At 42.7% G+C, this 144,179-nt stretch overlaps 2 protein-coding genes across 2 annotated transcripts; one reads left to right on the forward strand and one right to left on the reverse strand.

Moving 5' to 3' along the window:
* Positions 1-23,280: 23,280 nt before the first annotated feature.
* ARHGAP20 (Rho GTPase activating protein 20) lies at positions 23,281-86,033 on the forward strand. Its single transcript, XM_074932185.1, is given in 17 exon segments — positions 23,281-23,491; positions 33,731-33,816; positions 52,762-52,932; positions 58,279-58,428; positions 60,296-60,337; positions 61,317-61,401; positions 64,252-64,329; positions 68,324-68,390; positions 70,296-70,478; positions 74,875-75,053; positions 78,397-78,558; positions 79,946-80,055; positions 81,009-81,198; positions 81,683-81,794; positions 83,361-84,367; positions 84,369-84,437; positions 84,439-86,033. Coding segments are annotated over 17 exon segments (2,817 nt in total). The 5' UTR covers positions 23,281-23,392; the 3' UTR covers positions 84,466-86,033.
* A 28,601-nt stretch (positions 86,034-114,634) lies between these two features.
* On the reverse strand, positions 114,635-131,599 carry FDX1 (ferredoxin 1). Its single transcript, XM_074915894.1, has 4 exons — positions 131,377-131,599; positions 124,721-124,845; positions 121,819-121,948; positions 114,635-117,173 (listed from the first exon to the last, which is right to left on the reverse strand). The coding sequence occupies exons 1-4, from the start codon at positions 131,541-131,543 to the stop codon at positions 117,059-117,061; spliced, it is 537 nt and encodes a 178-aa protein (XP_074771995.1). The 5' UTR covers positions 131,544-131,599; the 3' UTR covers positions 114,635-117,058.
* Positions 131,600-144,179: the final 12,580 nt, after the last annotated feature.

Consider the following 144,179-nt stretch of genomic DNA (forward strand, 5'->3'; position numbering starts at 1 on the left):
CCACAGCTTCTCTGAGCAACCTGTGCCAGTGTCTCACCACCTCACAGGAAATAATTTCATAATTATATCTAATCTAAATCTAGTTTAAAACCATTACCCCTCATCCTGTCACTACACTACCTGATAGAGTCCCTCCCCATCTTTCCTGTAGCCCCCTTTAAGTACTGGAAGGCTGCTATAAGGCCTCCCTGGTACCTCCTCTTCTCCAGGCTGAACAACCCCAACTCTCTCAGCCTGTCCTCATAAGGGAGGTGCTCCAGACCCCTGATCATCTTTGTGGCCTCCTCTAGACCCGCTCAAGCAGGTCCCAGCATGTCCTTCTTATGCTGGGAGCCCCAGAGCTGAACGCAGTACTCCAGGTGGGATCTCACAAGAGTGGAGTAGAGGGGCAGATTCACCTCCCTCGACCTGCTGGCCACACTGCTCTTGATGCAGCCCAGGATATGCTTGTCTTTCTGGGCTGTGAATGCACATTGCTGGTTCATGTTCAGTTTTTCATCTACTGATACCCCTAAGTCCTTTTCCACAGAGCTGCTCTCAATTCACTCATTGCCCAGCCTGTATTTGTGCTTGGGATCGCCTCGACCCATGTGCAGGACCTGCATATTTAAGCCTGTGTATTTAAGATATTTAAGCCCTTGATTTCAATTCAGCCAATAAATAATTCTTCCTTACAATGATGCCCAATTGTGTGTGTGCCAGGCCATGTAGTGCTGAAGTGCAGAAAAGTTTGGGAAGACTCTACGGAATGACCCTACACAGCTCCAACTCCTCTGCTTTGTCATTGAAAAATTGGTTACAGTGCACCACTTCAAACATATCTAGGATGTAGCCCTCTTTGAGGAGTTCTGATACCTTCTTGGCTTGAGAAAAAACACAGGCAAAAAGGTAAAAATGTAGGTTTCCCACAGTGCCATCTTGCCTCATCTTTTCTGACACCACTTTTAGATCAAGTTCTGGATGAAATGATTAGGAGGCCTAACATGGCTGAGACAGCATTGCTTTTGGAAACATAGGGCTTTTTCTTTTTTTTCCTGCTTCTTCCTGGTTTTTAGATTTAACACATTTTCTTTTTTCAGCTATATGCTAAGTAACATCAAACTGTAATGAAAGAGAATAATTTAAAAAATAACTTAAAACAGCCAAGAGTTATAAAAATAACAAATCCTGTGGGTAGCATCCAAAAGACTTTCTATCATGCTGACTGATTAGAAGGCTCATGTAATTGTCTATATGCAAATCTGTTGTCACCAATTTCTGACTCTCAGAAATCTTGAGATTTAAAAATTAACAGGTTCACCTCACTTTTTTTGCCTTTTGGCTGATTTTGGGACCTCTGCTCCACAGGCTCCATTGTTTCAATATAAGGATTATTTTTCTGAAAAGTTGATGAAAAGAAGCATTTTTAATTCTTAAAAGCAAGCTGAGATTTGCTGATATTCACTGGGTTTCAGAACTGTCATCTTAAAATATTGCAAGTGTTGGGCATGCCACAAAGGCCGTAAGGAACTGTAGGAGTAATTTGTTTTCAAAATAAAGAAAATACACAGAATTCAGTTTCAAAACCTCAGTTTTTCAGTATTAGCACATTTTCACCAGAAATTGCACTGACTGGCTGCTGTTGGGCTCTCACTTGGCCAGTGGTGCAAAGCGGACAGAACCTGGTAGGAAAAACAGGCCACATAACGTGATTTTTTAAGGGCTGCGTCCTGGAGGATTTAAAATCTTGATTTCACAGTCTCCTGAAATGCCTGGAAGGGGTCTCATTGCCCTTCCCTGATTCAGGTACTCCCATCACTGCCCACCCTACACACTGGGAAGGTTCCCCATTTCTTTACAATAGACTTTTAGGTACTCAAAGGGTGTGACCACCTCCATCCCCATCCACGTTGCCTTTTAAGCACTCCTTGCAAGCCTGGGATGTACTCTCTCAGTTGTTATTCAGATGGGGCTAGGAGATGGACCCCGGAGAGAGCTGGGGTCCCTGAGGAAGATGACCTGAAATGCATGGTTGCCATAGTTTGAACTCGACTGGTAGCATATCACCACATAGCCAGTCATTTACTTTTTCCCCCCTCCCTGGTGAAATAGGGGTGTGACAAAAAAAAAAAAAAAAAAAAAAAATTTGTAGGTGGAATAAAAAAATTTAGTAATAGTAACAAAACAACAATAACAATAGTAAGTCCAAACAGGTAATATACAATGCAGTTGCTCACCAACTGGTGACTGGTATGCAGCCCACTTTCAGCAGCAATCCCGACCACACCAAAAAATCCTGCCAGTTTATATACTGAGCCTGACGTCACATGATATGGAATACTCCAATGACCAATCCAGGCCCAACCCTCTAGATATGCTCCCTCTCAGCCCAAGGAAATTCAACTCTATCCTGGCTGAAACCAGGACAATGGTGCTGGCAGAGCTTCAGTGTGGCATCTGGACCCCCATCGCAGTGCTGGTTCCTGGGGCAGAGGACTGAAGCTCTGCACGGCCATTGCCTTTGGGGAAAGGGATTTCAGGAGTGCTGATACTGCAGCATACATCTCTGGAGACCAGGTCTGCCAAGGCTACTGATAACTGCAACCAGTATCTCAGGTATTAAGCAGAACTGGAAGCTGACCTTTCAATTTTTTCCCCTGTAGCTGAAGACACGTGTGTTAGCCCATGGCGAAGAGCGGTTTACAGAAGCAGTCCCGGTAGCAGTTAAATTGTCCATAGCCAAACTTCCTTTAAAAGTTTATCATCCCCATTTCAGAAGGTTTACTTAAGGCAGGGTCCTGTTTGAGCAGACAGGCAGTGTCTGAAAGCTCAAGAGCCATATAAAAGTGACACAACGGGGACAGAAATGCATTATCAGCCCTGGTACCAAACATGGCTGTATCCATAACTGAGTTTTGCATATACTGGCATTGTTTAAAAATTGCACTCAGGCCAGGCTCTCCTTGATTAAGAGCAGCCAGATGGACACCATAAATCAGTTGGAAAACCCTGGGCCAAACTCCATGCTCAGACTGATTCAAACAGCTCCATTTAATGTCACAAATGGGATTTGTGCAAATGAGGCCCAGAGCAGAATTTGGCCTTTCATGTTTGTTTAGATTAAGAAATTTGGACAGTAAAAGATCGCTTAAATTCTGGCTAGCAGGCTGGGTGTTACAGCACTCTCATAGTGGGAAGCTCAGACAGATGGTTACACGAATCACAGCAAGGCAGGTCTGATCATCTTGATATTTTCCATGCGATAATGTGAAGCGGAGGGACGTGGTGCCATATGGTGGAATATGGCTGAGGGACCCTTGGCAGCTGGGTGGGATGTGAGCTCTTTCCAAGGCAAGTGGCAGAGTCCCACATCTGCTCTGGTAATGAGGGGGACAGATGAGGAAGGGGCAGATTTCTGGGACAACAGAGATGCTGAACCATTAGCACCATCCTGACGGGAGGATGGGAGAATAAAATGGAAAGCACCACAGGATGCAGGAAAACAGGATGTGAAGAAAGAAGGAAGGAAGGAAGGAAGGAAGGAAGGAAGGAAGGAAGGAAGGAAGGAAGGAAGGAAGGAAGGAAGGAAGGAAGAAGTTTTGCATGGAGAAAGGTAGAAGCCAGATGTTTCTGTGGGGCTGAATGTCTACAGAAAGTGCAAAGGGAACAGGAGAGCGACACTGCTGATGGGGAACATGTCTGCTCTGTTTCCAAAGGCTGCTGTTGTTTTGCTAGACCTCACAGTTATTTCTTACAGGCTATCTTAGAATAGAAACAGCCTATGGTTTGCCACTCCGACTTATCCTGAGGACTGCAGAAAAAGGGAAATTGCATAAAAGGAGCAGATTTCCACAGTCATCTAAGAGCTGTTTTTAAAAGTGAACTTGTGCATGGACATCATTTAGAGTCACTTCACTTTCATAAGCTGTTGGCTGGGGTTGCTGGTCCAAGGCTTTCCATTTTGCATATAGCAAATCTATTTGCAGAATATCACATTTTAAAAAACTATGCTACCTAAAATCAAGGAAATTTGCTCTTCTAAGGTAATCAAAGGATACAGTGGGTTTATTATTTTGAAACCAAATGACAAGAGCTGTCCGGTAGACGGTGCCTGGGTCCAGTGGTGCACCAGGGCAGTGGTTGCCAATCAGGCGAAGAGCATCAAAAAGATGCCACAGTGCCACAGGACCCACCAGAAGCAGTCTGCCCTCACATCATCAATGAATCCAGAGCACAGTGCTAAAAAACACATTCAGCAGTTGAAAAAGATTTTAGCAGCAATTCCTTGGTTAACCAAAGGAGCAAGGAGCTGGTCTCCAGGGTCTGGGTGCCAAAGAGGGGTGGGGGGGCCATGTGGTGCAGAGAGATTTGCAGTGTTGCATCTCAGCTTGACCAGCATTTGCCAGAGAGGATGGTTTGGATTTTTTTGCAGGGGCTGGCAGGAAAATATCACATGTTTAAATTGGGGAAGTGTTGTAGATGTTTGGGTCTGATCAGGGAAGTGAGGAATGAGCTTTCTTTTGTTTGGGTTCTGCGGTTTGCTTGCCGAAGCCTATGGCTGGCTGTATATTTAACAGACCTCAAAAATAAGGTTAGATACATCAGTGAGCAAGTGGAAAAGTACTGGGTAGAAAGTGTGTGAGGACTGTCTTGGACACACCATGCGGACTGGCTGGACTGCAGAGCAGGCACGCTGAAGCTCATACCCTGCAGTGATGGATCTGGCTGGGGACACAAACCCCACAGGACAGAGCATGTGAGCCCTGGTGACACTGTGTCAGTGGCCCTCTACTGCCAGGAGCCAGCCCAGCCTGGCAGGACAAACTGGAAAGGCAGCACTGGAAACCACTTTAAGGGCCAAGGTATTTATAACTTGAGCTGCAAGGAGTCTAGCTGGAAGTAACCAGGCCAGTTTCAGTCCAGCTGCCTAACTTTACACACACACGTATAATCCGGCATGCAGGTGGCTACTCTGATTTATTATTATTATTAGCTGATGTCCAGCAGCACAATTCCAGAGTGAAGCCATAATTCCCACCTTTTTTATAACTGTAGACATCTGTAAAGGCTGCTGGGAGTACATGTGCTGACAGTGCAGTGACAGTTTTTAATATTTTCAAAATGGAGTTACACATTGCTGTTTCACTCTAAGAACAGGAGAGAACTGTACCTTATTGCTGTAAAGTCATTACCCCATAAAGATCTGATTGCCTCCTGCATGCTAAGGAAATGGCAAGTATGTCTTTTTTGCTATTAGAAGATCAAATGGAGAGATTGCACAACAGAGGAACTGGGCCCTTTGCATGGAGAAGTAGCTGCATGCAGTAAGTGATGGCCTTTCGAGTCAGCAGATGGTTTTGTCAAGAAATATGGGGAACATTTGCAGGGATATAAAAGTGGCAGCGCTTGGCTAACCTCTTACAAGAGCTAGTCAATAAGAGAGGCCCAAGGGAATGGAAACAGTGAGGAGCAACCTCATTATGCTCCTGGGGTGTGACTCATGTCAGGGCACATGCTGTGAAAGGTAGGAATGATTAACCATGGTTGTCAAAAAAACGGGATTTAGGGTGAGAAAAAGAGAATTGATATCAGATTTAGTGTCTGAGGCACTTCAAGGAACGACTCTGGCAATTTGTTTGCCAGATCAACATATGATTTCTTACTTAGAGAAGAAATGTTCATCTCTGCTTGACACGCCAACATGGGGATGGATGTTAGTGGAGACAAGAAAAAGGACTGGTTTGCTTCATCTGGCCTCTTTTGCAAATGTCTTTACTTTTGCTAGTTTACAGCTTTCATCTTCTCTGCATAATTCAGAAACATCTCCAGACAAACCCCAAATTCAGAGGACAACCCAGGAAATAATGTGCTAGTAGTGACCCTGTATGCAGCAGATCCGGGAACTGGGGGCTGGTACTCTGCTGCTGCCGCTGCCAGCAAAAGCACAGTGAGAGGTGAAGGTCTCCCACATGGCCTCTGAGCTCAGGGAGAGGCATTCAAGGGATTTTGACACACTCCCAGCTGATAGGGTCTTCATGCAAACCGGCTGTCTGGACAGGCTGTGCAAAGCTGAGCTCTGGGCAGCAGGACTGAAATGTTTTCTTGGAAAGCGATGTGGACTTGCTGCTTCACTGGAGTTGCTATGACTGCAGTACACCACCACACACGCTGTGAGCAAATGGCAATTATGCAGTTTCAAAGCAGAGGTCACCGTCATTACTGCCAGGGATCCTTTCTGGCCACAAGTGATGCTGTAAATAATAACATCCATCCAGCCCGCAAGTGCAGCTTGCAAAGCACAGCTTCCGAGGTTTAATTTTTTAAGACGCACACACCCCCTTACCTGGGTGGGGACTGTAGTAGCCATTTCCCAGTCAGGCTGCAATCCTGCTCGGGCCGACTCATGTGCTGGACTCATCTCAAATCTGTGGAAAGAAAGTTGTGTGGGTTTGTGAAGATCACACCGATTGGATTTTATGACTGCAGACATCTCCCTCTCTGCGGGCTGCAGGAGGGTGGAATGCACACTCTCTTCTTGGCTGGAAGTGGCGATGACCTGTTTGGTTCCTGTTGCAGCTGCCTGTGGTGTGGTTAGGCAGGAGGAACATGCAAGGGCTTGCTGGGAAAGTGGGTTGGGAGTTGCATACTGCAGCCGTGCTGCCTCAGGGGCGGCCAGAGCCCTTGGCTGAACACTGCAGGAGGAAACTGGAGCAGACAGTGGGCAGGAAAGTAATGAAACCATCTAAGCAGGTGTCTGTGCAGAGGAATGTGTGTGCATGCGAGGGACTGAGGAAGGTGCAGAGCCAGAAATGCATACAAACGCACACTCCAGGACATGCAGAAGATATTATAATACCTTTGACTTACTCTAAAGGAGATTCTCCTCTAATATCATGGTGAAAAGAAACATATTGTTACTGGTTTATGGCAGTCAAGGTAAAAACTTGTTGATCTGCCGCAGTAATGATCCAGAAAGCCTAAGTTGGTATAGCATGATACTGAGTTTTGACAGATGAAAAGAGGCAAGATAAGAAAGGCACAAACACACCATGATAAGGAGCATTCACATCTAGAAAGGACAAGGGAAGTCGTCCCATCTTTTCTCACGGTGGAGAGTGGGAAGCTGACTAAGGACAAGCACAGGCAGAGCTGTTATTTGTGATCAGCTTGCCCATGGATGACAACCACCATAAACAACTGGAAAACATGTATTTCTTTAAGTCTTGCATACAAATATTGTTTATTGTCTGTATTTGCATATTCATCCCATATCCTTTCATTCACAATTTTAACACATAGGAAAGAAACCCTGCCCCCAAATTAGGCTCCACTGTCAAAATTCTTCGTTTTTACGTAAGAAGCTAGACAGTCAGTAATAATCACCTTCTTCAAAGCCAGTTTAAGCAGCAGAAAGCTTGTGGAAGGGAGTTGAATTTATTTTTTGTTTGACAGTCCTGTCTAATAAAAGCAAGTTTCTAGAGTACCAGTTTTATAGAATTATACTTTGGTTGTTACCTTGTGAGATCATGTCCCGCAAGAGCTGTCAGTGAGATGGGAAGAGGCTGACCCACAGCATCCCTTATCGGGGCTGTTCCTTGAGGACTCCAGGGGCGGTTACTGCAGTGTTGCTCGAAGGGTGCAAACAGCTATTGCAACACTTGTGAGATACTTTACCAAAACACTTGATGTTTCAGTTCTTTTGAAAAATTAGCGGAGACAAGCCATCAGAAGGTGCATGGATTTTTGCAACTTCTACCTACACAGCTGAATTTTATGAATTAAACTGTATTCTAGTAAGTCTCTTAACTAAAGTAGTCTTCAGAATTCGAAACATTTTAAACCTTGACCTGCTTGGGCTGTGTTATTTTGTTTTTAATAATGGGCTTAGTGAGTCAGATTTCCCTTAGACTTGAGTCTGATTCTCTCCAATTACTTCCCCTCCCCTGGACACCGTCCCTTCATTTTCAGCTGGGTACCCTTGTTTCCCATTCTGCTGCTTCTGACTGTACCACTGTGAGCTGAACTCATTTATCTGTTATGATTTCAGAACAGGAAACAGTTTTGAGATAATTTAGTGGCTGACTCAGCAGTTTTTCAGAGGGTAACTTAATTTGGAGAGAGGATCTGAATTCCCCACCCCCGAGGTACTGAAAAATTGCAACCCTCTCACAGGTGACTCACTGCACGTCTGAGTGAAGCCCAAAGTCTGCCCGTCCAGGCACGTGAGATGGTGATCAGTGTGACATTCAGCCTCTCTGTAAGTGCAGCAGACTCAGTTGAAAATATTTCTGGGCCAAACTTACAAAAATGCTGAATTGCAGACAGCTGCTGTCCTTGCCCACAGGACAACTGACGTAAAATACTGGTTTAGCACGGACTTGTCTGTAGTGAAAATCCCACAATGAGGAAAAGAAACAAACTGTTTCTGCTCTGATGTTTGGTGTGATTATTGCCGCAGTGCTCTACTGCGCAGCTCTCGCCTCTCCTTGTCAAGTGGATGCCACAAACTCTAAATCAAGTAACATTATATCTGACATCTTGGCTATTATAGTACCAGATCAAAAGATTTATATCTTGCTCAACGTAAAGTAGTTACAGCTTGTCTCTGCTGAGGAAAAAGTCACAAGTGGAATTTGATGTCATTAAAAAAATGTCTTTCTCCTTAAATCAAACCCTGTTCATTATGGTGATTTAATTCAACCTATCTCCTGTCCTTACCACCAGCTGCTCAGAGATGCCTACTCAGCTTTCAGCTAGTAAAATATATCTCTCTAGCAAGTCCCACCAGTGTTTTCATGTTATCAAGGCAAAAATAGAGACTCTATTTGAAGAAATTCAACTTAAGACATATCAGAAATATGAGCCACCCCCTTTCAAACAACCAGTTCATTTTTACATTATATACTGAATATACATCTTTCATCTCCTCAATCAAACATGTTTGTAAGATTTCCAAGGGCAAAATCTGTATACATATATACAGCCCCTCAGGCTCATAGATGTATGAAAATATAACGTATTTACTTGTCCCTGACAGTTCCCTATTACGTATATATGAGTTTATTTCCAAGCCTGCTCTCCTTGCAGTCAGTATAAACCATGCAGAAGTAGATCAGTACACCCAAAGTGATCAAAAACTCTGCAGAGAGCAAGTTCCTGAGTGGAGATAATATATTTAAACCTCAGAAACCTCCATGCTTATGCATGCTGCATTTTCAGAAATCTATATATACCTAAAAAAGGATGAGAGGAGTATAAAGGTTAAGGTTGAAAATATAATGGACAAATTTGGACTAATCTTTTCCAATTTGTAAACATACCAATGTTTCTTGACTGTCACTCTTTTTCTCCTTGCTGGGAGTCTGTGATAATAATTTAAAAAATGTAAGTAAATATAAAAACTGAAAGAAACCAGTGCAGCAAATGCCTTCCAAATCTTCCCCCCTGAGCATTGTGTTTTCAAATTGGCCAAGACATCGTTTACTGATTAAAAGCTATGTCTCTCTGTTAAATTGTGGTAAGCCATGGTGTGGTGGTAAACCACAGCTCTGCATATAGAAAGCTCTTGAAACCATTACTGTGCTGGCATTGCTTGTGCATTTTATAAGTATTAGATCTGCGATACAAGTTATGAGAGAAATCTTTTTTGATTTGTGAAAGTAATAAACATCTGGGGGAAAGGATGACCTTCTCTCACTGAGAATTAATGATAAAATAAACAAACAGCCTAAACCACATGGAAAAACAACATAGCTCCCTTGCATATGTGCTCTGCATTACAGAACATGTGTAAATGCGTAAAAAAAGATTGGTCAGGTATGAAACAAATGTGTGTGCCTCCCCCTTCCCTCCACATTAATAGAACATTAAGACTGAAAATATAATCATGGAACATCAAGAGGGCAGCAGAATTATGTGCAATAAGTCACATGTGTTTCTAAATAAAAGATCTTGCCAGACAGACTTGATTACATTTTATGATGGAGTTTTACTGTTACTGGACAAAGGCAATGACGTAAAGGAAATATTCTGGGATTTTAGTAAAGCAAATGAGAGGGTATCTCACACCAAAGAATAATAATCAAAACTGGCCTGGAAATGAACACTGTCACATGGATTGAAAACTGGCTGGAGAGCTACAAACACAGTTCTATGAAGGATAACAAAACATCTAGTAGAGAAGCCTCATGAGGGACCAGAGTGACCAGCCTTTGATTCATTCTTACAGAAAAACTGGGTCTAACAGCCAAGACTGGTAGCCCCTACAGATTGGGGCAATACACTGCCCAGAATGAAGTATCTGGCCTACAGATTGCTTTCTGCTGCCAGCTGTCCTCAAAGTCCTCCAAGCACAGGCAGGACGTGAGCACCACGGAGAACAAATGACATTAGCAGCTATTCAGAAAGATGAACAAAGAATGAATTGGGTTGAAACAAGGGAAAATACATTTTTTTTATGCCTGGGAAAATACTCCTTGATGTAAGTAACTGTAGAAAGCAAAGAGGAAAACGTGATTATGCAGAAAGAAAACTTTAACTTTGAAATCAAGCAAAAGCAAAGCTCTTGGAAGTTTCTGGATAGCACCATTCCTGTCATCCCTCATGCAGGGCAGCTAAGACACCAGTGACTTTATATCAGCCACAATTATTCTACTGAGCTGCACTTTATTTTTCATTTTGTATTTATCACCATCCTGTGAAATTTTCCAAGAGTATTGTGAGAATATGAGCTTTTACTCCAATAACTCTTTGGTACTACTCAGAAATTAACATTGCAACTTTACAGGTCAATATGAAAACATGCACCACGGCTGATATGCTACAGTTTGGGACCTGTAAATTTACAATGCTTTATGCAGGGAGCTGGGTGGCATTGATCCAAGAAAGCTTCTGATTGACAACAGCAACAACTAGTAGACAAAATGATACCCACTCCATATCAATCAATATATAAGCCAGAAAGAAAATCAGTTCTATAATGGAAATCCTCAGCAATGTCATTTAGGTCTTCATTTAGCAGCTGGATACTATTATGCCCTATCATGGTATTTATTTTACTGCCATACTTTATAGTATTCAAAGCCACATGTAAAAGGAAGACATTTCAGTAATCAGCCCTGTCTGATTTCTAGTCTTTTGCTGAAACTCTCTGGAAGAGTAAATCATTGTTATCCCCATTGCCATGGACATAATTCATTAGCTAACGCTCATATGCCAATTACACGTCAATCCATATACGCCAATTAAGCAATAAAACAAAGCTACAGGCTGGCAAGTCAAGCTCACCTTCATTCCCACAGACTCTAAGACACATAGGTTAAAGAAATACCTTTTGGGTTGGGTTAGGCAGCTGATGAAGACATAGCTGAAAACACTCATGCCCCTCACCAAATGAGATTTGGTCTATAGTGAGCAGTGACTGCTCCAAAACACAGGGTGGCCACCCCAAATCAGAGGGGATGGATGCAAGGGGAGATGACGATGGAGCATGCTGGTATTGTTGGGTGGCTGTGAGGGTGAGACACCACCAGCAGCTCCCTGTTTCAGGGGGTTTGAAAGAGGGGAGAGACAGGCAGGGGCTGCAATATTCTGGCATATCTTGGTTATTCAACAGGTTAATGAGTCTGCAAGTGACCTTGATCTGCTGGATGGTGTGAGGAGCTGGGGTTTAAGAGATAGGCTTTTATGTTACAACTTAAAGAGCTGACAATAATCCCTCAGGCTAAGACTCTACGAGGCACAGGATCAGCTCTTATGCCCTGCAAACCACCACATCACCCAGCTAAGTATCCACCGAATTTCCCCGCAAAGGTCTGCAAGGCTGCAGCACAGTTTTGCATCTGCACTCCGGCCTCATAACACTCACCCAGCACTGGAAAGGGGTCTTAAATGAAAGGCATCTTTCATGTGGGGGTAAGGAGTCTTTCACACTGCTGGAGTGGTCTAAAGGGCCTGGCAGCAGATGGGAAGCAGCATGGCTGCTGTGTTTTGGGACCCGTGCGGTGGAACAGCCAGGGCTCTGGAATTTGCAGTGTAAACTATTCACGAGATGATACGATGGGGGATTTTTATTATCCTGCCAATAGAAACTTTTCAACTAAAGAGAACAGGAAAGCTCTTGCACTGATGTAATTCAGAGGGTTTCCACTGATAACACTGGAGGTATGCAACCATACATCAACCTCCTTCCTGGCGCCAGTTCCTTCTCAAACACGGTGCTACCCTAGAGTCTTCATTAGCATCAGATTATAAACCCCTGTTAAAGCAATACAATTTATGACCATCTTGCGAGTGAATGTAGAGGTGGAGGTTTCCTGGACCATTTTTAATGGGTTTGCATTCAGGTGGAGGAGAAGGAAAAGAAAGCTAAAAAGACCTGGGCTGCTGATGACTTTGTGTGTGAAAAAACCTTCCTCTGGCAGCTTTTTACTTTTCCTCATTGATCCAGTGAGGTAACTGTAAAATTATGACATCTAAATAACATTGCAAAGCATTAAATGAAGCACAAGGTCAGAATACATTGTAGAATAAGTGGATAATGTGACATAAGTGTCAATTCAAACCTTTGAAATCAGCAGAATTGTTCTGAGGACATAAAAATATGTGCCATTATGTCATACTGCAAAGCACTAAAAATCCTGCAAACCCTAGACTGTACGTCTATACACATTTTAATTTCAGTTCATTGAAATGGATTTTTTGCTGCCTTGGTTACTGAAATTGGCCTGGTAAGCACATAACTTGGCCCAAACCCATAATTCACTCATTTTCCTTGACAGGCCTCTCAAGATCAACAGTTTCCACTGACCTGTAAGTCTTCAAGCCAACAGCAAACCTCTTTAGTGCAGAATTAAGCTGTGAACCCTGAATGGCAGCAGAAGGAGCAGGATAGTCCTGTGATTACTATTTCAAGTTTCTTTTTAATAAATATTAGTGCTCTTCCTGACGCTAATTTTAGCCTGCTTTTTTAAATTTTCATGGCCAAGTACATATCCTCACAGACAACTATGTTTTGACAACTGCAAATACATAAGATGTGAAGCTGGTAGGCTTGCATGTTGTCCCGAGAAGATGATCTTGGGACATCTAATAGTGATTATTTATACTACCTGTTTTATTTCTCCCCAGGTCTGCCATTAGCTTACATCCCAATTACTTTAGAATAATTATAAGGTTTTCTCGTATTCAAGTTGTATGCAAAGTACTGCAATGTGTGGCAATGCTATACTGCTGATGCTATACTTTATGGTGACCAGCTATCTGACCCTCTGCCTGAAAGTCCTCCTGCGAGAAAGCCTGCATGAGAACTGCATCATCTAAGTGCACTATTTAAAAGTATCTGGGGAAAAAAAAAAAAAAAAGTCATGTTCCTTTAAAAAGTGTGTCTTTCAGTGAAGAACATGCCTCACATTAATTAGTTTTTTTTTTTCCACACTCTACCCTTCAGTGCTAATTAATGTGTACACATTATTTATGTTGCTATTTTCAAATTGAGGGAAGATCCAGTTGTTTCTTTGCCAAGGTGATGCTGCTCCCAGCTCACCAGGGGGGCCAGGTGAAGCGGCACAGAGGTGTCCTGTTTTCTCCGTCCAGGTCATCAACCCACTGCGCACTCACAACAATCTCTGTGGTAGCAACCCAGCAAAGCCCATGCTGCTGATGAGCTGATATTCGGGGCTGTGCCTGTGAGGCCCCTGCCACCTCCTTGTCCCCTCTTGATGCACATGACATTTCTTGACTTGGCAGCCCCATGGCTGCCAGCTCTGTGGCTGCCAAGTCCGTGCCTCCTCTGTCCCCACATCTCCTTCCCACCCCTTCAGGTCCTCTCCTGCTGCTCCTCTGCCCAAAATCCAGTGCAGTCACAGCAATTAACTTTTTCACTCTTCCAGCATCCTGAAGGATTTTTTTTTTCCCAAAATAGGTTAACCCTTTTTTTTCAGATTATTTTTTCCCTACTTTCTGGTCTAAAAAAATTTTAATTTTTAACAAAGTTTACAAAACAGTTTTTGTTTTGAATGGACTGGGAGTTATTAGAGTAACAACCCTTTTTTTTTTTTTTTTTTCTCAAGTTTGAATCCTAAAATAATTCAAGCCCACGGTTATCCTACAGCTTAGGTTTCCATCCAAATGTATGCACTTTAGTAGCAATCACCTTTCTGTTAATTTAAAAGCAATAACCATTTAGCTTTGCTTGATAACCAGGGCCCATATCCTGCCGATTCAGAAGAAACACTGGGTCACAGCTTTTGTACTGAGAAATAAGTGTGATAGGAGTATCTGCTGGAATCTTATCTAAACTTACACTATCCAAATATTTTAATAGCTTTATATATATTTTCTGGCTTCAGCGGCTATAATGACACTTAGGACATGTGAAACTAATACATTTTTCCTTGCTAAATGGCTTTCCACATCATGGAGAAAACCAAATGTTTTTGTAAAATATAAAGGATGGACCGCCAACCTCTCCGTACCCCTCCCCACGGCTACACCTGTCTTCAGTTAATAAAAAAGCAGAGAAACATTTGTTTTGGAGGTGGGGTGTGAAGGGAAGAGAAACATGTGCGTATCGTCCTTAACAAACAAAACGTATCTTGCTTTGGAAATGATGATTTAGAAAGGAAATGTACCAAATGGAAAGAATTCAGAGAACAAGACTGGTCGGAGGACCAGGAATCATCAACTGTAAGGAAAAGCTAAAGGATTTGGTATTGTTTAGTCTAGAAAAGAGGATTGTGGGGACATAGTGTCCAAATATGTAGAAGGTAGCTCTAAGGAGGAAAGAATAAACTCTTTTCATATCCCCTGGGCTTAGGACAAGTTGTCATAGGCTTAACTGAGGAGGCGGCAGTTTCAGTCAGGCATCAGGGAAAACAGTTCCCAACTGTCCCGGATTGTGGGGACTTACAAGAGAGGCCACACATCCCCATCACCACCCATTTCTAAGAACAAGTTATCCAGGAGGCCTTTAGGAAAGACCTAGGCAAAGCTGTTTAATAATGAGGTGAGGTGATCTGAGGTCCTTCCTAAATCTGCTTCTTACAATTACCATGCTGGAGTCAGGAACAGCTTGGATACACTCTGAAACCATCTCTTTTTCCCTTAAAACATTAGGATGCTGAAAGTAGCACTTGAGAGGTGGCAGGAGGAGGTAAGAGTCTAGTAGGGTCCTTGGGCACTCCTCTGCCCTGCTCCTGTGGCCACCCCTTTTCATCAGTTAAACCCTCTTGCATTGCAGCAAGAGCCAAACTCCATTTGGAGGGTGACAGTCCTCATTGTCCACATCAGCCAGAAGATCCAGGAATTCCAGCCCTCATTGCATTGGGTTTGCATGGCAAGGCTTTGGTAGCGGGGTGGCTTCTGTGAGAAGCTGCTAGAAGCTTCCCCCACGTCTGACAGAGCCAATGCCAGATGGCTCCAAGATGGACCCGTCGCTGGCCAAGGCCAAGCCCACCAGCAACAGTGGTAGTGCCTCTGGGATAACATATTTCGGAAGAGGGAAAAAGGCCTGTGCAACAGCAAATGCAGCTGGAGAGAGGAGTGAGAATATGTGAAAGAAACCACTCTGCAGACACCCAGGTCAGTGAAGAAGGAGGGGGAGGAGGTGCTCCAGGCTCCAGAGCAGGGACTCCCCTGCAGCCCGTGGGGCAGCCCATGGTGAGGCAGCTGTGCCCTGCAGCCCACGGAGGTCTATGGTGGAGCAGATCTCCACCTGCAGCCCGGGGACGACGCCACACTGGAGCAGGCAGATGCCTGAAGGAGGCTGTGACCCCATGGGAAGCCCGTACTGGAGAAGTCTGTACCTGAAGGACTGCACTCCATGGAAACAACCCACATGGGAGCAGTTCATGAAGAACTGCAGCCTATGGGCAGGACTCACGTTGGATAGGTTTGTGGAGGCCTGTCTGCTGTGGGAGGGACCCCACACTGGAACATGGGAAGAGTTTAACGAGTCCTCCCCCTGAGAAGAAAGAAGCATCAGCAGACAATGAGCTAACCACAACCTCCAATCCCCATCCTCCTGCACTGCTGACAGAGAGGAGGTATTGTGAGTGAAGTTAAGCCCAGGAGAAAGGGAGGGATGGGGGGAAGGTGTTTTTAAGATTTTGGTATATTTCTCATTATTCTACACTGATTTGATTGGTAATAAATTAAACTGATTTCCCCAAGTTGAGCCTGTTTTGCCTATGATGGCAATTTCTGAGTGATCTCCCTGTCCTTATTTCGATCCAGGGGCCTTTTGTTATATTTTCTCTTCCCTGTCCAGTTGAGGAGAAGAGTGATAGAGCGGCTTTGGTAGGCACCTGGCATCCAGACAGGGTCAATCCACCACACTCGTATAACAGACCATTTAATCTGTAAACTACTAGCAGTCTGGTTAGAGGCTGAGACAGGCAGGAGAGCCAAGTCCTCACTCAATGGAGTGCAGTGAAGTTTGGGCTCCCACCTTGGCTTACAGAAGCTGAAGATACGTGCATCAGGTTATACTGAGTAATTCAACACTCTGTACAAGAAAAACAGAGCTGTTTCCTCTCAGATCCCCAGTCAGCAGGAGGATGTCTAGCTAATTTTTTATTCATCTGAGTCAGTTTTGAAAGCATCCCACTCTTGCAGTGAAAAATTTTGCAGTGTGTTATGCAAGGCAACTAAAAATCTTGCCCATCACTTTTTTAATGTCTGTCATTCACATCTTGACAGTCCCACAAACTATTAGGAAAAAGGGAGTTCTCTACGGTGAATGGAAAATAGTAAATCCAGAGAGTGATCAGAAGTACAATACAATCTATCAGTATGTTAAAAAGACAAAGTAACAAAAAATATGGCCCTCTGGGTTCTTAAACACACTCACAGTAAAAACTGTCTAGGTTGTGAATTAGAGAGAGGGAGAAAATGATGCCTGAAATTAATCCAGAGTGAGGATGATAATGTGATAACTTTTATGGATGAGTGCATGTTACACTTGAAAGGGTCCCCTGTTCATGGGACCTTCCTTCATGTTTCCTAAAGAGCCAATGTCAACAGTCCACTTTCTGCTTGCCATAAATTTAAGTCCCATCAGCATAAAACAAAGATGCTCTATTCTTAATGCGACCCCAATAACTTCCCATTCTAGTTACTATAAACGTTCCTGTTATGAATGTATAATTCTCACTGGGCACATATATGCCAACCTGACTCATGTTACCTAATTTATCACTCTGTGTCTCAACTCACTGAAACTGGAATTTGGCTGTCTACGTGGACAATGCTTTGTGAAGCTCCAGGGAGTCTGTCAGCAACACCTGGCTATAACACAAAAAATAGTACAGGTTATTTATGGTCTGTATGCTGACAACCATGCTTCTCACCCGTAATTTTGGGACAAGCATCTGAAAACACCCCCTCATCAAATTTTAGGTGACAGGATGTCTTCTCAAGAATATGTTGGTGAATAAAAACCAGCCTCAGTGCTGAGCATCATTATGAGTGCTGTGGACTGTGAGTTTTCCAGGAATTAAAAAGTGTGATGGGTACAGTGAGATCCAAGAAGCCTCAAGCTTGTACTGAAAGAGATGTGTGTCCTGCACATATCTGAACACTTAGTAGATGTTCCCTGAAGTCAACCTCCCTTCTCTTAATGGCACCAGCATTTTGTACTCACGATTACGCTGCAGATTCAGTTCCATGTATTTCCATCACTACTTGCCTAGCTGAGAGTGAAGTCAAACAGCTCCAGGTGCAAGTGCTCAGATTTAGTTCAGAAATGTTGCTCACAACAGGAAGAGATTAGGCCTTATCTTAAATGCTACCCTTCTATGTCTAATATTTAGTTTCTGTGTGAGGTCCCTCATGGATAAATACCTAGTCACTGACATTTAACTTTACCTCACAATTTGCGATTGAAAAGTTGAACTCTGGACAATGACCGAAATAAAATCTTCAGCACAGAAAAAACTAAAATAAACAATCTTATGAGCATATTATTATGAAATAAAGAAATAATGCATAAAAATCAGAAGATATAGGAAAAATGGGGAAAATGTGAATGGTAGGGAAATTTGAATGTCACTTGCTAGTGGGCAGTGCTGATATCAGGCCATATGCACATTGAGGTGCTTACACTAGCTGTATCTGCTCCCAAGCATTGTACTGGTTTAACTACACTAATTATAAAATCAAACAATTAAATCAGAGCAGTATTTGCATGCAGGAAGCATGCAGCCCTTCAAAGGCAAATTTCCCTTTGATGCACTGGACTGAATATTACATGGCACATGTAATAAGGCTGAAAGGGATATTAAGAATTGAGATTGTTGTTGGTAGGTTCCTCTGCAAGGCTGGGTCATGAAAGTTTTCCCTCGTATCTGGGCAGCAAGTGTGGCCACGGGAGGATGGCTCTAGCTGGCCATAGCAGTGATACCATGCAGAGCACCCAACGCTCAGACTCTCCCAGTACTTGTGCTGTCCCCATTTCTACAGCAGAGTTGTCAGCTGGAGTCCCCATTCAATGTGCACGCTTGTTCCTGCTGCTAGAAACACACTGTGTGCTCCAGACTCGGACTCCACATTCACATGGGGCCACCCTGTATTTCTGGGATAGAGAGAGTGGGTAGATCTTTGTTTCTCTGACAAGCTTTGGCAGAACTATCAAAGTGAGGTGTTTCCCAGCGCTTATGTAGTCTCTGAGGCAGAGCATCTGGTGCAAAAGGCCCTGAAAAACTTTAAATCATGGGAAGGGACAGAATGGGGTATTTCCTGTTAACGTGAACCTATTTGCACAAAGCATTAATAACTGCTGTGACCTGAAACCCAGGTCATTCATGAATTCCACTTAGCAATTACTCACATAGTATTTAACAATTTGTTTAGCAAGCTGCTATGAAAACAGAAGTGCAGGGCTTGGTACCTGGGCTTTCTACTGCCCAGATCCTCAGGGACCACAGACCATGGAGGATGCTCTCAGTTTACCACAACCTTTTTTTGGTACGGAGCAGCAGCAAATACTGTGAAGATGAGCAATGAAGGATCACACTGTAGGGTAAATACCTGCCGCTAAAGCTCCTGTGCTGAATTCCAGCATCCATTCCATCCATCCTGTTCTCCTTCTCCAACCTTTCCTTTCAGCTCAGCTTTTCTCCATCTGAGTAGCTCCCATCTGTCCAAGATACGGCCCTATTTTTAGCTGCTCACACTGCATGAGCAGCATGAAATTCTAGGTACTGGGATATTAAAACAGAAAGCCATTGCATCAGATCTCATTGAAATATAACTGCCTCTGGAGTTTCCAATTTGGATCTACTGCATGGCTTTAATTGCATGAGGCACTTGCGAGGTTCATAAAATCAGTGTTCAGGCAAATGTACCCTTTTGGGTAGATTTGGTAGAATCACATTTATTCAGTGCAAGTTAAGTACAGCTCACTCATTTCCAGCCTCACATAGTTCCTCAGATATCATGATTTTCTTGGAAGGGAACGTCTGCTAGTGCTAACGTGTTTGGAAAGCTCATAAAAACTGGAGGTAGCTGCAGCATGCATATCTAGCATTTGCTAACAGTTCACTGTGGGTTTCCCTAATGTGGCAGATTTACAGAGGTCGTATTTCCATCTGGATGGGTTTGCCCATGAATAATTCTCCTCTGTCTTGTGCACAAACATGATTTTCCTACAACACCCATATATTTCTCTGTCCCCATACCCCCCTCTGTCTCCCCAGTATTTTTCTTCACACAACACTGTGGCCAAGGCAACAGAAAGAAAATCTTTCTATGAAAGTGCATGTTATTTTCTGAGCCTTGTATATCTTAGGGCAGGGCTCAAGCAGGATTTTAGCTGGTGGTGAAGATAGTTGGTGCTGTTTAAGGATGGCTTGGTGCAACTGTATACATTGGATTTTCATTGTTCAGACAGACATGGGTTGGAAATACCAAGGCTGATATCAAAACCCAAACAGCATTGGTGCTATGAGAGAAAGCACCCAGCCGGTGCCGGTGGCCTGGCCGATGCCAGAGCGTGCCTGCTCTGTGCTGCGGGATGACAAGGAGCAGGGCGGTTTGGGCAGCAGCAGTCCCATCCCCGTGGCTGGCTCTGCACCAGCTCAGGGAGGAGTTTCTGCATCCCCAAACAAGCAGTGAGGGAGAGCAAGTGGTTTTCCTTTTGGGAGTATCTGCACAGAGGCAGGCAACAGTCGAGCAGAGGTAGCACTGGGGATGCTGTACAGGCTGCAATGGCATCCTGTCCCCAGCGCCCACCACTCCACTAGTTTTCAAGGGTCTCTCAAAATCCAAACTAAAATCAATAAACAATGTCCTGATCTGCCAGAAAGAAACTGTCGCTTAAGCTCTGAACAGTCCTTTGGGAAAACCTATTTTTCCTGTTTCCCATTTTTGGCAGTTCTTAGTGGGTTTGTTTATTTATTTTTTACCCCTTGAGATTAATCACTGTAAGGTGTGGGACCCGCTCGCTGCCAGCTCCACCCCAGAGGTCTTTTTACGGACAGGGTGCTCCAGGCTGCCTGTACATCGCTGCTGTACCCCGCGTGCTCCCTCCACGCTTCCGTCATTCGTGCAGCAGTGAGGGGAAGTGCGGCTTGTAAAGCCCCACTTTCTCTGAGTCGCTCCTGCCAGCTCACATCTCCAGCACTAAACTTCCTGTCCGCTTTTCCGGCAGAGCAGGTTAAGGAAGGGTATGGGAAAGTTAGCAACAGAGAAGTACTGCAGCTAACAAAAACTTGATGGCTGTACATATGCAAAAGTATTTGTGCTGCATGGAGAAGAAAGCTTCTCCAACCTTGCTCACCAAATGGCAAGTTCTAATCTATTTATCTCAGTGAGTAGGTGAAAGAGCCGGTATTCAATGAAGACTATAGGAAATGTGCTCATGGTAGTAGATGAAGAACACCTCTAAGCATGTGCAAGCATTTTGGAAAGCTTATGTAACATTTCCTTTGCAAAATAAACATATACTTATAGCCCCATTTCCAAAATGTCACCAACAGTATCATCACTTGCAAATGTTTCTGGGGAGGAGGTTGCCAAATTGCTAAATATATTCCGGGCTTTGAATTGACATTTCGTACTGTTTCCTTTCTACCCTGATAAATCTTTTCTTAGCCCTCTCACAGAAGCTCGGAGACCTGCCTGGGGATGGCATCCCACTGGGTTGGGTGCTGTGCAGTAGTAACTGGAGACTCGCCTCCTAATTTTATAGATGTGGGCACTGTGCCAGGGGAAGCCTACAACTCTGCTTTTTCTCCACTTGCTGTTAACCCCCCTGCAGGACTGACAACACGGTGTAAGGAGGGGAATCATGGACACAACCAAGGGGACGGAAGTGGAGGGATGGGAGAACCTGTGAGAGCATAGGGACGAGGTCTGCACAGCATACAGGGACAAGCGATCACTGCCTAGCCTGAAGCGCAGCTTGTGCCAAGGCCCCCGGGTGCAAACATTAGCTGGCATTTTTGGAGACTTGTGCTTCAAAATTCAGAAGGGTTTTTATATGTGGTTTGCCTTAGTGATGTATGGCCATCTATCTGTAAACTAGTGCAGATACCAAGAATGCATCATTTCAAGGTGAAAGACCTTACAAATTCAATGAAGAGGATATGGTGCAACTCATGACACATTAACATACGTAATGCATATAAAACTCTGCCCTAACCATCCATTTCTCTTTCCCAAGGATATTAGGGGCAGTCTGGTGGGCCTTCTGAGATAGGACCCACAGGCATGGTGTTACCCAAGAGCTATATCTCCTAGTGGTCATAGATGTCTATGGTTTTGTTTGTTTGGTTGGTTGGTTTTTTTAATTGGTTAGGCATAGGATAGGGAAGAAAATGAACAGTCAGAGCCAGAAAACCTGAGGAGACAGAAGCACTCATACCGTGTTCCAGGCTTTAATATTCCATCTTCCCTTTACTTACACGATTCCACTGACATGCAGAAATGAGGGTGCAAGGAGAGAGCAGGTGCCTACATCCATCTCAACAAAGAGATCACTGAAGCACTATCACATGGATATGCTGGGCCTAAATAACCTATCCAGGTGGCTACATAACATGGAACCAAATTAATCATTTACTGCTATTTCATTCATAGATGGCAAGAGCAGCTGCCACCAATTATGTAAGCAGCACATAACATTTCAGCTTCCAGGAGAACCAGCCTGGGTTCTCCAGATGAAAAGGAACCTTGTTAAAGCTGGATCAATTTCCAATCCAGTTCATCACAGGGATGTAAAAACTCTTCTCGCAGAAGGGAAGTGGTAGCTATGAAAAGCTGCATGAGATGGCAGGATCTTTTTCTGCTCTTTTTGTGATCAACATGGGTGAAGATGCATGTAGAGCCAGTGACAGCTGGAGAGGCTGGAGATAAAAATATCCCCCACGAAGTGTAGAAAGACAGGATTAGAAAGAACCTCCTGGGCGGTCAGGAGTAGCCCCTTGCTGATGAAGACACTGTATTTAATGGGAGTATACGGTAACGTGCAAACACGACAGCTGTATCAAACTGCCGCCTTTCATGGAGCTACCCCAAAAAGCTCCTGGCTGGCAGGGCTCTTCCACAGCCTCCTCTTCTTACGATCAGTATGATCAGTACGCTTTCTTCCCTTCTCCTGACGGGATTTATTTATAGCCTGCTTACACCCATTTGTTCTTGAGCCAACACCATCCATTAGCTTAACTGATGTTTCCTCCTCCTTTGGTTCACGGCTTTCTGGAGCACAATGGCAGCCCCTCAGCCTCCCCTGGGCTGCCCCAGCAGACTCGGGGCCCGTGGGGCCACGGCCGCCCCTCCCTCCCGCCAGGGACCCCGTGAGAGGCACAAGAGCCCGCAGCTACACCTGCACCCAGCCTGCTGCCGGCTCCTCCGACGGGGACCAGCCCTCGGGAGGGCTCCGGAGAGGACCACGGCTTCTGCGGGGCGCTGGGGGGAGGACAATTCTGGGGCAGCGAGGCACCCACCCCAGTCCCGGGACCGTGCAGCAGTTCCCGAAGCTGTGACCCTCGGACGGAAACACCCTCCCAATCCAGAGCCCCGCAGCCCCCCGACCCCCCAGGGCCCCGCCGGCCGCTGCCCCCCGCCGCGGCACCGCGCGCAGGCGCAGGGCGAGGGCGCGCGCCCCCTCCCCGGCACGAGGCCGCGCGCCCCCCACCCCCCCCCTTTTTTTTTTTTTTTTTTTTTTTTTTTTTTTCCCGGGCGCTGGCGCACGCGCGTCGCCGCCCTCCCCCGCAGAACGGGGCGCGAACGGGGGGGCGTGGTCTTGAGAGGGGCGCGTGCGAGGGGGCGTGACCCGCGGGCGTGGGCGTGGCCTCGGGGGGCGTGGCGCGGCGCGGCGCGCCCTGTCCATGGTTACGGCCGGCGGCGGCGGCGGCGGCGGCGCGGGTGTCCCCGCGGGTGTCCCCGCGGCGGGAGGGCGGCGGCGCGGGGCTGCATGGACGTGATGTCCCCGCAACAGGAGCACCTCGGGCCGGGCCGTTCGTCCTCGGTGAGCGGCGAGAGCAGGGTCTTCGCCGCCGCCGACAGCAAGAAGGTGAGGCCGCCCCCGGGAGACCCGGAGGGAAAGCGGCCCCCGCCTCGGTCCCGGAGCCCCCCGCGGGCCACCGCGTCCCCAGCGGGCACTCCGCGGCTCCGTCGTCCCGGGTCTTGCTCTGCCGCCGCCAGGGCAGCGCGCTGGGCGGCACGCCGTCGTCGGGACCGGGACCGGGACCGGGGCCGGGGCCGGGGCCGTGGCCGGGGGAAGCTGCCGGCGGAGCTGAGGCGGGGGGTGTCCGCGGGAAGGGCTTGCTGCAAGGGTGCCCCGGGGAGCAGGGAGTGCGGCGGTGCCCGGTGGAGCTCAGGGGGGCTCAGCCGGGTGAATAACCCCGGGGGACCTGAGGGGGGTGGTTGCGCGGATGCCCCGGGAGCAAAGGGGGGCTGCTGCCTGGCTGTGCGGGGTGGGTGGGGAGGGCTGCTGCGTCGGGGTCCCGGGGGGCTCGGGAAGGGCTTTGCTGGGGGGTGGTCGGTGGTGGAGCCAAGGGGCTTTGCTGCATGGATTTCCCGGTGAGCTGGGGGGGGGTTGGGGGTGTGTGTGTGCTGCATGGATGTGCTGAGGAGATGTGGGGATTCGCTGCATGGATGTCCCCGGGAGCCCTAAAGGGAGGATTTGCCGTATGGATGTCTGGAGGTTTTGCTGGGTGGGTATCAGAGAGAGCAGGGGGAGGCTCGCAGGATGATTATCCACAGGGTCCAAGAGGGGTCTGCTTGCAAGTGTGTCTGGGGGTGCGAGGAAAGGGTTTGCTAGAACTGAGGGGGTTTGCTGGCTGCTCTCGCACGTGCTTTCTACAAGAGAAATGTAAGAGCAGGTTCCCAAAGAAGCGCCTTGCGCTTTCTCAGTATATCACAACTGATGGCAGAAGAGCCTCATCCCATCTTCAAAACTGGTTGTAAAATCTGTTTGATGTCTCGAATTGCTTTTCAGCATCTGACACAATCAAGCGCAAAATGCTTACTTCTGCGTACAGCCAATTACTTGTTTCTGCCTTATATTTAGCTGTAACGAGCTGTAATAACCACATTCTTCCCACTGTGTAAAACAGGAACTCTTTTTTCCTCTTTGGTTTAGCAAGTGCTGTAGTGTTTTTCTGTCCAAATAGAGCTGGTACCTTCCTGCCTCACCAATTTTGCCTCACAATGACATTTAAATTTATGCACTGCCTTGTCTTTAGAGGTGTACAATACTACTGACTGCCAAATAGACTGCCAGGATTAGAATGACTGGCCAGGTTACTGTGCCCTTTACTAAATCTGGTGACATGAATTTAGGATGTGTGGTAGTAGAGGCTGAGCTTGTGTCCAGTCCTGCTGCTGAGTGGTGGCTGCTGGCCATGGCACAGTGGTGCAGAGGGGACTCCTGATCCCTCTCCTCCTGCCAGAGCATCTCTTTGGGCCAGGGAGTAATGCTTTTCATTTCCATGGGCTGTGTCTACGTGTGCCATGTCCCACCGAGGCACATAGCGCTCCAGCCTGACCGCAGCCCTGGGGACCTCTTCTCATGGCAGCAGCAATGGTGAAATGGTTGCCTGGAGAGTGTTTGGTCAAGACGTCTACCATAGTTTGCTGCAGTTAATACCTGATTGGTTTCTGAAGAGAGAGTGTGATATGCCTACACAATGTGGTGGAGTACCTTCTGCTGCCTAGCTGGACAAAGTGATGGAGTAGATACCCTCTCCAAGTACTGCAATTTAATTTGAGATGTCTAAATATGCGTCTTTGATTTTTCTTCTATAATTTCTTTCATTTTTTCTAAAGACAGTACCATGAACCTTCCAACCTGGCAGAGCCCTGATGCCAGATACCTGCCTGAAATGAGAAGGGATGCTTAAGTACTGTGAAGATGAATATTTTTTTCTTACAAGTTCTACTTCATGATTCAGTATTCTGAGGACAAATATTAATGGTAGCCCTTGTGTTTCCTATTCCTGCTCCAAAGAGCCCACAGGCAAAGGAACACAGACCTTGTTTTTGCCAGCACTGAGAAAGGAGCGGGGATATTACTTTTTACGGATCTTGGCAACCCTTTTGGAATTCCTCAGCATGGAGGCACATGCAGCAGGGGTACAGATGGAAATCTTCCTGCGGAGAAGCAGCTTGAAACCCTGGCTGGGCCATGCAGCATATGGCAGCTTTACACCGTGCACAGCCAGCGCAGGCAGCCACCAACATCCAGCCAACTGCTCATCTGCTCGTCCATGGTCATGGTGCTCCCTTCAGACTGCTAGCACACCATCTCTTTGTCCTTATCTGGGGAAGAAGATTCTTAACCTTTATCCATGTGCAGCAGTGGGCTAGTCCTAATTTTGCCTGGAGCTGGATCTCAGTGACAGTTCAAGTAGTTTTTTTACTACTTAGATCCTATGGACTCTATATATACCTCTGTTTTGTCTTCCACTCAGTGCCAAAGCATCGTATTTTTTTACAATACAGAACCTCTTTCTTACTATGGGGGAGATTACAGCTTGTATTGATTACATACGGTTAAATGGAAGAATGTTTTGGCAAGAAGTCAGTTTTGATACTGGTGACACAGCAGGTCAAGTTGAACAATTTTATTGCAAATATGTATTTAACATCAACTATTTTACTTTCTGACACAAATGCTCCCAAATATGGGATGCTAAATGACCACTGAACTTTTCTCCCATTTTTATTATCGTGACTATACCTTTCTCAAATTAGCTGAGATTTGCTACATTGTTCTGTGGTTGTCTGAACTCCTACTTCATCTTCCGCTTGGCTGTCAAAACAAAACTGAAGTATCACATGCTTGATCGCATCATAGGACCGAGAGACAGAAGATGTCTAGGACTTTTTTCATGTATTCCGTGTGACCATTTAAACTATTTTCCTGGAAACATTTCATTTCCTTTCCTTTTCTTGACATGCAAAGTGGTTTGAACTGCAAACCTGTCTCTCAGACACTGGGAGATTCTCTCTGGTAAATGCTTACAAGGTATTCAAGACACCCTGCTAAAAGGTGACATTGAATTGCAGTGTTTTAGTTAATGCTTTTGGAAAATTCTAGACTAGATTCCCTTCTTTACTGGACTTATTGGAGTCACTGGACTATGTGCAGTTGACCTACAGATAAGTTTTGTACTGACTGTTTAGTTTAGTAACCAATACCAGTAAATTGATGCAACTCTGAAGTGGACTGAAGTAACATGAGAAAGAGTGATTATACTGATAGAGCTTATTTCTACAAATTTATCAAAACAAACTATGCAGCAGAGACATCTTTCATTCCAGTGTAACTGTGTCAGCAGTAGCAGCTGTGGTCATTTAACCATAAGTTCCTGGTGTTTCACTTCTCTCTTCTTAGAGGGGCTAGATTCCAACCAACTCTGAATATTTTACACAAGACAATATTTGGTAACACAAGGAGTCACTCTTAGGATTTTTTGCTGCCTTCTTGAAGATTTCAAGTATCAACTACTTATAATATTTTGGAGGTTCAGCAATTTTTAATATTTACTCAAACAATGTGTGCAAAAAATTAACAATTTTGCACACTAACCAAAATAGTATTTATGATTTGAGACTTGAAATGTGGTATTCCATCACCATAAAAATGTTTTTCTTTGTGATTCTGATCACAAATACAGCAACAGTTTATTGTCAGGGAAAGGAGACTTATAGTGTTTCCTAAGAGTGTACTAAATGGATAAAATTCAAGTAAATTAACAGCATCAGAAGAGTAAAGGTAGTCACATATAATCTTCATCCCTACTTGTCTTACTGTATATATTTGCCATTGTATTTGATGATACCTTCATCTCATGCCCTTATATATATATATATATATATATATATATGTTTTTTAACATAAAGCTCCCTAAGCAGAGAGTTCTTTTTCCTGCAAGTCTTTGTCCTGTTTACTATGGTCCTTGGCTGAAGATCTGGTGGGTTGCTTCCAAAATCACACCTGGTAGTGCTGGGAATCTTGGCTGTCCAGGAACACTTCTGGCACTCTTTAGTGAAGTGATGGACAGTTCCTGTCATCCCGCAGACATAGCCTGTAGCAATTTTACCTCTGATGAGTACTGAAAAGCCCCTGTTTTAATGAAGTCATCTGCATAGTTGGTCCTTAGGCTGAAATCACTTTGGCAGGCTGTGCAGGCTTACGATAACTTACTGTTGTGATGTGCCTCCTGATGCTGCTTTAATTACGAACTAGCATTAGCAATCCTTTCTCTCTCTGTCCATGAGAGAAATTGAAAATTATGCATAAAACAATGTGTTCTAGTTCTTGAGTTTTCTCGTCTTGGGTTGTGGGTTTTTTTGTCCCTCATAGTGGCGTAGGAAAGAGAGGGACTTGTCAGATCATGTGGGATCTAATACCCAAGAACTGCACTCATCAAATTATTGCCTGTTTACTTCATGCTGCTTGAAGTATCCATGTGGAGTGGGGGGAATCTCCTCTCTCTGTTATCTGTAAACTGCTCCCGAGAAAGCCTTGCTGTACAGCAACTGAGGCAGAATTACGTCAATGTGCTAACCTTGTCAGGCTTGAAAGGAAACTTTGGGCTTCATCAAAACCACCACAACCAGAGTTGCTGGTCTGAGCACTGTGGGTGCAGTGCAGCTGACAGTAGGACCCACAGGTGAAAGACTGATGCTCTCCCTCTCCACAGTTTTAGTAGTCTTCCACATCTCCATCTTTTTAGGTAGATGGGTGAGATCTTTTGAACACATCCCTATCAGTGCTTTGGGAGGCAGTTGGTAGAGCATCTTTTGCTCTTAGTTTCTTTCACTCGTTTTTCTTTCTACTCTGAGATGGCCTTTAGTCTCTGTCTTTGCTGGGCTCTCTAGCATCTTCTGTTCCATGATGATGTGCTTTTGCTTCCACTGTGTTGATAGCCCTTTCCTCTTGTGCCCTGCAATTGTTTTCTCCTCAGTTATCCATCCAAAAATGGCTTTCTTTTTAGGAAAGTCCTTGTAAGTAAAAGTATTCTGCCAGCATAAACAAAAGCACATAGTTTTGTCACCTGCTCTGCCTTTATGGTAAATGGGCTCTCTGTGGGACCTAGACATCTCTGCTGCCTGAGCCAACAGTTCAAATGCAGTCATCTTCTCACCCTGTTTATAAGGGCTCAGGAATGTTATAGGTCAGTATAGGGCCATTTCTTGCTTTACCAAAGCATAAGAGATTCTTGTTATTTCTGGTATTTTTAGACAACCATACACTGTAAGTCTAACAAATACTGGGTAATAGCATGCAGGAAAAAAATGATTTATTGCCTCTCCTACATAGCCCAATGATACAGGAGAAAAAGTGATGCCCAATGGTCCTGGAAAATTAACTGCTAGGTGCTGAGGATTGTTTTGATTTTTTGATTGTCAGGCAGTTAGTTGATCTTTGCCATACAGTTTTTGGTAAAGGTTTGTGTTCTGTGCTTTCGTTCATGTCTGGCTAAACCACAGGTAGGTTTTGTTGCTCAGACAAGAATAGAGTTTGCATGGGTGAAATGTCTCATGGTTATTAACTTAGATACTTCTAAAGAATAGGCTTTGTTAAAATCAGACTTTCTTTTATTAGAAAAATAAAGCAGTGAGAGGGAGAGCTTAACCACTTGAGTGCAATCCTCAGCTCAAGGTATCGGCACATCTGAGTGTTGTCCCTGTCACCCAGTTAAATGACCCAGGCAGATGTCCCAGCCTTGACCCACTTCTGGAGCCAGCCTGTAAATCAGGAGTCTGAAATCCTTTCATCTCAGGGGAGACTTTTACAAGGGTGTCTGCACATTGCTGAGGAGGCATTTCTGCTGTGTTCACCTGTCAGACAGGAACTGAATACATTTTTCTGCTATTCTGTATATGAATCTCTTAAATAGACATCAGGTAATATAATTCTCTCATCCTAAGCTCAAGCCACTCTCTCAGAAGGCAGCGGTGCCCTATGTTACTGAACTCACAGATTTGTCTGTTCCCTATCCTTCGCTCAGATAGCAAGGAGAGGATTGAGCTGATTAACTCCATTTTCTTGCTCACCTTAGTTTTCTTTTACAGTCAGTGGAAGAAAACAGCACGTCTAGGACAAGATGAATTGTGCGCTAAATGTGTCCTTTTCTCTTTGTTGACTGTAAAAGGATCACAGAGAGAATAGCTCAGGTGTGCAAGTCTGAGGTTGGGTGAGAGGAATCCTCCTGCATGTCTCTGACCATCCTATCGGTCAGGCGCCATAACCTGGCGGCGTGGGCAGTGTGCTTCTGGAGAATGACACCACACAGCACAGCCCCTGCGCTAGCCCCCCTGCTCCGACCTCCAACTACCTTTGCAGGAGCTGCAGCAGGATATCCATTTATTGCATAGATTTTCACTTCTCTAGATACTTTTAAAATATTATAAACAGTGTATATCTGTTACTTTAGTTGTGGTCACAAAAGAAATAGTAAGTACCATGATTTTTTTCACACATTCTTTATTTAATTCATGCTCTGCCATTCTCTTTCTAAGCTTGATATAGTTAAGTGATATGCACAAAATACAAGAGAGTGCTTCAGCTTCAGTTCCAATTTTTTTGAGGACATCATGCAGATACTGTTGTATATTACTTTTTTCACAGAACGGAGATTAATATAACTAGGCAATATATTAATTTACATAAATTCCATATAATATCAGTATCCACTTCAACTGCAATGCAAAATTTGTTGAATACTGGCAGTCAGGAATAGATTTTTTCATCCAGCTGACAACTTGTGAGATACTTGTGAAAGTTCTACTGTAATCCTGTAATCTGTAGGGGCTCTAATTCCTGAGGAGACACAGCATATTTTCAGTGATGGCTTGCAAGGTTACTGTCCTCAGCATGGTGGTCTGATCTTCTCATAAACCACCTACCATCACAGTTTATAAAACAGTGTTTTAGAGTGTAGGTCTGATCATTATCTGGTGTAGATTTATTCTTTTGCAATCTATAGCCTTATGTCTGTTTATACCAGATGAGAAACTAGCCAAATACTAAAGCGTACCACCAGTCTGACAACAGAAAAAGCAAACCTTTTTGTCTCTGTGAAAGAGCAGTCAAGACAACCACCACCAGAAATGCAGAAAGTATGAAGTTAAACCTGAATTGGGGGGGGGGGGGGAGGAACAGGAACTCAAGCTTTTGAACGTGAGGAAGGCAAAAATAACTCCAGTTGGTCCTGAGTGATAGAAGATTATCATCTTTGCATCTGGCACACTGTAAACATTTATTATGAATACAGATTTTATGATACATTTCACATGGGTGTGACTCAGCCAGCAAGTATGAGGATTTCTCTCTGTGTTGACCTTTCTAATATTTACATGAAAAAATGGGAGGTTATGATGTGGGACACATGTTGAGAAATGCTTCTCTGTGTCCACACTTAGATAATTGGACATTGCATCTCCTTTTGCTCCCAAACATCTGCTCTCATTACAGCTGTCCAGGATGTATCTCTTCTCTGCATTGCCATGTTATCATCTTCACACATGTAAATACAGTGAAATTGAGGAGAGCAGGAATCTGGGTCCAACTTAGTCAAAAATTAATTTATTCTCCTCCTTCTGAGAGTAAATCAATTCAAGTTATCATGATGGTCACTTATTTTCTCTTCCCAAAATATGTACATAGCAAAATAAAAGGAAAAAACCCCTTTCTGTTTGTAGTCAATATTTCAGTGTAATGTTTTTATTTGCATACAGCTGACCTGACTCACTTCATTTCTGCTGTGAAGGATTTCCTTTTCCAAATCTCGTCAGTTCTTTTTATGTTTTAGGGCTCTTCTTTGGAAGCTTTGCTTAATCGCTTTGTATTTAGAGGCTGCCCAGAGAATCTTTGGAGTCTCATCCTCAGACGAGAGTCCACAGACCTGGACTAGAGGTGGTCTGGAGCAGCTTGCTCGAGCAGGTCCTTCTCTCAGCAGGTCCAGAGAGGCTGGACCACAGACCTCCTGGGATCCTCTCCAACCTGAGTTATTCTGTGACTCTCTGACAGTCATCTCTTACTAAACTTGCTGTAGTCCTAATCTTTACCTTAATCCTCAAATATTTAAGTCAAGACTGGAATCTCACTGCCACGGGCACTATTCAGTGCTGCTAAACCAAGCATGAAAAAATTGCCATAATTGAGAGAGATTTTTAAATGCTGCATTTTTTCAGTGGCTTCATTTTCAGACCTGAGAAGCCAAAGGATTTAAGATCTCTTTGAAAACATAACCAAACCTCCACTGCATTCACAGAAGCTGAGATGCTCTAGTTTTAACCACCCCCGAAAGCCACCTGCCCAATAACCAGACTTGCAGTAAGGTTCCACTTGGGAGTTGATGCTTTATATAAACTCCTACAGAAAATGCTGTCTGGGGGAAATCTGTGGCTTGTCTTCTGTAGTATGTGAGACTGGATTGTTACACACATCTCTTTTTGCCTTCATATTTGTAGGTATGCTACTTTTAAAAATGCAAACAGCTTCTCAGATTTGCTAACTGTAAGGCAAACAGATTTCACTCACTAGAAAGATTTAGCCAAGCATTTTTTTTCTTTTTTTCTCAAAACTAGCAAAAGTGGGCATCTGTGTTGTTAGTAATCTATTAAGTTATTATCCAGTTATTTTATGATCGGATAGAAGGCAACTAAATGTTCCCATCATTCTTGAGAAGGTTATTTTCTGATGAAAGAAAGAGGGAAGAGGGGATCATTTTTAAAGGTGAACTGAAATTGCACAGCTGAATTTATAACAATTGCTGCACAATAGCTGTAACTGAGTATCTGACAAAACAAACAAGCGTGCTCTACATAAGTAAATAAAGGGGGAACCAGAAAAATGACACAATAACAAATGCACTGCAATGAGTAAAAGAAATACACTTGTCAAAAGCAAGTAAAGCACTTAGTACTGTAGAGTTTCATTTCTCTTGAGTGGAGCACACTGTGCACCTGCCCAAACAAAATGTGTGCCACATCCCGCACATATATTGGCAGAAGAATCAGTTGTTCCCTACCATATCCATTCCTGGTAATCAGTGGTTATTTTTAGTATGAAGTGAAGAAAGTCTTGCTTTGTGATTAGTTGAGAACAGAGACTTCATGACTGTCAAAGGTTCACTTGTTTGGGGGCTCTCAGCAGTTACCAGGCCGCTGTAAGGGACTGCTCTAGCATTGGATACTGTCCTGCTGGGGTCTCGGGAGGAGTTCAACCCTGGTCCCTTTGTTCACCAGTTTATTCTGAAAAACTATTTGAGCTAAACAACGTAACAGCCACCCTTTTGGTGGAGGGTCAGTGAGAGGAGAGGTCATGCACCTTGGCAGAAGGCTGCACAACCAGTTCTGGAGAGCAGCTCCAAAGTTAGGGACAGGACTCCTTAGTCCTGCTTCTGCCTGCAGGAGGGAGAGGATACAGTGGTGAATACATCTGTCTTCAGGGAAATGTGTGCTTTTGTTTCCTGTGGGTGCTTTTGAAAATTTCTACCTCTGGGGAAGATTGTTGTTTATTTGCTCAGTATTTTTATTGTAGTGTTCAACTTCACTGAATGGGAATCCATGCTCCCTTGATAGCTACTGACTTTTTTCATCTCTTCCTTATGCTTTGTCTTTTTTTTTTTTTTTCCCCTGCTTCATACTCTCTGAGTCTCTCCTTTTTCCCATTCCTTTACTAGTTCTGTGCTAAGAACTGCCCTGCCTCTCACTTTCCTGTTTTGTCCCGTACATAATCAGGAATGAAAAAAATGTCATTATTGACTACAGAGAGACAAGACATAATGCTCCAACTAGATTAGTAGGGAAGGAAAATGCCCTTATCTCGATTTGGGAACAAAAGGTAGCCCAGTGTAGCACATAAGGTTAGGTGGGTAGAATTCAAACTTTAACTTATGGTAAATGTCAGACCTGACACAGAAGTGTATGAAACATTTGAAATTTGAACCACCATCTAGATATTTGATAAATTTAAAGTACAATAGATTATTAAGGGACAAAAAGTGGTTGAGGACAAGCTCTAGGTGTTTATTTCATGTGTGCAGTGTACTTCAGGTATCTGTATAGACACCAGTTATGAGCTTTTCTTTATCACTGGCTTTCTGGTTGTGTTCCTGCTTTTCTCAATATGTGATATTTCACAACTATTTTCCCCCTCCAGGGTTGCTGATGGCAATAACTCAGCCTTTTTCCCATGGTCTGAAATCGGAGTCTGGCTGCAAAAAAGCTGTATGTATGCAGTTATTGTTCTGAATCTTACCTGTGACTTCATTTTGTTTCTTTTTCCAATCAGAAAATGAAGAGTTTGGCCCAAAGACGCCAGTCTGCACCATCTTTGATCTTTGTCAAAGCGCTTAACAGATCTAGATCGGTCTCAAGGTGAGTCAGTGAGTTTTGCTGCCTGTACTGTTTTGCAGTTTCTCAGCTCAAAACTTGAAATGTTTTTGAGCTATTGTCCACAACAGGTTGTCAAACACAGTTCAGGCTGCTCAGTAGCTGCACAATTATAAAGCCTATTGAAAGATGTGACAGACCCAGCCCAGATATTGGCTGATCTTCTAGAGGAGTTTCCCCAGTGCTGCCACACTAAGCTGCTTATACCCAATTGAGCAAGTAGAGCTGCTCCACAGTTTGCAACCGGACATGCAACATTTGGGCTGCTCATTTCTAGTTAATTTGTGGCTGGCTATGATTGACTGCTGGGGAGATGGCAGGGGCAGAAGTAGTTGAATGTTTCCTACTTTCTGCCTTGTGCACTTATGCGGTGCCAGGCATAACTCAGGAGTGGTTATTGTGGGATTATACTAATTTGAGCTGTTTCTTCCATGGGATGCTGCATGGTACAGGCTCTCCGGGGCTCTGGAAGTACCTGCTGGTTTAGGACAATGCTGTGGGCCAGGATCTGGTGGTCACTGCCTTCTCCTGTCCAGCATTAGCACTTGCGGGGCTGGGTATGTGGGTGTATGTGGGTGCAAAGCATTCAGCACTTTGTGTCTTCATCTTCTGGCAGGATCAGCCATGCCTCCTCCCTCCCTACTCCAGTGTAAAGCTACCATAGAAATGGGAGTTTCTATGGAGCTAGTCTGCTGTTCAGCCCCAGCCCTTGACCTGCCATGTGAACCATTCTGCATACATAACTTTTGTCTTCCTGCACTACAGTTCATTAGACTTTAAACTTACAAAACGTAAGTGTTTATTGAGAAGGGAACCATCTGGTAGGCTGTTAATGCTTCCAGCTGAGTAGAGCTCTTTACGAAGAAACATTATTGAGTGAAATTAAAGTATGGCTTTGTAAGGAATATTTTTTCCTACTCTGTGGTGTGTTAAGTAATCAATATGTGAGCTTTGGAAAGTTTTTTTTGTGTTTGATTTAACTAATACCTGGTTTCATATTTGTCATCATGGAGAATTCCGCAGTATTTCAGAAACCTGTAAAAGTATTCAGAGTTGCAAAATAGGAAAGGTAAATGAGTTGAAACTACTTGCAGGTCTTCTTGCTGTCTGTGACGTGAAAGAGGAAACTTAGAAATGAATTCCTAAAGGCATTTGCACCTTTTTGTGTAGTCTAGTGGCCTGAGCCGAGGACTGAGAGCCAGCAACATGTGTTCTGGTTCTGTCTGTAAAATTTCTTCTGTGGCCTCTCTCTGACTTTGTTTCCAGGTCTTTAAAATAAGATGAATGATTATTTTGTAACCCCTTCATGAGAATACTGTATTTGTTTAGATTGTCTGTACTACCATATTTATTCTTCATTTACTCTTATTTCTTTGTTCTATTTGTAGCTATGCTCGTATGTGATACCATCTTTTGGGCATAGATGACATGTTCATAACTGAGGTTGTGAAATGAGAGGTGCACTATTACTATGAGGAGTAGCAATAACTGAAGAGTCCAGGGGACATGAGATGGGATCTCTCAGCCCTTGAACTTTACACATTCTTACAGTTTATACACCTGTGTCTCCATAATGTCTTCCCTTCAAGTTGTCTTAAGACTTGCTTCTCAATACGAAGAGAATGAATTATATTTGATACTTATATTTCAGTCTTATGTCATTTGCCTACTCAGGTTCAGTCATGAACATTTTTCTTCAATTCCACTTTTATTTTTTTGTTTTACTGCCTCCTCTGTATATATTAAAAACTGGACATAGATGGAGAGACACTGAGTGGGATAACACCTAAGAATTTTACGCTTTCTTAAGTGTAAATATGTCTTGCTTGTATGTATAGCCCAGATCAGAATTATTTCTAGATCTGGTGTGTGGAAGGATTTTTTTGTAAGGCCAGTTGGCAGAAACTTTGTGGTGGAGAGGACTGAATAGGGGAAAACGTTGCCTTGTTTTGCAGTAAGCAGATGGACCCAGAACTGATGGATGCTGCCTCAGTCATGTCTGTCCTCTGCCTGTGGCATTCAACAATTTAGAGGCTCCTGTTGTTTTGAATTGAAGTCTGTGGCCGTATGAGAGGCATTGAGTGAAGTCTGAGTACCCCAGAGCCAGAGCAGGTGATTTTGTAGTTCAAAATCTATCAGTTAGAGGGTAACACTTTGGATGTTTATTATTGTTCACAGGAGCAGTAATTCTCACCTGTGCCTGACTTCCTTGTTTGGCTGTGCAAAACACATTCCTCTTCATCAGCAAACTGATGGATGAGTCTGAACTGTCCACTCGGTTTATTGTGTAAATGCTTAACTCTTGTGAAGTGCTCTCTCTTAAGGCAAGCTGAAGAGCAACAAAATGATTTCTCGTGTTTTCTAATCTCCTCCAAATGTTTTATCTCAAACCTGTCTCAGCTCTTAGTTCCCTTTCTTGTAGACACAGCCAGCCTGCAAAATCCATTATTCTCCCCTGGCAGTGAACCTTAGTACTGGGGCTCCATAACACTTACTTGTTAATTGTTGATTAATCACTAGTAGATAATAAAGCTCCTATCTGAAGTTAGCAAACATCTGGGAGGGATTTATATGAATCCTCTCACCTCAGCAGCTGGCTCACCTCAGTATTTGTTGAAATTAATGAACAAGTGCAAAGTTTAAAAGGGCAGGAAATACTTAGAAGCACAAGTCAGTTTGTATTTTTATATCACTTTATATGTCAGGTGTCTTTGGTTTATATACAGGGCGCTGTCATAAAATGTGGTGGCACCCACTTTGGACAGACTTACTTTGGGGTATTTTAAAGTTTATTAATGGTATTTATTCAAATAAACCATTGTGACACCTGGAGATGGCTATTTAACATTCAGAAGATTAAGGTTTTTTATGGCAGTGTTGTAGCTGTGTTGTCATGAAGATGTGAGGCAAGGTGATCTAGGTGGAAAAAGCAGACGCTTGTTTGTGCTATTGTCGTCTTCTTCAGTCTTGAAGGAGAAGCAGATCTGAAAGTCTTGTGTGCTTAAAAGCTTGTCTTCTTTTTCTCCAGCTATATCATTTGGTTTAATGAAAGTTTGAAAGTTAAACCTTCCTTACAAATCTTGCCTTGCCATGTCAGTCATAAAAGGAGTTACAAGATATTTGGCCTACAGAAGAATTCTGGGATGGCTGTATGGCACAGTGGTGCACAGATGTGCAACCACGCTGTCATTCCTGTCTCACTGGACTGTAACTGCAGGCAGCAGTGGAACATAGCAAATAGTACAGATATTATAGTGGAATTTGGGCCCTTCCAAGAGACAAAAATATGCAGACTATTCTTTGCCTTGTCTCCTTCTTCTCTTCCTTTGTTTCTGCAGTTTCTCTTTCCTCACAAAATAGTGATGAATAGGCATGTAAGGACTGTTTCACATCATCAGATGTCCTCTTTGGAAGCACTTTGAGCAAAGTTATTCTAGAAATACATGGGAAAAGTAAGCTTTTGATGTTTTACTTGGCTGATACTCAGATGCAGGAAAAATTGATTGTTAACTCCATTAATGTGTGTGAAATCGGCAAAGGATTCGGGTTAGTTATATTTGGCCCTGGACCTGTTCTGCAGCTGTAATTTTCCTCTTACTTTTTCTTGGTGTCCTTTAATGAAAAGTGCACAACCTAATGATATATTTCAGTGCAACACAAATGATGGGCTTGAAACAGAAATGTCTGAGGTCTGGATTAAAGCACCAGGTTTTGTAATCTCAAAATAATTGATGCAGAATAATAAAGACTTGTTCCAGGCCGAATTTTTGGCCTTTGTTCTGCTGTCCTTCAAAACAATTTTTGCATGTGACAAAACCCAAGCTACCAAGTTTCTGCTCTGCATTGGCAGACTTCTGCTGACATCTCGGATATTTCACAGGGACAGCCAAATTCTGTGCTGCACTTGCTGTCAGCTTCCCCTTAACTAATGGACACCTCACCAGATCTTTGAAAGTGATATTTTTACATGCTACAACTTATTAATATAATTTCACAGTTTCTGAGTCTGCATGACCATTTATAGATACGTGTCTCTTCACATTGAAGGTGTTAAAATATTGGTAATGAAACTACTCTTTATTACAGCATGAAGTGTGTTTGTGATGTTATTTTGGTGTAAGACACAAGTGGGGCCTGTTTAAAAAAAAAAAAGCATAATTTAAAAAAGGTTTTATGAACAAATCTTTAAATAATCTGAAAAGGTAGTACCTAAAAAGTCACCTCAACCCAATTTTATTATGTGGCTTTTATGGTTGAAGAAGTTAAATGTAAAAACTGAGGATTTCACAAGTTTCCAATGTGTTTTTTCCCTTTCTGTATGTGGAAGCAGTGTTACACCATTCACGGAGAGGCTGCTCTTCCTTCTCCCAACTCACAGTAAGTGATTCTGGCATGTTATCTTCCAGGGGTCCCGTGCCAAATGCTAAATATCCCAGATAACGAAGATCATATGTGTAATCTAGTAATACATTCCACTTGGCGCTAGTCAAATACAGAGTGTTCCCAAAGTCCTGGACATTGTGTTTTCAGGATTTTAGTCAGAAGATATGTGGATGATCCAATCTATGTGACTAGATGAAGACAAAAATAGAGACTTTTAATAAATGTAAATTGCCAGAAGGCCTTAACTGTCTCTTTTTCACAGGGAAGATGAGTATTTGGTGTTTCAGGCAAATCCGATTGTGGGGAGGAAGGGAATAAAAATTCATTGCAAGTAACTAACTTGTTAAGTAGGTATTTTGGTTGTAATCATTTTGCTCATTCTTCACTTGTTTCCATGGTAGCAAATAATTTCGCCTAGCAAAACAATCTCTGTGAGGCACATTTGGTTGGTGAGGCTCAGCACCTCGGTATGGTATGGGGGCATCGCGAGGGAGCGCCTGCCACCCTGTCATGCCCCACAGCCATTTTATTTACAGGGTGAGGCCTTTATGGGCAAATGTGCCTGGAGCAGCCACTGTCCCCTTGGCCATCATGGGAGGGGCAGTTGTTGCTCTCACATAGACCCCTGGGCACCATGACAGCATTTATTGGAGGGGGGATGGCACCCACCCAGTTGAGGGTACCCCACTGCTGGGATGCTTGTCCCCACCGGTCACCACGGCAAAACCTGTGAGGCAGAGGAGTGGGACCCTTGGCCAGGGCTGCCACAACCTGGCCGATCAATGGTACCGTTGCTGGTGGCATATGGGGCATCGCCTAGGGCCAGCCCGCTGCGGGGCACAGCCCTGGGATGGTGTGAGACATTTAGCCCCTTGTGGCTAAATCTGAGGGGCTTTGAGAGACAAAGGCCGCCATATTGTGTGTGTGCCCATTTCTGTGTGTGCCTTACACGTATGATCAGTGTGGGGTTTTGCCTCCGAAGCAGTTACACAGCACCAGTGGTGGTCGTGTGGGGAGAGATGGGCTCAAACCAGGATGGGAGGTAGCATGGCCAGATACTGTCCCAGCCCCCTTCCATCTCAAATGCAGGTGTCGCAGTTTGGGTGGGAGGGGGTTCCCTTGCAGGCTGCAAAAGGGAGGTGAGGGGAGAGGGTAATAGAGCAACGAATCACTCTGAAACTGGTGCTGTGGGCAGTAGGGGAAGATTGACAGTGTTTGAGGCAGAAGAGTCTATCAGGCAGGTCATGTCCCTGCCTGGGGCTTGGTCTCTGGTGTGACCCTCACCGCCACTCACGGCTTGTGAGAGGCCAAGTCAGGTGGCGGGGGGCCGGGTAGCTAACGCTAGGCATGCTGTGCACAACTGCCATAACATCTCTGAAGCCTCCCCTGTGCTCTGGGCCACCCAAATGGCATGGTCACAAGAGATGCGGGCTCTTAAATGCCTTCATTTTACCCTTAGGAAGAGGTATGTCGTGGAGGGGAGCCCTTGCAAGGTAGTCCCTCTAAAGCCACAGGGCTCGTGGTTTTGGGAAGCACGAGGGCTGTCACTGTCATCGGGGTGGTTCCCCCAGGTGAAAATCAAAGTGGCAGCACCCCAGTGGCAGCCCTGTGTCCTCCACTCCTCATCTTAGAGTCCTTTGAGAGACTCCAATAGACTCAAAAATACAGAATTTCATGAGAGAAGGGAAGAAAAAGGGCAAAATCCCACAAAACCCTTTCCCAATGTGAGGAATTAAGCACAGGAACTGCTCGTTTTATCTTATGATATTTCATAACTTTTTCCATAAAGCTCCAGCTACAGGAGTCATGTGGTTACAAAAATCACAGTTTCCTTAGAAATCACATTTCTAATCATCAAGATGGAGGGAAAATCCTGTTCCTAAAGACTCATTCAGCAAAGTGAATGAAAAGTTCTTTGCTTCTGGGCTTAATTTTTAGATTTAATTCAGCCTCGAAACTTCTGATCAGGATTTTTTTTTTTTTTTAGATTTTCCATTTAATTAAAAGTTTTGGTGTTTTAACATTTTATGCTTAATCTGAATGGGCAGAAATCTCTGTATGAGAACTTCCCCAGATTTCTCAGTATATCATGTTTCCCTATGTAAGGTAAGGATACATGAATTTGTAGAAAAATAGTGTGTTTTTTTTAAAAAAACACACTATTTTGTATGAAATCGCTCTTCCTTTTTAATGGAATTGCACGTAATTAAAACAACTTGTGATGATATTGTACAAGTTGTCATTTTTATAGTATTTCTAATTCATGCTTGATTTAAGCTAATTATGACACTGGAGTATTGTTTCCTTAAACCATGTGCTTGAATGCAAAAGCTATTTTTACATACTAATAGCTGAGGATAAAATTTTATTAACTATTAACAAGGAACAAAGTGAACTTTCTGAGGCCTCAAATGGCCTTTTAACTCAGAGATTGGCATTCCTGTCCCCCTGCTGTGTTTCTTCTGTTTTGTTTTGTGTATGAGTGTGTGTGTATGTGTGCATATGTTTGTTTTTGATAAAACCCATCAGTTCTTCATTTATGACATACAAACTGGCTTATAGTGATGTTTGTACATCTGGAGACCGAAATGAGCTGCAGCTCTCAGAGATATGCTGCCTTTTTTATTAAAAGAAAAGGACTAGAGGTAACAAGAAGGAAGGCTTGGAAGCAGGGTTTTGGAGGGATTGGAGTTTAAATGAGGGATTAATTTTACAATAAATGACTAATAGTTTAACACTAGTGCTTTAAGCTGATTCCCCTTTGGATAGAGTTGTGACAGTTTTAAGACAAAGGCAGCGAGGGGCACTGCTCATCAGGGTGAGCGCAGGGCTCTGCTTATCCAGATGTCTCACTGTCCACATGTGCTTTTGGCTCCAGCCCATTTTGGGGGGCTTTTTGGATTAGGCCTTAAGGTCTGGCAGAATGCAGCTGTTGTCCAGCCATTGTGTATCCCTGATTTTAGACAATAAAATCTCTGCCAAATGACAGTCTGGCCAAGCAGTTTGGGCAGCGGCATACCTGAGGAAATCACAGATCGACTTGCTCAGACTGCTTTGCAATCGTTTATCTTGTGTAAACAAGCAGAAAGCCTCTAATGATGTGCAGGCTGATGTGCAGTCTCTGGTGCTCTCACCTCTGACAAGGGCCAGCATTAAATATGCATTGAACTCTCCTGGCTGGTATGGCATTGCTTCTTCTGGTCCAGTTTCTTCCTCATGGAGCACAAAACTGCTGGTGAGGAGTTTTTAATCACACGGAGTGTGATTACCTCACGGGAGTAACAGTCTGTCTTTAGATTTCTTCTCTGGCTATGACCTAAGTGTTTGAGTATTGGGGACTAGATCAAATAAAGGATAATAAGCCTCAAGGGCAAGACATGGGAATAATTTTGGTACCTGAATCTAAAACCTTTAGTTAAAAAACATCATCTTATTGGTTTCCTGACCTTCCAAGTGCCTCTGTGGTTTAGGCACTCTCTTACTGACCAGAGAGCTCCCCAAACATCTAGAGTTGTGCTTTTGCACATCCCAGTACAGCATGACTGCTGGCAGCACTGAACAGGTCTGTGTCAAAGAACTAAACACTGCTTTATGAGAGGCTCCTCAGAAGCTCCATCCACTAGTCCACAGACCCTGTTTAACCTAACTGGTCAAGAGCAAGACCCTCACAAAACCAGTTGCAAATGTTGCTCTCTTCTAAGCCTCTGGCTGAGCTGGCTTTTCTGGAGTGTTTTTTAATAACTGTTTAGGGCAGTGGTTTCTGAAAATGCAGTATCAGGGCTGAAGTGTGAAGGAGTCTGGGTCATTGGGTATTTTGTCAGGGAGACACCACAATCTGTGTTGCAACCAATGTTTGTGCCATCCAGCAAGCTTAGTGTAAGCTATGGTAGGTATCTGTAGCCTGTTCCTTAGACAGGTCTCCACAGACCACCACTGCTCTTTGCAAAACTGCTGGCCGTGAAATCGGTGTGCTTTCAATGGAAATTAATCATCCAGGTTTGTCTCTCTGCCTCCTTAGGCAATTCTGCTTCCAAGAAGAGTGAAGTAACTATTAAAGCAGATTTGGAGTGAGTGGAGACTTTCCTTCTCCCTCCTGCAGTTGCAGCTGGGTCACTGCGTAGAAGGATGTGCAACGCTCCTGGGACAAAAAAATTATGTTTACAGGAGCAAGCTTGGCTATGTAAATTAATGGTAAAAGCACTTACCTGAGAGGGGAAAGGCCTGTGGCTGTTCCCAAGATTATTTTTGCATATCACTCACTGACACATCCACGTTCAGCCTGTCCTGTCCTGTAGCTGAAAGTGGTTGCAAATACTGAGATGAGTGTGCTGGTTTGGGTCCTCGTGCGCTTTATAAGCAGCCTGTGCACCGAACACTGACTGTATTCAGAGGGAGTAGGTATCTAAGTGCACATCTAAGTGCATCCTAGATCTTCATGGCAGGATTATTCAGAAAATGCAGAAAAGATTGGTAAAGACCTTCACCTGAATGAATTATCAGAGATTTCATCCACCTTCCTTCCTTCTCTTTCCTCTGCATGTTCTGGTAGTAAAATCGTATCCAGTATTTTGCAAAGCATCTCATTTTATCAGAGCTCCTCTGGAAACACATTTAGTTGCTGAGCCCCCTGGACTAAGCAACCTCACACCCATACCCCTCCGTTTTGGTGTCCAAGAGCAGGACAGATTTGCCAGTGGGTGGTGTGTCAAGGCACTCATTTCTCCAAGGAGATCACTAATCAGACACAGGCAAGCTCTTCTGGTATATCAAAGGCTCAAATAAACATGGGAAAAAATGTCATCATGTGAAAGGCTCTTGTGTTTCCTGCTCCTCCAGGCTGCTGTTCTTTAGACAACTGGCCTGTGCCTGCTTCTCCGTTAGGTAATCACCATCAGGTCAGGGATGTGGGGAATTCTCTAAAAGTTTTTTTTCCCAGCTGAGATTACTGGTGGAATAGAAACCTCTGACTAACCTGCCTGAGTAGCTAGGCAAAAAACTTGTCGAATATGTAGGCATTTATAGTAGGGCAAACAGGTGCATGTGGCTACAACTAATTTGTCTGCTGGCTGTTCCTGAGGAATTTGGGTCATTACATTTGCAATAGCTGGCAGTGGCAGGCATATCAAGTAATCTCTTCACTGTAATAGGATAATTCCTGTGCTGTAGTACTAGTATTAAAAAATGGTTTGAGGCCCTTGAGGCAAACCAAAGCCAGATTTGTTCCTGATACAGCTGGGACAGGTGCAGTGAAGTGACAATTCTATGCAGCACCCATATTGGTCATCCCTCTAGGGAAGCGGTCCTTCAGAACTGAAGCCAATACAAGGGCTGGGCAGATCCTCCCTTCACATCTGTGGTGGAGCTTTGTGGAGTTCACCCCACAGTGTCCTACCGTTGTGGGGATGCAGGCAAGGCCGGGCAGCAGCGGCTTCAATGGGAGCTGCAACTTGCAGGAGGATAAAGTGTGGTGAAGGGGCTTATCTTTTAAAGGCAGTACTTGCAGCTATTTATAGGTCACTTTGTATGCGATTACTTTGTTTATAATTTGCAACTTTCCTCCTGAAAAAGTGTCAAGCAGGGAACAGCAGCTGGTGGATTCCAGGTTTGCTTTACCTGGCCATATATTTGAAGTCTTGAACTGTTTTGAATGCTTTTGTTTTTCTTAAAACTTGTTGTGGAATAACTGCAGACTCTACCCAGGTGGTGCAAGCTGAGGAGGGGAAGAGCCTAGCTGAATTCTTGAAAAATGAGAAAATCAGAGGCTAAAGGGGAATGACTGTTGAGCAGTAAGACTTTGAGAGACCATGAGCAGCCCCCCTGGAATTACCTGGTAGTTGAGTGAGGTGACTGAGAGGCAGTAAAGATGGGTGAAACTGAGATCCCTGAGTACTCTCCTGTATGCCTTCTTAGAATGGGTAGGAAGGAGCTGGGGTGGAAGTGGCAAAGGTAGCCTATGCCTCCAGACCTCTTGTAGGCCATGAGAAGCTCCAAAAAGCCCACACAACCATGGTGCAGAACAGCATTGCTGGGATGTTAAGTTCTGGCCTTTTCTTGCCCTCTGTTCATCCTACTTTTTTCCCTTTTTTTTTTTCCCTTTCTTTTTCTGTCCCCCCCCAAAGGTCACTTTTTTCCTGACTTTTTTTTCTCTGAACAATGAAATCCTTGTTTGGGTGGACAATGCCTGAAATGGCATTTCCTTGGTGCAACTGGAATGGGAGAGTAGCTCAAGGTGGTGCTGCTATGTCACTCAGTAAAAATGAGTGGGAACTGCAGTGGGGAACAGAGGATCAATTCTTCCAAAGGCCAAAAAAGGTTTTATTGACTTCTACATGTGAATATGTCCTCCCTAAACCTCTCCCCTGCCCAGGGGGACTTGGACCAAAAGCCCTTGAACTTGCTGATTGCTAGCAGAGCTGTATAGCAGGACTGGAGGACACCCACAATGCAAGAGCTTTTCAATAGGATTTAAATAACTTGCACTAAATTCTTTTCTGGTGGAAATAGGCAAAATATGACCGAAATGTGTGGTGCTAATTTATACCAATAGAGAATTTTGCCCTTGTGCTAAATTTTCAGAGTAAACACCTTGCAGCTGTTTGTTAAAATAAAACAAAAAACCTTGGAAGCAAACCAAACCACAAGCGTGTTTCCTGTCTCCAGCCACTGCACTGTAGTACATATTTGCTCTGCAGAGAATATTGTCCTTTTGGCTATGTAGAAATTACTTAAGTGCAGTTTGTTTTCAGTTGAGCTGCCAAGCTTCCATTCTGAAATGTGTGAGGATTTTTTTAATGATGCATATTACCCTACAGCTATGTGGTATTTTACTAGAAGTCTTAATCATTTACTGATTTTTGGAAGACTACGAAAAAATATTACAGTTACGTGCCTCGACACCTGGAACATTTAATGTAAATCACGTTATTCATCATAATAGATTTTATTACTTTTAATAAGATTTTGACATCATGCAAAGATGATTTTAGACACAAAGCAACTTTTAGAATCCTAGAATAATTTAAATTGGTATATTTTCTATATGTACTTTGAACTAAAATGTTTACACTGAGTTTTAGAAGCAGCAGAGTGGTACCTGATTTCCTAGATAAGTATTAGCCCTGATTTCTGCCCTAAAATGTAAATTTATCTATTTATCTGAGCAAAACTTGCTCCCGATCTCTATTAATATTCATCTTCCTTCCGTTATCCAGGCTTGTGCTTTCCATGCTTGTGCTGGAGAGGGGCTTGCAGTGCATTTGGATCCAAAGGGTCTGCGACCCTATTGGGACTCACTGCTTTATCTTGGGTGCAGTGCTTTCCGCTGCAGCTTGCTGGGGTCCAGCCACTGGCATGGGTAGAGTGAGGATAGCCCTATGCTAGAGGCTGTGAGTTGGGGCTGATGCGTGCTCCAGCGCAGAGGGCTTTCTGTGAGATCCACAGGCGCAGTCCATAAGGGAAAACACAGGGGTGTGAGGTGACTGCCTTGTATTTGTTCACGTACATTCTTCATAAAAAAGAAATTGCAACCAATAAAGCACAGTTACAAAGTAGGAGCATTTTAATACTTAAAAACTAATGCGCTTTGAAAAACCAAGCAGATCTCACTTGTTTCGTTGTACAAAAGCTACTGTACGTGATGGTGATGGCCTAGGGGACTTTAACAGAGTGCTGCAGAAAATAGACTTGCTATTTCTGGAATGCTGCACTGTTTTCACAAAGTACTGCTTCAGCTCTATAAGATTTGCCATAGATAACAGCAAGCAAACATGTCCAGCATCCTCAGAAAGAAGCTTCCTTAGCATAGCAGGGATCAAGTTGACAGCAGATTTTCAGAAATGGGTTGGCAGCCCATGTGATTAAGAGAGTTTTATGCTTGTCTATCCAAGTCCCTTCTATAAATAGTCAGTGTAAGATTACAACAGCATACTAACTTTGTGTTGGCCCATATCTTACCTACCACCTTCCTGGAAAACACTCCTACCCTTCAGGCTGATATTTTTTGTGCTTAATTTCACCCTCCAGGTATAATTGCAATTTATTAAAGTACCATGTAAACTTAGATGAAATGCATATTCTGAATCATGAGGAGTTGAAGTGGGAAGATCCTGAGCATGTGGGTGACTTGCCAAGGGCACTGGTCATAGATGAAAGGCAGTGACAGTAGGGAATAGTTAGCACCTTTAAAAATGTGGAGGATATTTTTTTTTTTTTTATATATATATAATATGTCTGTCTAAATAGGGTTCTGATCTGCAGATTGCTCTGTGTGGGTGAGCCTTGTCTGTGTGGAGCCTTGTTCACAGCAAAAGGAGCTATGAGTGCTCATCCCTGAAGCCAGTGGGTCTTTGTGTGGCTGTGCCAGACCCCAGGTAGTGGGGAGAGGGCAGGCTGGGCTGAGCAAGTCCCAGGAACTGAGCAGGGCTGTTGGCATCCCTGTTTTCAGCTCCTTGCTCTGTCCATAAATGGTTTGTGAGTTTGTGCCAAGCTGGAAGCCATGTTTCAAGGACATCTCCAGCTAGATAACATTAATGTGCAGAACCACGTAGCATCTCCCAGTTTCTGCCCCTTTCCATCTATAACTGGTTTGAGCAAGTGATCAAGCACCTACACTGGACTTTGCTTGTTCCACAACTGTTTTTCAAAGACAAAGTCCCTTGATGATAAATTTCAGAAGTATTATCTGCTGTGTGTAAAGCAGTTATAGCTTCCTTGCTCTCCCCAGCCTTTCTAGCATGAGGAGTGACTTCCAGCCATGTGCTTTTGAGCTGTCAGCGTGATGGAGGCTAAATTCATCAGGAGCATAAATGGGACCATCTCTATTGTCTTGTGTTCAGTCCCAAGCATGGGCATTTGGTTTCAGTATACAAGAAAAGCTCTTTCATTTCATTTTTCTCTTTTCTATTTTGCATATAGAACATGATGATCTGCTATGCTGATTTTGTCGAGTTGGCTAGGAAACGGTACAAGTCACATCCAAACTGTCGTTTGTGATCAAATCAGATATGTGTTGAAGTCCTGGAATGTTAATATTGCACTTGAGTGCACTATAAGCAGCCCTACAAGGCAGATCAATACTCACTACTGTGTTACAGGTTTGTTTTTTTTTTTTTTCTGCCTTATCTCAGGGGAGACAAGTAGCCCTTGCACACCGAATTGGAGCTCTTCTTTTGGTTCGTTAAAGAATTGTTAAAGAAAGGTTATTAAGTTAATTAGCTTGAATGCAAAATACCCTCTAGCCACACAGTATGGGTAATATGTCTTATGTGTTCAAGGATTTCCAGCAGTAAACCATGTTGGCTTCTAAGCTCCAGTTAGCAGGGCCTGCCTCATTAGCAAAAATATGAAGCAAGCATCTATTAAACTGCTATTGAAGTTCCTTCTCACAGGAATTTTTAGGAGCTTAAGGGTCTGAGTAGGTAGCACAGAAAGAAAAAGTGCAAATATTGTTACCTGATTTCCAGTGTAAGCTCTCTTAAGAAAATGAAGGAACTTGACTTCTAGATCGGGGATGCTTTTGGGGGTATCTCTGCTGGTCACAAATCACATGTTGTCTCTGACTGATAAATCCTTTTTGGCAAAAATCCATAATGTGGGCTGGGCTGTAGACATTTCTTACTGTGCAGATAGCTGCTGTTTTCGTCAGCCTTGAAAGGATGTGAATAACTCCTGCTTCTCTCAGTGGGTTGCTCTAGCCCAGTGCTGTGAGTCAGTGATGGTAAAGTAAATGCTTTACTGAGAGACACTGAAGTTGAAAATTCATTGTCTTTGTTTTTCCTAAAAGATAAACTGCTGATTTCTTAGAGCCATCCAAAACTGGCCTTTGAGATATACAAAATAAGTCTGTTGTCTCTGAACACCATGAAGAGGGTTGGCAGGTGCTCTGCTTGGTGGCCTCTCTAGCCTGTAGCCAAAACAAGGTTTATGATGCAAGCTGCAAGCTCTGTGTGTGTAGGCATAAAACTGGAAAGAGCTTCTCGTCCTTACCTGGGCTTCAGCACTGGCACAAGCATGCAGTATTTTTGCTTATGGTATCTATGTATGAAATAAATATAGGCTAAGTTGTTCACTGTGAGAGGAGTTTGGAAAGGTATTATGTATGTGTTTGACAGGCCAAGTGCAGCCTCTCATGTGGCTGTGCTGACACAGATTTCAGCCTTTTGAATAGCTGCCATTTTACTGCTCTACTAATGAAAAGGTGCATTTCTCACCTACCTCTTGTGAAAGACTTCAGAGGTTAAAGAGCAAAGTGATATTTCAGTAGGGATCAGTTGTGCGGAGAACATTGGTGCTGCATCAGATGAGGAAATCAACTTCTGTGGCTGCAGAGATATCAGCGGACATAAGTTCTGGCAGAGAACAATAACCGAAACAATGGAGTGAGATTTAGGATGGAGCATGAACAGTCTGTGAGAGGGATGTCTGAGATACCTGCAATAGGTCATTCCAGCTTAGGTACCGTGGAACACATTGTTCCCCTGAGGCATTTTATAGTTTAATCTAAATCATAGGTAGGCTGAAGACATCATTGACTGAAATCAAGGGAAAGCTTTCTATTGATGTAAATGACATTTGGATCATGGATTTAGTAACCACTTAACATGTGCTCTTAAACTCTCCTTTGGAATGAAAGTATCATTTCTTTCATTGTTTTCACTACAAATAAAGAATGAAGTTTACATCTCTATTACACAAGAATAAATATTTTGGGGGTCATGCCATTCAGGTATTGGTTATACTGAGAAACCCCAAGGAAGCTCTGCAGGGGGAAGAAGTATTTTTTTGTGCTTTTGTGGTTTCTGGTAAATACAGGATTGATGAAGTGAGCAGTGATGTGTTTGCTTTCACATCACATGCAACGGAGGATATATTTTTCAGTGTTTGGTTGACTATTTTGGATTTCAACTTTGTATATTACACATACAAAATTGAAGAGTTCTTTTAAATCATTGTGTCAGTTGAGTAGGCACAAAATACCTATTTTTATTAATTTGAAAAATAATAGGTGTAAAAGTTTTAAGTTCTGGAAATGCCAGGAGAAAAATTTTCAATTCTCTTTCTAGTAATTTCAACAAGTACAGTGATTTTAGTCTTTTCCTGAATAACTCAAGAATATCTCTGTATATATCCTCAAATTACAGAATTTCCTCCTTGGTTAAAATACATATGGAAATTTCAGACCCCCAAAATAGTACTTTTAGAAAGAAATGTCCACTTGAGACTAGAGCTTTACAATGGCATGTAAACATCAGTATCAGCCTTGCTTCTACACAAAGTGAAACATGGCTGATTGCTGACTGAGCAGGATATCCTCATCTTTCAGGAATCAATTCAGAGTTCCTTCTTAACAAACCCAGATGATGGCTTTTTTTTTTTTTTTCTCTGCCAAACTGGAAAGATGTTCCTTTGTGGAGTTTTTACATGTGTTAGTCACAGAATGAATTTTAGGGAAACACAGAGAAGGCAGAAAAGGCCCTACATCACTTTTTAAATTGTATCAGAAATCACATTGACTTAAGTACTGAGTTTTGCATAATTCTATTAAAAGGAATTTTCAAAGAATCAGTATTTAAGTGCTTAGCACTTTTTCAAAATTAGACCAGAAAAATCATTGAGACATTAAAAACTGAACTCCAAAAATACCTCTCATATAAATCCCTACACCTGAGGGTATAGCTGATCTGCGTTTTTGTCAATGTAACAAAACTTGGGTTTCATTCATGTCTTGTAACAATGGAACATTAACTGAGAGGATCAAAAGCATGCTTTCCAAAATATATTTTTGTCATTGCTGGTGAATTTTCTCCATGTTCTTTCATCCTGGGGCTTTAGAAAATTCTGGATGAATGAATGGCTTTGATTTTTTTCCATTTTGTTTCAAAGGAAGAGAATATTTTAACTTTTTTTTTTTTTTTTAATAAGGCTTATCAGGTAAACTCTGTTAATGTATGTGAGAGTGCTTATTAGAGTTCTGATGATAGATATGCTTGAAAGACACTGGTTCAAAAGGCAGATTTCATTAAAATAACTGATTTATGTTATTGCATTTTCTTGTTCTAAAACCAAGTTCAATTTGCTTGATCCTGCTGGCATTAATAACCCTACGTCACCTTCATTTGCTTACCTATATGACAGATTTTGCTTAGCTTAATTTGGGAGGTTCCTGGTCTTACAAATCAGGATGTAGAAAATGTACAAACAGGATAATCAAATAGAGTTGTCTATATGGAGACACAAGAGCCTGACCCTACAGGTTTGTCAGTAGGGACAGGCACTTCTGTATGATTTTATGAACGTTTCTGCTGATTTGGTTACAGCAGTGTAACATGAAAGGGTTTTTCTCTAAGTATTGTTTTTGCTGGGTTCTGATAAAAGTGAGTATTCCCCTGACTTAACCTTTGAGGTAAAGGCCATGCATGGCTTTCACGCAGATGGATTCATCATCATTCCTGATTTCTGCTTAAGCTTCTGTGCCAAGTGCTGTTAGGGAGTTTATGAAATTGAGTCCCAGTAACGTATCAGTCACTGATAAACTGGTGAATTGGTGAATTCCCAGTCCCACGGAAGTGGCAGGGTAGGAGGGATGCTTGCTGTTCCCCTGACTCCCATTGCTGGCCTCACAGAATGTATCACTGTTGTATTGGACCAAAACTCCTCTCGTTAACATCCACACTACTGGACACCCCTTCTACTTAGGAATGATCAAATAATTTAGTTTTGCATTATTAATTCTGAAAGTCATTCTTCTTCTTTCTGTCTTCCCTGAAGAAGTAGGTAATGAAAGACAAGATTAGGACACAGTTTAAGACAAATTAAGTTGAGGAATTCTTTCAAAAACTCAGGCTCCCAGACAGAAAGTGGAATCCAAGGCCAAACAAGGCTCTCCCCATCAGGTGGAGATCCTCACCAACCCCTTACAGATCAGTGAAAGTGTGTGCTGCTAATGTAGGCCAATCTCAGAGCTTATCCTTTCTCTCCCAGCTGTCAGGACTTCCTAAATAATTTCCTGAGTAATCCAGCCACAGGCATCAAGGAGAGGAGGGTTGAGGAATCATCCAGGCTCTAAGGGAGATACAAGAAGTTTTATGACCTTCTTTGAAGATTTTATCTGTTTGGTCTTGTTTTCTTTCATATCTCTGCCATTTGTTTTGTGACTTTCACTGTATAAATCCATTTCTTCTCCCAGCAAAGTCACTAGGTGTTTGTCATCCATTCCAGCAGGACCAGGAATAAACTATAATTGTGAAGCTGCTCACTTCAGCCCTTCCTGGCCAAATGGATCCTGCCAAGTGTTGGCTTAATTTTTCTTTTTCTTAACAAGCAAAATTAAGTAAATACATTTGAATAAAAATTTAAGTGATTCATTCACCCAAAATGAAATGGTTCAGTTGTAGGCACCTCTAGGAAACGCAAATAATTGAAAAGTTGCATTTAAAAATTGTGAGTAAAGATGCTGATGGATCCTGGTTTTAATCCAGAAATTCATTATTTGAGGTACATCAGGGTGTAGAAGACCGAGGTTCAGTTCTCTCACCTGCCTGGAAGAATTTGAAGCCATATATCTGGCTTTCCAAGGAAGAGCTTGAACTACAACCAGCTTCTAGAGAGCCCTAGAGGAGGAGTGTCCTCCCCTCACATTCATTCAGTTCATTTGTTAGGGCAAGGCTCAGAAACTAGGCATATCCTGTCTGGGTGACTGAGCTGACCATTGTGCTAAAGAAGCTCTCGTTTCTGCTTCAATAACTATTCAACTACTTCATGTAGACCAGTTAGATCAGGAGGGGTTGAGGGAATCATGTCTCCACCATCAGCAACCTTGGACTGCAACGTACCTGATACCTCCTTAGAAAAGATCAGTGTCTTCCAGGAGGGAGCCTGACCTTTCCTCCATAGACCTGGGTTTGGATTTTCTAGCATCCCCTGCACAGCACAACTACAGAGTAGCATAGCTCTGCTCCAGTCACACAACCAAGCCCTCCGACAGGAGCCTGTGGGTTGTGTGCTGGGAGAGAGAGAGAGGCTGAGCAGCCTCTTCTCATGGTGCATCTGGTACATGATCTGTTTCTAGCAAGGTTCAGTGACACCTTATGTTTGCCCATGGTTAGAATAATTTCTTCAGATTGCTTTTAAACTCAAATAGGAGTCTTCTTCTGACAAAGGTGGGTGTGCACTTATCCATTCGTCATGTATATGACTCCTCTCTCTTTATGGAGAACCTACAGAAGGTACAGTATTTTCTCTGTATTCCTTTCAGTACAAAGGGAGACAAATACAAATAGACAAAATGGAGAGGCCTATATTTAAATTATTGTCCTTTGCTAAATGCTGTCCATGTGCTTGGGCTGTAAAAGACTGAGCAAGGACAGTCCCTAACAGATTTTGTGCCAGAATCAGACTGATGAATTATCTTCATTGTCCCTCTCAACTTTCACTGAAATGTGGTCAAATAAATAGCCTTTTGACAGTGGGTATGGTAAATTGCTGCCTGGTTCTCACTCACAGGCAGTTGGCTGATTTACCTTCCTTTATTCTCTTTATTTCCTTTTGCAGGGAAGGCTGCTTCTCCCCCATCAGCCCAGAGGCATGTCCGCTTGTGCAGTCTTTCATGTGCCACAACCGAACGTTCCTTCTGGATGGCCATGTGCAGCTGAAGACAGGTCTACAAACCCAGGAGAGACACCTTTTCCTCTTCACAGACCTTCTGGTTGTTGCCAAGTCCAAGTGAGTATGGCACCTCAGGCACTGCTCCTACAGAACAGCCCTTTTTTCTTGGTGGAGCATAGCATGGATTTCCATAATGCTTTTTTAGTAGCAAATCTTCCCTAAGACATAAGAAAGCTTTCTATTTGGTCAGTGCAAGTTAGGTGCCTGACCTCTTCAGGACCTTCAAAAACCTCATAGTCATAGAGGAATTCGAGGATGCAACATTTTAAAGAAGTATCAGATGTTCTTGAATATATTGCTTGTGTTGTATAATCTTCCCTGCTTTGGGAGCACAGTTTTATAGAAAAGACTCATCAGTGCTCAACGGTGTCCATTGCACTGCCTTCCACTGACTGTTGTGTTTTAGACAGGTCATCTTCAGTCATATGGGGTGTGCGTAACACTGGTGGCTGTGTCACAGAGGGGTTAGAGGTCTTAATGCTTACCTGGAAGCTGCTTTGTTACACACTAATGATGAGCAGCAGTATAAAAATAGAGATTGCAGGCAGCATCAAACTCTCTGTCTCTGTATTTTGTGCTGTGCCAGGAGGTGCAAGGGTAAGGGGAATGGAAGCGATGCTGAGCAGTCTGGATAGTGTTCATGTGTAATCAGACTTGCTGCTGAGTTCTGATTATTCACTCTACCATTCACAATTAAATCAGATTTACAAGCTGTGTCTAGCATGCCAGCTTCATGCAGCATTTGTGGTTTAAGGCAATTTTAGAGGTTGCTTTCACTTGTTGTTATGGGTTATGGGGAAATAATAATAAAAAATACTGATGCAGCTTCATTCTTTTAGGCACTGTGTTTGTGGTTTCACAGGGTGGGTAATCTCAATGTGAATCCTGAGCTTTTGCAATGTGTCTTTTCACTTAAACAATTGTTTCAGAGGCTTCTGGGAACAGCCAGAATAAATCTGTGTTTTCTGTAGAAATCTGAGCTCTGTCCGTTTGAATCACACATGGTAAACATAGCCCTTCCAGATGAACTTCCTCACTTGATGTGGTGTGACAACACAGAGGATATTTTACCCCAAACATGTTCCACTACGGGTGGGTGGTGAGCATAAGGATATTTAGGGGAAATCTTGCTATCCTACCAGCAGTAGCAGTAATAGCATTGTTACTGTATTTATTTATGTTTCTGTCTTGTTTAGGGTGGGATTCACCTCACCTAATTTAAGCTTTAAAATGATAAACCTTTGCAATTTACCTAGACTTCAAGGCTTCTCTTACAGTCACTGATGGAAAACCAACACCTTCCTGCAGTGAACTCACCTGGCCCTGTGAGAGTGTTGACAGTAGATGAGTGGAGTCATGCTCTTGGGGGTCTCTCATTCGTTCCACTGGCTATTCAGCAGTCATAGTCCACTAGCTTAGCTCCTAAACTGTAGAAGACTAAGATCAGGAGAGATTAATCCCTCCCTCCCTGGTCAGCATGCTGACCAGAAGCAGTGTTACAACTCCAGGCTGAGCTGCACGTTACTGCAGGTTTGGCTGGGTCCCTATGCGACTGTTTGCATAGGAAAGTACTACTCAGTGTAACCACTCCAAAATCAGGTTCCCAGGGAGTAATAATGGCTCTTACAGCATTTGATTTAATATGGTGAAGAGTCTGCAATGTTTGAAGAAGATGGAAGAGAACAAATTGTGCTTCTGCATGTGAAAAAGAGGGAGGGGGGCAAGTCTTTGATAGAAATGGTAAAAATAGTATTTTTGGTGATATTATGATATTACTTCATGTATTTTAAAGAACTAATTGGGATGTTCTCTCTACAGCTGCCCTGTCAGCAATTAAAGCATCAGAGCTGTCACTAATGAATACTACTTAAAAATCAGTATTTTTAAGTCTATCTCACACTAAAATACTATTGCTGATTCCTAGAGCGAAAACCTGAGTGGTGTATATTGCTATGTGGCCATGACTATTGATTGTTACTGACTTTTTAATAGCTGATACAGAGTCAAGGCAGCAGGTCACCAGGACAGAAGTGATGATACAGTTGAATCTGACAGCTTCAGAATTATTCGTTATAAAGGTGTAAAAATTTGTAATACTATTTTGTGTTAAGTAATTTTTCAGCTTGGGGCATATGAACACCTAAGATATCTTAGGTACAGCTCAGTGCTGTACTGGTGTCAGCTCAGCTGTGGGTAGCTAGTCACTGCACAAAGGGAGCTCATGTATAATTAGACTTTGTATGATCAGCAAACAGGTCCAAGTTTTTCCTAAAGAGAGCAACGAGTATCTTGTGTTCTCTGAGCTTGCTGAGTAAACTCCTGTAAAGCACTGAGCTCCTGCTTAAAGGCAGCAAATTGGCATTGCTCCCATGGAAATTTGTGGAAGGTAAGTCCTCTCCACAACTGGTCTATGTGTGACTTTGGACAAAATGTCTGTAGGTTCATTTTCTGCTCCTTTCTAATAATTTTTGAAATGCGGACTGTTATCTTTTCAGATCATGCATTAAGCCAGCTTATAAAATATAACAATAATACTCACATGCTGTGCTTCCCTCTCTGCTGCCCTGTCCTTTACTGCCTTCATGTGAGGATTGTCATAAATTGATTGAAAAAGTTTTTCCTCACTAAACCAATGTTAAATATATGAAATGTTATACTGTTTTCTATATATTGATTAGATTTCTTACAGAGAGCATGTGTTTTTATTTGACAGAGTAAGTATTTCGAGGATCTGTCAGTTCAATGATCAAGGTTTCTCACATAAGTTTTTGTGTGGGAGGAAGATGGGAATGGCTTCCTCTTTCTCCTTTGTAATACATACATGCATATATACACGTGCATTTTAAGGTTTTTTTCCCAGTGTGGCTGGACATAGAAATTAATGGTTGTGTGTATACATGGAATTACAGTAGCAACCTCAGAGCAGATCCATAAAAGCTTTTGTCAGAGGGTCCTATTAAGGAGATTAGCAAATCTAGTGAGAAGTTAATCTTCCATCTGTTAACGGGTGCAAGGTATCCAGCTGCCACTTACAGAAAACAAAAGGAACAGTTTCCTCTGCAGAGGTGGCACAGTTTGGGGTGCATCAATTACCTATGCCGTTGTTGATTTTGGTGGACTCTGGATCTGCCTTTTACAGTGTAACACTTGAAAGGAAACTTATTTCCTTAAAAAAAAAAAATCTTCATTAGATTGTTACTCTCCCTTTTTTCAAATGTTCAGTCATGCTGCTTCCTTAGTCAGCGATGATATAGTAATTTCTAGAGGTAATGCTTTGGCACTTAAATAGAAGACCCACATTTCACAAATGCCGAGAACCCACGGATTGCATAAAGTACGTGGCAGATAGAGATAAAATTATACTTCAGGCTCTTTAGATGTTAATGGAAGCTACTGTTTCAGCGCCTCTGGAAACCAGGCCACTTGAATACTGATAATAGCTGAGAGCTGTGACTAGGCATGGCAAATGGGGTAAGAATATACATCAAGCATGATTGGAGAACATCTTTGTGCTTCTGCCAACACCCTGCTGACACCTGCTACTGGCACTGTAGGGGTCTGGCTTTATGAACTGTAAATGCTAGAAAAGTGAAACAGCATGTAGAGAGTTCACTGTACTGGCTAATGGGAAGAAGAAACTGAGGAGAAAGAGAGGGTCAACGGATTGATTCAGTGGAGTCAGAGCAGCCATCCATTTATTAACATCTGCATTAGAATTCACAGCTGTATTTTTTTGTAAATCTACATTTTCACAGTTCATTCAGTGGTCAGTCAGTTACAGTTATTTCTGCATTCTTGACAGATCTTACTTGTTGCGTCACAAACTGATTTGTTGATGAGCATGTTGAAATGTTCTCCTGTACTTTAAGTTTCTCTTTGATGGGATAACAAAACCCAACAGAGTAAAAAGAGGTGAAATGTATAGTTGACCAGGATATACCATGGTCAGCTTAGTTTAGCTGACCATGATGTTTAGCTTTTAGTTTAAAAAATACATGAACTTGAGATGGTATTTTAGAGTATTTTATGGTGATCTAATTGAAGTGCTCCCTTTTTTCCAGGTCTGATATGCACTGATGGTTCTCTCTTGCCCACCCCTGTAAATGCAGCTGCATTATTAGTGGTGCACTACCCCACTACACCTGTTAGCACAATGCCAGCTGGAAACCTCAAACCAGTCAGGGTGCTGCAAGTTCATCAGTGTCCTCTTTAAAGCCGCAAGGTTCAAGTACTTTCATGCTTCAGACTGTATTAGTTCAGTCTGTCCTAAATCAAATACCTTGTAAATGAGACTAATCTCAGAGAAGGTAGTCCATGTGTATCAAAGCTCTAAGAAACTGCTTCCCTGGCATATTTATTTATAGAGCACTAATCACTATGGTGCCTGACACTGCCCCATCCACATTTGCAACACAGTGATGAGCTGACATGCTCTTGCTTGCAGTTCTTGGATTAGAAGGGCAAAGTGTTTTCAGAGAGGGGATACTTTTCCTCCAGCCATTCCCTGTTGGCCCAGGAGAACCATAGCTCAGGTAATTCAGTCTGCAAGGCCTCCAGTGCAAACCTGCCTTGGTTGCATTGCTACAGAGTTGGACTGACTATGAGATTTCACTTATTTCTCACATAGCACTGGTGCCCACCAATGGTACAAAGGAAGGAGACTTATCATGAGAAAATAAGTGTAAGAAAAGAGTTGAAATGAAAATGTGAGGTTCTTTACTGTACTGGCCTTTACTGTACTCAAATGTTTAGTAGGATAAAATCCAGGAAAGGCAAAATTTTAAAAAACTGGGGAAAATATGTATCTTCCTTGAGGATGAGTAGATATTTTGAGAATGCATGAAGTCCTGGCTCATTCTCCAAAAGCATACCATTCATGGAGGCTGTATGTGACCTGTGCTGTAGTTAAGACAAATGGCAGTTTTCTGCTTGTTCTTTCTTCAGGATCAGTTTATTTGCTCTGGGCTAGTTGTCACTACTTAAACTCACCATAGTTGTTGACCTTGGGGCTAAGCAATCAAACCGTACTGTAAACTCCTCAATGGCATTAAATCACTGAATGGGAGAGTCCAACACAAGTGGCAATCTTTGCCTCATGGTGAGATTTAGAGGGGAGCTCTAGACATGGGCAGAAGATTTTCCCCAAGAAGGGGGATGTCTGGGGATGCCACAAGCAACCTATTTATTCCACATTTAAGATATCTGTTAATCCCATTTAGATGAGAAATTGATATATTTTTATATGCAACCCAAATAAAACATTGTTTAACTATAGCAGAAGTGCTTCTTCCATCAGCTCCAATGCAAGCTTCACATGTGCTTGAAGGAAGAAGAAACTGAGTTGTTTAACCTGCCTTGCTATGTTTTCATGTGTGTGACATGCCTGTGAATTTCTGCTGGCAGGTCGCACTCTCATTTCAAACTAAAGTGCCAAGCACGTCTCTGTGAGATGTGGACAGCATTTTGTACAGAAGAAGTCTGTGAAGGCAGCACAGACCCAGAGAGGTCCTTTGTTTTGGGCTGGCCCACCACAAACTGTGTGGCAAATTTCAGGTAAGAATTGAGATATGTTTTATTTACCAAGTTACTTGAATGTTTTTAGGCTGACAGGTAACGAGACTATCATGGATTCATTTCAGCACCAGTGAATGTGGGAAGCAGGAACTTACTGATTCTTAAAACAATTCCTTCTACTGCTGTGAGCAACCCACTTACTCTCCATGCCTCATCTTCTGTCTCTCTGCAAATGTGACAGTGATACTTGCTTATCACTTAAAAATTTGAGAAAATAACATGATTTGGCAAAGCACTGTCTGTGTTGCAAACTTGCTCAGTGGAAATTTTTTTTTTGGTATAGCTTGATAAATATCTTGGCTAATTAATGAGATGAACTACAAATTGCCAATCTAATAAAAGAATCAAAGAGTCCCATAGTACACTTTTAAATAGAAGAGCTTGTGTTGGAAGTAGCAGGAAACACAGTGGAATATTGACCTTGTCCTATTTCTCTTTTTAATTTAATTGTGCCAGAAAAAATGTCAAAAATCCTCTTAAAGCAGAATCTCTGAATTTTAATATAGAGAAAGATTTTTGGTCTGTCTTTGCAGCATTGACTGTAGGACACAGAGCTGTAGAGGTAATTTCAGTGATTAGGCTAATTTTAGTCTCAGTGGGAGGGCTCTGTCGTCATTTTGGATAAGGGAGGGCACTGTCCTCCTGAAATCCTAGCTTCTTAGCACAGTAATTTGGCTAGGTCTTGGCAAATGCATTTTCCTCTTTACCAACAGAGAGCAAAAGCTGACGCATGCAGCTTAATTTGTGTGTCATGTTGTCCATATCCAAAGAGAATGCTGTGCACAAACTGCTCTCTATTGAGCTTGTTGTGTTGTTTATGGTTTTTTTTCACTTAATAGTCTTGAAACAAAGCTGAAATTTTCGATTGATTTTCAACTCAACTTTTGCCAGTAAACATAAGCTTAGAGACAGTATGTGATCCCTATATAGCTATCAGAAAGTAGTTGGATAGGAAGGCAATAGCTTCAATCAAAACGGAGTCAGATTTTTCAAAAATGAAATTATTTTATGTCTGGAAGTACACAGAAAAATCTAAACCACCATACATGAGTCTGTAGATGCCTATCTGACAGAATTGAAGCAGCCAAAGCAGAATCACATTTTTATAAAGTGCATTCCTCTCACAGCATCATTCAGTAGGTTTATAGTTCCCTAAATGCCTGCTCTGAAAATTTGAAGAACTTAGTTTGCAAAAGCAACAGCGAGAATGCCAGTTACTCCAGCTGGTGCAGGATTTAAATCAAGAAAGATGAAGCAAAATTAGGTTAGATTCCTTGCACTATCCTATTATTAGCTACATTTAACTGGACAGGTTTTTATCCTTGAAAGTGTATAAATGAGATAAATGAGATAAGCCTTAAAATGTCCCAAGTTAAACCTTATTAAGTACAATGGGACCTTTTTTTCTTGTGGCTGTGTGTACTTTGTGATGTTGTGATAAACCAAATAAATAAGAAGAGAATTAGAACAGTGAAAGTGGAAAGGAGTCTATATACCTGAGGAAGTATCTTCAAGCTTTTGAATCAAGCTCTTATTTTGAAGTGCCTTCCTCTTCTATTTGGACATTAGTTTAAGAACTCAACTAATTTCCTACTGAATTCACTGTTAAAGCTTTAGTTTCTGATAAAAACTGGTAACGCGGGCTTTTGATCTCTGTGGTAGGCTTTTCAGTCGATTTTTCAGGAAAACAGATTTTTCATACAAATTTGGAAAAATCTTTTTGTTTTTGTGGGTATTTATGGAAATTGCAATCAAGACGCAGTCCATTCCACCATGGTTTGTTCAAGGGCTATTTTGGTATTAGAATGATGACTGATTTGTCCCTGTTTTTCTATAATTTTTTCAGGTCTGCAGAACAAAAGGAGACGTGGCTGTCTTTTTTGCAAAGGTACTTTATTATATAGTCTTTGAAGACACTTAAAAGAGTCCCGGTCCTCTAGACCAGTGATTCCCAAGCTGTGGTGCCTATGCCATCATGATAGATAAGCTCTTTCAAAGTAATATTAAGGAAAAAAATCTCATGTCTTCCTGCAGAAGATGGTATGTGCCATTCATGCAATGTTCACTGTGAAAGGAGGGAAGAACTTCTCTGGGCCTGAACATGGCTTGTCACAAAACTGGAGTGATTCCTATCACACATGGTCCCTTCCCTACATATCTATAGGAGTCTCTGCCACCACTGCTCTAGTTGAGCCTGGGGCTTTTTCCATGGCGATGGCATCTAAACAAGCCCAGCTCAGGAACCTCTGCTGTAACGTATCTGCTGCTCATGGATCGCTGTATTTTGCTCTTACAAAATGTATCTCAAGCTGGAGGATATGGTGGGTTTACATAAATAGAGCTGTATTATTTCAGTCTGTGTTTGGACAGAAAACTACTAGCAGTGGTTTTGTTTTCTTGTCACCTAGTTCTGCTGGTTGAGGTTTGTGTCTTTATCTGATTCTTCAGAGTTCCTGGGGTTGTTTAAATCATCCTTTCTGGGATGATTTAATTCACTCTTCTCCTGTTCAGTCCTTTGAACTGGTCCGTACAATGGGATGTAACTGATTCCAGTAGGAGCCTGTAGTGCAGACCGAAGTATCATGATGATGGGTAGTTTTAACTTGTTTTTTAAAATCTGGTTTTGCTGCTGCTTACTCAGATTTCTACAGTGAATTTTAACACAACAGGGCATTACCAGGATCCACAGTCAGCATCCGTTCCAGATCCTGCTGGATGCTTTCTTGTCCTCAGAGATCTTTCTACTGCAGTACATCTGCAAACAATCTGCTTCTTATCCAGTTACGCGTGATTGCTATTTGAATCTCTGTCTTGCTATTTATGTTTACGGTATTAAAAATTTACTTGTTTTGTACTTGTTTTGTCAGTCGAATAAGAGAAGAGAAGGAAAAAGACTATCCTAAAAGCATTCCTCTGAAGATAATTGCAAAGGACGTGGGGACTTGTGCATATGTAAGTGCTCTTGAGCTAAACGGGTGTCAAAATCTACATCACCTATCAGTGCTAGTCACCTGTAAATTCTTTCAGTATTGGGAGGGTTCCTCTGGTTTGCAACCTCCTGTAGGGATACAGTCCCTTTGAAAGACTTGGCATATGCAACCCTGAAATGTTTGTCTCCTGTGTTTAATACATTAGTTCCATTTTAAAGATGGTGTGCTTGGTAAGAAATACTGGTTCTAGCACACAAACTAAAGACTGTACAGCGTGAAGTCCCAAGAAACACCTCTAGTGGAACTTATGCATAAGCATCTTCAGAAATGCCAGGACAATGTACTCTTTTTTTGCTTGTAAAACTGATCTAAACCCACAGCTGCCTTCATTCAATTCTGCAAAGCTGCAATGTGTTTCATTGTTTATAATGATCTTAAGTCAGTAAGGCTATGTATATGAACACCCTAAAATTGCCTTAAACATGTTTTTTTCATCAGTTAACTGATGCTGGTAAATTTATATGTAAGAGGTAAATTGGTAAAGAAAAGTCATCCACAGGGTGATTTGCACCTTTTTTACTAAGTAATTTTTAACTAATTTAAACTGAATTCTTGTATGTAGGCAGTTCCATATCATTCAATGATAATTCATCCATTCTTCCTCTGCTTCTTACACATTTGTCTTTTCTTTCTAACTATGCTTGTAAGATCTGTATTTCATGCTCAGAAGCCTAAAGAGCATTTCCAAGGACACAAGAAATTTTCACAGAAGTTAGACTTCACTGGAGATCTTTGCCGCAGTTAATCTCCACTTAGAATTCTGTATTTGCATAGACATAAGTAACCAAATCTGCCTTTTTTTTTTTTTTTTTTCCAGAAAATCGTTATGAAGGTAAATGATAATAGAATTGCCAGGTTACTAAGACAAATGTTAATAAACAATAACAATAATTGTGATAGTTCAGATGCAGGACTGCAAGTCAAGGTCTGCTCAGATGTAAACATCTATAAATCATACATGCACTCAGGTGTTGCACTTTTGTACCAGGGTTTGTTGGGTATTTTTAAATGTCTTTTCTTCTTAGCTGTAATTAGCTCATGTGCCAGATACGGTTTCCTGATCCTGACAGTCCTAGAAATGACACACTGTAGTCTAGCTATTATCAGTAATAAAACAGAGGAGGAGCAGATGGAAACTTTGTGATGCAAATAGTTCTTATGGCACTGTGGTCCCTGTGCTACAGCAGCTGGAGATGCCCAAGAATTATTTCATATTTGGAGGGTAGAGAAGGCTGAACACAAGGCAGAAACCATTTTAATATTCTAGCCAAGAGTAAAACTTATGCAAATGTGCTGACCTACTCCTGAGAGCCAGATGTCATTGCTTCAGGCAAATGTTAAATTTTTTATGGCATGAGTGTTCAGATACATCCTGAAGCAATATATACAGTATTCTCACTACTTTCGTTTGATTGCCATGGAAGCTTGTTATTATCAGGGACACCAAGAAATGTACAGCTCATATCTTTTCTAAATGCAAAATGTCAGAGGGTTGTTTCACTTGAACATCCTACGGCCAGTATAAAATTGATGTGCTACACAGGGTAGCAGGGTATAGCACACTGTCTTGGGATTGTCAGTGAACCTTTACATCCTGGCTCTGCCACCTTCCCTTCTTTGGGCCATTGGATACGCTTGGGTGGTTTGCTGCAGCGGGCATGTGTTGTTCTGCCAGGGCTTTAGGCTGGCCACAAACCAGCTGCAATCCAAAAGCTGTGTAGTCTTGTTAGAAGAGCCAAACTAGCGGGTCTCCAAAGAGGGCTTAGTAACTTGTGCTTGATGTGTGAGAGCTGCCTGTCGGCTTGGAAGTGAGGCCAGCACAGGTGTGATGGTGCAAGCAAAAACCACTCTGGGCGTGCTCTCCTACTTGTTTTTGCCTCTGCAAGGTGATGGCGGCAGTGCTGCCACATCCTGACGAGGCTGAGGACGAAGTCATTAATCCTGGTGTGTTTGAAATGTGCTGCCCTGCATAAGAGCAACCCATGGTGCCGAGGTACATCACCCAGCTGTATGAGAGTAATCCTGGTGCCAGGCAGAAGGTGTTGAAATCTCACCCTAGAAAGACTGCTTTGTAGAAAGCAGCACTTCCTCTGACACAAAGCTTGGTGCTTCATGCTGGTTGCTGTAGCTATTTAGAAAGCGGTGTTTCTGCTGATCCATGCTTTTCCGTACAACTAATGAACAGATTCTGGAGGATGCTGGAGCGGTAGCATTTTACGTGGATGAAAGATTACCAAGAGGAAGTGCTTCTGGTACTAAGCCAAATCTAGCTTTGAGAAATCTATATAGAATGTGGCAAAAGATATAGAGATGATCAGGCTTTGTACAGTATTTTCTTACCAGGGAGACCTTCAGTAGAAAAGGACAGAAATTAACAATTAATTTGAGAACCTCTTATTTCACTGAAATGTTTCATTTTTTCAAAGGAAACATGCATGATTTTAAATTAATCAAGCCATTACATTTCCCTTATGCAGTGTCTAAAGTGCAGTTAGTGACTGTGTCTTTTTGCATATTTTAATGTGGAGGTCTTGTCCCTCCCCAGTAATCATGGCACCCTCCCTTGTGATGGAGCTGTTGGGGAAGCAGAGAGCAAATACAGGAAGTATGTGACAAAGTAGAGGAATCAAACCTCAATCTCAGACAGCTGGATCTTTATCTATGTAATATAACTTATTTATCAAGTAAAATTTTAACAGAATACTCTCAAATTTTCCGACAGTGAATTATGCAGAGCTATTTCACTTCAGATAGTCTTTGCAAATCCAAATTTTTAATGTCACTTTCCCCTTCTTCTTTTTTCTGTTCACAGTCAAAAACCCTAAGTGTAACCAATGTTGATACAACAAATGATGTAATTCTGATGGCCCTGCAGCAGCTGGGAATTAATGTAAGTCCTTGCATCAGTTTTAATGAGTCTTGTAGTCACTTTTAATAATCAAATCTTCTCTTGTACTTTTTCCAAGTTTTAGGATATGAACATTAATTAAATCCTTTATCATAGCAATTCAGTGTTGTTGAAATGAAGCTAAAGTGCCTTGTTAATATATAGACCTCTAGAGATCATCAAGTGCCTTAGAAGCTTTGAGTAAGTCTCTCATCCCTGTAAGGGATCTATCATGTTTGAAGGTGCTTTAAAATCTGTTTTGCTGATGCCTAGGAGAAGATATCTTGACACAAGAAGTGAGAGTTTGATAAAGCTCCTTCCTGCATATTTCAGTGTAAATAGGAGACCTACTGATCTCCTTGTTACTTGGTTTCAAGACAGGCAAACATGCATGATCAGCTGTGTCCCCAGATTACAAGAACTGATCTCAAGTGCCCAAACAAAATGCTGTAAATGTCCATGGACCTTTAGTGTTACATGAGGTATGAGTGTAACTGAGTGATTGCACAGAATCTGAATGCACCCAATTTAATGTCCTGAAACTGTTTTGGAAAAAGGATTTTACAGGACTTATGATAATGCAGGGTAGTGCACCAAGTAGATGTAGAGATTCACAGGAGATCAAGTACTGCCTCAGCTGGCTCCCTTTGCTCTAAACCAGACACGGTATTGCCTCAGGTGTAGGAATGAATCACCGCCAGGGACAAGATTTCTGGCTCACTTATTCTGTTTCTCTCATTGTTTCACAATGTGGCTCCAACCAACACTGATGGTCGTAGAAGCTCCTGGATGACAGCTTTTTAACTGGCCTGTCGGTCTACAGTTTGGGTAACAAGATTTTTTAAAGTGTCTTACTCTCGATGCATATGCTGATCTCATTGCATGGAATCTGACAAGTCTTTCCTTACCACAGCCCTGAGTGTGAAGAATCAAGTATGTCACTCTTGTGCTTCCCTGGCATTTCTGGACACCCCCAGCAGAAGTTGGAGTAAACTCAGAATTTTCCTTCCCTAGCATTCATTATCCTAATTTATACAGGCTTTTAATGCATCCAGGAGCCTATTCTGCTAGCTTGGTATTTCCCAGGCACAGTAATTTCTGTCTAGCCAACATTTTATGGCTCAGACATCCCATTTACACCAGGGCTGGGGCTCTGGCCTGAGCTCAGAATCCAGCAGTCTGTCCAATTAAGGTAGCTCTGGAGTTGATGGAGAGACTGCAAGGTGAAAAGGATAAGATGTGAATTAAAATCAGGATTTTAATTGCAGATTGTCTCCCCCAGTCTGCACCAAAAATCAAGAGACTGCTGTATTGAAACTGCAAGTCTTTATTATGATGTCCTTCATTTTTACCCATTTTATGGGTGTCATTATCACTTCCTCATTTTGTGTACAGAAAAAACAGGAAAATGGTAGTATTGCAAGAGTGTTTTGTTTAAGATGAGCAGGAGGAGGAGCTGGTTAGGTTTCAGCTTTGTGTTCTTTTGTATGTATCACAATCAACCCTTTCCTCCTCTTTACATTTTTATTTCAAGCGGTAAAAGAATGAAAGCATCCAAAAGATGTAAAATCTTGCCTGCAGAATTATTTGCCCAAGTAATATACTACATTTTTTCACGGCATCTTCATAGCATAAAGCCTTTTTCATTAGAAGCATATTATAAGACTAGCAATAAAATCTAACAAGCTAAATAAATTAATCTGTAGCCTGTGTATCAAACACCCAAACCCCTCCTACAATTGTTCCGACTGTGAGGAAGCTTTTTCTTATACACTGTCTCGAGGTTTTTTATTTATGTCCAGAGAGAACTACTTGAAAGGAGCTCTACAACTTTTCAATGGCAATTATAAAAACTACATTTCGTATGTTGTGTGATTAATGGGGCTATTACTTTGGCTGAGTTCACTCTGGTTTAACACATCAGGGTTTTTTCCTCCATGGTTTCTCTGGTAAAATGATGGCTAGTTCACGCAAAATGGCATTGATCATCTGTTCCAAATTATCAAGTGGGGCAGAAAGAAGGACCTTGGGTTTCCCAGCTCCATAAGCACACTTGCTGATTTTTCTGGGACAGTCACATTTATACTGACAAATGGCCTCATAAAGCCCATAAAAGACAACATTTGGAATCGAGAGATGAGCAGTCTGCCTCCTGAAACTGCACTTACTAGCTCTTCCCCTTCCCCTGCTTCCCTTCACAGCAACGAATCCTTTCATATATATATTTAAAAGAAAAAGTAAATACCCTTTCTTGTGCTCCTCAGCTGTATTTATTTGCTTCTGGCTGCTTGCCCTGAGGCATCAGAGATGTCTCCAAAGCCTATTTATTTTCCTTCTGCCCCCTGCTAGCTAACTTAACAGCAGTGCTAATACGGGCCAGAAAGCTCTGTCAGTCAGAGAGCAAACTGCGAAGGCTTTATTGGGTGTATCAGCATTACATCGGGTGCATGCAGCAAGTAGAAAGAGTCTCGAGAGCTTTAGGGACTGATGAAGGTCCAGACAATGCAGGCTAGTAGGCAAATCTGTTTAAAAGGAGGCAGGATTTATTTTTAGAGCTAAATATATACTGCCATGAGGTATATATAATCTTTTGTAGCCAGAAAACTTTTAGATTTTAGTTATTCTGATTTAGCAGTGTCACTGAAAAGGGATTTAAGGTATAAAAGAACACTTTTCATACAGTGTATTTATCCACTTGCTATTACCTTTTGTCTTGAGAGTGCTTTATATTAAATGTCATTCTTTTAATACCTATTGTCTCACCATCATATCTGAAATAATGTACTATTGTCCTTCTTCAACTAAACTGCAATATTTATTTGTATATTTATGCTAAAGGCAATAGTTAGAATTTGCTTTCAAATCAGCAGTTTTACACAGCTTGTCCCAAAGATGTTCACATTCTCCAATCCTCTGGAAATTGGCTCCTTTGATGTAAATTTATTCTCTACTTTGTAAATTTTTACAAGAAGACTCAACAGTCTTAAGGCACCATCCAGCACTCCCAAGCCCTTCCACACAAAAAGGCTGCACAAAAGTGCTGGCAGAAGCCCTGTGAGGAGATTCTGGGGCAGTGTTGAGTGCCAGGAGCCCCTCAGGTTCCATACTTGCTTTGCCATCATCACTGTGGGCTCAGGTCTCAGGCACAGGTGCTCCTGCCCTGCTCTCCAGCACAGGGCATGGGATGCTGTTGGCTGGCAAGCTTGAGCTCCTCCCAATTGCCGGGGATGTAGAGGAGCTGGGGAGATGGTGGAGCAGAGCTCTCGGGATTGAGACTGGGGGTGTTTGTGTGCCAGAGCATTGTCCCAGAGGATGTGATTACCCTGCTACTCGGGACGGAGCTAAAGGGTCACCTTAGCTCACACGAACGGCCCATTGTCTGCCGGACGCTCTGCAATAGGCCTCCGCTTCGTGCTGCTTATCTGTAATCCTTCTGGGGGATCAGAGCTGCCTCTCCTCTGGGCCAGATGCTGCTCAGTGCTGGTGGGGAGAAGTGGGGCACAGAGGCACTGGGGGCCAGGAGCAGTGCCCAGGGCCAGAGGTCCCCTCCATGTTGGGGGCTGCCTCATTTCCAGCCTCCTGGGATTGGGGAGGCATGTGGGCCAGGGACTGACTTAGCCACGTGGCAGGCAGGCCTGGCATGGCTAATGTCTTGGTCTGGCCTCAAAAGGAATCCTGAGTCCTGGAAGGCTGTGACCCCCATCCCTCTGCATCCAGAAGCAGTGAAAGAACTGGGGCAAATCTCTCCATTTTCCTTCAGAAATGATGGGCTCTAGCCCCTCTCACTGCTCAGAGCTGGACCCTGGTCACATAAACCACGTTGCACATGACAGACACAATTCAGAAGCTTTGCTGGTGGCAAATTTGGGCACTGCAAAAGTAAAGGGGGTTCCTTCAACCCCGCTAGCAAGGTGCAGATTACCTTTATATTATGAGAAACCTAAGGCAAACCTGTTCTTGATGGCTGGAAAAATTATTCTTAACTTTGGTTTTAAAGGGCTCTGAAAAAGACTACAAGCTCTGGGTGATTTCAGGAAGAGAAGATGCTCCTTACCCTCTTATTGGTAAGTTCTTGGCATGTTTTCATCCTTGAAACATTCACTCAGTTTTTAGGGCTGAAGGAAGCAAGAAATACAGAGAAGACTGAAATGCAGTTTCCTCTTCTGTTTTGTTTTGGTTTTTTTCCATGTTTTTTCTTGCTTCCCTGTCACGCAAGTTTTCCTATTTGGGGAACTAGTTAGATGCTGATTGTCTGCTTGTGTCACTAAGAGGTTGAAAAAGTTCATTTATCTCTGCCCCAGTTTTGCTGCATGAGCCTGTCTTTCTACAGAGTCAGCCTCTCCACTCACTCACCTCCTCTCCTGGGGCCAGTCCAGCTATACCATATTCCTTCCTACACTTCCATAGCATTGTTTACTCCCCTCCTCAGCAAAACTCTGCAGAGTTTTGAGAAATGTTCTGTTCTTCAACAACTTAAATTAACTGATTCAAGAAGTCCTTTCCAATCCTGTATTTCTCTTACTGCCTGACAGTTCCCTTCTGATTAGGAGCAAATTATTGCTTATTCACTTTCTCAAATGCTTTTAGAAACATTTCCTCCCCAGGAATCAACCCAAAGCTCAGAAGTGATTGGATAGAGTGATTTGATTTTGACCCATGATTCACTGGGAACAAATCCCTTCCCGTTATTAAGAATCTTTCCCTGTAGAAGTCCAGCATTACTTGTGCTGTGTGAGTTCACAGATGATTAGAACGAGAAAAATTTGTGAATTTTCTATTTTCCTCCTGCAAATCTAACCCCAGTAAATCTTAGCATTCTTTCTTAAAGCAGCTTTAGCTACAAATGCTTTGCTGGAGTCAGACAACATTAATATTTATAAAATGTCTAACTTGTACACCTTATAGACAGTACAAACTGTTTTGTCTTTGAAATGTACCAGACTTTGTCTCTCTGACTATTATGTGTAGCTTCTTCAAGTAAAATCATGGGTTTACACATAGAACCAAAGAATTCAGAAATGCGAAAGGCCATTTTAATTGACTGACTCTTTCTTGCAGCAAATTCAGTTACAATCCTTGGAAAAGAAGAATCAAGTATAAAACTGATGCTGTTCTTTATATTTATGCAAAGGTTTATTATATAAGGCCAGCTTTTATCATAGGTAGACATCAGAAGCAGAGTTTGACTGTGCTTCAGCTTCACACTACCTATAATTTCAAATAACGTCTCTTCCACTATCAATCTAAGTGCAAGTTAACTAAAACACCTTAACATTGTACCTGTATTTAATATATGTCAACTGCCAGGTCTTTAGACAAGTCCAGAAAATATCTTTCTGGTGGCATTTTTGAAAGCTCTTCCAGAAATGAATTGCCTTTGTGTAGTCCCCAAAGATGCTGGTTAGTGCCAAGCATAGCTCATTTGCATTAGCCCTGTGATTAACGTTCTTTCCTGTTTTAGTCGCAGACAGGAACTATAATTGTGTGTCATTGACTGAGTTGCTGGCTGTTGCACTTACGATGGAGAGGGAGAGATTACTTTCACACTGGCTTTTTGGTTTTGCATGCTCAGCAAAAATTTGACAGATGACTGGTCCCAAAATCTCATTTCTCACCAAAATGATGTGAGCAACCAGTACCTAAACTTTCAGTGTCACAAGTAAAGCAGCAGAAAGAATGAATGCTGGATTCAGAAATACTCATTTGTCTTTTTTCTGATGGGCTTTTATGTGTTACAGCTGTAATAGGTCTGATTTTACATCTGTTTAACTACACCAAATAAAGTAACTCCATATCTGCCAGTGTATGATTTATGCCTATGTAAATATGCAGAAAAGCACCAATTCTGAGATTACAGAGAGAAAGTGCTGCACACCAGCATGCAAAATCTGCTTTTCCTCCAAGGCAGATGGAGTTTCGCAAGCCTCCAGTCAATCCAACACAGATTATTATGATTTCTCTTTGAACAGGACATGAATATCCCTTTGGAATTAAAATGAGCCACATTCGTGACGCTATGCCCCATGGCTCAAAGCACTGTGCCTGCCCCCGGCAGCTTCAGGGGTCCTTCCTGACGGAGCAGCTGCCTCAGGAGCTGCAGTGCCAGTTTGTGCTGAAGCCAAGCCGCCTGGCTGTGTGCCAGCAGCTGAACGGTGAGTTGCCCCGCTCGCCCCAGCATCCTTCACTCACAGCCCCTCTGCCTCCCTGGCTCCGCTATAGAGAGCAAATGCACTGGGATGGGGAGGGGGGGTGCAAAGCGAAGAGCAGCATGCAGATGTACCTTCCAGCTGTGCTGGGGATTTTGCAATGTAGCTCTCCCTGATTTGAATGTGCTGTTGTATATGTGTCATCTTGGTAAGTTAGATTTTGACAAGCTGTCTGTCAAATAGTTGTTCAAAAACCAGAAAAAGACAGACAAGATCTCACTCCTGCAATTTTTTGTAAGACTATTAGCTGAGCTTCTTTCTGTAACCCTTGCTGTGCTCCGTCGCAAGGCAGAATGCTTTTATGGTTCAGGAGTCAAGGACTGACTTCGACACAGAATGCCCATGCAACGTTTGGCAGCATCCTTTATCTCAACAAGGTACTTAGGACTACGCATCTGCCTCACTGGGACCCTCACGTGGCAAAGCGTAGGCATGTACTTGAGTACCTAGATGAAGTGAACAAATACAACTTACTCATTTCAGTTCTCTGAGTAAAATGAAGACAGTAATATTTTCTTCTGCCTTTGGCCTTGGTGCTGCAAAAATGTGAGCACCTGCTCTCTGTTTTGCACTCTGTTGTCAGTGACTCCTCACTGCTCATGAGTAAACCAAAAGAGGAGATCTTTACAGGATTGGGGCATTAGTCTAAAAACTCTTAAGGGCAAGGATGCATCCCATGGTGTGTTTTTATTGTGCTTAACACACAGACATACTCAGCTCAATTAGGAACTCTGCCCTACTTCACCATTAATGACCATATAGTAATAAAAATAATATGCACACTGTTATCCTGTGTACTCCCCAATAGCTAAGATCTCCCACAATATATGAATAGGATCCATTCTTAATGTTTTTAGAAATTAACTATAGTGAGGCTATACCAGTGTCTATTACAAATTATTCCGGAAATTGATTGCATTTCATATAATTAATTTCCTTTCCACACGCCTTCATCCCCCCCCTTCCCAGTAATTTGTATCATATATTACTTCATGGCATATTTTAAGAATGAGGCAATCTAGCAAAGGGGTGTAATTAGGTTTACGGGCCTTGCTTGGCAGCTGACATTGACTGGCAAGAGAAAATAGAAATGCAAATCAGGCTTGTAAAGTTCTAATGCAGATGTGTGTCAGCGGTGCTGTGGAAGCCACAGGAGGGGAGGCAAGGCTGGCTTTGAGGCAGCAGAAGCCTGGGGCAGCCTGCAAGTCATGCACAGGGACTGCGCTAAGTGGGAGAAAGAGGCTTTTAGTCCATTCACCTCTCCTACTTTCATGAGACAAAACCTTTTACAGTGACGTATAGGTCTGGCTGCTTGCAAACCAAATTATCTTCCATGTAGTGCTGTTCATTGTGCTCTTCCTAACTCCTTCTTACCTATTTTGGTTTTTGAAAATGGCAAAGGGTACCTGTGTGCAAGCCAAGGCTATGATCTGCCTTTGGGCTCAGCTTCAGATCAGCAAGCCAAAATCTGTGTTGTTGTTAGGTAAACACTAGGCACACCACCGCATACTGGGCAAATTTACAGGGAGCGGCATCTGAAACCCCACATTTCACTGTCACACATGCTGTGCTATCTTCCCTCCCATCACTTCCCTGCACCAGTAGTGCTGTGCTGGACATGCTGTCCCTTCTGGAGGCAGCAGGGAGTAGCTGCCCAGTTGTACCAGCATGCACCATGGTTAGGCAGCATTGTAGGTGTTGACAGACAGACAGGACTGACAACTGGCCATCATGTCAAATAAGTAGCTGTGTGGACACCAGCTGTGGTGGTGTAGTTGCATCAGCTGTCTTGCAGGATGTTTAAAAAAAGTACAGAAGAATTTACTGTCTGAAAGAACTGGACTGTTTCTGTTGCCTCTCCTGCAGCCTTTCAGCATGTAACCGGAATGGTCACCTACCAGTTAAACATAGCCATTAAGTAGTGCTCATGAGAACATATCTAAAAAGTATTGTAAATACTAATTTGTTTAAAGTTTAACTTGAAAGAACTGACTGCTGTCAGTGGCTAATCTGTAATCCAAATTATTATTTAATTGTCTGTTAAAAGAGAAGGCAGAATTTCAACAAGTTGGTCTCATTACAGAAAGGAGATCTTTGAAAACTGTTTGACAGGGGTTTGGTCAGAAAGGACGCTACATTGTTAAATAGTTCTGAGGGGTTTTTTAGAAGTTTCTGATTAGTTTGCAAGAAGAGGAAATGCCACTGTCAAGGCTGGGACACTACCTATGAATAGAAATTCCCTGCATGTAAAATGTGAGCAGAACAGATGCCTGCTGTGAGCTCTGAGCAAGATCTGCAACCAAAGAAGTATTGCTTTTTTTCTGGCCTAGAATACTCCACCAGAGCAAGATCCTGGAATTAATTCTGCAGAACAATGATTGGTGTCTGTCTTGGCCGAGAGGAGTCTGGGCTTCTTCTAGTGTTGTAACTTTGCACAGGTTCAAGAAAACAAAGTGTACATCCTCCCCTTCTCGTCTGCTTTTTACCTTAAGACTTCTCAACCGCCTTAGAATAGGGGATATGAAAAGGATGTTTTCTTGTTGTTCAGTGAATGTTAGTTTTGTAAGTGACATGACATTTTGTTGCCATACATCGGTTGTTGGTTTCTGCCCTTAACACTGATTAAGATTTCCTACCCGTCCCAGGAGAGAGTTGCAGTTAATCACAATTACCCCTTGCTCACACTGTCAGTTTGAGCCATGGCTTTTAAGAGTGAGGTAAACAGTGAGAGACTAGGAAAAGTTCTTTATTTAAGACCCTTTTTTTTCCACTTCTGCTATTCCTTGTTCTCCAAAATAGTATCTCTTCTTAATTGTTACTTCCACTGAGATCTACAGGGTTGCCAGAAAAAAAATGCCAATATGTATTTGCCATTGTGTGAGTAAACTCCAAGTGAAGCAAGCCATATTCATGTGCTAATATCCAGTCCATCTGAAAGAGAGAAATGTTTTGAAAGTTGTAGGTTAGTTATGTTCTCCCAAAACATGGCATGTCAAGTAAAGCCTTAGACACTGCCAAGCTTATATTGCATGAAGCTTTGGACTACTTAAAACATATATCCTCATTATTTTTTATAAAAAGAGTTTTTCATCAGGCTTTCACATTCATATGTTAAAATTTTGAGTTAAACTGTAACTTTTCATCCTGTAAGCCTCTAATGAAAACACTTCCACCCATTCCCAAAGGGAGCACGATCTCCTGGAATGGAATGGCCTATAATGAAAAAAACTATCTGGGCTGAAAAACAAGTGTAGTATGAAGTATAGGAGACAAAAATCTGGTATTATACCACAGTCCTTACTTCTGCAAGACTTGCTTCTACTCTCTGCCCTCTACAACAGCAGAAAGCAAAATGACCCAGTGGAAGAACTAGCTGATAGAAAGGTGCATAGAGTAGGCAAGCAGCTAAATCAAAACTGACTGGCTTTGAAAACACCTAGAAAAGGAAAAATATATCAGAATAAGTTTTTCTCAGTTAGCACTTTCATCATAAACAATCTCAACCCACCCTTAGCAGCAGCCCGTGCTGTTAAGAAGACTACACTGGCTGCTGTTGAGAAAGGTTATATGAAAAGAACCTTTTTGTATCCCAATACTAGTATTTTCTTCTCTATACACTGCAAATAAGAGCTTCGTTTAGTGGTGCTATTTAGATATCTTATGAAATATGTTAAAAAGACAAATGGAGTCCTTCCGTGTGTTGGCAGCATGCTGAAATGCCATCTGGAAGGCATTGATTAAAGGGCAGGCATTGTCCCTAGGCCATGGTCAGCAAATGTTTGGAGCGAGGACACTAATGATATACTTGCTTTGTGGAGAAGAGAGCAAAGGTAGCGACTTTTTCTGGTCTGAAAATGTCTCACCCCATTAGTTGATTCTCTGGTGTTACTTGTGGGGAGAGCATGTGCTCTCCCACATTGCCAGGGGAACTAGGATGCCTCTGGACAGCAACCCAAGGTGAGGGCAGTGGTGTTTATTATTTTTTTCCAAAGAAGGTCTGTGGCTTTGCACCTGTGGGTGGGAAATGAGTTATTTAGCATAGTCCAACTCTGTGTGAAGTCAGCAGACAGGTTTGCCATCCTGCACTTGGTGGTAAGTGCTTATGCTGTGGTCCAGCAGATCCTGGTGATCCTCTTAAGAGCGTGAGTAAGGCAGCACATTCTCCACACACACACACACACATACAGGTGTGTGCATGGTGGATTAGGCTGAGCCAGATGCCAAGGAGTTGGTTGAGTTCATGACATTTTTTCCTTTGAAACCATAGCAACCGCTGCAAAACAAATACTGGAATTAGAATTGAAATACATTTCTTCTAATAAACATCTTTCTCTTTTTCCAGACTTAAGCCAAAAGTCATTTAAAAGAAAAAGATCTATCATAAATTGGGCTTTTTGGCGTGGCCCAGGCACTCACTTGGACAATGCACCCCCCTCCTCAACATCTGCTGCTCCTGGGAAGCTCTTTGGCCTCTTGCTAACAACCATCTGTGAGGATGACAACCTGCCCAAACCCCTCTTGGTGAGTCCCAGGCTCAGGGCTGGCTCTTACAAGTGGTGGAATTTCTTTGCATAGTGAATGAGAAATGGGGACACTTTGTAAATGGGACTGAAATTACCCAAGGAGAGAAACCAGAAGGAAACCTCATTTGTGGTTCTCAGCAAGAACATTGGTTTTTAACATACGCTGTGGTCAGGCCTGGTTAATAACAAACAGCTTGAGAAATGTATGTGATCAGTCAGTCTGCTGCTCTGGGCTATTTCTTCTTTATAGCCCACGCTATAAGGCTGGTTCCCTAATCCTCACTTACACAGTGTAAATAAATACCACGTTCACACATACTTTTTAAACTACTCCCAAAATCTCTGTAAAATCCTCAACTCCATAAATATGGTATCTGCTGTCCCATACAGACAGCCCATGCCTGCATACGAATGCTACCTGCCCTTAAGCAGACAGTTCCAGAGCCTTTCCTGAAGGCATCCCAGGGCAGGCAAGCACTCTGGGTCCTCATTTTTGATCTGACAGCACCACTGCAAAAATAGGTGGGAAGGTGGAGGCTGAAGGAGCATCTTTTCATCCTGTCTTGAGGAAGTGCTAGTGCTGTAGGTGCTCTCAAAACTAGTCCAGGAACATGAAAATGTCCTAGACCCCATTCCTAGGCATAATTAAGGCAGATATGTGGCATTTTTGGTCAGGACTGAGGGCTGCCCTGTTGTCAATACAGGAATTGAAACATTTGCCGAGTGGGAGTGAGTCCTGCAGCACCTGGCCCCTATCCTAACAGCCTGACTTTTGGCTAAAACAACTGATTTCAGTGGGGTTCTACCAGTTTACAGGAAGAGGTGGTTTGTCTCTTAAGCTTATTCTTGATGTTCTGTTTTATCACTGCCTGCACAGTGAATCTGTTACAAAGGCTCTCAAATAAACCACCAACCACCAAAAATTAAAAATTTATTATTAACATAAATAACCATCTCTCCATAAATTACAGGTTCAAATGTCTGTGAGAGGAGAACAGAACGACTCGTTCTATAAGGTTTTAAGGCAACCCAAAACACAGAACAAAGCCCCACTCCCTAGGGTTTAGTCAACCCAAAACGCTTTATCACTCACCTGACAAGTGAGGGCTCTCAGCCTCGAGGACCTGCCCAGGGCAGCACCCTGACCCAAGGCCCCTCGAGGAGTTTCCTTGGGCAGCGTCCTGACCCCAGGGGAGAGTCCTCGACCGCAGCTGCTGCTCCAGGGGACGAGCTCCAAATGGCTCCCAGGGGACTCCATTGATACCCAGGCCCAATCTGACCTGGAGTCGATAGCGGCTCCCATTGCCAAAGGCCCCAATTACCATGAAGCCCCAAGAGCAAAGGCAGTCAGTCACTGGGCGGATGCACCTGCCACAGAATCATACCAGGACTTTTCAGGTCTTTTAATAGTGTGGGCTTGTTATTTTGTTTTGAGGGAGAAGTGCGCATTTTTATCATTTAGGTAGTTTAAATAAGCCGTCCAGAGATGGACTCTGGAAGAACCTGGTCCCTCATTCTCCCTGTTTGAGAGATGAGCTAATGCTGCATTTCAGAAATTTCTCCAAACCCTAAATAGTAGTAATTTTTAATCTGAAAAAACTCCTAAGTTATTAGGCATAGAATCACAGCATAGTGGACTTCGAATCTTAAATGTGTTTATGCCACAAAATATAACTTACTTTTGATTTCATGCAGCATCTCTGGAGAAGGGAATACTGCATCTGAAGGACTGTATGGGGTTTACCTGAAAGAGAAGGAAAATATCAGGGGTGAATGCTGTAGGCATGTTTGATATCTCTGCTTCAGAGCTTCAGACTGGCTTTCACGGCTGAAAGGCTCTCTTTTTGCCTTTGCCACACTGAGTTGTCTTACGCCATTACCTTCATTTGTTCAATTTTGTCTGGGTTTACTACTTTAAGGGAGACTTCCCAGTTTTATCTTGTGGGTATTTTATTCAAAATACATTTTCAAAGTGTTTGTTCATGTGCTAAGATCCTGTGCTGTGGGACTCAGCCTGTTTTGACAACAGAGCTCTAAATCCCCACAGAGAAAGTGGAAATGCTGACACAAAGGTGCTCCTCCGAAGTGTATGCACTTACATGAATTCTTGACTTTCAACTTCGTCAAGACTGAGAAAGAAACTTTAAAGAAGAAGAGTAAAAATAATACCTTCCATTAGACTTATTTGCACTGCTATGTGTCAGGAAGACCTACCTTACAGCCCAGACTAAGAAAGTCACCAAACCCCACTGCTTAGCCATAACTGTTACAGTAACTCCATTTAATGATGACAGACTCTCCCCCAGTGTCCCTTTTCTTGCCATCTCTTTTTGATAACTATGTCCTCAGACGACTGTGTGCACGCATATAATCCCAGAGACTGTCTGCATGTGTTTCCCCCTTGGAAGAGACAAACATGACAAATTCCACATCAGTTGGAGCAGGCCTGGGGAGAGGTGACCAGCATGTCTGAGAGATGACCCACAGGAGACTGCAGAGAATTAAGCAACTGGAAAATATAATGTACATATTACCTCAGGAGAGGTCTCTGATTTCAGCATTTCCTTTTCTGCTCATTTTTCTCTCTTATTTAGCAGAAGAAATCAGGCCCTCCTGTTATTTTAAAAGCAAGGCAGCAATCTGCTTGTTCTTCCTTTCCTTTTAAATATCTCATGTAATGAGCTGCCTACTTGTTTAATCCTTTGCAGCCTCACTGGCTTCAGAGGAGCCGCAAGCCAGGCTTTAGCCCCCACTGGTTGACCTCCCAGGAGGGAGCACCTTGCCCCAGAGGTGGTCCCGCTAACAGCCCATGAGCAGCCTGCAGAGTACAATACCACTCACAAGAAGCCAAGGGGGTAAAAATCTGACTCTGATCTCCGTAGAAGTGCAGATAGATACTAACAAACAAAGCACTTACCACCTTAGATAAAATCTCTTTTTTTCCAGACATCAGGCATGGAGCAGAAGTCTTCATCTCTGGTTGGTGATAATATTGAACACACTGATGAGCAGTGAGGGTCTCTTCCTGCAGAGTGGTGTCTGGCTGAGGCCACTGTCAGATGCAAAGCTTTGGATTAGGTAGACCACTCTCCTTTGCCCATACCACAGCATTTATATATTTAAATAACTTGGCTAAAACTTGCACAGATCCTAGAAGATTATACAGGAGGTTAGTGCTTAGCAGTGGCAGCACAATATTTCTGAGGGGATGTTTTCCAAAATCAGTGACCCAGACCACAGCTTTGTCATGCAGTGGAAAAAGTGGCAAAACTACATTTTAATGGCACAAGACAATAAAATATATTTATGAGAAAGTCCATCTGCCTTTTAATTTTGTTTAGGACATGCTTTCCCTCCTTTACCAAGAAGGCCCTTCCACTGAGGGCATTTTCAGACGCTCTGGAAGTGCAAAAACCTGCAAAGAGCTCAAGGAGAAGCTTGATTCAGGTGCTGAAGTGGACCTAGCCTGTGAATCCATATTTGTGACAGCGTCTTTGTTTAAGGTATGTGAAGAACATTGCTTTCCCCCTTTCTGAGTGAGAGTGGTGTAGATCCTGGGCACAAACAAGTAGAACCTTTCCCCAGGGACAGGCCCAAAGAGGACTTGGTGGGCTGAATTAAGAATGGGCTGGCACGTTAACATTGTGAGGATCTCCAAAGGAGGCTGCCACTGAATTAGGATGGGGAAGAGGACTAGCCAGCTTGTTTTGCTGCCAGCTTTCCTGAGGTCTCAGCTACAACCTGGTCCTGTTACGCTTTTTATCTCTGCTTAAAGTCCATTAAATACTCTACACTACACACCCTAGCAAGTGTATAATGTTGCCAAAAATATTTGGATTAATTTTCCTATCTTTTCTTGCAGACTAGTATATTAAAAACAATGTTCCTTCTGCAAAAAGCATCCAAGCCTTCAGTAAAATTTCAGCTACAAGGAGAAATAGCATATTTCTTTTCACATTTTAGTAGGGTGCATCTGTTTATGTGTAGTTTTTGCTTAAAAGAAATAGTAATCTCCATTCTCAATCAAGCACTTCTTCAGTGGAATATTTTTATTGGAGAAAGCCATTCCTCTTGCTGCTATGTGAGAGGTTTTCATGGGTGAGACTTACACAATTACTTTCCTACTGGTGGATTTAGGCCACGTGTTTAGCACAGGATAGCTGCACCATGCAAAGCGCTGCTGTGCAGTGCTCATCCCATGGTAACAGTTTCTCTGAGGGGCAATAGTTTAGCATTTATAACAGTGAACAGTTACCACCTAAGAGCAAATGTGGCATTCATGTGCATCATAGCTTCCCTTATCCTTGCTTGTTTGGGAAGCTAGGATTTGGGCTTCTTCCCAAGTTGCAACAGCTTGCCCGCCAGTGGTTGAGGTATTAGGAAACAGGAGCAGAAAGGCTATCCATGACTAGTACTCAATAACCAAAAGAGATTGATAAAGGGAAGGAAGGTGGGGGTGCATTGGAGTGCTTATGGTCTGGAGGTATTGGAGCTTGCCAGCTAAGGAGAAGAAATAGGGACTACAGATGAAGTTAAATGATAAGTAAAGACAGACATTATGCAACATCAAAATAACTGGTCCCACTGCAGATTTTTTAGTTCAGCAATAGCAGATGAAGCATCCAAATACATCTGTTTTCACAGGAAAGGGTGAGGAAAGGGCAGGAAAATACTCACTTTAAGCACAATCCAAAGTACTTCTTTATCTCAGATGATTTTCTGCGGGTTTTGGTTGCTGTGTGGAACAAGATGCTTGTCAGTTAGTGCTGTCCCACTGTCAATTAGTGCTGTCCCACTGATACATCCTCTTGGATCTCCGTATCTTATTCCTACTCCCTCTTGTGCTCCAGAACAGCTGTTCATGTTTTGTTCTTCTTTTCTCTTGATAAGGATTTTCTTCGCAACATCCCAGGCAGCATTTTGTCATCCCAGCTCTGTGATAAGTGGGTTTCCGTGATGGATCAAGGAAATAATGAAGAGAAGATAAAAAGCATCCAAAGGTAGAGTTACTTATATTATCTGTATTCTTTTCCTATAAATTTATATCTCAGAATGCAGAATCCCAAATATTCAACTTAAAATTGCATTTTTAAAGAAATACATGCTAAAAATACCTTTGTGTATAACAGAGCATTCAAACTTACATATATACTTAAGCAATTGCCTGTATGGGACAATTTTCTAACTCTCTTTTGACCTGCTTTTCTGGGTTTTGTGGATACCAGTAAATTAATGAAATATCCTTTCATGAAAAAAAAAAACCAAACCCCAGTGGTTTTTATAAATACACTGTCCAAGACCAGGATTTCTGCCAGATACCAAGCCCAGAATTATTGCCAGGGAACTTCGTAGTCCTGGGTAGCTGAAATCAGTTCCTCATATATTCCCCCTCATTCATCTCAAATTTTAGTGATCATTTTGAAGCTAAGATGGAATTGTGAAAGAAGTACTGGAGCATAGTGAGTGACAAGGGAAGCCTCCACCCTTGCAGGTGATATGAAACAAAAGTGGGCAAAGTTTATGTCATTGAAAATAGAACTTTAGTCACTAGCTGACCTCACGTGTACTTACATACATATATACTTACGGGAACTAGATGACATGGAGAGACAACTGAACTGTTTGGTTAAGTGAATAGTGAGTTATCAGGAACCTTAGGTGAAATACAGTTTCATGTCATACATTGTGCTTGGTTCATTGGTTTGGCAGATTATAATTTTAACTGTGTGATAAGGTGTCTTCTATCCTCCCAGAAAACTCTTCAGAGATGTGTCACACTGAGGGAAAGCAGATGAGCAAGAACACCTTTTTTTGACATGCTCCCTGGTTTAATTAGTGGAGCATGTTACCCTATTTCTGTATTTTCATTATCGTGACCTGTGTGTATCTGCAGAAAATGTTTTTATTTTGTCCAGTCACTAAGTTGAAGAATTACATTTGTGTGTGTTTTCAGGTTAATAGAGCAGCTCCCCAGAGCTAATGTTGTTCTCTTACGTTACATCTTTGGAGTACTGCATGGTATAGAAATGCGATCTGAGGAGAACCAGATGAATGCATTTAATCTGGCTATCTGCATTGCGCCTAGCCTGCTCTGGCCTCCTGTTTCCTCCACTCCTGATATAGAAAGTGAATTTGCAAAAAAGGTAAGAGATGCCGCAACGGAGTAAAAATCCAAACCACCCTTCATCCTGTTCAATCAGTATGTTGATTACAAACATAAAAACAGTCAATACCTCTTCAGCTCAGGACTTGTCCTCTTATCAGGGCTCCAGAAACATTTACTAACCCATTCACATAATCTGACTGGAAGAAGGAGAGGGAGATCATAAAGCAATACCCAGCGTAATAACAAAGTGCTTCGCTCCTTAAAAAGATCTCTGGTTGTGGTGACCTTGGAACAGGACAGAGTAGAAATGGAAGAGATGTATATGATGATTGTATACTGGGACATTTTAGCTGGGCCTGGCTGTACTCAGCCCCAGGAGATGAGAATAGGAGTTTCTGTCTGTCAGAGGGCACATCATGGATGGGCAATTTGCTCCTGTTCCTCATTTGTATGGTGAACTTGCCCTGAGTGGAATAATGGAAGATGTGACAAGACATCTCTCTCCCATTGCTTTGTTGCAGATTTCTAGTCTGGTACAGTTCCTCACTGAGAATTGCTGCAGGATTTTTGGAGAGGAAATTACATCCCTCTTTGGAGAAATTCTGATGACATGCAAGAGAGAGAACAGCTCAGGTAATACAGATGATGTTTTGATCCTGTTAGACAGCTAAACTCAGCCAGGAGAAAGATCAGTATATTCTATGGAAGAATGCTGTTCCCTCTTCATGTGGTGTTCCCAAGTACTGCTGTTCTCTTTCCTTTGCCCAAAGTATTGGTGATAATCACTGATTCAACTTACTATAGACCTGGACCATATCACACAATGTTCTCCTAAAGAATCCTTTGCTCCTATTCCAGTCATCTCTGAGCCACTATGTTAAAAAAGCAAGGGGGGAGGGGAAACAAAAGAAAAAGAAGGAAAATAATCTTGAGAAGATTTTTCATCTCAAATCTAGAATTTTTGCCCCAGCCTTTGTTTTCCCAGAGTATCAGGAAGTCAGTGATCAACAATGGTTATAATACAGCTGTCACACCATTATATTAGGGTTGAAAGCATCTATTCTTCATTATGACAAGAGAGAGATATCCAGAGTTTCAATGGGGCATCCAGATTTTGCTACTAGCACAGAAAAATCATGGAACTGGTGACTGAAAATGTCTGACAGACTAGTTGGCAGAGCATTCCAGAATATCATTAATGCTCTTTTTCTCTCTAGCTCTGTAATAGCATCAGTTTTGACTGGAGTTTTGGGTCTCTCCTTAAAATATTTCTAAAGCAGTGTTTCTGTAAATAAATTTTGACACAGCTGGCCTATACTAAAAGTGTTAATGGTACTTGCTCCAGCATGCTAGTCTTACTCAGTGTGGCTGTCCCAAACTCCTCGTGCTCAGCCTCAGTGAAATCCAGTGAAATTTGGCCTGCCCGCTTCCCAAGAGGAGAAGTGCATGGGATCTGCTGTGCTGGGATGTGCTGGGACTGAATTCTCAGACCCACGATGGGTTATGGCAGCTGAGTGAGTTTTCAGGCACGCACTGAGGCATGGTGACTGCCCATGCGTGAACTCTATGTCTGCTGCAAATGTGAGATAAGTCAGTTTAGCGTAGCCTAGAGCAAAAGAGATTTTAATGCAATTCCAATTATCACATGTACAGAATAGGGCCCAGGTGTGCACTGCTCAGTGGAAATGAGGTGACTGCTTTGAGACTAGAAATTTCTTCATAGTGTTTCTCTTAAAAACATTGTATTTTCTGAAAGACTATAAAAGTACATAGTGTGCCCTGTTTTCTTCGTTTGTCTAAGAAGGAAAGAAAGGCTAAATGTTGCTTTTCATATTCAATAACGACAAGAAAATGTCAATAAATTACTGATTCAATATACTGTATCTAAATTACTGTTTACAGCTGGATTACCTACTACTAAAGTTCACCACTTAAAAAAAACCACACATAAAAACTGCTAACCCATATTTGTGCCACTATCCTATGTTTCTTGACTGAATTGTGACTTAGTATTCATTTCAGTTTTTCCATTTCAAAGTTAGACCATTTTAAAAAAATTATTGGCATTTCTGCTTGAAGAATCTTTAGAGGTCAAATGCTCCTGAAAGTAAAGGATACATGCCAGAAAAACAATATGCAGCTGCTTGTCAGCAGGGTGGCTTGGTCACTGATGTGTTAACACTTGGTTTGTCTTTGCAGATGCTGCTTCTCTCCATCTGAATGACTCTTCCTATGACAGCCTGGAAAATGAGGCGAACGATGAAGCTGACTCTTCTTCTAGCGACTGGATTAAGAACCGAGATCAGGATAACAGGAGCAGGGAGTCTGTCTTTACTCTGAGTGATGGTGATTCTGAGCATACAGAGGTGGATGAAATCCAAAGTAAAACCAAATCAAGACAGTTGACAATTTCTGTTGATGTACACCGTAAGTTTTCATCGCAAGAAAACTCAGATAATGAGTCTCTCCACTCCAGTGCACTGGGCTTCTCTTCAGCAGCTACCTCAGGCACTCTCAAGAGCTTGAGGAGACTCAGGCGCTCCTCAGAGCCTGCAATTGGTCTCCTCACCCCCAGCTTCGCCCGCATTGGTGGTGGTCATGAGAAGGCAACACGAAAAGCCAGCTGTGATGTTGTCCTGTCTCACGAAGATGAAGACTATCTCCGACAGCTTCGGTCATTGCAGATGGAAGGGCAAAAGCTTATCAATCAGAGCTTGATTATAGGGATTAACGTTGGTAAAAGTGACAACAGAAACCAAAATGTTGAAAAGAAAGACTTGTCCCCTTGCCCCTTGCCTCCAACACCAGAGGCATTAAATATTTGCTCAGGATTTAGCTCTTCCAGCCTCTCTTCTCCTGGGACATCTCCATCTGTGTCATCAATGAGCTCTCTGGACAGTGCTTTCTCTCAGTTTTCAGACCAATCTGTGTTTACCCCGACTGAAACCTCCTCCCCTTTTGATAGCACTTTTCAGTCGCTAAAGAAACACGAAGACGCTGCCGCTGAAGCAGCTGATGACTGCTTGGTTACACCCACCAAGGTGCCACCATCTCCACAACCTACCAACACTTTGGCTGAGGGGGACTTGGTGGAGCCCAACAGCAGGCCAGTACCCCTGCAACCTACTGATGGAGTTGACGGCTATTTGATTAAGCCTGACATTCAGCCATTACCTCTGAAAGTCACAGGAAGAGACAGACTTCATGATCCAAGATCAAAGAGGAGGTCTAGAAGAGCACTGCAGCAATCCAAAGTTTGAAGAGATTGACCAAAGCTTTTTTGCAGAGGAATCTTAATGCTTAAAATAAACACCATAAAGAAAATGCCTTTGGTATTAATGTGTGTTCATTTTAAGTTTAATATCCAGGTTGTTCAAATTTAATTGAGCAGTCCCCAGATTCACATGTTTTCTTTTTTTAGGAAACCGTCGGAGTAATGTTCCCACATAAAGCTTTGTGAAAAACATTGTAAGAATAATAAAAATTGCTAAAAACCAAGCAAACAGAAATCTCCCGAAAATCTGGAAGGGTCCCAGGAGGTAACTAAGAGCAACGCCCTGTTCTCTGAGCCTTCCAGGGCAGTGGGGTGCCTGCTGGGCCTCTCCCCTTGACCATTTATGTGTTGAGCCTTGCAGATGTGAGTCCCAGTCCTTTGTGGTTTTGATGTAGCGTGCAAAGTCAGCATAGACTCCATAACTGTGGTATTATACTACTGTTCTGAAACTGATAGGTATTACCTTCATTGTCCTCCAAGGGATAAGTGTATTGTTTTCTGTATGTTTATAAGGTATGTTCAATAGGTGTAGTTATTTTTTTCACACTGCAAAAGAAAGAAAAAAATAAGTTCAAAAATAAGAAAAGAGAAACGCTGAAGCTTGTAACTAACACCTTGCAACTCTGTGTTTCATTTATTGTGCTTCGTTGGCTGTTCTGTTTGTGTTTAAGTTGTGAATAGTTTCTTAACATTGCTGTAAATGGCATTATGTATTAATTCAAGCAGAACACATGTAATTTTATTATGCAGCATCTAAAACATCGTATAATATATTAAAAGTAATGCATTATCTAAATGCTTTGAGTTTGTATAATATATCCTGATAAATTTTGCTATTATATATGTTCTGAAAAAAATGTGTATTTTTGTACTTGCAAAAAACTGCTGCTAATTTTACGAGTTCTGTTTTGTTGTTACAGCACTGGTATTGATGTGTATGCATTCAATGCTATATATTAAATATTATTTGTTATGTCATAAATTCAATTTATATTCTGTGTAATTTTTTTTTAGGTGTCAGTTCTACAAGCTATGGCTGAAGCAAAAGTCATAGTGATGCCACTGCAGATCTTGCGTGAGGAAGGACTGCAGCATTTTCCCTCCATTTTGGGTGGCATCATTCATGGTGTATGTCATCATCCTGTTGACTTCTGTAAATTTGAGTAATATTCAGACAAGAATTCCTACCTTTTTGCTCTTCATCTAGAGACATGTGGGTGTTTTCAGCTAATGGAATGCAGTTAATATAGAGGTGCAGAGACATCTTTTTGGGTAATAGATAATAGGGTTGGGAGCAAGGAAAGGAGGAGAACAAGACACTGGCTGAGAGCAAGATTTATTCTTTAATATTAGTAGGGTTATAGAGAAAGCAAGCAAGAAAAAAACCACATCTGAGTGTGTATGCATGTATAAGTGCTTCTGAAATTGCATTGATTCATTCATGAGCTTTCCATTTTAAAAAGCCCTCCCCCACTGCAGTTAATACTGGCCAGTACTGGAGTTTCAGATCCCAATGTGCTTGACTGTGCTCTCATAAATGTGCTTATGCTCCTAAGTCACTACGTATTTCTGAAAAATTTAAACACTGTTTAGTGCACTAAGCCGTTTCCAAGTATTATCAGCATAAAAGGTTTTTAGCTCTGTATCAGACAGAATGGATACTTTCCAGCAGATCTGGGGGGGAGGATGTCAGTTAACAAAGATAGAAATATCCTTACTTGAAAATATATAATCAGAGGGTTATTATTTTGGGCTCTAATCCTGCAAATGTGTCTGTAAGCAGAGGTGCATTTGTGGAGGCCCACGTAATGCAATAAACCATCATGCACTTAGAACTAGATATACCAGCATGTATAATTGTGTGCAGGCTCAAAGACGTCACCACAATTTGTTCTTTTTCATCTTTCTCATATTCAGCTATTTCAATAAAAATGGTAATATGCAGAATCAATCTGTAAGAGTCATCTTCCAGAGGTAAAATCTTCTGTATGTATTTTGAGATCTGTCATCTAATAGTCCTATATATGCACCTCCTTTAAAACAAAAAAAGATGCTGTTTTGAAATAAAACAGCTACTCTGCATTTCTTTTCGAAATGGTAAAAAGCATAGTGCCATGCTGCCAAGATTACATCAAGTAGCAAATTCTGATTCATTGCAACAATAATAAAGCTTTAGAAAAATCTCTAGTCTCTGCAATATAAATGTTCTGTCCTACAAATGATACCTTCCAGCAAGTCATTTATCTCTGCTAGTCTGAAGTAAAAGTATATCCAAGAGTGCTCCGATGTGAAACAAATTATGTGTCTGTTTTTGAGCTGTAGCTAATGCTAGAGTGCTTTCAGCTTTAAACATATGGTGACCAAGCTGGATGTAGACCAAGTACAATTTAAAATGCAATTCTGTCTTACAAGACATACACACCACTGCTGCACAAGGCATGTTCTGTGACAATCACAAAAAAGTGCTGATGGAGAAGATCACCGTCTGCAGCTCCTCACTGGGGAAACTAAATGCTGTTAAGATCCAAAATGGATATACTGAACCTTTTCAGAGTGTCTGGTGTGACTCTGAAGATGCAGTAAGCAGCAGCTTTAGGTATGTTATTGTTGCGAAGCCAACATTTAATGGATGGGGGTCCTTGCTGCTCTCTTTCCCTGGGCACACCAGCAGGCTGGGCTGGGATATTGGGTCCAGAGAATATTAAAAAGAAGCTTTTGTAACTTTTTTTGTGGCTCTGCTGATGGCCTGTGAGAATGTGCTGGTGTAAGGGTGGCCCCGAAGGCTGAGCCCCCACTTCTGCCCTGGCTCCATCTGGGTGCCCCAAACACTGGCATCCCTGGTGAGGTCCCAGGGTCCTGGTCACCACAGGAAACCACGTCTCCCTCAGCTGCCTGCCTCCCTCAGCTGGGGTGGCTGCTTTGGAGGACATGCCCAAGTTTTTGTGACAAATTGTAGATGAGATATTTTCAAAATGTTTTCTTCTTTCCTGGAGTAGCAAAACCTCACAGAAGGATTCTTTAGGAAGGACAGGCAGGGGAGACGAGGAGAGGATGTTGCCCTCTATGTCAGTGACCAGCTGGAGTGCATGGAACTCTGCCTGGGGATGGATGAGGAGGTGACTGAGAACTTATGGATCAGGATTAAAGGGAAGGCAGGGACAGGTGACGTTATATTGGGGGTCTGCTAGAGGCCACTCGACCAGAAAGACTGAGTGAATAAGGCCCTCTATAGAAAGAGAGGAGCAGCCTCACATTCACAAGCCCTATTCCTTATGGGGACCTTCAACCACTCCAATATCTGTTGGACAGCAGGGCAAAAGCAATCCAGGAGGTTCCTGGAATGTGTAGATGATAACATCCTTCTCCAAGTGATAGAGGAGCCAACATGGAGAGGTGCTATGCTGGACCTTGTTCTCACCAACCAGGAGGGGCTGGTGGGGAATGTGGAGCTCAAGAGCAGCCTTGGCTGCAGTGACCATGAAATGGTGGAGTTCAAGATCTGCAGGGCAGCGAAGAGGGTGCACAGCAAGATCACTACCCTGGATTTCAGGAGAGAAGAATTTGGTCTCTTCAGGGATCTGCTTGGTAGAGTAGCACGGGATAAAGCCCTGGAGGGAAGAGGGGCCCAAGAAAGGTTAATATTCAAGGATCACCTTCTTCAAGCTCAGGAGTGATGCATCCCAACAAAAAGGAAGTCAGGCAAAAATGCCAGGAGGCCTTTATGGGTGAACAATGGACAAACTCAAACACACAAAGGAAGCCTACAGAGGGTGGAAGCAAGGACAGGTAGCCTGGGAGAAATACAGAGAAACTGTCCAAGCAACCAGGGTTCAGGTTAGGAAATCTAAAGCCCAAATAGAATTAAATCTGGCCAGGGACAACAAGGGGAACAAGAAAATTTTCTACAGGTACACTGGTGATAAAAGAAAGACTAGGGAAAATGTGGGCCGTCTCCTGAAGGAAACAGGAGACCTGGTTACCTGGGACATGCAGAAGACTGAGGTACACAATGACTTTTTTGCCTCAGTCTTCACTGACAAGTGCTCCAGCCACACTGCCCAAGTCACAGAAGGCAATGGCAGGGACTGGGAGAATGAAGAACTACCCACTGTAGGAGAAGATCAGGTCTGAGACCCTTTAAGGAACCTGAAGATGCACAAGTCCATGGACCTGATGAGATACATCTGTGAATCCTGTGGGAACCGGCAGATAAGTGGCTAAGCCACTATCCATCCATCATATTTGAGAAGTCATGGCAGTCCAGTGAAGTTCCCACTGACTGGAAAAAGGGAAACGTAACCCCTATTTTTAAAGAAGGAAAAAAGGAACACCTGGTGAACTACGGGCCAGTCAGTCTCACCTCTGTGCCCAGCAAGATCATGGAGCAGATCCTCCTGGAAACTATGCTAAGGCAAATGGAAAATAAGGAGATGACTGGTGACAGCCATCATGTCTTCACTGAGGGCAAATTGTGCCTGACAAATTTGGTGGCTGTCTACGATGGGGTTACATCGTTGGTGGAAAAGGAAGGAGCAACTGACGTCATCTATCTGGATTTGTGCAAAGCATTGGACACTGTCCCGCACAACATTCTTGTCTCTAAATTGGAGAGACATGGATTTGACAGATGGACCACTCAGTGGATAAGGAATTGGCTGGATGGTCACACTCAAAGAGTTGCAGTCAACGGCCCAATGTCCAAGGGGAGAGCAGTGATGAGTGGCGTTCCTCAGGGGTCACTCCTGGGACCAGTGCTGTTTAACATCTTTGTCAGTGACAAGGACAGTAGAATTGAGTGCATCCTCAGCAAGTTTGCCAACAACACCAAGCTGTGTGGTGTGGTTGACACACTGGAGGGAAGGGATGGGCCATCCAGAGGGACCTGGAGAGGCTTGAGAGTGAGCCCGTGTAAACCTCATGAAAATCAACAAGGCCAAGTGCAGGGTCCTGCATGGGGGTCGAGGCAATCCCAAGCACAAATGCAGGCTGGGCCATGAGTGGATGGAGAGCAGCCCTGAGGAGAAGGACTTGGGGATATCAGTGGATGGAAAACTGAATAACCAATGTGTGCTCACAACCCAGAAAGCCAGCTGTATCCTGGGCTGTGTGACCAGCAGATCGAGGGAGGTGATTCTGCCCTTCTACTGTGCTCTCATGAGACCCCACCTGCAGTGCTGTCTTCAGCTCTGGGGCTCCCAGCATAAGAAGGACATGGACCTGCTTCAGCAGGTCTAGAGGAGACCCCATCAGGGGTCTGGAGCACCTCTCCGATGAGGACAGGCTGAGACAGTTGGAGTTGTTCAGCCTGGAGGAGAGAAGGATCTGGGCAGACCTTATAGTGGCCTTCCAGTACTTAAAGGGGGCTACAGGAAAGATGAGGAGGGACTCTATCAGGTAGTGACAGGATAGGACAAGGGGTAATGGTTTGGAACTCAAAGAGGGTAGTTTTAGATTAGATATAATGAAGATATTCTTTCCTGTGAGGGCGGTGATACACTGGCACAGGTTGCCCAGAGAAGCTGTGGCTGCCCCCTCCCTGGCAGTGTTCAAGGCCAGGTTGGACGGGGCTTTGAGCAACCTGGTCTAGTGGAAGGTGTCCCTGCCCATGGCAGGGGGGGTGGAAGTGGATGATCATTAAGGTCCCTCCCAACCCAAACCATTCTGTGATTCTATGAAAAATAACAGAATAAAAAAGATGACCAACTTAGGGAAGAAATGGTAGCAACGACTCCTCATTCACTGCTGTCAAGCACACAAAATGAAGCAAACTGACAAATTACGTCTTTCACTTGGCCTTTCTGTCCCACACGGGTTCATGATCTCATCGTTAATGAGCATCCTGCCTCTGTTTCACAAGTACTAACCATTATTCCTCTCACATAATTTCAGGGATTCATCTAATGTAAATTTAGAGCAATTTGTTCTCAACCTGCATTGAAAGTTTTTGCCTTTTTTTTTTTTTTTTAGCTCTGGTAAAGGGCTTATGTGGCTGAAATGTCATTGCTTGGGTTTTCTGGGGGTTTTTTGGTGGGCTTTTCCATTTTTCTCCATTGGTCTCATAAATGATATTGTTTCATCCCTGCAAGCTTTATCTCTCCAGCACACAGTAAAGAAGAATGCATGTCCCATCTATTTTCTGCTTAAACTAGTTTGTAGAGTTCAAGCAAAATAGATTATAGGTCCTGGAGCTGAAGCATGACCTTTAAACTGAAAGTGTCCCTCTGTCCATGCCTCTAAATCATCAGATTTCTGTTAATACCTGCTGCTCTAGCTCTTTCCTTGTCCTGGAGACATATCTGGCTCCAGGACTTGGTGGTCAACATCTTATTTCCATCTCCAGTCCTGATCTGCTGTATGACATTTGGCAAATTTATTTGCTTCCTCCGCCCCTTGTTTCACACCACTAATCTTTTCTCTAAATATCCTAGTTTGCTGGGACAGGCTGGTGGTGGCTGATGTTTGCACAGAGCCCAGCACATGGTGAGGTGCTGCATGTGAGGGACCTGAACAACGGTGCTGCTGCACAAGGGTGAAACTCACTGAAACCCTGAGTTTATTATGACCATGGTAACACCTGTGTTAGATGGGAGACTTGCTAACCAAGTTGCTTGGTAACACAGAGCTGTTTTTTAACTTTCTACTGTGTCCATGACCTCTTCCCATGACTACGCCTGGAGCAAAGAGAGAGCAGAAGTTCCTGCTTGAGGGTATTTCCTCCCATCTCAAACATAACTATTCACCCATGCCTATCCAGACATGGGAGACTGGGAGGTGGCTAGTGCTTTTGGCAACCACACACACACATGCACTGACACATATGTGCATACGGTGAGGCTTCCATGACCCATGCAAACAGACTTGGTTCACAAGTCTGCAGGCTGACTTGTGCCTCTATAGCACAGCCAAGACAATGTCAGCAAGTTGGACCTATCAACCTCCTCTCATTTTCATTCATAAAAACACAGGGGCATGGGATAGTTCAGGCTAGAAGGGGCCTCAGGAGGTCTCTGGTCCAACCTCCTGACAGAGGCTTGCACATTCATATAGGTCATGTCTGGAGGGGAGGTAACAATGACCCAGCAAGTCACCACTGTTCATCACGGCCAGGGAAATTTAGCAAAAGGTGGCTGACTCAGCTAAATAGAATCTTTGGAACTGATGATGATGATTTTTTTAAGAACCCCCAAAATTTCTAAGAAACCAGCAAAGCTGTAGTCTTACACCCAATCTTCAGGTTATCCCAATAATCTTTTGTATTAAGAGCAGAGACTATGATACTTGTTTTCTCTCAGTATTTAACATCTCCCCATAACCTGGGTCCAAAATACCTGAATACGCATAAGGAGATAGCCTCGGTGACACTACTGGACAACCTCATGCACTCGCAGCATTTTGAGGAATCGTCTAGAGGAGAACCCAAAGCACCAGCCACACTGGGGGCTTTTCCCTCACCAAGGACTGATGTGAGAAGAGACTGAGTGAGCATCTGTGTTGAGCCTTGTCTTTGGCATTTGTGCAAGACCACTTCCCCTTGGAAGAGTCCTTTGCTCCTGTCAAGTGTAAGAGGTGGTGGAGCGTGATGTCTGTCAGCTAAGAAGAGCCCTACATAAACATCAGGAGAATCAAGCCAGCTCTCTCATTCACAGAAGCATTTGCATGATTTCACTTGCTCTCAAGATTAGTTACCAATGTCTGTATTAAGGCCACTGTCAAGCTAAACTAATTGACCTGCTAGTGTCCAAAGGGGAAAGCTCTTTGGTTAAAGGTGTTGAATATTTCTGATAGGACATGGTTGCCACACAAGGCCTAAAGGTTTTGGACATCACTTGTGTTTCATAAATATGCACAATGCACTCTAGGTTTGCTCCAGGCCTTAGTTTGTCTGGGTTTTGTAGTGGCTTCACTGCAAATGTCAGCAGTTCCTCGAGGACATGTGCTCTGGTAGCTGCTGTCAGTTGCATTAGGTTAAATATTTCAGAATTTAGCCATTCTGTGACCCTACATGGAAGAGGTGTTTTCAATACAGAAATAATTTCTCTGCACTTGATTCTCTTGTCACAAACTATTTCCATCAACCTGCTACAAATTTGCTCTCAGACGCAGCTGTATTTCTGATGTGACCATTGAAGACAAAGTTCTCCTCCTCCTCCTCCTCCTCCTCCTCCTCCTCCTCCTCCTCCTCCTCCTCCTCCTCCTGCCCTGGGGGCTGGGACGGGCAGTGGATAGTGAGTGGTTTGTCAGTGGGGAGGGAAGGAACAGGACCACGCTGCCAATGTGCACAGCTGAGGCTACATGGTCCGAATGGAGGGTTTAGACAGTGAACCCCCATGGTAAGGGCTGATGAAGCGAGAGTGACCTGTGGAGGGCATCCACTGATGGTTAAAGCCTGAACTCAACAGAACACCCAGGGATCAGAAGGCAACACTGGGTGAGGCATCCCAGTCACCCCATCCTCAGCAGAGGAGCCCCAGCCCGCTCCCTTGGACCAGCAGTCAGCTCGTGGTTCCTGGGTTCCCCACTGAGGAGCCAGCGGGGCCACCCCCTCCCCAGGCTGCCAGGGGTGAGTGTCTGCAGGGGTGTGGGATTCACGGGGGGCTGCAGGGGAAAAACATTAGGGGCATTGTACAACTTCTTATGAGGTGTTTTAAGGGGGTTGTGGGAATGTGCAAGACTTTCTTATGGGATGTTTAAGGGAAGGATCAAAGGCAGGGAAAGGGAGGGGTCGAGATGGACTGGGGAGGAACCAGTGTGAGAAGACAGAGGGAAAATAGAATAAAAGAGGCTGATCTGGGTAACAGCTGGCTGGCCAGTGTGCTCCTCTGACCAAGCCCTGCACGTGATCACTACAGCCAGCCCTACAGTCTTACTAAATATTCATATGTAATGATGTAATTAATTATTTACTACTAATAGTAATTACTCTTACATTCTTTCCATCCACCTTCTGTGAGGGTGCACCCTCTATACTGAGCCCGTGTGAGGGACCACCAGCAACCTTCAAGCCAGACTAGTGGGCAGCAGCATGAGAGGCAAGTGCCGGCAACTGGAGCGGGACCATGAACCTCAGAGCCTGGTGGGTGCCAGTGCCAGCACCTGGGGAAACTGGGGCCTGAGGCCAGCTCTGGGGCAGAATAAGTAGCTAATGCCAGCTACCAGAGAGACCCATTTTCCATGAGTGGGTAAGTATTTCACTAGTGGATGTTAATCCTGACCAGCCAGAGAGGAACAGTACGTGCTGCCCATGCTGTTCACATATGTGCAAGCCCTGTGTGTGTGTGTGCAACTACCTTACAACACAGTCAGCAAACAATTTTGAACAAGAAGGGGTTTTTTTAAATGTCAAGTGCCCCATGGACAGCCTGCACAAAAGATGTGGTGTAAAATGCTTTGAAAGGACTAAAGGCAGGAGAGAGATGATCCCTCCAGACCCGGCTGGAGCCACCAAGGGGTCAGTCACCATTTGCTATGGGGAGCAACTCACGTGGACCCCTGGCCTCACAGCAGGCAATAGCAGCTCTGTTAACACAAGCAGCCAGCTTAAAATATTTTACCTGAACAAACTGGTTTTATCTAAAACACCTTGAAAGCACAGTTGAAAATTCCCCTAGCAGAGCTGGGGGGCTGGCTTGGCGGTTGTGGTAGGAAAGAGGTGGGACTGCACTCAGGTGCTTTATTAGCACATATTCTCGGGAAAGGGATGTCTGACACCATGTCCAGGAGTGCCTTTGACTCAAGGAACCCGAGGTGACCAGGCAGCCAAGGAAATTCATCCCCAAAATCGCAATTTCAAGCAGGACTTGGTCTCAATAGATGGTTGGCATTGAAAGATGCTCTTCATTGCTCAGGCCCATCTGAATACTTCCATGGCATTGTTATCCCTCTGCTAAATATTCAAATACTTGCAGAAATGTGCAGCATCTAAATGACATCATACTTTTCATGGAGAGATAGCATGAGGAATCTGGATCAGAAAAGCACCTGGGCTTGAGCTTAGCTTGAACATGTATGTAAATAGTCCCAGAGAAGACCAATTACATTGCTTATGTGCCTAAATTCCTTACTGGGTTGGAGCCCATGTGCTTATTTTCTAAATAAATTAGAAACATACCAGATGTTCCCACACTGATGGAAAAAATGGATCCCTATCAAGTGTCCATTTACAGCTTTAATTTCTATTACAGAGATCTATTATTTTATAGAGACTTTGAAAATATTCTTTTATTGTGTAAGAACTAAGAAAAAGTTTTCAGTACTTACGCATCTTGTCTAGATTAAGAAAAAAAAAAAATTAAAAATTGTCCAATAAAATTTTTGGCAAAACCAAAGTCTGAAATTTTTGCATTTTTTTACCTGGGGATATGAGTTACAGTATACTTGTCTGACGTGTGTAAATTCAACAGTATAGTAATTGGTTTATGCAGAAAATGGAGGCTCCAACTTTGCCAAGAATTTTTACTATGTAAATTCTTCACTTTTCTCACCTTCAAAAATGCCATAAAAGCCACTACTCTGCAAATGGGTCTCTGTGAACAAAATTCCAGCTCTGCCTCACAGCCTGGAGACCCACACGATGCAGGTACAGAACAGGCCCCATTGTAAAATGGGTTGTTAGTCCAAGATATTTATAGCCTTGATACAGTCCCCACACTTAGCTTTCTGTTAGGAATGCAAAGGCTCTCATATCGTAAGGGATGGATGCTCTCAAATCTGAGATACCTAGTTATTTTATTGGGGTTTGTTGCAAGGAAGGGGAGAAGGTGGGACAGGCTTCACCAACCTAGTGTCCTTCTACGATGGAGTGATTACATCAATGGACAAGGGAAGAACTACAGCTGTTGTCCAGCTGGACTTCTATAACCTTTGTCATGGTCGCCCACAACATGCTCTTTCTAAATTGGAGATGGATTTGATGGATGGATTTTTCAGTGGATGAGGAACTGTTTGGATGGTTGCATCCACAAGGTAGTGGTTAATGGCTCGATGTCCAGATGGAGATTGGTGACAAGTAGTGTCCCTCAGGGGTCCGTACTGTTTAATATCTTCATCAGTGGCAGAGACAGTGGGATCAAGCACACCCTCAGCAAGTTTTTAGACAACACCAAGCTGAGTAATGCCTGAGAGATGGGACACCATCCAGAGAGACAAGCTCAAGAAGTGGGCCCATGTGAATCTCAACAAGGCCAAGTTCAGGGTCTTGCACCTGGGTCGGGGACACACTTGGCATCAATACAAGCTGGGGGATGAAGGAATTGAGAGCATCCCTGAGGAGAAAGACTTGGGGGTACTAGCAGATAAAAAGCTGGACATGAGTCAGCAAGGTGCTCTCACAGCCCAGAAAGCCGACCGTATCTTGGGCTGCATCAAAAGTGTGGCCAGCAGTCTGAGGGACATGACTGTCCCCCTCTACTTTGAGATGGTGAGACCCCACCTGGAGTACTGTGTTCAGCTCTGGAGTCCTCAGCCCAGGAAAGACATGGACCTGTTGGAGCAGGTCCAGAGGAGGGTCACAAAAATGATCAGGGGGCTGGACCATGTCTCCTATGAAGAAAGGCTGAGAGAGCTGAGATTTTTCTGCCTGGAGAAGAGAAGGCTCCAGGGACACCTTATTGTGGCCTTTCATTACTTAAAGGGGGCTTATAAGAAAGACGGGTTTGAACTTTTTAGCAGGGACCGTTGCAAAAGGACAAAGGGCAATGGTTTTAAATGAAAAGAGGGTAGATTTGGACCCCAGCCAAAGTGTCTGAATGCTTTCCTCACTTGATGCTCGGAGGGCATTTGGGCAAACACCCAACAAACCCAAGATAATGCATCAGGCTTGAGGTAGGAGGCTGGATTACTTTGATTTATTTTCCCCTCGGCAAACGCGATTACAAAATAGGTCAGCCCAACTGTTATGCATTCAGCCTGTTCCCTTGCTGATGCTTGATTTCAGCTTTTTTATGTCAGTGCTATTGATTACAAGGAACTGACAAAAACATGCATCTAAGTTTTCTTCTGTCAGCTTAGCAATTTCCAGAGGAAAAAAGAAATTGCATAGAATGATTTTTTTAAACAGAAAAACAGGCCCTTCTTCCAAAGCTGACCTTATTCTTTAAAATAAATAAACAGACAAAACAACAACAAAAAACAGCAAGAAAAAGTTCTGTGTTAAAAGCTTGGAAATTCATGATTTTCAATCATGCATTCATTCCCATTGACTTAAACTAGAGATTTAGTGACACATTGCCATGTGCCCAGTGTTTCAGCTGTTGGCTGGGGAATATCCACATCCAGCCCAGCTCTAACATCCCCCACAGGGAGTTGTCCTTGAGAGGCTCCCTGGTGGCCACCAGATCTGGGTGGTTCATCGCTCATGAACACACTGAAACACTTCAAATACTGATGAAACTGATGCTTTTGACAAAACTGCCCAGAGCAACAACTCTTTCTGGAGGTGGGAAGGTGAGGACAGGGCTGTCCCATGCACCCACTCAGTGATGGGATCATCCATGTGGGAAGAGCCTCCCTGCAGCACTGGGGCTGGAGTTGGTGCTGACTCTGCCTCCCTTCTCACTCTCTGGGGGCAGCCAGTGAGGATGTGGGAGAGGGGGACCAGCTGCAATGGCCCTTGACCCCTTGCAGGTGATGCCTGCGCATTTCTGTGCAGGTGAATTAGGCAAAAATCTTTTGGGGCCCATGTCACCTTTCGATATGTTGAACCTACTGATATTAGTGAGTTCACCACTGAGCTGTGCCTGCCTGAAAAAGGCATACTTGGGGTTTTTTCCAAACCTGCCACCTGCAACAAAGTGCTGTTGAAGGGCTGGCTAAAATTGCAACTAAAGTGTCCCTCAGGCCCAGGGCATCTGAAAAGCCCTGGGATCCAGATGTGGACATGTCTGAACCTATGTACTGCAGGACCTTGTCCTGCTCCAGAAGCTGGGATGCATACAGCCTGCTGCTTTTCCTGAAGAAATGGAGTTCATGCTTGGTTTGAGTATTTAGATCTCTGCTTTTCACTGGCTGAGGATGTGGGGGAGAGGCTGAAATATTGGGAAATGCGTATGCTTTGTAGGTAACATCGAGCCTTATACCAAAATCAGTCCTGAAGGATGTCATCTGAATCCCTTATTCGTAGACTTACCATATACAATTGGTCTTAACTGGAGTCTGGGCACTCCATGAACACCAACACGTGTGTATGAAAATCTTCATATACATATGCATGTGTGTATTCATCTGTGTGCACAGATGAGGAACATGCTCAGCATTGCTTATTGCTTTCTCTCCCATTCAAAGGTTTGCTCAGACCATTAGCAAGACCTGGAGGCTGTTGCCCTCCTCCCACTGCCCCTGACACGTGCACACACACTCTTGTAATTAGCAAACAGCACAACGAGTTGTGTGCTCTGGGTCTGTTGCCCAAGACACTGCTGGCTATAGAAAAGGGCACAAAAGAAAGCAGCCTGGACTCGCAAACAGCAGATAATTTATTTGCAATGAATAATTCAGCTAGATTTTGCTGTGAATCTGAATTAAATACAGAGCATTAGGCACATGGAGATCCCCAAATAAAGGGCGCTATTCACTCCTAGCACAAAGGAATATTATTTACTATCATTAATTAACTTCCACACAAAGCCACAGCCATTTTTTTAGGTTCTGAGAAAGAGTAAGAGGAGAACGTGAGCACAGAGCTCTATAATTTCCCCTCAGTTTTCCCTTTCTGCAGACACACACTGGCTGCAGGCTGAGCTTGGCTCACTATGGCATTTTTGGCAACACCATCCCTTGCTGGAGCGCAGGCAGGTTGCTCGGTCTAGCGGGAAGGGATGCTCCACTAAACACACTGTCCTCTCGCCCCTCACAGCTGGGCTGTGCCGGGGGGTCCTGCCCCACGTCACCCCAGAGCCAGGCTCAGATGGTGATGGCCATGGGGCAGCGCCCAGTCCTCCCAGTACTGATGAAAAAAGCCAGTAGATGGTATAAACTGCCATTCCCTGAGCATATGCAGTTTAAAAGATTCAGATTGCTCTGCATAAAGCCTAAGGAGGCAGAGATGTGTTTGCCTTTGGGAAATGGGTTAATGGCCTGGATGCTCCATCTACCTAGTGAGAGCATATTTTTGCATTTAATGAGCCTGTGTGCTAATTAGTTCTCTGAAGTCTCTCATTTGAAATACCAAGCTTTAGGATAACCAGAAATGCAAATTCTTGGCAATATCGGCAGTCATTATTATTGCTGCAGTAGCACCTAGAGAGCAGCTCTTTGCAAGCAAAAAGATAGATACGAGGCTTGTGCTGGGTGGTTACAGAGCTTGTCTTCAGCAGTTACATTGGGCTTTTTGCAGGTGATGCTGTAGATCATTAAAAAAGCTGTATGGATATTTTTGGCCAAAATACTTTTCTGTTGGAAGACAAGGGTTTAAGTTATATTGAAACATTTCATAGATACACATCAATTTTTCTTAACTATTTCTGTTTAAAAAGTGCTGAAGCCCTGTTCTCTTTATCCATGAAAGTCCACATTTTCTTTAGAGATTTTAGATGAAAAAAAGCAAAATTAAATTCTATATCAGATCTTACTTCCATTTATGACATATTTTTAGAAAAGTCAAGAAAAAACCCCCAGAGATTCAATATCTCAGATTGAGTTAAATGTTTCATTTGGTTCCATGTGATTTCCTTCAACTTCTATATTTGTTGAGAAACCGTCAAGGCTTTGCAGCCTGAGCAATCTGCTGGGAGGAGGACATGGGGTGGCTGAGCAGGGGTCAGAGCCATCAGCAATCAGGCAATGCTACACCGGCCTGAGTCTGGAGACACAACCCTGACAAAGGGCAGGACAGGGGGTTGTAAAGCACCATTTTTAATTAAAAAAAAAAAAATCTGGATAGGATATAGTTGGAGGAAAAGGCCTGGCTCTCTGCCCTGAGTCCAAGATGGTGAGACAGCCCTCCTGCACTGTGATCCAGACAATTCTCCCACCCTGGATATGCTACACCCCCCATGGCTGAACACCATCTTCCTGATGTCTTGTTATTATTCCAGTGTCATCAGATCCTTTTGAATTTAGAATTTCCTGCTGAGATTCACTTCAAGATTTAGACCTCTAATTTCATGTGTCTACACATGTATGTGTCAGGCATCCCAGCTCCCACTCCAGTCAGTACGGTCGTAAGAGCATAGCCAGCAACTTGTTCAACAACTAATGGCATGGAGAGGGGTTGGGCAGGTGAGATACGTTTCCCAAACATCAGTTATTTGCAATGTCCTAGGACAGTGGATGCATCTACACAGGGCTGGCAGATGCCACACAAGATATGCAGAGTCCCTGACCCCTGGGACAGCACCTGGATACCAAGTAGGGTCTGCAGTCTCCAACATGGCACTAGACACCTACTCTTTGGCAGCCAGATCCTTTTCCAGTGCTTACTTTAGAGGAATGGAGTCATTCTGGACTCTGCTGTCCATATTGACTGGATCCCCAGTAACGACAGTGGGAGCTAAGGACTTAGCTCACATGTGGACACCATTGTATGTACCTCTAAACCTTGGTGGGCACTCAGAGAGCTCACATCCAGCCCGACTCCCAGCCTGACATCCCTTTTACCTTAGAACTGCCTGCAAAAGCATCTTCTCAGCTCCAATCTCCAAATGGTCTTGAGGTACAGAGGCAAGCAGGGAAGGCAAACTGCCATGGAGCCCCTTCCAATACAGACAGCCACAGGGCCTCTCATCTGCTGGTGACTTCTTTCCAAATGCAGCTGGCTGTTTGTCCATGCCGTATTTTCCCTGTTCCCTGTAAACATGCCATGCTGCTTGGCATCAGAAATCCAAATAAAGGGTATCTGCTGCTGCCTCCACCTCCTTTTATTCAGGTGACTCTCAGAGTAAGAAAATAATGAGAAGGTGGAAGAGACAGACAAGAAGCATTTTTTACAACAGATTTTTCTGAATCAATTTTTTTTTTTTCAAATTTCTATCTATGTTTGAACTGGGCAAATCTTGAGCAGGAGAGGGAAAGGCTCCTGGACAGCAAATGTGGGCATGCAGGGCAAGAGAACTCAGCTGGGCTTAGCTGGGGAGACCTGCTCTGTTCCCAAAACCATCATTACTCTCCCTCTCATGGACATTATGGGGAACCTTTCACCAGAACAGTGGCTCATTAATTATTTCTGTCTTGTCAAATGAACCTTTCCTCCTTAATTAGGCCAGTGAGGAAATACTTCAACAATGACCATTAGTCTGTGCCCCCAGCAGCCACTGACACACCAAACAACATCTAACAGAGAAAGAAGAGCAAGCATCTCTTTGCATCAGAGAAATTAGCTCAGACAAGGACAGTGAAGCAAGCTGATCTTACAGTGCTCTAAATGTGATGTTCAGAGCTCTCCATTCAACAGCTTGCTTTAGGAATAATTATTGGAGGAGTCATCCTCATTAACCATGAGGGACAGATAACCACAGCCCAGCTCTGGATGGGAGATATCTCACCTCACACTGACACACCTGTATGCTGCACTCGTGGTTATCTCCTGGGGTGTCTTCAAGCCCCTCCATTGTTCCTGTGACCTCACGGGCTCCCAATAGGTTCCTGCTTCAGAGCAAGTGGTATGATGAACGCCAGGTCCCACCTCAACGTGCTGGGCTGGGGACACAGGGCACACATCCCAGCCATGCCACACATCCCACAGAGCCTTAGGACCTCTTGGGAATGATGTCCATGGCCCTGATTCATGACCTGGCTCAAGGCAAAGCTGTCTTGCAGCTGAAGGAGCTGCATGACTGGATACAGCCCACATTTTTCTCTAAAGCCGTATTTACTTTAAAGCAGTTCATTACACAGCTTCGGAAGCCAGTATGGCATGACAAAAATGAACACTTCACCATGCTGTGAGGCTGTGCTCAGACATTGGTGAGGGAGAACTGATGCTAACAGGCAGCAGAAATAGGGACATGGCCTCTTAATACTTCTTCTTGAGATGATGCACTGCTTGTTCTTCTTTTCTATTTCAGAGCTCCTTTGCTTAGATGTTGTTGAAGGGTGTTGGGAAGGTGATTTCCATTGCCAGCTGTACTCAACAGCTCCCCACCCAGGATTACGTTTGGGGAAGGGAAAGAGCAAGGGGAAGGGCAAGGGAGGAAGAGCTGGTGCCTCTGATGTAATACAGCTGTGCCAGAGGAAATAGCCAGCAGTGGAGGTACAGCTGCTTGCTCCTTTGCCTGCCAGTCTTTGTAACTGCCAAAAGTCTTTTTTTCTAAAGGAAGATAATTCTGGGGCAATCATCAAACGCTCCTATAACATGCCCTTACCTAACCACATCAATCCAATTTATTTACATTTCTCAGATCCCTCCCTCCAGAAAAAAAACACTCTGGCTTCTGGCTGGAGAATTAACTGAGCAAAATTCTGGCTTTATCTCTCTCTGCTGTAGGCTAATGAAAAATGGAGCTGCCATTCTTTTGGTCCCTCCCCTCATTAGGCTAAGAGCACATTTCACCCTCTTGGGGTGGCTGCGGGACTCTCTGCAACCCAAATGAATTCTGTTCTCATTAACACCCAGGGAAGCATCTCAGGGGCTCAGGAGCAGCAAGTGAGGAGAGTGGGTGCCCCTGTCCCAGCTCTGCTGATTTTATGGGTACCAGATTTTCTTAACCCCTCTCAGTTTAAACCTGGACTGACACTGGTCAGCCACCATGTGTAGGACAGGGGTGACGTTCACCCATCTAGCAGAGAGGTCTTTCTTAACATGACTCATTATCTGTGGAGACTAGACATTTACAAAAGGGAAAAGACTTCACTGATGATGCTTGCATGTAGGACAAGAGAATAGACCAGAGAGCAACAGTGGGAGAATCTGGGGCTTAGCACAAGATGTGTACAGAAATTAAGAAGATACAAACAGCAACAGAAATGAGCCAAAGCTGCTGAAGGGAACATGCATTGGAGACCTAGCAAGGACTGTGGAATAACATCTGCATCTGTAATTTTCATATTTTTCAGACCATCCGGTCATGGCCACCTCAGGTTTTCTTCCAAGCCACTCTGTATACTTTTTACTGAAAATCCTGCCTAAGCAAGTGCTGCAAACCAGGGACCTGCCATCCATTACAGCCTCAGGAACCACAGTGCAGATACAGGACATTTGTGACTACCCAGGAACAGGCCTTAATGATACAGGAGGTTCCCAGTCCTCAGTGATTACTCACAACTCCATAATGATTAGTCATTTTATTCAGAACAATCATATGAGCAGTCCCAACATAAAGATAGGTACGGCCTTAATGTTTAATGAGTAAATATGCAAAAAAATACATTTTCTTTAGCTGTGTCTGCATGAGAGAAAAAAAACCAAAACAAGTTCATTGCAGGGAGTTTTCACATGCAGCTGTTGCCGCCTTCTCACTACAGAATCAGGTCATTTACACAGATTGGGTGTCTATCTTATGCCTATTTGTGCCTGAATTTTAGGCTACTAATGGAAGGAGAAGGAAATGACCCACTCTCCCAAAGGCTGGGTGTGATTTCAGCCATCCAAACATTAGTGTGAGGTTGGTGCTGGGTTTCCTCTACAGCTGAAGGATTGTTCAGAGGCGTCTCCTTCCACCCCGAGCTGTTCTTCATGGTGAAATGAGTGCTCCCTTCTCCAAATCCCCAAAAAGGAGCCTTGACCACTGATTTAGTCCCACCACCTGCCTGCCAGGTGGGTGGAGGTACATCAGAAGGTACTTCCAAGTACAGTGAAGTGGTACCATGACACCAAGACTCCCACGCAGTTGGTGGGGACACAGTTTCCAGTGTCTAATCCAGGACACATGAAGTTAAGCCTCTGCTTCTCTCTGTTTACCATATACTGAGCTTGGGTGTCTCCAGAGAACAATTTAGACCAGCTACATTAGGCACTACCCTTCTTGTTTCCTGTGCAGGGAACAAATAGCAAAACAGCTCCTTGGAATTCACTCTTCCTATTGATTAAAGGAAATAGCTGACTTCTGTTAAAAAAGTGAGAGACTTTTTTGGAGTTACAGGCAACCTCTGGACTGCAGTAAGCTTAGGTGAGAGAGGACCACCCCCTTCCCTTGGACCAGGGCATCCCAGCGTTCACCCACTCCCAAATTTAGGCACGAGGAAACTGGAGTTCAACCAAGGAGACATCTCCTGAAGTAGGTCCCATGCCTCATAGGACCAGACAGGAGGATAATTGGTTCTCTAGGATTTGGGGGGAATTTAGGTGCTTTCAGATGGGATTTAGAAGGACCAGCTCTACCATGTTTACCTCAGTTTTACTGTCTGAAGTACACTGAAGGGCAGTCACAAACCCTCTAGACATGACCTAGGTGTAGAGGGGTGAAGTAGGAGGGGGTTTGTGCATTGCACATCCCAGCGGTTGTCTAAGGCCAGAGGTTGCCTTTACCAGAAGAACTGCAGCCCACCTGTTGGCAGTGGCAGCCATCACCGACCACAAAACCCCCGCTTTGAACTGCTGAGGTGGCTACTGTGTGTGCAGGTGTCCTCTGAACCCCTCTAACTGCCTAGGGGTGACCTTCTCTCGGTCTTGTAAGAGCAAGGTGTGGGTGGGTGGGGGGAATTTCACCGGGAGAAACCTGGCATGGAGCAAGAGCCAGGTTTTCTCATGCTCATGCCTTCTGGCCTCATACAAGAGCTACATTGTTCCACTGAGCTTCTGAGACAGGGAACAAGCCATGATTTTTAAGAGTAATTGCCTGCAGGAGATATTAATTCTACATTTATCCTTCCCTGTAACAAAAGCTTTCCAATAATGTCCTCACCACCCATCAGCATTACCCACTAAATACCTGTAAATAACACAATTACTATATTACTTTTTTTACTCTCTGCTTGCTGCTTGATATTTGGCCCAATAAATAAATGCCACATTTCTGTTTCCAGCTCTCCTGTATTTATATGCTCTCGGGACAACTTCCAAAGATCATTTCTGTCCAAAAGCAGAAAGAGCCTCTGGTGTGAAGGGGACTGTCTTAACCTGGAAAACAAGAACACAGCACAAACACACACTCACCTCACAAATCAACTGAAAATGCACACTGTACAAAACAAGAGTTTATGGGTCAATTTGGGTGGAGCTTCGAATTCCATTTGAACAACAAAGATTAAGCAGAGAGGATGTATTAAGGCACCTGGTTACATAGTCCCTGATAAAGCTGGGATTAGTAAATATTTGGAGCATAGACATCCATCAAATGTAAAATGTAAAACTACCCTTAACCACACCCAGGCACAACAAACCCCCAGGGAGCAGAAAGATCTGTTGTGAAGTACTGGGCTGGATCTAAACTGACGATCACTCTCTGTTAATGCCCCCTCCAAAAATAAAGGAAAAAAAAAAAAAGACTTCCACCAGAAATTACAGGGAAATTAACAATAAAGGCTTCTCAAATCATCCCTCATTCTGCATTGCTGTTATGGACTTCACCAGACTGGAGGGGCGTACGTACTGTATCTTATGTAGATGCCTTAGTGGTCACAAGTCCCTGAGCTGCAGCCTCTGTTCCTGAGCCGCAGCCTCCCTTGACGGGCAGGGTAAGGCAGGCCAGTGCAGGCCCGGAAGGGTTACACAGCCCTGGGAGCAGAGGTGCACCATATCACACTCTCTACACGCAGGCAACTAAAACAGCCCAAGATCCGCAAATGGAGGGATTGAGTCAACCCTTCAGCAGTGGCAAATGGACCTAATCGCAATGGTCTGGCCACAGCCATGGGGTTTGTACCCTCTGAGGCCCAGCAAAGATGTTCTTTGCCCATGATGAAGATGAATCATGGAAAAAATCCTTGGATACAGAGCCAGGGGTGATTAAAAAGTCTCTAATCCTCCCACTCTAATTTCCTTAATTTCCCAAGACAAATGATAGCATCTGATATTTACATACTTCATGCAGACTGACAGGAAAACAAAAAGACCCATCTTCCCACCCAAGATCATAAGTTTTCTACTCCTGGGTATATCTTGGAAAATGTTGGATAATTACAACCTGGCTGAAAGATCATACCTTGAAATAACTTTTCTTAGAACTACCTTTTTACCCACAACCTCTCTGGCCCTCCAGGCACCTCCCACCCATTCCAATCTCATCATCAGAAGCAAGATACCTCTTGTCCAACAAACACCAAATGGAGACAGATCTTGACAAAGCACATACAAAACAAGCTGATACAGCTCTACAGTGTGTCCTCATGATAGAAACACCAAAAGCCATGGGTGATAGCCATGCTCAACCAAAACGCTTTTGTGGAAATCATTTGTGTGAAAACTATGTGGCCATTAGTCACTAAAACTGGCTAACTGGGAGAGCTGATAAAGACACAGAAGTATCCAGTTCCCTGCAAGACGTGCAGTCACAGCCCTCCATTTCTGGCTCTCAGCTTGTGATTCTCAAGGGCTACAACCACCTTCAAAAGGAAAAACTTGGAAGAGAAATAACTACTTCATACGCTAAATATCACAGACTCCATGAACATGGCTCTTTTTCTGAGTGGTTTCCTAACAGTTATTATTTCTCCTTCTCACCCTTGATCTCTGAAGAACTTTTTTCATAATTTTTTTCTTTCACTAGGACAACATTTTTGCCTCCTAAAGCAACATGTCCCCATGGTGGCCACTCTGGTCATGTCAGAGTAGGACACATTGGGTTCACTTATGTCACAGCAGAAGATCTACAATAAGAATAACTCTTGAACTAACTGTTCAACTGAATCCTTGTTCCTGGGAATTATCTTTATAAAAAGCAGCAAAAATAGCCCAAGATGCTTCAAGTTAACCAAGCAGCTGGGGACAAAATTATTGACTACAGTTATTTAGGGTAAATTTTAGATTTATTGGCACTTTGACTTTCATGAACACTGTTAAGAAGCAGCAATCTGTGGTCAGTTGATCCTGTCTGGATGCCAGGTGCCCACCAAAGCTGCTCTATCACTCCACTCCTCAGCTGGACAGGGGAGAGAAAATATAACAAAAGGCTTGTGGGTCAAGATAAGGACAGGGTGAGATCACTGGTGGCAGTTACTGTCATGGCCAAAACAGACTTGACTTGGGGAAATTAGTTTAATTTATTACCAATCAAATCAGTGTAAGATAAATAAACTGAAATATTAAAACCACCTTCCTTTCCCCCCACTTCTCCCTTCTTCCCAGGTTTACTCCCGATTTCTCTAACTCCTCCCCGCCAGAGGCTCAGGGGGATGGGGAATGGAGGTTGAGGTCAGTTCACCACACATTATCTCTGCTGCTTCTTCCTCCTCAGGGGGAGGACTTCTCACACTCTTACCCAGCTACAGCATGGGGCCCCTCCCATGGGAAACAGTCCTCCATGAACTTCTCCAATGTAAGTCCTTCCCAAGGGCTGCAGTTCTTCACAGACTGCTCCAGCTGAGCCCCTTCCACAGGGTGCAGTCCTTCAGGCACAGGCTGCTCCAGCGTGGGTCCCCCACAGGGTCACAAGTCCTGCCAGCAAACCTGCTCCAGCGTGGGCTCCTCTCTCCATGGGTTCACAGGTCCTGCCAGGAGCCTGCTCCAGCGTGGGCTTCTCACCGGGTCACAGCCTCCTTTGGGCATCCACCTGCTCCAGCATGGGGTCCTCCCCGGGCTGCAGGTGGAGATCTGCTCCATCGTGGACCTCCACGGGCTGCAGGGCACAGCTGCCTCACCAGGGTCTGCACCACGCGCTGCAGGGGAATCCCTGCTCTGGAGCCTGGAGCATCTCCTCCCTCTCCTTCACTGATCATGATGAGTGGTTTCTCTCACAGATTCCTCTCTTTGGATGCAGTTGCGCAGAGTGTTTTTTTCCCTTTTTAAATATGTTATCACACAGGTGCTACCACCATCACTGATAGGCTCAGCCTTGTCTAGTGTCAGGTCTGTCTTGGAGCTGGCCAGCATTGGTTCTGACATAGGGCAAGCTCTAGGAGCTTCTCACAGAAGCCATCCCTGTAGCCTTCCCACTACCAAAACCTTGCCAGGCAAACACAGTACACAATACTCAGTTGTCACTGGGCTTTTTCTCTACAAATTGCCTGAATGCTGGCTGACTTTTGCTGGTAGACTTCAGACTGACTGCTCCTTCCTTTAAATCGATCCTTACTGTTTTCATCGCTAACACTTTTAACTGCTTCAGTGCTCAAGCCACTTGTATCCAGCTCCTTCCAGTCTGTGGTTACTAACAAGTCCCCATGGTGACTCATGCCCTCAAGGGTGCTGGAGCCACCATCCAGTCTGTTGCTAAATCAGACAGGTCAAGGGTTGTCTAGCAGCCATCAGTCATGGACTCACAACCACTCTGCCATGGATGTCCAGCCCCAACAAGCCCTTGGCCAGGAAGATGGGATCCACACCTCAACTTCTTTTTGTTTTACTTGTTATACTTCTTGTTCTTTTAATGGAAAGAAAGTGAATTTTTTTTCCCTACAGATCAAACTGAGAAAATGTCACACATGGGGAACACTCCTGGTATTAATTAGAAAAAAGTGTTAATGACAACTGTTTTATAATGTACCAGGAAATATTTAACAGATTCAATCAATAAAGTCTGTGAAAACACACTGAATTTCAATATAATTAATTTTCTCAAAAAATCTAGACAAATTCTGCAATAAACTTACCAGATACACTAGAAATTTTATGCAATAAACTTATGAGATGCACAAAGTTTATGCAGTTGCCTAACCAAGTACACAGGGAGTATGTGACCTCTGAAGGTCTCTTCCAGCTCAAACCATCCTATGATTGTGTGAATCCCCAACCAAATATCCCAGGTTTATAGCACTGTGGCCATCATTTTGGAAAACAGTGTAATGTTAGAAAAGATCTTTCAGCACCTGTGTTATCAAGAGACTTAAAGAAAATTTCAGTAATTATCAGATTTGGAAAATGTTATGAAAATGCTTACCAGAATTAAATGGTATTGTGCAAACCAACAGAACTGATTTTCTGCACATGCCTTTTAAATGAACAGCTTTCACTCTATGAAGAGCAATACAGAAATAAAAATACTCAAATTTCACACTTTTTTCCAAGAAAAAATATTTATTTTATTGAGCAGTTCATTTCACATTTTCCATGACAAAATAAAAGTGGTAACTGTGAAAATACTGTAACCTGAAATTCAGTTTAGAAGTCAAAAATATCCCAGAGAGGACCTGGAGAAGTTCTCACCAGTGGGGACTTTTTCCAAAAGCGTTAATATCAAGGCTGTGAAATTAGAAAAAGAGCACGTTGGCATTACAAGATCGTGTGAGAGCCATGGAAAACCTGGGAGAAAATGGAGAAGCAGGCTTGAGATTTCTGCTGTTTCATCTTTTCAAAAGTAATTATGATAATTTTTTTAAAGGAGGCAATCAAAGTTAAAAGCAATAGGAGAGAGAGCTCTGCCTGGAAGAGACTGTGTGAAGGTCACAGCATCAGATGAAGCTGTTCAGACATAGTGTTTCTAAGTAGTCACTAATTAAATTGTCTCTTGCTATATGGTCAGATGTCCAACCTATCTTCAGCACTTTGCAGAAGAAGCTTTGGCGAAAGCCATACAGCAGAAACATGAGGTTTTCTGGCATTGCATGGCTCTAAAGAACGTGTGCTCCACAAATTCATTTTGACTGCTCCTCTATGACCCCATGCACTGAGCTATACTGCAGAGTTATGCTGGGGACAAGCCCCGAGTTCCCCCTACAGCTCCTGGGGACTGACTGATGAGGGGCCACAGCCAGCACTGAAGCACAAGGATGCAGCACTGGAGCCAGGAGCTGCTCCTGAGCCCTTTCCCTGTTTCCTCTGTCAGCTCCTGGAGGGGCTTTATTTCTACCAGCAGTTTACCCCACCAGGATTCCAGGTATTGCAGTTACTCAGAAAGTAAAAGAAAGCTGAAGAATTTAATGATTATTGAAATGAGCAGATTTTGCTTTTAATGCAAATATTGACTTGTGCAGTAAAAAGGAAAATTTTGCAGGATACCTTGTATCTCTGACAAAGAAACACCATTAAAAGGACATAAACTGAGCAGAACAAAAAAATCCAAATGCACAAACTGAGCAAGTGGAAGTCAGCAGGCGACTGAGTAGGAGGTAAATCAGGGGTTTTCTGGCAGGAGCAGCGGAGGAAGTAAAAGAGGATTGGGAGCTCAGTGCACACACTAGCAGGGCCTGGCTAGGTGGCTTATTTTTATATCTAATTATTCAGCATGCTCTTGAAGGAATATTGCTGTTTTCACTTCTGAAATAGTGGTGTGACTTGTATCAAGTGTAATTTGTTTCAACATTTTTGCTAAACCAAAACACACCAGTGTGTTTATTTTGGAGAGGTGGGGAGCAAGTGGCAAGGATTGGCTAAAAGATCTTTTTCTTCCCTCCGTGGATTTGGGTCAAGTGTTTACAGATTCAGATCTGCCATCAGAGCAGCATCCACCCAAATTTGCTGCCAGGAATGAACTCCTTTAAACCTGGAAGGTTTTTAAGGTGACTGAGTTTTCAGCAAGAGAACCTTCCTGTATATTTTTGAATGCAAAAAAAGCCCTATTGGTCCAGTAAATAATATCTCATTGCAGAAATCATGAACTGCTGACTGTCTCTGCATCATGAAATACGGCAAGTGTCAGGGCAGTTGTACTTGCACTGATTATACTGCAGTTCAAGCTCACTTCAGGCTTGGATATGGGATTCTTTTTTCAGTCATTAACAAAAAGATTTGGGGAAATTATTTTGCTGAGAGCAAGAATTTCTGGCACCTGACTCTCAGAGAAAAGTTAATATTACAAAATTCCTGGGATCTAGAGCCATTATAGAGGTGCTTCAGCTGAAAGGAAGCAGAAATGGATTAAATGTGTTATTTATGGTGAAGGCAGGGCTTTATGGTAAACCAGGAGCAGGCAAGTGTTGGGCAGTTGACAAAACTGATCAACCAGTTACATAAGCAATGAAATACCATAGTGAATATCCTGTGGTTACCCTATACTTCCATTCTAAGAATTAACTTCTTTTCCCTGGTAATTGGTTTCCCCCCCTTCATTTCTGTGTGCTGCTGTAAAGGTCTCTGATGTCTTGTATCCCCTTTAGGCATTTTGACCTCCTAAGTACTGTAACAGGCAAATCAGAAGCTAAACCTTTCCCATCCTTCTTAGGCACAGACAAATACTTAATAAAATGCAAAAGTGGTAAAAACTGGCAATGAGGTCTTCAAGGTAATTTTTTAATGTGAAGCTTGCATTCAATGCTCAAACACAGGTTCTCGGAATTGGAAATACAGTAATTTCTGTATTCGTCACCTAATGGACAGAGATCCCAGTCTCCTGAAGTTCCCTGCCAGTACTTAAAGGCAGCCTATAAGAAAGGTATGGAGGGACTCTTTATCAGGTAGTGTAGTGATAGGATGAGGGGCAATGTCTTTAAACTGAAAGAGGGTAGATTTTGATTAGATATATGGAAGAAAATCTTTACTGTGAGGGTGGTGAGACACTGGCACAGGTTGCCCAGAGAAGCTGTGGCTGCCCCCTCCCTGTCAGTGTTCAAGGCCAGGTTGGACGGAGCTTTGAGCAACCTGGGCTAGTGGAAGGTGTCCCTGCCCATGGCAGGGGGTAGGAACTAGATGATTTAAGGTCCCTTCCAACCAAAACCATTCTATGACAACATTCCCCCTTGAGGCAGGTCTGCTTTGCTTTCCCAGACCTTTGCCCCAGAGGCTCCTGGGCTGCCCTTCTCCTTGAAGGACAGCCCCAGAAGAGCAAGAATCTTCAAGGCAAGGGACATTGTTTTTCCTTGTCCATGCCAGGACAATGTGTTTTTCCTAGTTTTCTGATGAAAATCCAATGGCTGTGATGATCATAACAACTCAGTAAGGCTGGAATTTAAAAAAAAAAAAAAAAAAGGGCTGAAATCTGAAGCAGAGACTCTCCTGCTCCAACCATCCCCTGCTGCGCTCCCTCCTGACAATCATCAGTCCCCTGGAACTGAACCACAGCCTGAATGAGCCCCCCCGTCACTCTGAGCTACCATATGCCTTGTCTCTGTGACACCATTTGTTTTCTTTTACAGCTATTTTCATCTGTTGTTAAACATTCCTCTGAGATGAGACCTACTTTTATCCCCAGCCAAAACCCATCGCTAGCTCCCTGGGTGGTATACGCCTGCCTCTCTCCTAGATCCAAGAGGCTGCAGCTGCATCACTATGATCTTGTGTCAGGTCTCCTTCTCTCTCTCTTTCTCCCCTCCAGTCAGGGTTTTCTAGAAAGGCAATGCCCTTCTTTCAAACCATTAGCAGTAAAGCCTGTGAGTGCTCACTAGATCAAAACCTAGAGCAGGCTTACCTATGCAAAGCAGAGCTTTTACTTGAGAAAGGGTAAAACAAGAATGAGCTGCTAGCCTGCCTCTGAACCTGCTCAGATGCCCTTGGAGTAAGAACATCCAACTTGCCTGGATATTTGTTCGATCCAAAACTGGACCCTTAAGGAGACCCATTTTTGATCAAACACAGCCTGAAGGAGAAATGCCATCTATGGCCTGGCATTTCTTTCAGTGAGGTGGGACAGACTTCTCCAAACCCAGAGATTTCAGCTCACCAGCTGCCAGTGGCAGTTTGCTGCCAGCAAAAAGAAAACCGACCCAGCTGTAGCTGCAAGCCAGGTACAGCTGCCAGTAGGTACCTGCAGACTCCCCCAGAGTGCCTGGAAGTGGTTACCTACTCGGCGCCAGTGTCCCGTGTTGATATCACTTCTCATGCATAATGCATCCTCTGCTGCCTGCTGCACCGCTGGAGAAACTGGGAGCACAAATGTCCTGTCCCGTCATTGCCTAGTGTTAGGTTATGGGATTGACAGCTCATTCCCATGCACATGAATGAGCAGAAACACCATGAGAGGCAGGGGAACCCCCATACCCTCACCAGACCCCTGACAGGGCTGCTCCCAGGGCTGTCACGAGGAGCCACCAGCATCATGGGCAGTGGCAGAGGCTCCCCATCAGCTCACAGACGGGGGGGTGCTGCCGGCAGAGCCTCAGGGGGCAGATGGCTGGCACTGTGTTTTCTGCCTGCATTGATCAGCATCCATGGGGCTATGTGCTCAGCCTCGCCGCCGGCTGGGCACAGGTACCCAGAGCTGTGGCAGCCTGGCCTGATCCAGCAATAGCTCTTTTCCATTGCAACACTGAATCTGTGCTTCTTTCACAGCTACAGACACCCGAGCTGGCTCCACACTAACAAGTTCCATCAAAAGCTATAGCCGAGCTGGGCTCACACACACAACTGCTTTAACGCGCTGTGCTCTTCCCACACCCGAATTTTAATCCCTAGTAGCGCTGTGCTACATGAATTTACCACCTGGGGTCAGCACCAACTGAGAGAATTTCAGACGTTATCCTGTTTTCTGCACAGACATGCACTAAAAGAGCCAGAAATGGGAAGGAAAATGCTCCTCTGTACCTGAGTGGACATAAGGAAGGTTATCCCAAGTCTGTACAAAACCCTTTTTATCCTTTTGCATCAGTAGCAGATGCAAGAGATGCACCCTGGTAGCCTGTTCGGGGAAGAAGGCTGCGTGCTAAGGCAGGGGTTAGGCACAAGGTAGGTTACGCTGGCCGGACTGAGTAACGCCGCTCCTGGAAGCAACACAAGCGGTGTTAGTGCTCAAAATAATGTTTCTGCTGCTGAGCTGAGGTCAAGGGAGCTTGCAGAACCATGGAGGGGCACCCCAGAGATACTGCTTTGAGCACAACGAGGCCACAGCTTTAGATTAAGAGCTTGCCCCAATTGCAAATGCTAATTCACTGCTGACCAGAAATTACTTTTAAGCCATTTTTTTAATCTGGACTGGTTCACATAAAAAAAAGTTTAACTTCATAAAAAAGGAAGTGGTGGCCAGTAGATTAGAAAGTACATCTCAGGGTCACTTCTAATGCCAGTTATTTTATGTATGGACCACATTTTTTGTTGCTCTGCTGGCAGAGCAACAGGGAGAGGAAGAACACAGAGGCACTAGAGCCCACAGCAGCATGCAGATCTACACAGCCACCCACAGAGCCAACAGCCCCCACCCCGAAGCAGGAAATCCCTATTCCTCTTTCACATCTTTTCAGATCATTTGAGGAGAAATCACCTACAGCAGCTGCAGGCTCTTCCCAACATTTTCTGGTATTTGACGTCTCAGTGACTCAGCTTGAGCATGTCGTCTTCTTTGAAGATTTCTCCTTTTTTCTCCCAAGCAATAAGGATTTTTTTTTTTGTCTACCTGCCACTTTCACTGCAGCTTTTTTGGACATGGCCTTTTCAACTTGCCTCCACCAGGGATGTGAATTAAGTTGGAACACAACTGTCTTAAATCTTGTGGAGCCCTGTAGCCAAAAATGGTGAACTTTATACTTAGGAGGTTTTCTGTCCAAGAAGTAACAATCTGCCTGGTGAACTTGCCTTTTCCTCTCCCCAGCAACAGCTTGCAGTCCACCTGATGGAAACTTCCCTCCACAGAACGAGATGCAGTTATGTGGGAGTGCGAGGCACCTCCTTCTTTCCCCTTCAGACATCACACAAACACAGACACAAAATGTCACAGAAACAGAGATGGGGACTGCTGGCTCTTGCAGTCAGCTTCCCTCATCCAGAAGAGAAGCCAGCAGGACCCTGAACCCAACAGGAGTTTGCGGGGGGTGGAAGGGAAAGGACAAGACCTAGAGCCACAGACAAGCTCCCACACACAGGAAGGCAGAAGGGACTACCACACCTTTTCTTTTGCCAGAGGATGGTTTTGGTCTGTTTGCCTCACAAAACCAAGCAAACCCAAAGGACCTTTTTACCCCCAGGAATCAGAAGGCAGCACCTCCCCTCCACCCCACCCAGTGGTTGTGAAATAAGACTCTTTCTGCCCCAGACTGCAAGCACGCATTATAACCTTAAGTTTAGAATCAAAGGGAATAAAGTCAGTTCCCATTTTCTCATTCTTTTTCAGGGGAGAGAGACCAGAGTTCCCCTGACCCCATGTTTTAACAGAGAAAGGAAATGCTTTTAGAAAGTGAGTTACCTTTAATCTTTATTCGGACAAAGTAAATATATATGTAGCTAGTTTTGATGCTTTAATTGTGTGCCATTGCACAACAATCCATACTTACACTTGACTTTGCATCATTAACTGTTAAGTTCCATTTTATACCCAGGAATAGATTCAATGGCTTGGAAAAAAAAGGGAAGAAAAATCAATACAAACAAGATGTGTCAGAAAGTGGTATAAAATAAGATTTATTTGCAAATCATTTTGACAATAATGAAACAGGTATCTCTGAGCTGTGCATTTTGGGGATTACATGTTAGTTCCTTTGCTTTCTGAGATTTCCATTTGCATGCAATATGGGATACCTCTAGAATTCAAAATTAACTTTGAAGTGTCCTTTTTTGCTGTGCTGTACTAAATAATTCCTTCCACAAGCACACTATAGGAGAGTCAAAGTCTTTGTAATAAGCTGTCACAGGAAACGCACAATGAAACAACCTTGGCTCAGAAAGAACTGTTGCATGAGAGCTGTTTCACGTTTGTGTAACAGTGGTAAGAGCTTCAAGATTCCCACAAGAAGTGACTGGTGCTTTACGTAAAAACAAACAACAAAAAACCACAACAAAACCCAAGAAAATCCCCAAACCCAACACAAACCAAGATCTACCTCTAAATCCCACAGCTATACCGAAACCTCAGAGTTCTTTCTGATGTAAAAATGCACAGTACATCTGGTTATGACCTGAGTTTCCTCTACTGGAAGCTAGAGCTGTGTCTCACGTTAAAAAAAGTTCAAGATTTAATAATAATTACTGTATATAAATGAACCTAGGACAAAAGCAATACAAAGTGAGAATTGATTTACCTTAGTGCCTGATTGTGGGAGGGTAACTTCTAAATTATGGTTAGAGCCACAGCAGTTGGAGAAGAAGACAGCAGTATCTTCGGAATGTGTCTTCAATTTCCACCCTTCTCCCCGACCTTGCTCTCTTTGTCTTTCAAAAAGCCAGGAAATTTCAACTTTGAAGTCATATTTTGGATTAGACGAGATAGGAATTGTATTCCAAGAGCCCTGTATGATTACGTTCTGAGCAGACCACATGAAGTATATCTTGTTTTAGGGGAAAGTCCAAAGCAACCAGAAAACAAAGTAAGAGCTACTCAGAGAGGAAATCAAAGAATCTGAACTAAATCTATTTTCCATACAGTTCTAGAAAACATTTCTTTTTATAACAAAAAGGGGGACAACTTCTCTTATGAAACTCAAAAAATCCCAATATTAAACACTGGAAAAATAGTATTTTTCCTCCCATAAATATAATGCAGGAAAAGATGTCTAGATGTCAATGTCACCAGTTCAAATAAGGCATTAATGAATGCGTTAGATCATTCAAATGTAAACAAACATGTTATGTAAATACACTCAAAATAAATAACCTTATAAGGGTAACAACTACTGTATTGGTGACAACCATTTCATTTAAGTATTTAGGCAACAAAAACTGGAGAGAATAAGACTCTTAGAGACTTCATTTTATTTTGGTCTACTTTAGAAAGACTAAAACAAGATCCAGCTGAAAGCTCTTCATCATCAGTCCAGATGCTATGCCACCATGGGGGTTTCCCTATCCCTTCTGATGAACCTAGTCCATCATTATGGAATATACTTGGCCATTTCGTATCAGCCATTACTGAAGTGGTCCTGAGAACAAGGCCCAGAATGTGGGAATCTCTTTAAGCTGAATGCCCTAGCTAACATCAGACTGATGATGTTCTGAACTGATGAGCTTCTGAACAAGCTCAAAACTGAAAGAAGGATAAAGATTTCAGAACAAATCTTATGTTGGCAAACATTGCCCTCTTCAATCCCAACTCAGCCATCTTCAGAGAACAGCAAGAATCTACAGTTACCTCCAGTGGTTACACTCTGCTATTAGACAGCTCCCAGGCTTTACTTATCTAAGCCACATGTATATCCCCATGTTTGTGGTGTAGTGAAACGTAAATACAGTTGAGGTTTATTGACTTCTCATTTGGGCAACAGAGATGCACTGCAACAATTAAGCTGCAGGTGCTAATATTCTGTATTAGCCCCTAGATTGAATGGTTATAACACTATTTTTGCAAGATAAAATTTGTCACATCTCATTAAGATTCCAAAGTTGGCAAAACTCTAGTCTGGAAATCCACTATTTGATGAGGAAGTATGATATTTACTGAGCATGTGAATTAGCTCCAAGCATACCATGTTTAACAACAACACTTTAAAAAGACCCCAAGCAGTCTGACAAGTTTTGTTCTCTCATACACCAGATCTGAAACCTAGAAATGCTCAGGCTTTTTTAGAAGTCTTGCAGAAGTGATCGAGTTCTCAAACATCACTGAAGGTTTTGGCAGAATAATGTTATATGAAATCCATAGTACACTTGCTAATGTTTATAATCCAATGATCACTTGTAAGAAGTATTATTGCATTTTAAGCGTAAAAATATAGGAGGTTCTATAAAGAAAATTAAAATAGCATTAATCTAATATTGATAGTCATATAAAATAACTCACAATTATGTAAGTTTCCATATTTAATTACACATTTAAAAATAAGTTATAAAAATAATTAGACTTCTTTAAAACCCCCAAGATACTTTCTTTTAGGAGTTTTTACTCATATCTACTGATTGTCTAGCATCAGCAACAGCTTCTGGTACTCGAACAGTCATATCATCCATTGACTTCTTCAAGCAGATTTGGCAGCCTAAACGTGATCTGTAGGGAAATACGACATTGTCATTAGTTTTACCCAATCATCTATTTCACAGCATTTACCCCCTTATGCCTCCAACATTCAGCCATCCCAAACACATTATGACCTGGAAACAGCCACTCTTGTGCATGGTCTTAATCAAGACCAGTAGTGAACTGCATGTGTAAATGCAAAGATATACCTGGCAATAATCATGATTTACATTAAATAGAGTTCAGTACATTGGAGAGTTGTACACTGAGAACATCCTAATTGCTGAGACAACATATAGTAATGGTGACCCTTCCATTTTTGGTGGGTCACTAATAGTTCAGTCAAGCGCAGGGAATAACACTTGATCTCCCAAGGACATCTCTGAAGAGATAAAGGCAATGAATCTGAAAAAAATCTTCAGGAAAAGCAACCCCCATCCAGGGTCCAATGTTTTCAAACTGAACAACTCATGATTTGGGTCTTTAAGCCAGAAAGGTTAGAATGAAAATACAGGAAGCACAGGGAGAAGGATAAAATACTCATGGCACCTAAGGAGATGCAATCCTTTGGTTTTCTACCCATCATTCGCATGAAAAAGTGTTGTATGTGAGCAATCAAAATAAAAAAAATTAACACCACAACGAAATTCTGCAGACATCACAAGTCACTTTTACTGCCGGAATATCTTTAATTCAGTGTCCACACCTTGATACTTAAGTATAGAATACTAATACCAGTAAGGATGGGCAATGTTCTGTAGCAGCAGTTGAATTACTTAGTATAGGAACGTAGGCTGAGATATAAAAAAAATGTACTACATTAATATCTATACAGAATTCTTTCAAGCATGTAGTGATCAACTGCTGTTAAAGCTCTCAATTCAATACTATACCCAAAAGTAATAATTCTATGTAAATGACTGCAGACATCAACTTCAAATGTATGTATAAATACATACATTACCAGAAGATTTAATCTCATCAATATGCATCCATAAGAATATATATGAAATCTGTTACAGATGCAATTTCTGATATTTACATTTAGCATTGTCCGTAAGGCTTGATTTTACTGAAGCGTCTGTTTTTCACTAAAGACCAATACCAACTGCTTATGTACTCTGCAGGGCAGCAATGGATTCACTTCACATGTATAACATTGCCCTTTGTTTTGAGCCTGCTACACAGCAGTACAAAAAAAAATAGGCAGCACTAAGTAACACTGTGAGAAACAAACTATCGTCTCCTATTCAAATTCTTCCACAGCATTTACAATTTTATAGATATCTAAACAGATTCCCCCTCCCTTAAAACTGAAGAAGCTTTGACACTCCCCCCCCCAATGATTTAGTCAATCCCCACATAAAAGCCATCTTCCCTTTAACCACTTCTACAGGCCTTCCCTTTATTTGCTCTCATTCTATTACTATAAAAGAGAAAAACCAACAAAACAGGAAGTCAGAGCTGCACAAGTATAAAGATATAGCGAATCCCCATTTTGTCATGTAATGATATTTTCTGGTTTTCTACCTGTTCCTATCAAGTATTGCCAACGTTCCATTTACCTTTTTGAGGTTTTGGAGGTTTGAAGGTTGCTTTGTTTTGGGTTTTTTTGGCAGGGTTTTTCTTGTTGGTGGTGGTGGTTTTGGTTTGGTTTAGTTTGTTGGTTTTTTTCTGAACACCAAAACCACTTCTCCATATGCATTTATCTTCACCTTTTAACACCAAACTTTGTTTCCTATCACCCAATGGCACAAAATCCTTGTGCATGTCTTCACTGACTGTTCTCAGTTTTACTGCACTGAGTAACAGCACTCTGCACAAGCCTTACTCTTAATTCTCTTTTCCCAAGTCTGTCACAAATGCACTCACTACGTAAAACCCAGCACCAATCGCTTTTAGATCATTGTTGATCACATACTCTTACCAGACAGCCAAATACTTCTACCTCATTAAAAGAGAAATGTTTGTTTTTAAACCAGTTACTTATCATTTACAGGGCTTTTGCTCTTATCCCATTGCAACTCAAAACTTAGTAAAGGATTTCTGGACCTAAGTGAACTACATGAACTCTAAGATCCTTCTTCATGCTCAGTGACTCATCTGAAGAGCTCTCGTACCTGTTACATTCCTCTACAAAAGCTCTGCTGAATTCTTTCCTTACCATTATGTAGTAGAAACTGTAAAAAAGCAGCAACCCGTAGACATGATTAACGTGTCCAGTATGGAATCAGACTCACTGTTCTCCAGTTCCTATGATCTCATTTTAAAAGTTGGGTTGCTACCTTCCGTTACTTTGATGTGGAAGTAGTTTTAAACCAATTAAGCCTCACAGACAGTAGTTCAGAAATGTCATATTGAATTCCTATAGAACTCCTGTGTGAATGCTATCTAGTCATTACCATTTGTTTCTACTCATTTTACTTATTTGCTATAATACTACTTCTATGGACACATCAGTTTGATACAGATACTCCAGGAAGCCCTCCGCAAAGAAACCTTCCAGTGCGTGGATACCCTGTGACATCTCTAGAGACAACAATGCAAAAAAAACCCCTTTGCTTTTATGTTATCTTTTTATATTTTAAGTACACCTTCTACATCACCCGCTGGTTCTTCATACAGACAAGTCTCCTGCTTCTGATAGGTTAGAAACAAAAATATTTTTCTGCTTTTTAGCAAGCTGTTTCTCAGCTTATTTTTTAATTAGGTATTCTTTTTAAATATTTAAACTTGCCAGGGTTTGCATCCCACCTATCTTACTACTTTTCATAATCCCTAGTTCTACAGTTAATCAAAGCAAATTTAATTTTTCTAATTAGTTTTTCATTTTAAAAAAACCCATGAGCTTTCATGGCAGCTGCTAGCTGAAGCATTCCCAAATACAGAGAGCCACTGACAATAAAAAGCTTTTATCCTTACATTTATGACAGAACATAGTAGTGCAACCCCATTATGCAAGTTTATATCAGCACAGGAGACCAGGTAACCTACAGCAAATATCAGGCACTAAAGCTCTATCATCCAGAAAAGTCACCCTCTCAAAGATATGAAAGATCCTGGCCATAGGAGAACACATGATGTTACAAAAACCTGACAGAAGTAGTAAGTGTCTTCAGAGGGTCTAAAATTTAATTTGGTCTGAAGAACTTTGAGAGAAAATAGAAATATTTAAACAGAGAGCTCTGTCTTTCTACCATTTTCCAGCTCTTCAGTAAAAACTACTTGCTTTAAACCTTTAATTAAAAGATAGCCCAAGAAAAGGGTTTTTATAAGATCATTGGCCTCCGGATATATCTAGGAATTGGTTCAGCCCAGAACACAAAAAGTAAAATTTTCTTAGGAGAATTATGGTTGATGGTGAGACTGAAGTACATTCACACTTAACAGGCTTATGATTTTTTCAAAATTGAAAAGGTTTTCGCGAGATGGGAAAAGGGATAAAACAAAAGAAAGTTTCTCCATCCTTGACTTCTTTGCCTTCACAACCTCCCAGAAAAGTTAAGATTTGGCTGAAGCAAGAAACAGTGCACCCTCGTGTAGAAATGATTAGTACAGGATTCTCATTACTAGTACAAGGAGACAAACGAGTTAATTCAGAGTACTTCTTTTCAGAGACATAAAAACATTATACAGGCCAGGTGTATAGCGCTCTGACTTAATCAGAAAGATGCTCAAAAACTTCAACAAGCAGTTCCACTGAAGCATGAAGAAAAGGGCTTATGAAACCTTGTAAGGCATAGCTGCCTACCCTTCATGTGGGTATGTTCTATGATAAAGGCTACATCTACACCAGCAAGTAGCGCAGCTCACTAGGAATGGGTCTGTGATGAGGGTGTGACACCCGAATTACAAGGGGTGTGACCGTGAGGGAGATGTAGCACAGAAGGTACTTTAGACTCTATCACCAGTCTAATCCTATGCACTGAAATGCCTGTTAGCAGTTAGAGCACACTTTAGGACTGGTTTTACCCAAAAGGGCTTGTGTGCAACAAGAGCACTCTGACATCAGTCAAAGCACAAAAAGTAGGGACACTCATGTGGGACACTTTATCCTAGAGAAGGCTCAGGGGAGGAGCTTATCAATGTACATAAATACCAGAGAGGTGGTGGCGTCTCCATTCCTGGAGATATTCAAAAGCCGTCTGGATGTGGTCCTGGGCATGGGCTCTAGGTGGCCCTGCTTGGGCAGCGGGCTTGACCAGCTGACCTCAAGAGGTTCCCCCTCCAACCTCAACCCTTCTATGATTCTGTGAAAAAAAGATCTGACCAAAACTAAAATACTAATGTAAACACACTCATAAAATCTATTAACTAGCTACAGACTAATGGAGACAGAAACCAGAAGGGAAGGGAAACAAGAATAAGAAGATTCACACACAAGAGCACCAGCAGTTTTTGTTGAAGGAACTGAGTTTTTGGTCACTCCAATATCTGACACTTCTGCATCAGACACCTCTGAAGAGCAGTATTGGCAAGCACCACTCTTCAATTACAAAACCAATACTGACATCTTTTTAATATGAACTCAGATAAACAACATTTAAACTTGGCAGTCCCATTTCTGTAACAGAATCTAGGTATTCATTAAAAGCCGATTAAGGCATTCTAAGAATACTGGACAGCAAATCCTTCTTTCTGTTCTTTGATGTAGTGAAGTGTTATATTGCCTTACGTTTCTGTGAGGCCGTATGCCAGGTCCAGCATGTCCATCTCTTCATCAGTAATTGCATCTAGTTTCTCAAATATGTGGTCTTCAAAGATTAAATGACAAGTGGAACAGGCTAGCGTTCCTTCACACGCACCTAAAGAAAAAAAAATCAAGTTAACAGAAAATCAAAGTTTCAAATTACAGCAGAAGATTAAGAAGAAATCCTTTATAATGTGTTTGTCTAATAGAAGCAGTATCTTTTGATTAGAAAAATGTTTCATATATTTCCACATTCATATATCTACTCTGCATTCAACTGTCAATAGTATTGCTACAGTTCCTACAACATTAAGATTTACTTGAATGCTACAGTTAAAATACTTAATTCCCTTTCTACCATTTAAAGAGAGAAAAGTTTTCTACTATAAGAATGCAAAAGCAAAACAATGCTGTCAGTCAACACTATCAAATTTATTTTCAAGGTTGATCTTTCTATCCCTCTTTCCCATGGTTTTGAGTTGGTTTTCTCAAGAAGTTCAACAGAAGAAACCTGCTATACAAAAAATTCTTCAGAAGTACAGGAAGGAGGGATTTTATACTTCATATTTCTTCTCACTCAAAAAACCACTAATTCGCAGCAACAAAGGTAGTCAGGCTAGAGAGAGAGGGTCTTCTCTGTGTTGTAGGCCTATGTGTATTACTAGGTGATCCAGCTCAAGCCAAGGATCTAATAATTTGCAAGGGTTGAAAAGTACAAGCATCAACCACATCTACCTGCTCAAGCAGTTAGGTCACCAGAGGACTGTAAAAGTTTGAGCACTAACAAATTTGTCTCTGCCACAGTATAGGCCTGGCACGGAGTTCTCCACTTTGTTGGAAACAAAACATGCAACTTCAAGACGAGGAGAGCGCTGAACTCTTCATACTTGCATGGAGATTGGGGTTGGGGCACACAAACCCCCACCTCTGATTTAAATTGTTGAGAGAAGCAGGTAATACATTAGTCAAGTTTCATTTATTTACTCATTTCCAGGGAAAGCAAAACCAAGAGCATTGTGACCACGTCACCTTGTATTCGTATGGAAACAGAGGAAGCAAAGCTGCATGTATAACCACTGTTATGAAAAGAAACAATGGGATTCATCATCAGACCACAGGAACGATACAGAAAGCAGCGCGCTGTTAAATGTAGTAATGGTATCAACAGCATATATTCAAAGTGAGCATGACACTGTTTTGGAAGACTTGATTTTTTAAATATGTCTTCAAGTACGTAAAAATGCATGTGAAAAAAATCAGACTTTAAATAAAGTGCCAAATAATGTAAAATTTGTCATATCAGTGGTTTAAGCATTTTAATGTGGGGGAGGTGAGGGGAGAAAAAAAAAAAACACTGAGCAGCCTATTTGCAACTGTAAAGCTAGCAGTAGCAAACAAACTGAGTGCAGCTGAATCATTCGACAGTTTTCTAAGTCTCTATACAAAGCTATTTCTATTATTATTACTGCACATGGGATGCCCCCTAGTGATAGAAGTAAACAGGTAAGACTTACATTTTACATTTTTTCCTCATCACTTTTTTTCCTAAACACAGAGCATACATTTGCACATTATTTATACTGCATTATTCCTCTGTCCTAGTATGATGTTTCATTAACAAATGATTATTGAAATGGGATTGGCATATGTTATAATTAAAGATTGTTACAGCATCCACAATTTTTAGTTTGGCTTCTGTTTATTGACAGCATTATTTATGTTTTTTTCCTCACTTTACCACAATGCTTTAACATGGCTGGTATTTACCCAAACTCAGAGAATATTTACTGGAAAATACAAGCAGACTAGCCATAAGTCTATATGACACATTCAATAAGTGATACATAAAGCTAGTTATCACAATGCATTACAGGTGTTCACAAGACAATTCTTCTTCCTCAGTTGTATGCAACTCTAGACGTAAGAGCTCTCTCAGACTGAAGTCTGAGATTTAAAATCTTATCAAAGATTTTATGACTAACAGTGAGATTTGCACTTAAATAAAACACACCTCAGATTTCAAACTGTGCTACACTAGCCTACTTGTTTTTTTCTCTCCAATTGCTCAATGCTACACACTCACTCACGAAAATTGTATTTCCACTTCCTACTTTAGTTTGTACTATTAATTCTTAAGCTCATGTTCATGTAAATACCTGTCCTGAGGTACTTAAGTGCCACTCCCCAATAACATGGCTTTCAATGTCCAGAATCCAACTTCAATGGAACTAACTATGTAAAGTGCAGAAGTTTTAAGGAATACAGGTGTTATAACCTCCTCCTATTTTGATTTTAAACAGAATTAGTACCAAGTTACAATTTCACTAGGTCTCCTTTACCCCAGTCCTTTAACAAGAATTAAACTTTTTGCTCTCTTCCCTGCCAAGTGATGTGGATTTGGTTGTTTCTTTCACTGAGCACTCAAATACTACAGCAATTTGTGCTGCAAAGAAACCTGGTAAGAGAGACAGTATGGCACTACAAAAGTAACCAGACATTGTAAGAAATACACCAGTTTTGCATTGCCTCCAGAACCTATCGGCTCAGAAAAGTCTGCAGGTGGCATCTTTTAAGATTCCACCTTCACAGCACTCTGTACACATTCCTCTCCTTTAACATTCAAGCAAGGTTCACCCCAAGTAATTTTTTAGAACTTGACCCAAAATACTCTATGCACCTGCACGGGGAAAAAAAAAAAAAAAAAAAAAAAAGGAGAAAATCCAAATAAAGTACAGCTAGATTTTATAAATTCACAAATATTCATTTACAGGTGGACTCAATGATCTTAAAGGCCTTTTCCAACCTAAATGCTTCTATGATTCTATAAATACGTATGAATAAACTGGTAACTCAATTTCTAGACACTGAATACAGTGAATCTACTTACCAAAACCATCTATGTCTAGATTATTATCAACAACAACATCCAGCAGTGAATCCCCAGGTTTTCCTTTGGCTGTTAGTTTGTCACCATCACGATTTATGAAATGGACAGTTATTTTATCTTCTGAGCTGAAAAACAAAAGTATATAATGGAATTAAAGCAGGAGTTCTAGAAATTTTTATATCTTTAAAACTGATTGAATACTACTGAACTATCAACTCTAAGACCACAGAAACCTAAGTTATTGGCTTTTAGAAGCTGCAACAGGTACAGGCATTTATTGCTGTACATTGAACAAAGACCATGAAAAATAAGAAAAAAACCCTTGGTTTGTGTTTTGTCACTAGAAGCTATATAAGATCCTGATGTTTTGCCTTTCACCAAAGAGACTCGGAGCTATTTTATATTAGGCACAATATAAATGTGCTTATTTTAAAGGCTTCTCTCCACACCTTTCTGCAGACTCTTGCTTTGGATTTATAAAATTTTATTTGTTCTCATCATTATCATTTAGTACAAATTTTACTGCTTAGAGCTTAAGACATTTTACTTTATTAGTTCCACAATTTAAATCTCCTCTCCTCCCCAAAAATGGAAATACTCCAGAAGCATTCTGCTTTTTTTGTGCAACAGGTTCTCTTAGGATTTCATGTTGTAAATATTAATTCTAGTGAAGTTCAAAGTTTTGACACTGACTTCAAAGAGAGAAAGTTTTGTATTTTCCTGCTTTGCTTTTCAGATTATTATGTTTACTTAAAAACAAGTCTCTTGCAGTCTACATAGAACTTTAAGAATAAAGCTTTTAATATGGAAAAAAACAGGATTTTGTGTGTCCTGTATTATGTTAGTTCACATACAAATTAAAGTTTAATATAATAATAAATAAAATACAGTCTGTTTTTAAGCAATCATTTTCTTTCCTATACTAAGTGAGCAAAACAAGAAAAACTTGTTGGACTGTGATGAAACCTGTTAAGAGATGAGAATACAAACAGAGAAACTAAAAGCTAATGCAAAAATCTATGTTTCAGTGTGAAATCCATGTTTAAGAACAGCATGCTTAATATTACCTTTAATCTTTATAGCAAGTGTGGGCCTTGAGTGATTGATTTATCATATGGAACGCATACAAGCTTGAATATCAAATCCCCCCCTGGAAAACTCTTAACCTGGAGAGCTGAATTTGAAAGTGGCCATACTGAAGCATCAGTGAACAGATTATTTTTGGAACTGGCTGTAAAAGAAAATGTGTTTTTAGCCATCTGAGTCCTAGCTTGTTTTGAAAAACAACAAATGTTTGTTGCTCTAGACTTAATCTACTTCCCACAACTGCAAGCTCAGTTGGCACCAGTACGTGCCATGATTCATTATGATGTCATGTTCAATCCTTGTCATATCATCCCTCAGTCCATCCTCCAGAAGGCAGCCACAAGCTACTATTAACTACAAATTCATTCCAAAATTATCATCAATAATGAAGGATTGACCTTGTTGATCTACAGAATGCAACTGAAGCATGCACTACAATAAAATTCAGAAACCTTAAAGATATATCTTTACAACATGTGATTCATGTTGCACAGTCACCTGTAATATCAAAGAACCACCTCCAGCAAACCATTCTATGGGGGTTTAAGTTACCACTCTGGTCTTCATTTTGCTCCTCTGCTGTGCTAACACCTTCCACAACACAATCAAGGAAATAAGCACTCACTTCTTAAATATACTAGTACAAAATTCACCACCTCCACTGGTAGCTCAAGACTGATGGGTTTAGATGGCATCTGGAAAGGTATAGATTCACATTCTGACAGTCAAAGTAAACTACTGACAGTGTAATTTTAAACTGCTTCAAAAAGTCCTTCCAGAACTCATTGAAATACACCCTCCTTTACTGAAATTTTTCTGTCAGCATGACAACCACAACCCTGACAGGACACACAATGCAAGATACACTCTCATTTATAGGCATTCTCTGCCCAAGGTATAGACATGGCAAGTACTAAATATTTGTTCAATATCCAAAACATACCCTTTCCTTTATTATAGGATGAGGTGATCACAAGAAATATGGTGTTTTGCTGATCAAGGATGCCAATTCAACTCAGACACCAGAGTGAAAAGCGTAGGCTTATTTTACTGTTAATAATTAAAGGATATAACCAAGTAACACAGAAAATAACCAGTAAGAAAAATACAAAATAGTATCCTTAGATATTACTACATAAATTATAGAAAACAAGAATAAGCAAGGTAACGCACCTCATCATTACTACATGATGGGGAGAACAGTGATTAAGAAAGATAGATCACCACTTACATACGTTACCAACATCCAGATCCAGGGGAGCCCTGGCTGCAGCAAGGATTTGGAGTACCTTTACCTGCACGTGAGAAGTCCTACGTGATGCATCCATCTGTAGCTGAGGCATCCAAAGTCACTGCAAGAGGGTCCAGCCTTATATACCAAAAAATCAGCAAGTCAAAATGACTGGCACCTTTGTTTTGAGTGGAAACATCTGGTTTCATCCTCTTGTTGGATTCCACCCAAGGCCTGGCCAGAGCTCAGGGGTGCAGGGGGGAGAACCAAGGGAGTTTCCAACAAGGTCAAACACTTGGATTCTCAGCCTTGAACAAGGCCATACAAAGAAAGTTGGATACAGTCTCACAACATTTCATCCTCACTCCTGACTATATTTTGTCTAAACTACATCTTTCACTAATGAACATACATATTTCATTAATGATCAGATACTAATAATAAACGCTAATGGTAATACAGATTTTACTAATTATCAGATACTAATAATGGATAACATTTGGTTGTGAGGTTCATCTTTGTTTCAGGGCCTGTTATTCAGGACCTAGCACTACACATGGATTGAACAGCAAGATGTCTGCCCATCCATTAGATCAGTGGAACCTTTGTAAAAGACAAGTCTTCCCCCTCCCAATTTTCACAATACATCTGAAACTGTCTTCATCTGTGCCTACACTTTAATCTGGCATAACTCCACAGTGTCACAAGAACAGTCCAGCCCTCCCTCCTTTGTTCCTTTCTATCTCCAGCGCTCACACTGTCATGCAGTAAACTGGCTCTGGAGACAAAACTGGCTGAAACTCAACCTTCACATATGAATGTCAGAACCGGTACACAGTCAGATCTGCCCCTTAAATGAAATTTACATCAGCTTTAAAAAATTGTGTTACTACAACTTTAGAATGCAATAACATAACCTAAACTTCATGATCATCTTAAACTGATCTCTTTCTAATATAAAAATGTGGGTTTGGGTGATTCACACTCCAAACTGCCCTGCCTACACCGATACTATCACAAGTCAACTCATTTTGATAATCTGTCTGAAAAAAATCAACCATAGAAACAAAGTAGTCCCAGATGAACCAGCAAGCAAAACTGACAGAATTGCCACTGCCCACAACAAAAATGAGGAAAGAGGAATGGGATTCCCTTTTCAGTAGTAACAATCTTACATGAGCTTCAGGCAGTTGTAGAACTGCAGCATGGCTGTGCATGCCTAACCAGTGCGGCATGCAGCAAGGGGACAAACTGAAGTACCACCATTAAGTCACCAACTTTTGTTAAAGATCACTACAGTAATTAATCTTTTCTACAGGACCTAATTCACTCTGGCTGATAATTACAAATAACTTTTAGTTTCATGTACGTTAGAGATAGCCTTAAGTCTTCCAGTAGGATCTGTTCTTCTGCTATTGCCATCTTTACCATTCTTCACATAGCCAAAATGTTTAATTAAGAAAAAAAAAAAAAAAAAATCACTGAGGTTTTATTGTACATGAGTCTGAGTGGTGAAAGTGTGTGTACATAATATCAGACTTATCAGACATTCAAAACACACACTGTGCAGATCTTTTCAATAACTGGGAGATACCATTAAAAAATAACCAACGCACCTGCATGAAACAGTATTCAGGCTTTATAAATTTCAAGTAACATGGCTTTTGTCTACGTAGACATTGTTTGCATGAAGAAAAAAACCAACCAAACACCACCATACTGTGAACTAGTCACAGACAATTAACATGAAACACATGCCAGGTCTATGGAACTATAAATAGCCTCAGGAAGAACAAAACATATTTTGTGTAATCCGCATAAAGCACAAATATCCCAATTCACGCTCAGATGAACCCTTTTTACCAGATGTAAAACACAATTAATTTCTTGATATGGTTGCTACAGTACTATCAGCTTTGTTATCAAGCTTCACTACCCTAAATTAAGCATACTGCAAATGCACAGAGCACCAGAGAACTGTAAATGCTGTTCATTGTCCCTCCCATGCAAAAAAGAGCAAGTACTGCAAGATTCCTGACAGCTACCCTTAAAAAAAAGTATCCTTCTGAATCTTCAGCTATTACTTTCAAGTTAAGAAACACCTTTTACATTCCTCCAAACAAAACAAAGATAACAACTGTAGCCTGGAGTAGCACATGGTGAGACCAACTCTATTATTACCAGATATTTTATTAAATGGTAAATCTAACAGCCCTCCCTAATTGCCTGAAGAGTTTCATGAATGAAACTATTATACAGGGCTCAATTAAAATGCGGAAGTTATAAATCTGAACTAATCTTTAAAGCATGCAGTAATTACGTTGTGCACCAAAGGTACTGTGCAGCTATCTGAACTGGTATAAAAGAATTCTAAGATAATTACTGTTCACCATAAAATGAAGGATAGCAGATAAAAATGGAGCAAGAGAAAGAATGAAACGGAAATTAAAACGTAACACCTGATGTTTCACTGAAACGCTTGGAAACCTCTGCTCACAGGAATCACCTCAGCTGATGATTTTATACAGCTAGGTCTTCATGCTCTAGACACAAATACAGTTAACTCTACACATAAAAACAATACTATATCTTTTTACTGGAATAACACTGACTATACAAAGTTCAGGATCTGGGTCTCAAATACAACATCCAGAAGTTGTAGGACTAGAGAAAATAACCTGCACATAAATGGAGAAAACGCTAACATAGGAAAGAAACAAGGATTTTTCTTTTTCTCCCGACTCACTCAGCCAGGTTATATAGAATATATAAACAAAACATTTGAGATACTTGCTTGAGTGAGCTCTTTTGCTGGTGTGCTTGGGCAATGAATGTGAATAAATTGCAATCTGTATTCAGTCTGTTAAAGACCTGAGGGATTACAAATCTTACATTAACACATTAAGGTAAGGGAATGTTTTCCCTTTTTAGTATTGTTTTCCCTCCCATTTTTACCCTGTTTAGTAATTTTACTAACTTTTAAAAACTTGAAAATACTTCACAAAGGTATTTTGGTTTTTTGAATTAAAAACCGTGAGTCGGGGACCTCACAATAACTGATCACCAGGGCAATCATTCAGTGGACACTTATTTTTAAGCAGGGTCACTCAGAGAAGAGATCTAAACTAGCAACTTCCCTATCTCATATAGGAGTCCTAGATCAAAGTTAGTCTCTCCACATTAAAAGTATCTGCTGGAACAAAGTAAGAGAGCACATACAGGAGAGTTTAAAAGCAAATTATTGAAACAACTTTGATGGCAAGGGCACTACCCAACCATCTGGAAACAGGCTAGGCTACACCACCTGGTGTTGGGCAGCCGAGTGCAGGTCCTGTTCCAAGTCAAAGAAACTTCTCTGGCAAGCAAGAAAATTAGGCTTTTAAAGCTTCTGTATTTTAAATGCTGACAGTTAACTGTAGACTCTGACCTATCTTTGACTATACAAGCCAGAAGACCATGCATAAACACAGTCTGACTACACGTACCAAGTGGCAAATCTGTAGCTGTGGGCTGTGGAATATTAAATATCTACAGATTTAATGCATTCTGAAACTCATACATACTGGTGAAGAGAGGAGGGGTTCTGCACACTTAGATGTACAAGTGGCCTTCAGTAAAGAAAAGCTATACCAAAGGCAGAAAAGATCTTCATTACTGAGTTCTCGCTGATACGTGCTCTACTTTCTACCAGAAGGCTAGGAGACTTTCACCAGAAAAAAAAAAATAAAATTCTGCACTGCATGAAAAAGCACCACTGGTAAGGTCACGGCGTTTTAGAAAACTAGTTTGAATATTGGGAACCGCAGTTCAGCTTTCCGTAACGTTGCAAGCTTCCAGGCCCGAGCCCCTGTGCCTTACCCACGCCGCGGGGTCGGTGCGGCGCCTGAGCCGGGCAGGCCCGCAGGCTCCTCCCGTCACCAGCCCGCGGCACAGCCTTGCGGGGCACAGCTCTCCCCACCCGCCCTGGGCGTCAGGCCGGTGGAAGGTCCCTCAGCAGAGCGCGTCAGTGCCACCGCCACAGCAGCCGCAGGCGGGACGGCGAGAGCCGTGGCGGAGCGCGGCCGTGAGGGGGCTGAGGAGCAGGCCGGGACCTGCCCCGAGCGGGCCAGGCAGCGGCAGGGCCGGGACAGCGGGGCTCCGCGGCGCGGCGAGCGACCGGGGGAAGGTCACGCAGCGCCAGCCCGTCTCGGCCGGCGGCCCGGCACGCAGGCGGCCGTTGGCCCCGGGTGCCCGAGGCCCCGGCACGGCACGGTGCGGCGCGGCACGGCGCTGCCGCGGCGCGAAGGCGGCCGCCGCCGTGAGGAGCTCGCCCGGCGCCTCACGGCCCCGGCCCTCTTACCTGAGCACCGCCCGGGCAGAGAGGCTGAACAACCGGGCTGCCCTCACGGCAGCGGCAGCGCTGCCGCGGCACGGCCTCGTCCCGGCTGCCGGCGAGGCGGAGAAGAGCCAGCGGCGGGAGGAAGCGGCAGCGGCCCGCAGGAGCCGGGCCGGCCCCGGGGCAGCCATGGCGGCGGCAGGACGGGAGCGCGGGACCTCCGCGCCGGCACCGGGGGAGGGGCGGGGCAAAGTCCCGCCGCTTACGCCTCCGGCGCGAACTGCGGCGATTCTCGCAGCCGGCTACGTAGAGCATGTCCCGCCCCCTCCTGATGGCGGTGAGAGGGGACCGCGCGACGGGAAGAGCGGGGTTACGCAAAGTGCGCGGCGATGCGCTGAGGGAAGGGGCCGGGCCTTACGGAAAAGGCGCAAGGCGGCGCTTGCGGTGGGGCCTTGTTCGCCACCGTCTTCCCTTCCGCTTCCCTCTTGCTCCCTCAGACCGCGCTGTAGGCCGGTGAAAGCTCTCTGGTTCCCAAACACAAGACCTAGCCCCAGTCTTTCTAGGAAGATGGTCCCGTGGAGCCCGACATGTCCTGCCCCCCCGACGGGTTGGGTCTGTGAGGGATTTCTTACCACGGTTCAGGCTCAGGCGAGGGCTCAGTGGGGTCCCTGCCTGACAGGTGCTGTGGAGGTGGCACCCAAGGAGTCGTCACTGCATCCCAGACGCCCCTTTGGGAGACCTGGCCTATGAGGGACTGGGATCCTTGGCTCCAGGCAGAAGCACGGCCCCAGAGAAGTGGAGCTGGCAGCTCAGGGGTGTCACCTGTCCGCCGGGCTTTCCAGGCAGGTCCACTGAGGAGCTCCCAGTTCCCCATTACTATTTCTTATGACAGAAGGCCAACTTCTAAAGCCCAGGCATCAGCAAAGGGTCAGCAATGCTGTCAGAGGTTTTAAGAGGAGGTGAGCATTCCTGGTGAATGGCTCAAATACTGATGAAAACGGAAAGATTAAAACAAAAAGGAACATTTTACAGGACAAGGCCTTGGGAGGGGATAATAGGCTCAAAGACAGTAGAGCCCCACAAAACAAGATAAAAAGACACAACCTTGAATTGAGGAACAAGGAAACTTCCCTTGGTTGTGTGCTCGGAGATACCATAAAGACTGCCCAAGTTGTGTCCTGTAGATTAATTTAGCTCATTATAATGTGAAAACCACACCTCTTGGTGAGAAAAAGTCCCTTACTCAGGTAAGACCCCCGCTCCTTGAGTTTGTGCAGAATAATAAGATACTGTAAATTGAGTCGAGGCACATTGTTAACCAATGAGGAACAAAGTGATAAGAAACTAACTAATGGTCATTAAATTAAATGTGTATTCCTGTAGTTTGAAGTGTGTAAGTATGTCGTTTACCAGTGTGTGGTGTGCTAGTTTTGTGGAATTACCACGTAGCACCCATCTCTGTGCAGATATGGATTAAACAAATATCTTGACCCTGGGGTTTTTTGGATCATTGCACACTGGGTAAAAGAACCCATATTTTGGGACAACCGTACCAGTATGTGCAATAGGAAATTTTGAGATTTCCTGAACAATTACAGACTGCACATGTACACTTCATTTGGCTCTCTGCAATGTTCACATTGCTCTACTAGTTTTGATTAGATGGTTATGTAGATTCCCTTCACTCTACCAACCCAGACTGGAGAGCGCTGAGTGAATGAGGAAGAAATAGAGCATTTACTTAAAAATAATTCATTCAAACAGGAGTGTAAATAAATGGGGAAATGGATGAAATGTTGTTTATCTCTGATGCACTTGAGGTAGCTAAGATTATTCCTTATCATTTTTGTTGCACCACTGTAAGATCAAAGAAGAAGATAACAATATACAATATCACTTAAACTGGTATATTTTCTTTAAGGAGAAGGTTGTGGTGGAGTTGTCAAGAGCCTCCAGACTGTCTGGCCATAAAACAAGTGACTTCAATGTGCCAGTTTTCTTTGCTTCATGTATAAAGCTCCTACCCTCTAAGTTAGAGTCAATGTCATGAGAGGGATTCCCTTTACCTATTACAGATACAGTGAACATAAGATTTTACATAGTCTGAATCTTGTCTTTTAAGCTTTATTTCAATTATTGCTATGTCAAAGTAGCTTTTGTAGGACCCATGCTGTATGAATCCTGTTATACCAAATTTGTTTCACATCATTATCTTTTACAATCCAGTATTCTTTCCATAAAAAGAAATGTAGTGCTGTCCCCATCTAGATTTAGCATAGAATTTTCAAAGTGTTACAATTACCTCGGTGCACAGTGAATCTCTACATTTCAGCTCACTGAGGCTGACCTTTTTTTCTAGGCAATTTCATTAAAAACTGTACCTCTCACAGAGCTGCAGTAACTTTACACAGGTTGCCACTGTGTAATACAGGCAGAATAGCTTTCAGTTGTTCTTTGATTACTAGCAAAATAAATGCATTTGTTCAGATATACCGTTTGTAGAACAATATTTTTAAATATAACTCAAATCAATGCACTCAATATGTTTTTTAACTCATATTAATATAAATTCAGTTAACATGTTAATATATCATAGAGTGGTCACTGAAATAAATACTCTGAGGGCCAGATCCTCAGCTAGTATGCTGGTATCCCCTCACCCATGCTGAGCTCTTTTTCATTAGGTTTCACTCTTTTGCAACACAAAATAATGTGGCTACAAATAATACAGCTTATTTCAGTATTGTCACTACAGCATAGGGACATATATGCATACTTGTAAAGCAATATATCACTAAAATACAGCTTTATGTGGACTTCTAATACTGTAAAGCCAAAAAAGCACAGACTTTAACCAGAAGGTTAATGCAGGAAATAAGTCTGAAAGGGACCCTCTGGACCTTCTAGTCTAAACCTTTGCAGTCACATGCAACTCAAGTAACTAAATATAGAGGTATTTATTTGTTTCTTAAAGTTTTCTTGCTGATATTAAGAGCACTGAAAAACTGTCCCAAAATTTCACTCCTTGGAAGAGTAGAAGGCCTAATTATTTATTAATTTTCAAATAATTGATTTTATTAGTTTAATTCTTAGTATAGGATTATTTACACCAATGTGTCCCTGGCCAGTGCTGCCCTTGAGTTTAAACAGTTTTTGTTCTTTGTGATGTTCACCCATCATTTGTTCTACTCCATCCAGCCCTTTTATTTTAGCCTCTGTTCTTACTAGTCTCCTTTCATAAGACAGGAAACTCTTATTATTCTCCTGATTGTCCCACTGAGCCATTTGTACATATGTTAGTTTGAATTTACCCTTGTTAAACATGGGTGACTAGTTAGTACATTAACTTCAGGTATTGTACAGTGTCTCTGATAGAAATGTGTGGCCCTGATACATCCTAGGATTGTATTTGATTATGTACACATCAAATTAATAGCTTCAAATCATGCTGTGATCAGTTAATAACCCAGATGTCCCTTGCTGCTTCTCATTAATGAAGCCATCGTTAACATCAAGAATTCTTGATTCCCCCAAACTGAATACAGTAAGCTCTTTGAACTTTGCTTCGATCTACCTTCATGTGGGATTTTCATTCATACACTATTTTAATGAAGAAGGCCATTCTCATTAACCAGCTTTACCCCCGTGTTGGACGTGTTCCATAGCCCTGTTCCAGCCCTCAGACTGTCATGCCCCCAAGCACGTTACCCCCTTGCAGAAGTTTAGTTGGCAGAGTCCAAGGTCAGCTCCTACACTGATAAGAGCAGTTGTGAAAAAAAGCTAGTAGTGAGGGCCTGCCTCTCCCTTCCCTTGAGAACCACTTTTAAGCTGAGGCTTTGTGCTGGCCTTTGCGCTGCTGTGCAGCTGTGCAGCAGCTCTGTTTGCACCGTCTTGCACCTCTGCAAGTCTGGCCCAGATCCGGACTTGCTTACTTGGCATCCTGGCTTGGCCTCAGACCTGCCTTGTCACTGCAGCCCTGCTGTGTGACCACTGGACTATGTCTGACCCTGACACAACCCAATCTCATCCTAATCTTGACCCTGTCTTGCTGGTCCACTTTCTGGCTCCTTGTTGGTGAGGTGACTGCTTTCACCCACCTTGGTATTGTGCTTAGCTCCTGGCACACCTTCTGTTGCAGAGCAGCCAACTCTTGCTGCTCCCTGACATCCCCCACCCACAGACACAGAACCCTCCTAATTCCCTCGTACTCTATATAAATGTATGCTTTTGCATGGGCAAGCTTGAAGAAAATGGTGGAGCAAATTAGGTCAAGATACCTTGATGAAATAAGAGTAGCACAATGAAATAAAAAGGAGAAAAATTAAAACCAGTGTGTACCTAATATCTCTGAATCTCAGCTTGGTTGTGTCCAAGTTTTTGTTGCTTGTCTCCATGGCATGTTCACTCTAATAGTAAACACTTTGCAAGAGATGCTTCATCTTTCCTATGCATTTGTGTAGGTGCTTGCACATTGGGAAACAGATGTAATACAACTTTTTAAAAATAATTATATCCTCCAATTCTTTACTATTTTTAAGTTTTTATTTGTAGGAGGCCAACAAACCACTAGATGGCAAACAATTTCAGCAAGATAATACACAGGTATTCACACAATCTTCTATCCTCAGCTTTATCTTTGAGGCCATGGAGCGTAACCCCATGGCAATTTATAGAAATCTGGGGTGAAGCTGATACGGTCCTTCTCCTCCCTGCTTCTCCCTCCCTTTTGCTGTTCTAGTATTGTTGACTCAGCTGTAGGATGGATTCATTAATGCAAAAACTAACCAAAGAAAAAAAAAAAAAAAAAAGGAAAAAGAAGAAAGTAATTGGTTTCCAGCCATTTCAGTTCCATCAACCAGCCTACAGACCCCCTGTGCAAAACAAGATGTATTCTGGGAGAACAGCAGTCCCAGCCTGGGTTGTTTTATGCTGCTAAGCGAAGGTACCACATACCCTTCTATTTAGCATAAAATTACAAGGTTCAGGATGATAAAAACATTACATATGTATACCAATGATCAGCAAATAATTTCTATAAGTTACTACAGATGATCTCTCTGAGTCCTGGTTTTCTGTCCACAAGAGACATGGCATGAATGCATATTTACACAATGCAAATCCAACTGTTTTTTAAAGAGTTTTGAAAATAGCAAATCCACCAAGTAATCAGACTTCTTTATAGAATTAGTTTTTCTGGTCATTATCAAAGTTCTGTGTGAACTGATGTGTTTTTACCTGGATTTTCTTGGAAGCAAAATTGTGTCAAATTATCCCTTTCAGTTGACATACTCAAGGAGATCCAGAAAAAAGAAAGGATCCATGGTCCATGTGGAGCTTTCCTTTTGTGATCATCTCTTGTAAACTGACATGGGAGCAGAATCATCTCATCCAAAGTTTCTTCTCTAAGGTAGCAGAATTTGTGATATCTTAGGATTCCCCACTCTGGTTTTTTGGCATGACTCTTTTCAGTTCAGTCCTCTAGCTACAGTCTCCCTTTGATTACAAAAGTGCAACTAAGCCTCACAAAAAAAAAGGTGGGAGAGCTGTAGGCCACATTACTTCACCTTGGCAACCTTCATGTGACTGGGTGGGGGCAGAAGTGGTCATGTTTGTTCCTCCAAACTATGCCACCTCTTCAACTTGATTTTTCTAATTCTGAGACCAGGTAAACGACCAAGGTCTTTCTCTCCACCTGCCTCCAACAGTTCAGTAATGCAGATCTTGATCTATTTTTAAGCAATCAAACTTAAATAAAATGTAATTGATCATAGGAAGCTCTAACTGTTACATCTTCATTAATAAAATGACCAAAGAAGGGTTGTGAAAGAATGCCAGGAAGTGATAAAGGAACTGGTAAAGCTGACAGAGTGACCCTGAAGAAGCAACACTCTGTACCTTCTTTTGCATTCTTGTGGATTCATGAAGTCAGTCTTTGCATTTGAATGGGAAAGCCCTACGACTGGAAGAAAAGTATAACTGTGTTGGACGGTACTCCCTCAAGGATTCAAGAACAGCCCTACCTTGTTTGGTAACATAGTGGCAAAGGAACTGGAGTAATGGCAAGGTAACAACAACAATGTGCCCCTGTTGTGGTATGTTAATGACATACTAATTGGAGCGGACAGTGAGAAGGATTGTTTAGAGGCTACTATTAATTTGTTAAATTATCTAGGGTTGGCAGTGTATAGAGTCTCTAAGAAAAAGGCCTAGATAGCAAAAGAAAAGGTTCAATACTTGGATTTTGAGGTATCAAAAGGACAGAGGGAATGGGGTGAAAATGAAAAGAAGCTATATGCCAAATTGCTATGCCTGAGTCTAAGAAATGATTGAGATGGTTCTTAGGAATGGAAGGGTTTTGTTGCCTATGGATTCTGAGCTTTGAGTTGATAGCCAAGACTTTAAACAATGCTATTAAGGGGCCAGGAGAATTGCTGGAATGAACCTCTGAGTGTTGAAGGAGCTTGGAAGACATAAAAAAGAAATTGATGGAGGCTTCTACTTTAGGCTTATCAGACATGACAAAGCCTTTCCAGCTATATGTGCAAGACAGCACGTGGTCCTAGGAGTAATGACTCAAATACTTGGAAGCTGGGAGAGACCAATGGCTTACTTTTCCAAACAGATTGATGAAGTGTGCAAGGGTTGGCCTGCTTGTCTTTGAGCCATAGCAGCTACCACTTTGCTGATACAGGAAGCATGAAAGCTCACCCTGGAACAACTCATAACAGTATTGGTACCTCCTGTGGCATTAGCTATTCTAGGTGGCAAAGGGCAGCATTGGATTTCTCCAGGTCAGCTGGAAACATACCAGGCCTTCCTAATAGATCCAGAGGAGGTGACTCTGAATGTGGTATCTACACTGAACCCAGCCACTTTGATGCCTATAGCTGAACAGGAACCCTTGCAACATGATTGCTTAACTATGATTGAACAAGTTTATGATAGTGGCCCAGATATAAAAGATGAATCATTGGAAAATGCAGATTTGGAATTATTTTTGGGACAACAGTTTTGACAACACAACCAATCAGAAATGGGCAGAGATTCAGTCTGTAGCTGAGTGAGTGGGACACACAGGCTGAGCACTTTGTTGTTACCTTCAGCCCAGGAGCATACAACTTGAGAGCACTGAGGTCTGAAGTAACCCATGCTTCAAAGAAGGCAGGAATGTGAAGGAGAGGTCATCAACCAATGAAGAATTAGTGGATAGGTAAAATGCTCATGGGGTGGTGGTTTTTATTTTGGGAATTAAAGCGGTTTGTAAGCCTTTCTGTAAAAGGCAGGTAATCTTGAGTACCATCAAAATGTGTGTGTAGCTGCCAAGTGATTCTGCAGCTGAAGGGACATTTGGGAACTTTGGCACTGGTGGTGAGGATCCGGTAACTGCGGTGCAGCAGGGCAGGAGGGTGTTTTGTTTGCAATTGCTTTGTCTTTGCTGGTTTTACTATAGCACCTGAAATACAGCAGGAAACAGATAGAAATGTTTGGAGTTTTGTCATTCAAAGAGGTTGAGCTCTGGAAGTAAGCCAGAGCCTGGTGTTATCCACTCAGAGAGGAGAGCTGAGGAGGTGGGTCTGTCTTGTGACAGGAAGGTGAATGGCTGCCATGGAATTCTGCTAAACTGTAAATAATTTGTTGCTTCAAAGCCGTGGTTCTGTCATACGTAAGAGACTGCAAAATCTATGTGCGAATTTGCATCTCTGAGTAGGGGATTTTAAATTTAGTTGTCTGAAAGTCTTGGTACTCTTTAATAGGAGAATGTATGAGGTTTTCCCCAGGAAAACTTTTCTTACTCTTCTGAATTTCTGAAATCCTTCTACTTCATGTTATGCATAACAGTGCATAGCAACAGCTCCCTCCTATGATAAATAGAAAAAGTGCATGGACAGTTTAATCTGGAATTTTCAAAACAAAGCAGAATTTGTCATGGCTGAGTTAGAGCCAGATTTCCATTGTGAATATTTGTCTCCATCAACAGAGGATCTTAAAGTGTGTTCAAAATACAACTGTACAATGTCATGAAAGGCAAATTCACTGCAGCCTATAAATACAAAACCATCATGCCCAGCTCATGTCTGAAGTCCTTGATCTTCAGGTTGTTGGGATATGGGAAGGTATTCTGGGGAAGTCAATACTTGCTCCGTTCTCACATTCTTCTCCAGGTGTTGACTTTCACAGTTGCTGGAGACAAAATACTGGGCTTGAGGGACCTTTGGTCTAACATAAAATGGACTCTTCTTTGGTATAACTCCTTTCTAGTTTTAATGCATATAACACCCTGAACTTGAAGTTGTGCTGTTCTTACTGGAGGACAGGAGTTGAGGACCAAAATTAATGAAATATTTTTCACTACTTCCAGTGTCCCAACTCCCGATCAAGACAATAATTAGAGTCTCAATTAAAAAAGCCGTTTTCTGACTGCACAAGATTCATGTTGACAATGAATTACACAGCCTGATATCCACTCCTGTTGCCTACTGGTGCCCACTTCTCTTTTCCATGGATAATGCTGTTATGAATTATCAGTGACATATTTTTACTGCCTTCCCAGGAGTCTTTACAGTTGTTGTGTAAGAACACGTGCAACAAAGTGTAAGCAAAAGCTCTCCATTAAGCAAGGATGTTGATTGCTGTAGATGATGCAAGTCCTGCTGTCCTGTCAGTAGCAAGCAGAGTGAGTGATGTATGAGGTCCTGCTGGTCTTACTACCTTCGACAAATACATCTTCTTATAGCCTCCTAGGAAGGAATGCATTTACTTTTAGTGGTAGCCTGTTGGTTTGTAATGAGAAGCAGCTCAACTGCACATGAGAAAGGCTTTGGTATAAGATTCTTAGAGAAAGTGTAATGCACAAAGGTAGTGTGCTAAGGCAGGAGGTGTGTGTGTCCACCAGGAGGCATAGCAAGCTAGGGCTCCATCTTGCTCACAGCCCTGAACGCACTGTGTGTACCAGCGGTGAAGGGGGGCAAAATTTTTCAACAGATTTTTACATCTGGAAGTAGGAAATTGAGAGATTTCTAAAATAAAAATGAAAATGTATAGAACTGACAAGAAACTGAAGTAATAAAATGCATATATATCAAATCGTTCTCTGGTCAAAGGCTATAATTTGCAATACATTTTGTTGCTGTTGTTTACAGTCATTGGGAAATCGTAATTGATATGACTGAAAATAAAAATGCTAATCAGTGTATAAAGCAATACTGGGGCTCAGCTTCTTAAGGTATAAATCAGCAGTTGTGTAAGAGGGCAAATTAGATACCTATATGTACATATGGAGAAGGAAAAGTTTTGATGCTGCAAGCATCTATGCGTGTCAATGATCATATCTGTTGTATCTTAAAAATATAAAAGAGATTACAAAACCAGCCAGAGGCTTACCGGTAAGTACTTGTGCATTTGGGACTCCATGGGAAACCAGGTGGTAATAATCTTATCAGTTCTGCTTGTTCTCCAGCAGTGTAACTGGGGTTAGAAACAATGATCCTTCTCTCTGACACCCTAGGAGCATGTATATCACATCACGAATGTGAACAGTGGTGTTTGCAAAGCTGCTAAATTTTGTAATTTTTAAAGTACGGTAATCAAAGCCTTCTTTTCTGTCATTTCAAAATCAGGTCACCAGCTAGGAATCGAAAACCTAAAACCAAGCAAACAAAAAGTTCTCTTTCCAGGCTTGAACAGAAACATGAATATAAGAGCACAAAAAGGAAATAAAGAGAACCCCGAACTATTATTAAGGCCTCATGAGGTGTTTTTTTTTAATGCCAGTCTCATGACTTTCTGGGAACTGATTTATTGAAAGCCTTGGTTTGGCAATTCTGTGCTTGGCTAGCTTGGGCTTGACCCAAGTCCCCTTTTTTCTTGGCAGCACTTAAAACAGTTGAGATGTAGCCTATGCTCCTTCGTAATCCAAGATTACTGTGTGCAGTCAAGAACCCTTAAGCATGGGAAATGAACAAAGTGACCCAAAGCCGTGGGGCCCGGCTGGTGGTGCAGACTGTGGGGCTGGAGTGAGGAGCAAGGGCCTGCTCTGCTTCCCTGGGACCAGCTTCTACGTGGGTTTAGTGCAGCTGACACACTCTGGCTGGTGTAGAAATTCTGTTTTACTTTTAAATTGCGCTTGTTTAGCTGGCAGTAATCCAACTGCTGGAAACTCAGTTGCGTAGAGAGAACTCATCTGATATTTCCAGTTCTTCAGCATTTACACAAGCTGCTGCTGTACACCAAACAGACACAGTGTGCGTCCATCTCCTGCAGCAGGTCATGTCCTGCTGGAACAGTGCAGCAGCAGTGCCAGGCATTTTCATGACCGTTCAGCAATCTCAGCAGTAAGGCAGCAATAAAACAATGCTCCCAATGTATTGCACTGGCTTTGCCTGTCAGCTCTTATTTCAAGGCAGAGCACTCTGCTGGTGTATATGTACAATATAGTAGGTTTCGCTTGCACTGCTCCTAGGGGTCTTAGCCAAACTGCTGGCACGAGGCCGGAGTTAGTAACCCATTAGCAGTACCACCATCATTCCAAACTGCTGAGGTAGCACTGTACCATATTACTTTTTTATACACTTCTGTTTTCTATATAGAAACAAGGGTAACAGAATCACGCAACTCTCAAGTCTTAAAACAGGCCAAATTCTTTGCTTTGAACTGGCACAGCTGTGAAGTTAGCAGAGTCCTGCTGCATTACACCAGCACGGAGCTGGTCTAACCGTCATGATGCAGAGGCTTATGCAAAGACAAGTAAATGAATGTCTAGCTCCAGTTCTTACGCCCTGTGTGATTAAGTATGATATTTCTTTTAGTAACCTTAGTATCAAATGTCTTTTAAAGTTTCCTGATAACATTCTGGTCTAACTGACTGCCTGCAGTGTTTGTTGCACTTGACAGTTTTTATCTGTAGACTGGTGTCATACTAAGGTGGAAGAAACTTGAACTATCCATTTATATAATGGTGAAGCAAATGCTTTTCCAGAAATTGCTATTTGTTTATCGAGGGAGGGTGAGGTTGTATGGGCTGTTTCCTGAGCCACCACTGTTGCAGTCATTGTGGACCTGCTTGTGTCTTTGCCATTTGCTAGCTGGGACATCCAATTAATTAGACTGAACTTGTTTCCTTTTGTACCTACCCATCCTGGTTTAATAGTTTGGAGAACGTGTACAAAAGACTGAAGTTTCTGGCACTGCAAACATATGAATAGTTTTATTCAAAAGACTAGTCTCACTGCATGAAAGACCAAGACACAAGAGCTAAAGCAAAAATACTTGGATTTTTATCTCTGTATTATTGTAAACCACTCAAATTTTACTGAAGCAAAAATGCTTCAATTCAAACACCAGGTCACAGAGTTCTGTGCTTTTATGTGAGTGTATTATATTTTAATAGAAGTACAACGAAGGTTGGCAGTTATAACAGTACCACCCATACCCTGGAGCACAACCTGTGTCAAAGTGTGCCTGTTCCTCACACAGATGTCAGTGTCTCAGGCAGCCTGTGTGACACCTGCAGAAATGCTCAGCCCAAAACTGAGCTGTACTTATTGTGAAGCAACTTCTGAGGTGTGCTTGCTTGCTCTCAGATCCCTATACCCTAGCAGGTGGCTTGATGCTGCACAGATGGGTTTATGCCTGACAGAGTGCATCTACTCCAGAGGAAGAGTATGGAGCATCCCTCAAAGGACAACTGAGATACACCCACTCAGACCAAATATGAAACTAGAATTAACCCACATCCTTCTCTGCAGTATCAGTGTCTCAGGTGCATCTTCCTCTGCTTCACAAGAAAAAAAATTGGGGGGAAATCCTGTGTTCTCTTCCCAGACTTTTGCTAGAGCTCTGACATCTTGTGTAAAGAAGTATAATGGTCTCAGCTTAATTTAGGGTAAACAGTATCTTGTAATCCACCTTTGCTTGTTTTGCTGAATTATCTTTCTTGTACCACAGATTTGTTATTGGCATTGCCTACTGTATAGGAAAAATACAGTCCAGTGGTTTAGATTTCACTGAATCTGGAAAAATTAAGACTGCCAGTTCTGCAGACCAAAATGCATATGAGCAGTTCTTTGACTAAAATGATCAAGGCTACTAATGAGATGAGACTCAGGTCTTATGAGACTAATTTTACTCTGTATTTTAACTTACTGCAATAGAATATAGTGAGTCTTAACGTAATAGATTACATTAGATACTACACAAATATTTTTGTAACTGGTTTCTGAATATATTAAGATACAGATTAGCAGGTTGAGTATCTTAAACTGCCATCAGATTTTGTCTATGTGGGAGAAGGAGTATCAAAACAAGTCTTTGCAGATACAGAGAACTTTAACGAATCTTGGGTGGAACATTGACAGACCCTTCCACAGGGAATGGTAGCGATTTTGAGGATCTTAATTGCAATCTTAATTAGCGATTGCATTTTAATTGCTAAACAGAGCTATAAACAGGAATCTAACTCATCATTTTAACGGATCATTTTCATGGTCTGTTTCATTTGCAGACAAGGTTTTCTGAGCCCCAATAGTTGTGTAGTAACACCTGAAATGGATCTCTGCATAAATGAATTTCCCAAAAGCCTAAGTTGCCTAGAAGACCTGACTTCCCACAGTAACAAAGGATTTTCTGAACGGTTGTGTAACATATATTCATCACATTCTCCTAAAGGGAACTAAACATTGACCTTTCAGAAAGAGGGATTATGGAGCAATTACTTGCTCTTCAGTAGTTTCTTTGAAACTTTGCTTTACAAAATTAAACCTTAGAGATTCTTTCCCCTGTTTTTCCTCAAGGCATGTATAGTTTGATCACTGACATGTTCTCTCTGTGGG

The sequence above is a fragment of the Athene noctua genome, chromosome 1 (assembly GCF_965140245.1).
Source record: "Athene noctua chromosome 1, bAthNoc1.hap1.1, whole genome shotgun sequence".
NCBI classification, from domain to species: domain Eukaryota; kingdom Metazoa; phylum Chordata; class Aves; order Strigiformes; family Strigidae; genus Athene; species Athene noctua.

Excerpts from the sequence above, each read along its gene's own strand:
- FDX1 (XM_074915894.1), bottom strand. The coding sequence starts at position 131,543 with ATGGCTGCCCCGGGGCCGGCCCGGCTCCTGCGGGCCGCTGCCGCTTCC. Across the intron at positions 124,846-131,376 it reads TCTGCCCGGGCGGTGCTCAG|CTCAGAAGATAAAATAACTG; the intron begins GTAAGAGGGCCG and ends TTTGTTTTTCAG. Across the intron at positions 121,949-124,720 it reads TCTAGACATAGATGGTTTTG|GTGCGTGTGAAGGAACGCTA; the intron begins GTAAGTAGATTC and ends TTTTTTCTTTAG.